This window comes from Taudactylus pleione, unplaced genomic scaffold, assembly GCF_031769625.1.
Source record: "Taudactylus pleione unplaced genomic scaffold, aTauple2 ptg000273l, whole genome shotgun sequence".
In the NCBI taxonomy this organism is placed as follows: domain Eukaryota; kingdom Metazoa; phylum Chordata; class Amphibia; order Anura; family Myobatrachidae; genus Taudactylus; species Taudactylus pleione.
Genome location: NW_028284675.1, coordinates 957,718 through 1,068,039, shown reverse-complemented (window position 1 = coordinate 1,068,039; position 110,322 = coordinate 957,718). Strand labels below are relative to the sequence as shown.

General features: G+C 40.9%; 1 protein-coding gene across 1 annotated transcript; it reads right to left on the bottom strand.

Annotated features, from left to right (window-relative positions):
• Window positions 1-38,791: 38,791 nt before the first annotated feature.
• LOC148513719 (rod cGMP-specific 3',5'-cyclic phosphodiesterase subunit beta-like) lies at window positions 38,792-108,974 on the bottom strand. The gene is made up of 22 exons (XM_088481463.1): window positions 108,441-108,974; window positions 99,071-99,223; window positions 80,904-80,993; window positions 79,156-79,296; window positions 78,351-78,425; window positions 76,729-76,793; window positions 76,553-76,619; window positions 75,680-75,727; window positions 71,995-72,144; window positions 69,012-69,155; window positions 68,522-68,587; window positions 68,122-68,268; window positions 64,218-64,325; window positions 63,057-63,166; window positions 60,250-60,337; window positions 57,609-57,709; window positions 50,211-50,318; window positions 48,652-48,715; window positions 46,127-46,201; window positions 43,468-43,551; window positions 41,993-42,149; window positions 38,792-39,968 (listed from the first exon to the last, which is right to left on the bottom strand). The coding sequence occupies exons 1-22, from the start codon at window positions 108,909-108,911 to the stop codon at window positions 39,907-39,909; spliced, it is 2,574 nt and encodes an 857-aa protein (XP_088337589.1). The 5' UTR covers window positions 108,912-108,974; the 3' UTR covers window positions 38,792-39,906.
• Window positions 108,975-110,322: the final 1,348 nt, after the last annotated feature.

Here is a 110,322-nt window from a genome sequence, read left to right as displayed (position 1 = left end):
CAAACAACATCTAAAAAAGCCATTACAGTTCTGGAACAACATCCTATGGACAGATGAGATAAAGATCAACTTGTACCAGAGTGATGGGAAGAGAAGAGAAGGAAAGGAACTGCTCATGATCCAAAACATACCACCTCATCAGTGAAGCATGGTGGTGGTAGTGTCATGGCGTGGGCATGTATAGCTGCCAATGGAACTGGTTCCCTTGTATTTATTGATGATGTGACTGCTGACAAAAGCAGCAGAATGAATTCTGAAGTGTTTTGGGAAATATTATATGCTCATATTCAGTCAAATGCTTCATAACTCATTTGAAGGCGCTTCACAGTGCAGATGGACAATGACCCGAAGCATACTGCAAAAGCAACCAGACATTTGCAGTAGAAGCCTGGCAGAGCATCACCAGGGATGAAACCCAGCATCTGGTGATGTTTATGCGTTCCAGACTTCAGGCTGTAATTGCCTGCAAAGGATTTGAAACAAAGTATTAAAAAGTGAAAGTTAGATTTAGGATTGTTTAGTTTGTCCCATTACTTTTGGCCCCTTAAAAAGTGGGAGGCACATATAGAAACCGTTGTAATTCCTACACCGTTCACCTGATTTGGATGTAATTATCCTCAAATTAAATCTGAAAGTCTGCAGTTAAAGCACATCTTGTTTGTTTCATTTCAAAGCCATTGTGGTGGTGAATAGAGGCCAAAATATGAAAATTCTGTCAATGTCCCAAAATTTATGCACCTGACTGTATATATATATTTATATATATATATATATATATATATATATAATATATATATATATATATAAATTATTTATAGATAGTATGAAATATGAATGATAACAAATGGTAAAATGTAAGAGATTTAACAAGTCAATGAATATGAAATGATAATACTAATGTTACAATTTAAACAGTAAGCTATAGTATATAAATGTATAATGAAAAGAAGAAAAAAATGCATGCAAGCTATCCTAGTTTCTGCATTCTTAATTATTATTATTTATTTATTTAAAAAAATGTTGTGGTAATAAGTATTAAATTGTGTTACTTTTTATTTTCAGTTTCTGCCCATGTAGAGGTATTTTTACAGCTTTCACTAAGGTAAGTGACGCAATGTACTGTACATGCTTTAATCACATTTTTGCCCTTGCCTGTACTGCACAGGTTCTCAAACTCAGGGCCTGATTCAGACCCGGTCGTTTGCAAATATTTGAATGTGACGCGGGGGGGAGCGATTGCTCGCCAAGGCATAAGCACGCCCATCTTACCTGTACGAGCGTTCGCTTTGTATATGCAGACTCCCCTTAGCGAATGCAGAGACGCCCACTGCCCCACGTCATCTCCTGGAAGATTTTGAAAACATTGGTACATCGACCACTATCGGATGTGAACGCAGTGCTTGTGGTAGCTTTTTTATACCGTAAGCATTGCAAGGAAAAGAGAGTAAAAAAATGGCTGGTGACGTGTACTATGACACTGCCTGTTAATTATGCACATCTCTAAAACGGCGTTGAAACACTCAGGCACGCCTGCGTTCGCACCTCCACTACCCCGTTTTTACTGGACTGCCCCTGTTACCACCCACAAACGGCCTCTCCTGTCACTCACTCTGCTGGGCTGGCTTTGCTGTACGAGCGAGGGATCTGCGAATGCACTGTGTAGTTTGCGCACGCGCACTGCGATGCATACGCATGCGCAATTACCAACCATCGGCAATAGCGAGTGCACTGTGGATAGCGTCCGGGTCTGAATCAGGCCCTCAGTCCTCAGGACCCCAAACAGTGCATAGTTTGCAGGTATCCTGATATAATTAACTCCACCTGTAGATCTTTTAAAATGTGTCAGTGAGTAATGAGTACACCTGTGCACCTGCTAGGTGATCTGAAAAATGTGAACTATGTGGGGTCCTGAGGACCGAGTTTGAGAACCACTGGTGTACTGTATAGAGCTCTAGCTACCCCTCTCCAGTATACTATCTGTCCCATTTTTTTGCTGAAAGTACACATCATGAAAGAGAAGAGGGCTGAAGCTTCTTAATTCACACAAGAATCGGAAGATTCATTCCATACTGTATGTCTGATTGTCTGACTGATGTGTAGTAAAACAAATACTGTACAGAGTAGAGGATTTTTATGCATGGGTGTGACCAGTGATGCCACTTCAAGTTTGAAGCAGTCCTATGATATTTTATTTTGTGCGCTGTCTCCACTACAATATCTCTGCAGCCTTGGTTCATTTAATATTAAGATGTTTTTTTCTTGCCATGTACAGCTCTGGAAGCAGCTTAAAATGGAACATATTAAGGCTTCTGCAACCATTCATTGGTGTTGGGAACTCACCTCTCGTTGCCTCTGCTGCTAGACACTTTAATTGATGACACTTTAAGAGAATGAAGAGCTAAGCCAGGATCAAACAGGTAGGTTTTAGGAAATTCTGAGACTCACATAAGGAGGATTTATTGGCTCGTTGGTGGACTGACTTCCTTTGTCCCTTAGCCCTCCCTTCTGTGCCTGATATGCATGGTCAGATTGGCTCACAGAGCCCACCTCCTCTTCTAGGGATCAGGTACCAGACAGTATACTCGAATTATACAATGTTACTCAATTACCGGGTGGAGCAGGACCACTGGTGAACATATGTACTTAAAAACTACACCAAGATCCTCCCTCCTGCCAATAAAAGTGTGTGGACACAACTCAACATTAGCTCCTCCTCTTGTTAGCTGGGGGCTTTAACATAATGAACACAGTTCCCGCCAGTGACTGGAATGGTATTGTAGCTCTGCATTGTTTCACTAATCTACAATTAAGTCATCCAGTTGAATTTATTTTTACCTTTACTATACCTAATGCACTTCTCATTGAGTTTTAAATACTGGTTGGTCAGTATCGCAGGGGCGCATGCCGGCCCCCTCTTCTCTGGCAGCACAGTAGACTCTGGCTCTGTGCCAGAGTCTACTGCGCATGTTCAGGTCTGTGGGAACATGGCGCCCACGCTATGTTCCTGGAGACATCTCTAATGCGTATGTGCAAATCACCAGGCTAGTGACACCATTGTAATTTTCCCGGTGATTTCAGTCTACAGAAGCAGCCGAAATAGGACTCCGGAGAGGTAAGTATACTAATTATATGGGTGCCGGATGTGTCCAGTGTAGGCCCCCTGGACCCATTATAGCTAAACCCAGTGCTCTAGCGGGGTCCCCTTTCACATGTACAGTGCATTAATGTGGTTATTATAGACAGGATCACCATTATGCTCCTAATTATTATACACATTACATTATACTATATTCCCAGGAGCATGTTAACACCTCCTCTGAGCAGCGGGCTCCCCAGCCCTGCATCTTACCTCCAGCAAGTCTGTCTGTCTGTCTTTCTATCTATCTAGGCCTAGACCATGCACTCTCTAATAGCTAATAGACCATGCACTCTAATGGTTAGCTATATTGGCTGGCCACACACCCTCTGGTGGCTGACCACACCTCTTAAACATGGACCCCTACTACTGCTATCCCAGGGGCGCAGAGGCAGGCCCGACTCCGGACACGTTCTGTCAGTGCGGCCGCACAGGGGCGCCTGGTCCATCGGAAGAAAATCCCCGTCCTCCACCCACCTGCTGTAGGTATAATTATATGGTTAAGGGGAGGACGCAGGGAAGGAGCGGGCAGAGGGGAAGCACGGGATGGCGCTGGGTGCAGAGACACCTAGCGGAGGCCCTGCGCAGAGGTTTTACTGATTACCCAAGCACAGGCTTCTTGGAGGGACAGCTATTGTGGGTGAACACTGTCTCCTTTTGCAGCAAGCAGAGGGGGACAAAATGTGGGCCTCGGATTTGGTCATGCCCCACAATCCAGTACCCGGGCACTTGTTGGCTCTGAACAGCCCAGGTAGACCCTTCATGTCCCAGTCTGACATTGCTGATATGGGTTCGGTTAAGGTGACAATTTCCCACCGTACACATACTCTTACATATATTTATCCTCCTACATCCTACATTTTAGTATTATTTTCCAGGCTCAAATAATAACATGGCTTACCATCACAATCACGTACCATATGGTGTAAGTCCTACATTATATAATAATCAACCTTATAATATATATAATTGTAATATAATAAGTTAATACTGTATTTCAGTCCGGGTTTATTTTTATTTGTAAAAAATTGAGGATAAAAAAAAGGAAATTTTATTATTTAATAAAAAAAAAATATATTTTTAATAATATATTAAAATTTTTAAATAGAAAAAATTATATTTGGGGGTGATTTCACATCCCTCCATGTTCATAGGCCCCCATTATTGAATAACTTCCCGCCACCCTCCCTTCATTGGCAATAGACCCCCAGTGGTCATAAATCCTAATAACAGTACCCCCCACACACTACTGTACCTTAGTAGTAAAAAAAAAATCCTTGTTTTATAAACCAACTCTCCCTCCTGTAAAAAGCCAGTTTTTTTGCTGACCTCCCCTCTCCTCCTCCTTCTACCCTGTAACCAGTGTATTTTTTTTATTATTCCCCCCCCCTCCAGCATCATATTGCTTTATTATACCCCACCCCCACTGATACTAGATCGCTCCTATGGGTTACCTCACCCTCACCCGCATGGGTATATTATCCCCCCCTTCCCGCTCCAACACATGCAGAGCGCAGCGGAGCGTGTGTCAGGGGGGCTAATGATCAATCCCCCCTGCTGTAGCTGATCTCTGTACTTGCAGATTAGCCAAACAATGCTTGGAACTAAGGGCCTGATTCAGAGCCGGACGCTCTGACAGAGCGCTCGCTCTGAATCAGGGCCGGCCTTCTGTTTTTTTTAGAGCGGCCTCCTGGCCGCTCGCATAGCTGTGGGTGACCACCCACAGCTATAGCGAGCGGCCAGGAAGATGGTCGCGATGGTCAAGAGCATCGCGACCATCGGGCTTGCGAAGAGACCCTTGTGGTAGGGTCTCATTGTGATGTCAGTGGGGCCGGCCCCAGACAGCCACGCCCCAGGCAGCCACGCCCCCAGCCCACCCACCAAAGGGGGAGTGCTGTCACTCAACATCGACAGCACGCTCCCTTTGGTACAAGACCCGGAGCGACGGTTTGCCCGTCGCTATCCGGGTCTCACGCATGCGCACGACGGAGCCTGCTCCGTCATGCGCACTGGGCCACCATCGACCCGCTTGTGAGCGCATAGCGCTTGCGAGCTGGTCTGAATCAGGACCTAAGTTTCCCTCTTGACACTTTGATCCCCATGGGGCGCATGCACTCCAGAATGTCTTTCGCACAGCATTCTGAGGCACGTTTCCGGCAGTGATGCATCACTTCAGGGGGGTTCCGAGAGTCAGAGGAGACTGGTGCAGTACGGATCTTCTCTTCTAAAGCTGGGGCAAACAGTGGGGTGGAGTGGTCACATTTGATGCAACCTTGGCAGCTGAAGCACTTCTGGCTGCGGTCGCATAACATGAGACCTCACCGGTTAAGTGGTTTATTACAGTAACTTGAATAAATTGGATTATTTACAGTATATCAACCTCATAAAGACCTTTTTCTTTTTTTTTATAAAACATATTATTACATCTGGACACCACCTTCTCTAATTCCACCACTGAGTAAACTCTTATGCTTTGTTGCCCTAAAAATTATTTTAAACTTTGGGAAATATTTTAAAGCAAGAATGAGCATTCCTAGTTAGAGCTCCAAAGTATTGAAATTTCAGGACGTATAATGCAGTATTAATCCATGCTATTTATTTCACTGCTGTAAAAGATGAGTAAGTGCTTCAGCTTTCAATGCACATGATTCAAGACAATCTATTTTGTACATGTGCAGGTGTTCTGCTGCCATCTTCTGGTCTAATAGATACACAACAATAGCCATAATTCCGCAGATGCAGATCATTTTAAAAAATAAATGTGTATCATAAACTAATAGGGTAATGTTCTAATATTTATGTAATTGTAACTAAAATAAAATACAACTGTATTGTATTTAATGGCACTATAAAAATAACACACAGAAGGGAGGGGAGACACACGATTTTAGCGGGTAGTCCCCACGGACCTCCGAAAATAGTGGGTGGATCGTCCACATCCCACCCACTTCCTAGTTAAGTGGGGAGATTGGGAATATAATACAGTGAATCACGATATTTTACTACGACAGGGTTGGGGCCTAATGACGTGAAGAGCCCGGCTCTGCCCCCAAAGTGGTCAGCTACATCTCTCCTGGAGAGGAAAAACCTAAAGTCAGGAAGTATGAGTTTGCTACTACTTACAACATATGTAAAACTTAATGAATGAGGGCTTCTTCTCCATCCTTAGGGGTCAATTCAATTAGGTGCAAGTTGGGTCCTGCGTTCTCATGGCAAACTTGCAACAATAATTAAATTTGAAATTCAATTCCAAACTCACATTGATTCTTCAGAAGAAATTCATATTTTTTGTGCACACCCCACTGAGCAGATGGAAAGGAAGGAATATCTTTATTGTAAGGTAAAAATGTCAGGGCACAGTGCAGAACCTCTTACAGTGCATCCGGAAAGTATTCACAGCGCTTCACTTTTTCCACATTTTGTTATGTTACAGCCTTATTCCAAAATGGAATAAATTCATTTTTGTCCTCAAACTTCTACACACAATACCCCATAATGACAACGTGTAAAAAGTTTTTTTAGCTTTTTGCAAATTTAATGAAAAAAAAAAAACCCCTAAGAAATCACATGTACATAAGTATTCACAGCCTTTGCCATGAAGCTCAAAATTGAGCTCAGGTGCAACCTGTTTCCACTGATCATCCTTGAGATTTTCCTGCAGCTTAATTGGAGTCTACCTGTGGTAAATTCAGTTGTTTGGACATGATTTTGAAAGGCATACACCTGTCTATATAATGTCCCACACTTGACAGTGTATGTCAGAGCACAAACCAAGCATGAAGTCCAAGGAATTGTCTGTAGACCTCTGAGACAGGATTGTCTCGAAGCACAAATCTGGGGAACGGTACAGAAAAATATCTGCTGCTTTGAAGGTCCCAATGAGCACAGTGGCCTCCAGCATCCGGAAATGGAAGAAGTTCAGAACCACCAGGACTCTTCCTAGAGTTGGCTGGCCGTCTAAACTGAGCGATCATGGGAGAAGGGCCCTAGTCAGGGAGGTGACCAAGAACCCGATGGTCACTCTGTCAGACCTACAGCATTCCTCTGTGTTGAGAGGAGAACCTTCCAGAAGTACAACCATCTCTGCAGCAATCCACCAATCAGGCCTGTATGGTAGAGTAACCAGACAGAAGCCACTCCTTAGTAAAAAGCACATGGCAGCTAGCCTGGAGTTTGCCAAAATGCACCTGAAGGACTCTCAGACGATGAGAAACAAAATTCTCTGGTCTGATGAGACAAAGATTGAACTCTTTGGCGTCAATGCTAGGCGTTATGTTTGGAGGAAACCAAGCACCGCTCATCACCAGGCCAATACCATACCTACAGTGAAGCATGGTGGTGGCAGCATCATGCTGTGGGGATGTTTTTCAGCTGCAGGAACTGGGAGACTAGTCAGGATAGAGGGAAAGATGAATGCAGCAATGTACAGAGACATCCTGGATGAAAACCTGCTCCAGAATCGGTATGAAATACCGTCGGCCGCGGTTCGATTCCCGGCAGCGCCTGGCCGACAAAAGCAGAGTTCCCGACATGGGAAGCCGGACAGCGCTGGAAATCCCGATCGTCGCTAAGGTAAGTATAAACTAACCTAACCTAACCCCCTAACCCTCCTTAGGGGTGCCTAACCCTAACCTCCCCCCCAAGTGCCTAACCCTAATCCCCTCTCTAAGTGCCTAACCCTAACCCCCCTCTTCCCCGCTGTGTAAACCCCCGGGGGGGTGCCTAACCCTAAGTCCCCCCCGGGGGTGCCTAACCCTAACCCTCCCTCTCCCTAGCCTAACCCTAACCCTCCCGGGGGTTCCTAACCCTATGTCCCCCCCGGGTGCCCTAAACTTAACCCCCCCCCACGGCTGTTCACTCACGGTGCCAGGCATCCGATCGGGATGTCGGGCGTCGGTCTCCCGGCGTCGGGGAAATGTCAGGCGTCTACATCTAGATGCCTGCCATTTCACCCTCACCGGGATATGACAGTCGGGAAGCCGGCTGTCGGTATTAAGGCAGCTGGTTTCCCGATTGTATAACCCTGCTCCAGAGCGCTCTTGACCTCTGATGATACTGGATCAGAACCTCTATATACCCCTGCCTATACTTTCTAATATCCTACCTATAAACCTCTAAGGATGACGCTAATTTGCGTACGCAGTCATACAGTCAGGGCCGCCATCAGGGGGGGACTGCCGGGTCTGGGGTCCCGGGCCCGGGCAGGGAGGGGGCCCGCCCGCCCAGGTACGGACCTACAATACCAGCAATCAGAAGCCCCATAGGATTATGGGCCTGCCGGTATATCCGGCACATAGCGGATCTTACACTGCGGAACGATCCGCGCTGCAGCCGTCACTGACTTCCTGAAGTTTCTGAGCTGATGCTGAGTGGTGACTGTCGGTTGGCCCCTCCCCCGGACCAGCCACCTGACAAGGAGAAGCGCTCAAAGCCGCCGATCAGCCGATCAGCCCAGCATATGCCTCACTGAGTCCGGAGCAACAGTGCACTACACTCCTGTCCTCATCAGCGTGCTTCACTAGATGGACTCTCCTCCCAAGGCGGCAACAGGCGGCAGTTCAGGCCCCACAGCAGTGCTGACAATAGTAAATGGGGAGGGGAGGCGGGGGGCACCACTTACAGACAGAAGGGGGGGGTGGGTGGGTAGGTGTTACTGACATACATACAGAGGTAAATGTGTGTGGGGGGGAGGTTGGCACTGACAGACAGAAGGGGGGGTTAGGTGTTACTGACTTACAGAATTAGATGTGTGTGGGGGCACTGACAGACAGAAAGGAATGTGGGAGGATCGCTGAGAGAGAGAGAGATGTATGGGGGTGTCACTGAGATGGGGGGAATGTGGGGGATCGCTGAGAGGGAGGGAAATGGAGGGAGCGCTGAGAGAGAGAAATGTGGGGATTACGGCTGCCCGCTACAATAAAGGTTTTTATTTTTTTTATTGAGGCAAGGCACGTGTGACATCATTACATCACACGCGCCGCACCACTGACAGAGGATCCGGCCACAGCGCGAAGAGGAGCAGCCAGAAGACACAGGAGAAGGTAAATGTCTGCAAGGGACAGAAGGGGTGTTGGGGGAGATGCTGTCAGGCCGGAGTTGCAAAAACACAGGGGGGGGGGCCCTGTATATGTAGTCAGTCCCGGGCCCCACGATTTCTGGTTGCAGCCCTGCATACAGTAAATAAAGACTTAAGACCTGGAATCTGTGGTTCCAAAGCACAAGTATTATTCAGGTAAAAGTACAGTCAGTTACACGCTATTGATCCAGACACAATTCGGCGCAAAGGAATTTTTGATTTATTAGAACTGGATATATAATCAGTGATTTTTGTATGTTCCATTTTACAGTGCTTACACATAGAGCATTCTCCACACCTATAGAAACCTTTTGAGGTCACAAGGCTTCTCGTCAGTCTGGGTTGAGGTATTAGGGCACTCTTAACTATTTTCTGTTGAATGTTATCTGCTCTCCGATAAACAAACTTTGGTCTTTCTGTAATGAATTTATTAATCTCCTTATCTCTACTTAGAATATTCCAGTATTTATTGATTATCTTTTCTAAACTTTTATGTTGTCCATTAAATTTAGTAATAAATGGAATTATTTGGTGGTCCTTCCGTTCTTCTCTACCTTCTTTGTTTAGTAGGGAAGATCTATCTACACTTGCATATTTATTGAAGGATTTCTCCACCTGGTCCTTTTTATATCCCCTTTTGATAAATTTATTTTTCATATTTAACCCCTGGGTTTCATAATCTTCCTGTTTCGTACAGTTCCTACGAAACACGATGGAACTGACTATTGGGTATAGCTGATAACCAATTAATATGATGGTTACTTGTAAAATCAATAAAGGAATTACTGTCAGTGGGTTTTCGAAAAGACTTTTGTACAAATATTTCCATCTTCAATAAACACAGATAGGTCCAAAAAATTAACTGATTCTTTACTTCTATTATAAGTAAGTCTAATATTCCTAGTATTAGAATTCAGATACTCACAAAAACTATCTAAAGTCTCGCCATCAACTCTCCATATGAATAAGACATCATCTATATACCGCATCCAGGACACCAGGCTCGCACCGTATTCATGGCCCACATGAACGGAAGTTTTCTCCTAGAAGGCCATGAATAAGTTAGCATAAATCGGTGCGAACCTGGTGCCCATCGCAGTTCCTTTGATCTGTAAATAGAAATTATCCTGGAACCAGAAAAAATTATTTGTTAATATGAACTCAATACTATCCAAAACAAAATCCCTCTGGTCAGATTCCAAATTTTCCTGTTCTAAAAAATGTCTAACAGCTTCTATGCCGTGAACATGTTCAATAATGGTGTAGAGCGAGGTGACATCTGCTGTCACCAAAAACATATCTTTATCCCATTTAATTCCTTCCAATTTTTCAATAACTTGAAGGGAATCTTTCAAGTAGGAAGGAGTCTTAACCACTAAAGGTTGTGATTTATGGTCAATAAATTGGGACAAATTTGAGGAGATAGAGTCCACACCCGCCACAATAGGTCTACCCGGGGGATGGTTTCGATCTTTGTGGATTTTTGGCAATGTATATAGCACTGGGATAGATGGATGCGTCACTTTAATAAACTTACATTCTTTATCTGTTAGTACTATTTTTTCTTTATATTTCAATAGCAAATTATCTAGTATCTTATTAATATTGGCTGAAGGGTTACCTCTCAATTTTTTATAGGTGTTTATATTCGATAACTGATTCTCAATTTCATGAAGATAATCATTGGTGTTTTGTATTACAACTCCTCCTCCCTTATCGGCCGGTTTGACCACTATTTTTTCATTCGATTTTAAATTTTCCAGTGCTTCTCTTTCTAACTTGCTGATATTTCCTTTAATGGACTTAAAATTTGTATTCTCAATCTCTTCCCTTACCAACTTCTCAAATGTTTTGATGTAGCAGCCCTTTTTAAAGGCTGGGAAAAAAACAGATCTAGGTTTAAAAATTGAAATACTATTCATCCCTTCGTTATTGTCTTTGTCATTAAAGAATTTTTTTAAAGTAAGTTTACGTATAAACCGTTGAAGATCTATATAGGCTTGAAATTTGTCCATTTTACTCGATGGTGCAAACTTCAAACCTTTTTGCAGGACTGTTCTTTCAGGGTCTGTTAATACGTGATCACTTAAGTTGTAGATCTTTGTTAGTTCCTCTTCCTGGACAGCACCTTTGGTAAATTCACTATTAGTTGTCTTACTATATATCCTTTTATGTTTACGTTTAGGTTTACGTTTGCCCCCCCTTTTTCCCCTATGTGTATATTTATGGTGGATTACTTCCACCTCTGATCTAAAAAATCATTTTCATTGATATTGTCCAATGTTGCAAACCGGTTCGAGAGTAAACTCTGGGACATTGGGGAAAGTACCGATGGGGAGTCCGAAAAACGTGTACTTAGTTTCTGATTCCTATAGTCTGTACGTCTAGGTTGAATCTGGCTCATAGGCTTATAGCGGGATCTGTCTGGTCTGGTGCTCATCTCTGTATGCCTTGGTCTCTCCTTTCTATAATGGGGGGTAGCGATTCTTTGGCGTTCCCTCTCGTACTCCCTATTAGGGCCATACTTGGGATGGCGATCCATCACATTTTGGTTAAATTTAATAGGCTTAGAGTTATTTCTGCTAAAGAAATTTTTCTCTTTTCTCGTAATCAAATGTTGGTTACCTTCTTTGTAATCTATTTGATCCCTCTTATATTTTTTACGTTTTTTTATCATTAGATCGTTTTCAATTCTTTGTATTTTACTTGATATAGCAGATTCTAATTCTCTATACTCTGATGAAGTCGAAATAGGCTCGACTAAACTTTTAAGTATATCAATTTCCTTCTCTAATTCCTTACGTTCCCGCATTCTTTCTTTTATGATCAAACGCATCAATGACATAGAACATGAATCTAAGATCCTACACCACTCTTTTTCAAAACTAGCAGAGTTACTAAAAGAGGGGATTTTATCCAATCTTAACCCTCTAGGGATTATCTCGTCTGCTACATACTTTTCCAGTGAAACCAACTCCCACCAGATTTTACTCTCTTTGATGAGGGCTAGTTCCAGCTTTTTCATAATACTGTCCACATCATCATCTGCTAAACTCACTGATTCATCATCATTAGAGAATAGTTCTTCAAATTTCTCTCTTCTAGTTTCCCTATGTCGAAACATTCCTAATGCAGCTAAGTAGAGGATCTAGGTGTGAAAACAGATATTCAGTAAAACAAAATAGCAGATCCACTTCTCAAGCGCAATAAAAGCAGCCAATATCAACAAAAACTTCTAGTGTCCACCCAACACCAAATGCATATATAGTACCAAAAAAAGTGAAGTTCTCAGATATAGGCGCTCTAAAAAATACAATAAGAGTTATAATAAAAATAATTAAAAATAAAAATAAAAACCACGTCAGTTCTGGGTTTTAGCCTCCGAATATGTCCCAATCCTGCGTTTTCTCTTTGTCCCTCGATATTTCCGAGATGTACATAAAAAGAGAAGAGAAGGGAAGCAATCGGTCGATCTTTCTTTTACTCAAATAATGGAATTTCTAAATATCAGCAGACGGGGAAGGAATGTTCCTATTACGCACCCCACTCACATATATATATGAGAGGTTAGACGCATACAGGGTATCTTTGATCTTCCAACTTTAACCACCGTCTGACCATACTTATAACGTTTAGTAATTAAGTGTTGGTGAGCATACCATACTCACGTGGAATTCCAGGTGCTCTTTCCCATAGAAGTATCTTTAATCAATCATATAGCTAGATCCGAGGTAAGTAAAAATCTTTTAATTCCCAAAACAGGGTAAGTATATGACTAAACAGCCTCACAATAGGTCCTATATAGTCAAACAAATAAAACAATAAAATCCGCCAACGCGTTTCAACCCGCGGGTCTTTTTCAAGGCATCACACATACATAACTCTGATCTAGCTTAAATACCCTCTCCTCCATCTCCATTGGATGGGGCAAGGTCCCAATTAATTATGATAAAAAAACACTTTTAGCTGCTCGGTACAATAGAAAACAACATTCCAATCAATATGGATCTCACCTCTAACATCACATAAATCTATTTTTATTACATCACTGTACATGATCTCCCATAAATAATGAAAAATAATAAATGAATAAATACCATTGACACGCTGCATTCCACAGCTTGGAACGCATCCTTTTCCGCCGGAAGTATGGGGACCCTTCTTATCGCTAGAAGCTAAATTTCTTTCCTCTAGTGTCTGATGTTACAGACAGGTCCACTCGGCAGGAGTCTTCACCTCGTCTACTTCCGTATTCCCCTAAGGGAGCATTAGAGGTGCAGGCTCTCACTAGAGGGGAAAATACAACCCTCTAGTGCCGGGACGGGGGGAACGAACCTATCCGGTCGCTACCCTCCTCCCATCTACTTCCGCATTATTCCCTTGACACTCACGCTCTGGACGCGCACAACGTGGTCGCTCTGACGTACCTCAAACAGTAATGGGGTTAGTTTTCATTTCCGCGTTCCACTCCTGGTGCGCAGATAACTGTAATAAAAATTCCTAAAGTGCATTGTGCTTATTTATTTTAAAACTTTTAAATGGGATGTATAATATCTCTTATTATTTATTAATAGTACTTATGTGGAAACTATGAATTAATAAATATGGGTTAATTAATTCCATCCTCTTAGTCAAGTCAGGAACCATTTAAGTTCAAAGTCTGAGTTGAGCCCCTTGGGCACAAGGGTTCCCAGCTCAACAATTGCACGCATTTCCGCCCTAGCTAACCTCTCCTCCTCATCACTCTTCCTCCACATACTAGGTACCTGTATAATACCACAAGCCATGGTTAAATGGGCTAGGTTCCGGCCATGTACGTTATCAAAATGTGCTGACACACTATGTGTCGCCAAACCTTTTTTGATATTACGTACATGTTCCGCTAGACGTTCCTTCAACTTCCGTGTGGTTCTTCTCACATAGTGTATGTTGCAGGAACATTGTAATAAATAAACTACATTTTTACTGTTACAGGAAATAAATCTATTAATTTTACGTTTTGATTTATTAGAACTGGATATATAATCAGTGATTTTTGTATGTTCCATTTTACAGTGCTTACACATAGAGCATTCTCCACACCTATAGAAACCTTTTGAGGTCACAAGGCTTCTCGTCAGTCTGGGTTGAGGTATTAGGGCACTCTTAACTATTTTCTGTTGAATGTTATCTGCTCTCCGATAAACAAACTTTGGTCTTTCTGTAATGAATTTATTAATCTCCTTATCTCTACTTAGAATATTCCAGTATTTATTGATTATCTTTTCTAAACTTTTATGTTGTCCATTAAATTTAGTAATAAATGGAATTATTTGGTGGTCCTTCCGTTCTTCTCTACCTTCTTTGTTTAGTAGGGAAGATCTATCTACACTTGCATATTTATTGAAGGATTTCTCCACCTGGTCCTTTTTATATCCCCTTTTGATAAATTTATTTTTCATATTTAACCCCTGGGTTTCATAATCTTCCTGTTTCGTACAGTTCCTACGAAACACGATGGAACTGACTATTGGGTATAGCTGATAACCAATTAATATGATGGTTACTTGTAAAATCAATAAAGGAATTACTGTCAGTGGGTTTTCGAAAAGACTTTTGTACAAATATTTCCATCTTCAATAAACACAGATAGGTCCAAAAAATTAACTGATTCTTTACTTCTATTATAAGTAAGTCTAATATTCCTAGTATTAGAATTCAGATACTCACAAAAACTATCTAAAGTCTCGCCATCAACTCTCCATATGAATAAGACATCATCTATATACCGCATCCAGGACACCAGGCTCGCACCGTATTCATGGCCCACATGAACGGAAGTTTTCTCCTAGAAGGCCATGAATAAGTTAGCATAAATCGGTGCGAACCTGGTGCCCATCGCAGTTCCTTTGATCTGTAAATAGAAATTATCCTGGAACCAGAAAAAATTATTTGTTAATATGAACTCAATACTATCCAAAACAAAATCCCTCTGGTCAGATTCCAAATTTTCCTGTTCTAAAAAATGTCTAACAGCTTCTATGCCGTGAACATGTTCAATAATGGTGTAGAGCGAGGTGACATCTGCTGTCACCAAAAACATATCTTTATCCCATTTAATTCCTTCCAATTTTTCAATAACTTGAAGGGAATCTTTCAAGTAGGAAGGAGTCTTAACCACTAAAGGTTGTGATTTATGGTCAATAAATTGGGACAAATTTGAGGAGATAGAGTCCACACCCGCCACAATAGGTCTACCCGGGGGATGGTTTCGATCTTTGTGGATTTTTGGCAATGTATATAGCACTGGGATAGATGGATGCGTCACTTTAATAAACTTACATTCTTTATCTGTTAGTACTATTTTTTCTTTATATTTCAATAGCAAATTATCTAGTATCTTATTAATATTGGCTGAAGGGTTACCTCTCAATTTTTTATAGGTGTTTATATTCGATAACTGATTCTCAATTTCATGAAGATAATCATTGGTGTTTTGTATTACAACTCCTCCTCCCTTATCGGCCGGTTTGACCACTATTTTTTCATTCGATTTTAAATTTTCCAGTGCTTCTCTTTCTAACTTGCTGATATTTCCTTTAATGGACTTAAAATTTGTATTCTCAATCTCTTCCCTTACCAACTTCTCAAATGTTTTGATGTAGCAGCCCTTTTTAAAGGCTGGGAAAAAAACAGATCTAGGTTTAAAAATTGAAATACTATTCATCCCTTCGTTATTGTCTTTGTCATTAAAGAATTTTTTTAAAGTAAGTTTACGTATAAACCGTTGAAGATCTATATAGGCTTGAAATTTGTCCATTTTACTCGATGGTGCAAACTTCAAACCTTTTTGCAGGACTGTTCTTTCAGGGTCTGTTAATACGTGATCACTTAAGTTGTAGATCTTTGTTAGTTCCTCTTCCTGGACAGCACCTTTGGTAAATTCACTATTAGTTGTCTTACTATATATCCTTTTATGTTTACGTTTAGGTTTACGTTTGCCCCCCCTTTTTCCCCTATGTGTATATTTATGGTGGATTACTTCCACCTCTGATCTAAAAAATCATTTTCATTGATATTGTCCAATGTTGCAAACCGGTTCGAGAGTAAACTCTGGGACATTGGGGAAAGTACCGATGGGGAGTCCGAAAAACGTGTACTTAGTTTCTGATTCCTATAGTCTGTACGTCTAGGTTGAATCTGGCTCATAGGCTTATAGCGGGATCTGTCTGGTCTGGTGCTCATCTCTGTATGCCTTGGTCTCTCCTTTCTATAATGGGGGGTAGCGATTCTTTGGCGTTCCCTCTCGTACTCCCTATTAGGGCCATACTTGGGATGGCGATCCATCACATTTTGGTTAAATTTAATAGGCTTAGAGTTATTTCTGCTAAAGAAATTTTTCTCTTTTCTCGTAATCAAATGTTGGTTACCTTCTTTGTAATCTATTTGATCCCTCTTATATTTTTTACGTTTTTTTATCATTAGATCGTTTTCAATTCTTTGTATTTTACTTGATATAGCAGATTCTAATTCTCTATACTCTGATGAAGTCGAAATAGGCTCGACTAAACTTTTAAGTATATCAATTTCCTTCTCTAATTCCTTACGTTCCCGCATTCTTTCTTTTATGATCAAACGCATCAATGACATAGAACATGAATCTAAGATCCTACACCACTCTTTTTCAAAACTAGCAGAGTTACTAAAAGAGGGGATTTTATCCAATCTTAACCCTCTAGGGATTATCTCGTCTGCTACATACTTTTCCAGTGAAACCAACTCCCACCAGATTTTACTCTCTTTGATGAGGGCTAGTTCCAGCTTTTTCATAATACTGTCCACATCATCATCTGCTAAACTCACTGATTCATCATCATTAGAGAATAGTTCTTCAAATTTCTCTCTTCTAGTTTCCCTATGTCGAAACATTCCTAATGCAGCTAAGTAGAGGATCTAGGTGTGAAAACAGATATTCAGTAAAACAAAATAGCAGATCCACTTCTCAAGCGCAATAAAAGCAGCCAATATCAACAAAAACTTCTAGTGTCCACCCAACACCAAATGCATATATAGTACCAAAAAAAGTGAAGTTCTCAGATATAGGCGCTCTAAAAAATACAATAAGAGTTATAATAAAAATAATTAAAAATAAAAATAAAAACCACGTCAGTTCTGGGTTTTAGCCTCCGAATATGTCCCAATCCTGCGTTTTCTCTTTGTCCCTCGATATTTCCGAGATGTACATAAAAAGAGAAGAGAAGGGAAGCAATCGGTCGATCTTTCTTTTACTCAAATAATGGAATTTCTAAATATCAGCAGACGGGGAAGGAATGTTCCTATTACGCACCCCACTCACATATATATATGAGAGGTTAGACGCATACAGGGTATCTTTGATCTTCCAACTTTAACCACCGTCTGACCATACTTATAACGTTTAGTAATTAAGTGTTGGTGAGCATACCATACTCACGTGGAATTCCAGGTGCTCTTTCCCATAGAAGTATCTTTAATCAATCATATAGCTAGATCAGAGGTAAGTAAAAATCTTTTAATTCCCAAAACAGGGTAAGTATATGACTAAACAGCCTCACAATAGGTCCTATATAGTCAAACAAATAAAACAATAAAATCCGCCAACGCGTTTCAACCCGCAGGTCTTTTTCAAGAAGGGTCCCCATACTTCCGGCGGAAAAGGATGCGTTCCAAGCTGTGGAACGCAGTGTGTCAATGGTATTTATTAATTTATTATTTTTCATTATTTATGGGAGATCATGTACAGTGATGTAATAAAAATAGATTTATGTGATGTTAGAGGTGAGATCCATATTGATTGGAATGTTGTTTTCTATTGTACCGAGCAGCTAAAAGTGTTTTTTTATCATAATTAATTGGGACCTTGCCCCATCCAATGAAGATGGAGGAGAGGGTATTTAAGCTAGATCAGAGTTATGTATGTGTGATGCCTTGAAAAAGACCTGCGGGTTGAAACGCGTTGGCGGATTTTATTGTTTTATTTGTTTGACTATATAGGACCTATTGTGAGACATGTCAGATGTGATTGACAGAACTGTCCATTTTGGGGCGGTGACGGGGTGGAGATGGGAAAACGCAGGTGTGTCGAGGCATTTTTTGGGCGTACATAAATTATCTGATGCGAATGGCCAATGTGAATGGAACAAGTGTTACGTCACTGTCTGATCCACTTTCCATTAAAACTGCTCGCTCAGCTTGTGGTCTGGTATACTCTACCGCAATGACGATTGTCTCTTCATCCTTCCCGAGGCACATCGATGGTATTCCGATTTACCAATTGAGGCCTCAAAAGCAATCCGTTTTGAATTGCAAAAATGCTTGTAAGGTGTTTAGCAAATAGCCTTTTTTTAGTAGCAAAAAAACGTATGCAGATGAACAACTCAGCTGCTAATTTCTGGGTTAGACAATCAATTAGCTTACAAATTTATTTTAAATTGGCGTGTTTTTTCCCAATTTGATTTTTCCTTTTTTTAGGGCAACAATATTGTATGCATGTTTGTTTTTTTTCTTCATTTTTTAGGGGCCAAGAAAACAATCGTCCTTTTGTTTTTTGCTAAGTGTTAATTAAAACTCAGAAATTGTTTTTAACCCTTGGTTTTTTTAATCAAAAATAATGTTTAGTTTTCCATTGTATTGTTTGTAATTTTGTTTGCGGGATTACCTTTTAAAAAGTTTTTGAATAAATTAACAATAGAATAGTTCAGATTTTCAACAGTATTTAATTTTTTGTTGTTGTTTTTTTTTAAAATTTTGTAGGAAATAATAAAAACTTGATAACGTAAAAACAAATAACAAATGATTTTAGAAACACACAAACAAAATAAGTGGCATTTGAAATCCACAAACAAACAAAATTATTAAAAAATTCACAAGAAAGGAGAGGGAGGTTTTGGGCATTAAGGAATATGGGGCAAACACAGAGAAGGATTGTGGGAAAATTAGCCAGTGCTGTCATTGCCTTTTGGCCCGTTTGGCCGGGGTAGGGAGGGAGCCTGAACGGGTCCGGGATGTCCTTCTGCTGGCCTGGCCAGAGGCAGATGTTGTGGCCTCTGGACTAGGCATAGGGCTAGGCACATTTGGAGGGATGGCTGTTGTTGTGCCAGAGGTGGAAAGTCCTGATGTTCTGGCAGGAAGGGAGGCTGGCTCCAACATGTGCTGGCGAACGAGCTGCTCCAGGGCATTTGCTATTTGCATGTTGGCCCCAGTATTTTCTGCCAGGGCCTTAGCAATGGTCACGTTGGCCGCAGCACTTTGCTCCAGGGCGTCCGCCACCCGTAGCAGACTGGCGTCCAGCAGTCTGCTGATCCGTTTTAATATTGAGATCAGTGAGGAGGCCCACTGCCTGCGAGGTGGAATGCCCTGGACTGTCTGCCACAGGGTCCCCAGCCAAATCTACTGCTTCCTCCCCTGCAAAGCCAGCAGAAATTCTGCAGCCAAAGCTCCCCTCTGGTGCAGACTCATCCGCCTGTGTCTGAGAGTAACATTATAATCTAGATATTGTCCCAAACACATTTCTGAGTTGTTAACATTACAACATTTACCTGGGGCAACATGAGGAGCCGCAAAGTCTGGCATGTCGGTATCCATGTTCGACACGCCAAACACCTCCTCATCCTGCACACACCCCTGGGCCATCTCCTCCAAATCTGTGAGCTCCAGTGACACAGGGGGGGACCCCCACCTGTCCCCCCTGCATGCCTAGCCCTATCAGCCAGTTTTTGCTTAAGGCAATATTTGAAGTCGCTCCATCTGTGGGGTAAAAAGTTGGCATTATTACTGCAGTATTTGGACCTGTAAACACTTTTTACTAAAATGTAGTTTTTACGTACTGGCGTTTGACCTCTCTGGTTGAACGTTCAAAATCACCCACCCTGTTGACACCACTGGCTATGTCATCCCACATTTTCCATTTCTGGCTTGCACCCATATTCCTTGCTGCCTGTGGCAGGTTGTCATTGCACATTTGCACCAAAACCTCCATCTCCTTTCTTGTGAATTGTGGCTGCCTTTTTTTTGGGTTTAGCTGGCCTACTAGGCCCAGCAGCCTCTTCCATGGCATCCTCAACACCTTTTTTTAAAATGGGATTAAAATTTATAATGTAAAATGTTCCCAAAATTATTGTTAAACATAATCCTTTAGCCCAAAAAAGAGAAATACTTACCTGGCGCCTCTTGGCCACTGCTTTGCTGCTCTGTAGTCATTTTGGACTTTCAGGTCTCACTACAGCAGACCGATTTGGGTTTTCAGTGACGTTTTTATACATACGTCAGCATTATTCGGCCGCATCATTGACTGTGCGCTCCTATTGTCCGTCCTTAATTTGAGCGGGAAAATAAAGACTATTTATGGCTTGGTGTGACTCGAGTTGATGTGGCATGTTGATTGTTGGAGGTTTGGCGTTGGAGTGGTTTTTAGGCTTATTGAGTAGGAGGACTTTTTTGGTGCAATATTTTTGTTTTTTTCTAGCTTCTTTCTTTTCCGTTCGTTTTTTTTTTATTGTTTGGCTATTTTTTTTTAAATTTTTGAGCAAGTATTTTAAAAAACCACCGTAAAAAATAATAGTAAATAGTTTACAAATGTTTGCAATTTTTTTTTGTTTGTTTTACAGTTAGTTTGGCATTGCCCCAGTGACGTTTTTGAACTTTGGGATATTTGTCTGTTTTTGGTAAGTGTTTTTGTTTTCATGATTTTACAAAATCGATGTGTTGGTCTTAGCATATGTTTCGCTAAGTAATGTTGTTTATTTTCTGGGAACAATCATGTCTTACCACTAAATGTAGCGTACTATTTAGCGAAATAATGTTTGAGTGGTTTTAATTGTAAAATTTACGTACTATTTTGCGAACTAATGTGTCTTGATTTAACTGTGAAAGTAGCATACTATTTTGCAAACTAATGTGTCTTGATTTAACTGTAAAGTAGCGTACTATTTTGCGAACTAATGTGTCTTGAGTTAACTGTAAAAGTAGCGTACTATTTTGCGAACTAATGTGTCTTGATTTAACTGTAAAAGTAGCGTACTATTTGGCGAACTAATGTGTCTTGATTTAACTGTAAAAGTAGCGTACTATTTGGCGAACTAATGTGTCTTGATTTAACTGTAAAAGTAGCGTACTATTTGGCGAACTAATGTGTCTTGATTTAACTGTAAAAGTAGCGTACTATTTTGCGAACTAATGTGTCTTGATTTAACTGTAAAAGTAGCGTACTATTTTGCGAACTAATGTTTCTCTAAATTTTCTGTGTAAAATCATGTCTTAACACTAAATGTAGCGTACTATTTTCTGAACTAATGTGTGCTCCCTTCTCTATTTTTTCACGAAAACAATTTGTTTTCAATCATATTTTATTTAATTAATCTTAAACATATTTTCTACTTTTGAAATGTAGGTTGTTCTGCACATGACACGTCCCAGGCCTGTAAGCAACTTTGGATTTCTTAGAAAAGATAAGTATATTTTTCTTTACACATCTGTCTAAAACAATAACTACCTGGCTTACCATTTCAGGTTGATGTTGGTCGTATTATATTGGCCATGGTTCCAGAACCCGACCAACCTCAACTTCGTCCGAGGCGTAGGCCTCATAGGCATGCAACGCCCCAGATATATAGACCACATGTCACCCTTTTTGGAATGCCAGATGATGAGGTGTTACGGCGATACCGTCTGCCGCCCCAAATGATCATAGACACTCTCTCATTAATAGAGAGTGATCTTGAATGGCAAATTGACAGTCCTACAGCAATACCACCACTTAATGTCGGTGTTACATTTTTGTACCTCAGGATCCTTTCAAACCACTGTGGGAATAGTTGCGGGAATATCCCAATCCTCCTTTTCATGGATCCTGAGGGCAGTGATGGAGGCCCTTTTTAAACACCTCCTTCATTTTATTAAAATGCCATTGGATATGGGTACCCTTAATGTGGCGAAGGCAAATTTTTACCAAATAGCTGGCTTCCCACACATCATAGGGGTTGTGGATGGCACTCACATACCACTTCAGCCTCCAGCAAGGCTGGAGGCTATTTTTTGGAACCACAAGCACTTTCATTCACTAAATGTAATAGTGGTATGTGATGCCTCCCTCCAGATCCTGTCCCTGAATGCCAAATTCCCTGACAGTGCACATGATTCCTTCGTCATCCTGTAATCAGGGATTTGGCACAAATTAAACAACCTACAAGCTGGTGATGCCTAGCTTCTGGGTAAGTTGAAACCTTCTGTTGAAACCAATGCAAAGCTTGTTACACAATGGTTCTGATGTTTTTTTTTATATTTTCACAGGAGACAGTGGTTACCCTTGCATGCCCTGGCCGCTCACTCCTTATTTGCCTCCCACACCAGGGCCACAAAGTGAGTATAATTCCACACTTACAGCCACCAGGCAGGTGGTGGAGCGCTGTATCGGCCTTTTAAAAGGCCGATTCAGATGCCTCCACCGCTCTGGTGGCGACCTCATGTATTTGCCGGCTATGGTTTCTAAAATTGTGGTCCTGTGTGGGATATTTCACAACATCGCCATAAGGAGTGGTGTCCCAAAGCAGCCAGAGGATGCCTTGCCTGAGGACGGCCCCCTGAGGTTGGTCGGAGGTCAGTATGTGGGGGGGCCATACGTGATGAAGTTGTGGCCAGATATTTTAGGTAATTATTTCCTCATAATGTTTAAAAATGCCACAATGTATATATTTTAAAGTTCACTTTTAACTGATTTTTTTTTCTTTCTTTTTAATCCGTAAAATGACCATAAAAAACCATACCTACTACCTGATCAACACAAATGACTTTATGTGGACACATTGGTTATAACTTCGGGAACAATGATTTCTTCTCCTCATTTATGGATTCCTGTTGGCATGCTACTTCTTCAAACAGTTCCTGATTGTGTTTTTTTGGGGTTTTGGGTGTGTTTTTGACTTGTGTGTGTGGTTTGGATTTTTGAAATTATTGTGTGTATTCACTTGGTGTTATTTGTGTGCATTAAAAATTTTTTTGACATTCACCAACCATTTCCATCATAAATTACAACCAAGTGTAACCTGTTTCTAAAAATGCAAAGTTGCTTAATGCCTAATACTGTAATTTATTATTTTGAAAAGTTTAGTACCCTGCTTTGTTGCTAAAAACAAACACCAAAGGTATTATGGTGAATCAGTATGTTTGCAATTGTAGGCCTAAGCAGGTAGCTTTAAATGTAACATTACCCACACCAAACAATATTCACATTTTGAGGTTACTTCTCCAAACCTATTGGTATTGTTATGTGTTTAATGTGCAAGCTTGCATACTTACTTGAGCTTTCGACAAACACATTTACATTTCTTTAAAAAACATGGACAAATAGTAGACTTATGTAAGGTTCACCAATCTAAAATTTACACACAAGGAATGAGACTTAAATAAACGAAAATATAATTTATTTTTTTAAACATTTTTGGAGGTGTAAAAAAAAAAATTAGTGGTGCAGGCGTGCCAGAATGTGATCCAACGCCACAAGCAGCCCAACTACATGGCCCCTCATAATCTGCAATCCTGCATAAATGTCTTCGTAATGCCTCTGGTCCTCTGTGGGTCAAAAAAATGTGCGGATTACTAAAATGACACCTTAATTTATATGTGAGAAAACAACTAAAAAAACAGACTATACAAAAAAAGGTGACACAAAAAAACTACCAAACAAAATGATTGCCAAACGAAAAGATTGTCGAAAAACAAAGACAAAAATTATTTGGACAAAATAACATAAAAGAGAGTTACAACTACGCAAAAATACATTTGTTGGTACCGTAAACAAGAAAGACACAAGTATGAGTGTTTTGACATATGTCATATGTGTAAGGGGCAAACATCCTAGACATTGATTCACAAAGATATATATCCAAAACATTAGAAATACTTTACAATTTTGAACTGCACAGGCAAAAGGACAACATCAACCAAAATCCAAATACTTAAAAAACAGCCATAGTTTTAAAGGGAAACATACCGGTCCTAATGGTGCCTGGTCCTGGAGCCCCAAAATCTTCCTCATCAGAGGTGGGCCAGTGCTGCAAGGATGGAGGAGGGGTGATTTGGGAGGAAGTTGAGGGTGAGGAAAAGAGAGGGGGGGTTGAGGGGAGGGGGAAGTTGGAGGGATGGTCAGGTGAGGAAAGGGAGAGGACTGAAGGATGGCAAGGTCTGGGGTGGAGGGGGAATTTGGGGAAGAGTGGACAGAGGTGGTTTAGGTGGGAGTGGGGGATAGGAGACGAGCCCGACGTCGAGGAGGATGCCGATGTTGTAGTCTGCGCTCAGCCCCTAAATGATGTTGGAAAAGTTATCTTACTAAATATTTCATTTTTTGATTCAACAATTTACACACCCCCCAAAAAAAAAAAAAGGGCTATACGGTAAACATGCACACGCAGGTACGTCCAAAATAAAAAAACAGGGCTATACAGTAACATGCACACGCAGGTATGTCCAAAATAAAGAAACAGGGCTATACAGTAAACATGCACACGCAGGTATGCTTACATTTTAAATCTAATTAAAAACAACACTTACTTTCCAAAATTTGCTGATGCAAAGTGGCCAACAGGCGTGGGGATCTGCGCCCCAGATCCGACCACTGTCTTTCAAGCTGGCCGATATTTCTGCGGTAGCCGATCCTACGCAGGCGGCACCGCACCTCCGCATAGGCCAGCCGCTTGCGGAGGTTAGTGATGGAGTGCGGCTGGTGTGTGATCCTCCGGTCCATCACATCAGTGAGGACCAGGAGTTCACGTCTGCAAAAAGCTGCGGCTCTCATGATGGCAATGATTTTTTTTATACAAAACAGTTTTAATAAAGGTCCTAGAAAAATTTTGATTTGCTAATTTAAATATTAATAAAAAAGATGAAAAATCGGGCTAGAAAAAATAAGCTAAACAAGAGTAGCATTCAAACCAACTTTTAATTTTGAAAAATCATCCCCTTGGTCCAACCGTACGTATTCTGTGGAAGCAATGACACACACTAACAATAATAAAGTTTATTGACATTGAAAAAAAAAAAAGGATTGCAAACATGTGAATAACAATTAAGCAAATTCATATAGTGATTGCTATTAATCGATTCAAGTATATTTGCTGAATGAAATAGCAGGCAATCGAAAACTTGCAGGGCCACTTCCGGATTTCACTTGTGCGAGCATTCCCTGCAACCAAAGAGGAGATGGACGGTCGCTATTTCGAATGTTCGCTAGCTAGAGGAGGGGTTGGGAGAATATGGGGCGGAAGATTAGCTGCGAGCGAACATACGAGCGAGCGCTTGAATTTACATTTTTTCGTTCGTACGGCGGACGAGCGAAAGGCTACTTGCGTCCGGCTCTGAATCAGGCCCTAAGAACCCAGTGTTGGAGCACACATATTTATACTCCCCCAGAATAGACAGGACAATAGAGAAGTTTCTTGCTTATGCCTTTGGTTCCCAGGGGGGAAGCATCTGTTACAGAGCGTTTAACAGGCTGTTTCAAATAGACTCATCCCAACCTCTAACAACTGGGGGTCTCTGCCCTCTCACCCCATGCAATCATCCTAACAGTTGTTCATATAATATACATTTTGTTGCTTGAAGTCTCTGCGGTCCATAGGTTGAGAATGCATGATGCGATCTCCACACAGATAATACCGGAATTCTGTTGAAAGAGTACGAGCAATACGAAACCAAACACGGCTTTCTTAGCATGTATAAAACCTTAGTTATCAAATATCTTTATTTCACAGCATTTATACTAACTGAACAAACTTAAATCTTATACCTTAAAGCTTATTAAACCTTATGTGTGAATATGTAATGTGTGAGTATGCGGGGTGTGATGTAAAGACGCTAGTTAACTTGGGGCAGATGCGTGCGCATGAAGCTAACAACCAGCGTTTTCATACAGGATCTTATGCATTCGCTAATATGCGATTAGTTACCAGCGCAATTGTGCGAATTAATGTGTGTATGAGGAATGGTGCACTTAAATCTCACTTACTAAGTGAACATCTAGCAGTGTGAAATGCTGAGCCTGATGGTTCCACATGCCCCCTCTCTCAGCAGCCCCCCCACCTTTCCCAGGCTCAAAAGAAAAGCTCTTTATTCTCCCAGACTCTTGTGTGGATGCAAATTAACCCAGCTACAAAACCCAGACCTAAGATAACACTCTTGGCTTTGAAGTTATTTCATTGCAGGAAGCCTGCTAATGTAAGGTGTGTATTCTAGTAGGGCCACCTGGAGTGAGAGCAGACGTTATCCAGGAAGCTTATCTACACAAGCTAGTTGTCACGTGGCCATTTGCTCTGTTCAGCTAATGCAATCCAATTTTGACATACTGTTAAGCCATTTCTGAAATATATCCTTTATAATACATAAAGTCATGAAATGGGCTTTTGGTGAATCGCCGTAACTTATGGCGATGGTCACGGATGCAATCGCATGATGCTAATAGTATTATCGCCACATTTACTAATGTGTGAGTTTATCTAAAATGGCGTTTAGGCGGCCATTCGCAAAATGGCGTCTTGCGGCCAGTTACAAGATGGTGTCGCTGCGATTCAATTTTAAACTGATCTTGTCTCAGCCAATAATCCTGTTTCGACACCTCAGACTGGGGCGACGGTTCATATTTCAGCAGGACAATGACCCCAAGCACACAGCCAAGATATCAAAGGAGTGGCTTCAGGACAACTCTGTGAATGTCCTTGAGTGGCCCAGCCAGAGCCCACACTTGAATCCGATTGAACATCTCTGGAGAGATCTTAAAATGGCTGTGCACCGACGCTTCCCATCCAACCTGATGGAGCTTGCGAGGTGCTGCAAAGAGGAATGGACTAAACTGCCCAAAGATAGGTGTGCCAAGCTTGTGGCATCATATTCAAAAAGACTTGAGGCTTTAATTGCTGCCAGAGGTGCATCAACAAAGTATTGAGCAAAGGCTGTGATAACTTATGTACATGTGATTTCTTTTTTTTTTTTTTTTTTCAATTAAATTTGCAAAAATCACCAAAAAACTTTTTACACGTTGCCATTATGGGGTATTGTGTGTAGAATTTTGAGGACAAAAAAATTATTTATTCCATTTTGGAATAAAGCTGTAACATAACAAAATGTGAAAAAGTGAAGCGCTGTGAATACTTTCCAGATCCACTGTATACAGCACATCCCTCCCAATGACGCACTTGGAGGGGTTAAATTGCATAATTTGGCAAATACAAACAAGTCTGTTTCAGGGCATTATCATATTATGTTTGTCTTATTGTGATATGCTTGTTACCTCCAAATGTAAACCATATTCCTGTAAAATAACACAATGCTCTACATTCCCAGCAGCTCAACATAAACTACAGTGCATAATTTACATTGAAACTATATCACTGTAGAATTATATGAAACTAGCAACAGCCGCCAGTGAGGAGACGTAGGGCAGTAATATGTGGCATAATTATGTTATCTGGGGGGTAGTAATGTGTGACTAAGGGTAGGGCCGTCTTAACAGTATTGTAGGCCCTGGGCAAAGCAATGGACTGGGGCTCCTCTCTGCCTATTTATGGCAATAAAATGTAAACAGTCAATAGAATCAAAACTACTTTTATTGGTATTTTCAACAAAATCAATATTTAAACATAAAAAAATGATGTAAAGCGAGGATTACTGACTACACCTCCCTCTTCTCGTCTCGAGTTCACAGTGCAGTTCCTGCTCTGACTGCAGCTATGATTAAAGTATGGGGCCCCCCTAAGAGAGGGGGCCCGGAAGGATCTAACTTCCCTCCCCCTTTATATGGCTCTATGGCTGCAGGCTGGGATGCATTATGTGTCATTCAGAATCAGTGCAGCGGGGAGCATCTTTCTCTGCCTGCCTCTCAGCCGGCTCCCCTATGCACGGAACACATGTAGATGACCCCCCCCCTCCCGTCTCAGCCTTCCCTTGCTCAGAGGCCCCTATATTCTTGGGGCTCTGGGCAGCTGCCCATTGTATCCATATGTTAAGATGGCCCTGACTTAGGGGTCCATGTATTAACCCTCCACTTATCTGTGTATGCTACACGGAAAGTTACACATCCATGATGGGTTTTCTGCGCAGTATGCTGTCTCATGAGAACAAGCACAGCTCAGCTGCTTTATGCCTTTTTTTTGTTGCAAAACTTTATTGATAAATGAACAAAACGACAAATATGATGTCCGGATCTTCACACTGCAGGTAGCAGATAACGGCAGCTTGCGTGGGCAAAAACGACAATGGAGAAGACTCTCAATGGTAAGTGACCTCTCACCCTAGTAACATCTGAGACACTTATTTATATTCTAGCCTGCACTGTAGTGCTGACAGACAGAAGGCAGAGTAATCCTTTTAGAAGATATAAAAAAGCGATATGTAAAGGGATTTTCTCTGCCGTTACATGTGTTCCCCTTAGAACATGGACCCCATAATCGTGTTATCTGGCCGCAGTAATTGTGTCATAATTAGAGATGAGCAGGTCCGGTTCCCTGAGAACCGGACCCACCCGAATTTCGTGGATCCGAGGCGATCCTAGCGCAGCTCAGATCTCCCTGCCTGCCCCAGATCCCTGACCCGAGGCAAAACCTCGCAACTCCTCTGTTGAGTCGCGAGGTTTTGCTTTCAGCAGACTTAACGCTGATTGGCTGAGAGAGCCGTCTGTCACAGCTCTCAGCCAATCAGCGTTAAGCCCATTGAAATCACTACAAAGGAAGAAAAAAAGATGGCGCCCGCCATCCCCAGTCACCTGATACCGCCGGCACCCCCCCGCTGCCGGCACCCCCACTGGCAGCATCCCTTGCTGCCGACACCACCACTGTTGACACTCCTGCACTGCTGCCCAACGTACTGAGGACACCGTCAGCGACCCCCACACTGCCGACACTGCCGACACTCCCACAGTGAGGACACCACCAGCACCCCTGCACTGCCGACACTGTACGGAGGACACCTCTGGCACGCCCCGCTCTGCCGACACCACCGGCACCCTGTATTGAGAGCACCCCTGCACTGCCGACACAGTCAGCAAACCTGCACTGAGGACACTGCTGGCACCCCCGCTCTGCCGACACCCTGCATTGCGGACACCCCTGCACTGCCGACACAGTCAGCAAACCTGCAATAAGGACACCGCTGGCACCCCCGCTCTGCCGACACCGCCGGTACCCTTCACTGAGAACACTGCCAGCACTGCCTTCCATGTACTGAGGACACCGCCAGCAACCCCCGCACTGTAGACACAGTCAGCAAACCTGCAATGAGGACACTGCTGGCACCCACGCACTGCCGACACAGCCAACAAACCTGCACTAAAGACACCGCTGGCACCCCCGCACTGCCGAAACAGCCATCAAATCTGCACTAAGACACCTAGCACCCCCACACTGCTGACACAGCCAGCAAACCTGCTCTAAAGACACCGCTGGCACCCCCGCACTGCCAACACAGCCAGCAAACCTGCACTAAGACACCGCTGGCACCCTTGCACTGCCGACACAGTCAGCAAACCTGCACTAAAGACACTGCTGGCACCCACGCACTGCCGACACAGCAAGCAAACCTGCATTAAGACACCCCTGGCACCCCTGCACTGCCGACACAGCCAGCAAACCTGCACTAAGGACACCACTGGCACCCCCCGCACTGCCGACACAGCCAGCAAACCTGCCCTAACACACCGCTGCACCCCCGCACTGCCGACACAGCCAGCAAACTTGCACTAAAGTCAACGCTGGCACCCCCGCACTGCTGACATCACCGGTACCCTTCACTGAGGACTGCCATTCCATGTACTGATGACAAAGTCAGCAACCCCGCTCTGCCGACACTACTGTCACAGTAAGTGCACTATTGGTGTATCCAACCCACACTGTATTCGTGTTGGAAATTAGAAACTGAACTGCCACATGTTAGTGCCGCCCACTGTGTCACTTAGCTTAGTCAGCCAGCTAGCTGGATGCAACCTTTTGGCCTTAACTAGATTAAGCAAATAATATTGTGAGGTGGTCAAAATTGATTGGAAATTACTGCAAATAAATGTTATTGAGGTTAATTATACTGTAGGAACAAAAACATGCCCATTTTATGTGATTTTTCGCTGTTTTTATGATTTTTTAGGAAAAAATCCAGATCCAAAACCAAAACACGAAAACAAAACATGGAGGTGAGGTTTTGGCAAAATCAATCCAGATCCAAAACTAGGGATGATCCAGATCCAAAACCAAAACTAAAACACGGGGTCGGCGCACATCTGTAGTTATAATCATGTGATCTGAGAGCAGTGATGTGTTACATAATTATATGATCTGGGTGCAGTAATCCATATTTGCCAACTCTCCCTGGGGGTGATTCAATTCAGCGCGAATTGAATAGCGCCGGGAGCGAGCTCCCTAAGCTATTCAATTCAGTGTGCTGTGTGGTCGGAGAATTGCCGGTTATCGCGCCTTAACAAGGGTGTTAAGGTGTGTTAACCGGCATTCTCTGATCAAAGTGCAGGGGACGCGGCTGTTAGCGTGGCACTAAGCAGAAAAACTGCTGCGCCCCCGGCACTTTGTTTGGATTTCTCCTCGAATCCCAACGGGGGTGCGAGAAGAAATCCTTAGCACGCCACAAAAAACAGCGCGGTGTTGAATAGCTGTGGGAGCTCCCTCCCGCGGCTATTCAACATTGCATTGAATTGAATTCTCCCCCCTGATTGTCAGGGAGACTCCCTGAAATAATAGCAATCTCCCTGACTCCCTGAAGAGTTTAGCAATCTGATTGCACCTTACTCCCATTATGAAGCTGTTATATAAAACCCCCCAGAGTTTTATAAAGGGGCGGATTGAGATGGAAAACCAACCCGGGAAATTTCTGCAGCAGCCCTAAATGAGAGGAGGTGGAGTCTGTGAAGGGGGCAGGATCTGATTACATATCTAAATTGATCTAATGGTATATAGGGGGCAAGTGGAGGAGAGACAGCAAGAAATCCCAGAGAGAGATGAGGGAGGGAGAGAAACAAACGAGAAAGATAGAAAGAGAGAGACGAAAGCTGTTTTTTTCTTCATCATTTATCAATGTACAATCCCATCTCCTCTATATAGTAATAATAATGCCACATATCAGTGTGTGCTGGGGGCTGTTTTATTCCACCTCATATCACTGTATAGTAGGGGTGAGCGGATTCGGTTCTACTCGGTTCTGTTCGGATTTTAAAACCGAATCTTATTGGCTATCCAAAACTCGTGACAGCTGATACCCAATAAGATTCGTTTTTTAAATCCGAACGGAACCGAGTCTTCACCTCAATATAATAATAATACCACATATCAGTGTGTGCTGGGAGCTTTGTTAATCCTCCTCATATATCACTGTACGATCTCCTCTATATAATAACAATGCCACATATCAGTGTGCTGGGAGCTGTGCTATTCTTCCTCATATATCACTATACGGTCCCCTCTCCCCTATAGAATAACTATATCACAGATCAGTGTGTGCTGGTGGCTGTTATTCCCCCTCCTATATCACTTTACTGTCCCTTGCCACCTATATAATAATAATACCACATATCAGTATGCTAGGAGCTGTATTATTCCCCCTCATATCTCACTGTACAGTTCCCTCTCCCCTATATAATAATACCAGATATCAGTGTGCGCTGGGAGCTGTGTCCCCCCCCCCTCATATATCACTGTACAGTCCCCTCTTCCTACATATTAATATCAATATCACATATCAGTGTGCTGGGAGCTGTGTTATTTCCCCTCATATATCACTGTATGGTCCCCTCTCCCCTATATAATAATAATACCATATATCAGTGTGTGCTGGGTGCTGTGTTATTCCTCCTCATATATCATTGTACGGTCCCCCTCTCCCCAATATAATAATACCACCACATATCACTATGTGCTGGGTGCTGTGTTATTCCCCCTCATATATCATTGTACAATCCCCTCTTCCCTACATATTAATGACAATACCACATATCAGTGTTCTGGGAGCTGTGTTATTTCCCCTCATATATATTAGTGTACAGTCCCCTCTCTCCTATATAATAATAATACCATATATCAGTGTGTGCTGGATGATGTGTTATTCCCCCTCATATATCATTGTACGGTCCCCTCTCCCCTATATAATAATACCACCACATATCACTGTGTGCTGTGAGCTGTGTTATTCCCCCTCATATATCACTGTACAGTCCCCTCTTCCCTACATATTAATAACAATACCACATATCAGTGTCCTGGGAGTTGTGTTATTTCCCCTCATATATCAGTGTACTGTCCCCTCTCTCCAATATAATAATAATAACACCATATATCAGTGTGTGCTGGGTGATGTGTTATTCCCACTCATATATCACTGTACATTCCCCTCTCCCCTATATAATAATACCACATAGTGTGCACTGGAAGCTGTATTCCCCCCCCCATATATCACTGCACAATCCCCTCTTCCCTATATATTAATAACAATACCACATATCAGTGTGCTAGGAGCTGTGTTATTCCCCCTCATATATCATTGTACATTCCTCTCTCCCCTATATAATAATACCACATATCAGTGTGCTGGGAGCTGTATTTATTCCCCCTCATATATCACTGTACTGTCCCCTCTCCCCTATATAATAATACCACATATCAGTGTGTGCTGGTGGCTGTGTTATTCCCCCTCATACAGTATATCACTGTACTGTCCCCTCTCCCCTATATAATAATACCACATATCAGTGTGTGCTGGTGGCTGTGTTATTCCCCCTCATACAGTATATCACTGTTCTGTTCCCTCTCCCCTATATAATAGCAATGTCACATATCAGTGTGTGCTGACAGCTGTGTTCAGCCCCCCAGAGGGTCACTTACCAGCCTTTATCAAATGCTGGTCTCACTGCTCCACCAGTCACATCGTGGTCTTGATGAAAGAGGAGTGGTGCCTACTTCCTTTTTGCACTTTCAGGAAAAACCAGTGAGACACTCCTCCGTGTCTCCACCGCCGCAGTTACATTTGGATGTAAATCAGTTTTATGACACGCCTCTAAGATGTAGCAGTACACGCCAACTTTATCACCGTGCTCATAGGTGTTATCACAATCTCCCTGAAATGCATTTTCAAAAGTAGGCAAGTATGCACTATGCAGTAATCTCTACTTGCAACTGAAGGGGCAAAACTGGTCTGTAACTTGGCGTTCTCACTTCTGCAATAATCAGTGAGGGTATGTCAATGTAATTGTCAGCTAACGTTTTTTTGTGCACTGATGAAGATGACAGGTGAATTGTTTGCAGACATTCCTTTAGTTCCGTGCATGCAACCAGGGCCGTCGACAGCCGCGGCGAACCCAGGTGACAGGGGGCGTGGCCACATCCCCTCAGAAAAAAAATAAAAAATACTAATTGTAGCGTCACGAAGCTGCCTTGCACTCTGGGGAGGGGGGAACTGCGTGCCCCTCAGCCCGGTGCACAGTCAATGGGAGGTGTGATCAGCGTGATCGCTCCCTACATAGACATAGGAGACTGCTGCGGCTGCTGCTTTAGCAGCCGCGAGCAGTCTGCCAGTGAAGCCCAGCACAAAGCAGTGTGTGCTGGGCTGCTGTGAAGCAAGAGGGAGGGGGAGCGTTGCCGACCCCGGGCCCCCGCCGGGCCCCTCCAGCAAGCCTGGGCCCGGGTAATTAGTACCTGCACCCCCCCACCTCCCAGCACCCCTGCATGCAACTACAGTCAGTGGCACACACAGAGGGGGGGGGGTTCAGAGTACCCAGAACCCCCGATGAGCCAAGTTCCTTATTTCAAAGATGGAGACAACAAACTTTCCAACATGACTTATAATGGAGAATAAATAAAAGTCCTTTAATCTGACATTTCATGTGTCCCTGAAGACGGGGGTTGGCCTCGAAACTCCGTGTCCCTCTGTCTTCCGTGTCCCGCAGGGCACTATGGGAGTGATGTCAGGACGTCACTCCCATAGTGCCGAGGAGCGGAAGCCGGGGACGGAGCTCAGGAGTGAGCTCCGTCTTCCGGGTCCCGCAGAGCACTATGGGAGTGCCGTCATGACGTCACTCCCATAATGCCGAGGAGCGAATGCCGGGTTATGGACGGCAGCAGTACTGGAGCGGGGATAAAGGTATGTGTTTTTTTTTCTTTGTGTGTGTTTGTGTGCGTGCGTGCGGGGGGGGGGAGAGCACCTACAGGGGGCTTAATACAGGGGGCTCACTACTGGGGGCACCTACAGGGGGCTCACTACTGGGGGCACCTACAGGGGGCTCACTACTGGGGGCAACTACAGGGGGCTCACTACTGGGGGCAACTAGGTGCAACTACAGGGGGCTCACTACTGGGGGCAACTACAAGGGGTTCACTACTGGGGACAACTACAGGGGCTCACTACAGGAGGCTCACTACTGGGGGCAACCACAGGGGGCTCACTACTGGGGCAACTAAAGGAGGCTCACTACTGGGGGCTCACTACTGGGGGCAACTACAAGGGGCAACTACTGGGTGCAACTACAGGGGGCTCACTACTGAGGGCAACTACAGGGGGCACTACTAAAATGGGCACAACTACAGGGGGCACTACTACAAGGGGTACTACTTGAAGGGGCACAACTACAAGGGGCACTGCATATGGGCACAACTACAGGGGGCACTACTTTAATGGGCACAATTACAGGGGGCCCTGCATAATGGGCACTACTACAGGGGGCATTGCATAAGGGGCACTATTACAGGGGGCATTGCATAAGGGACACTAGTATAGGGGGCATTGCATTTTGGGGCACAATTACAGGGGGCACTGTATAAGAGGCACTAACTTGATACACACAGTTTACAGGTTATAAACTATGTTCCCAATAATCTGGTTCTACACTGACAAAAAAACTATGCAACCTGTCTTGAGCTGAGGTGACAGACTGGCAGGAGCAGAGAGGGGGCTTGGTGAAGTAGATCTGTCAGGGTGGGATGTAATGGGCATTACTGTTTGGCATAATGTGTATTTGGCATTACTGTGTGCACAATGTGCTATTAGGGGCATTACTGTGTAGCATAATGTGTAAGGGGCATTACTGTGTGGCATAATGTGTTGTGTGTGGCATCATGTGTTGTATGTGGCATTACAGTGTGGCATAATGTGAAATAGGGGCATTACAGCATGGCATAAATTTGTTATAAGGGCTTTACAGTATGTCATTATGTGTTATATGTGGCATTACTGTGTGGCATGTGTAAGAGGCATTGCTGTGTGGCATAATGTGTTGTAAGGGGCATTCCGGTGTGGCATAATGTGTTGTAAGGGGCATTCCGGTGTGGCACACTGTGTTATAAGTGGCATTACTTAGTGTGTCATAATGTGTAAGGCACGTTGCTGTATCATGTAACCACACACCTTAAACGTCGTCTTTGGGTGTGTTTGATCTTTGGCCGGGGGGGGCACCTGAAACTTTTTTGGCATGGGGAGCAAAATTTATAGTTACGCCACTGGTTAGGCAGCAAAGAGATGTGTCTGTATAGTGGTGGAGGGGGGTACAATGTGCCTGTGCAGGGTGTGGAGAGATTTGTCTGTGTAGTGGTGAAGGGGGAACAGTGTGGTTGTGTAGGGGCGGAGGGGGGAGAGATGTCTGTGTGATGGTAGGGGGGAATTTGTCTGTGGTGTTGGGGTGGGGCGTATGTGTCTGTAGTGGTGGAAGGGGTATAGTGTGCCTCTGTGTGATGTGTGGGGAAGGGATGTTTATGTGTAGTAGTATTAGGGTGGATATAATGTGTCTGGGGAGAGGATAGAATAATGTGTGTATATGATGGGGGTGTATATAATGTGTGTATGGAGGATGTATAATCTGTGGGTGGAAGGGAGGTGTATAATTTGTGTATGGGGGTGTATAATCTTTGTGGAGAAAGGAGGTGTATATTGTGTGTATGGGTGGGAGGAGGAGGTGTGTATGGGTAGGGGAGGGGGAATATTAGGTGTGTATGGGTGGGGGGAGGATGTAAATAATGTGTGTATGGGTGGGGGGTGGGGGGAATAATGTGTGTATGGGGGAGGGGGGAATAATGTGTGTATGGGTAGGAGGAGGGGGGAATACTGTGTAGTCTGTGATAATATACATGTATTCTGAATGGTGTGCATCTACAGTATGTGATCACACTGCCCCCAGTCCTATGATCACAAGAGCAGCCACCATTCCCCCCCAGTTACACCTACCCCATGCTTGGTGCAGGAGGTACGCCTGAATTCGGCATGCACTGTACATATGACATACCTCTAAATCAGGTCATTAATGTGTAATACCAGGCCCTGTTGTGAATGATATCATTAGGTGATCTGACCTCTCTGGAGGTCAGATCACCTAATGTTTGACTGTGTACTGATGTTTGGGCCACACTGAAGTGTATTATAAACTGCCTAACTATAAAAAGTATTATGGAGCTAGTGCAGAGTGATTATTATTCCATGTGGCAATTATTACTTTTTTATAACAGGAAATGAGGTCTTTGGCGTGCAGCGCACAGTACACTAATCTTGAAGTTACACTGTCTCTACTCTCATACTCAAGTGACAATGTATATACTGCAGTGTATTAGATATCTTTGTGAAAAAAACAAGTGCAAGTTCACTTTAACAAACAGCCTGTTTGCAGCTCTGGATTGCAAGTGCTACTATGTCTGACAAACAAACACACATACAGTATCCTGTTTGCTGTTTGTAGTGCACTTGATTGCAGTTGGTGCTAGCTAGTGTGTCAGACAAACAAACACACATACATAGTGACAAAGTTGCCTGCAGTCACCCTTCCTACCTACTCCACCTCCCTCATACTTACCGACTTTCATGCCCCCTCCTCTGGGAGGGGGCAGCTAGGTTAGTAGAGAGGGGGCGTGGTAGCCTGAACAATGGGCGGTGCAGGAGGCATGGCAGCACAATTGCGTCATCGTGGCTCCGTCCCTTTCTGTACAGTGCAGAGAAAACAGTCATTGTATAGCGGGGGACGGGGCTACGATGGAGCAGTTCACAGAGAATCACATCATCGGCTCCCGCGGACCGGCCCACTTGTGCTCTGTAAGAGTGGAGCCGTGGGGAGGGGGGTTGAGGGAAGATGCTAGCGGATGGAGGAGCGCCGTGGGGGGGAGGAGTGGTTCAGGCGGTGTGGGAGACTTGATTACTTTTCTGGGTGGCCGGGAGCCACCCGATTTTCAGGAGTCTCCTGGAGAGTAGGCAAGTATGACCTACCTACTACAACTCTCTCTAATCTAATGGCATCTTTTGAAGAGCAACTACAGCCCATACCCCCTCCATTTACTCTCCTGTGTGAAATGGTGCATGATCAAAAGAGAGGGACTCTCATTTGCAATCTAAAGCATACGAGATCCAAGATTTCTGGGAAAATGACATTTTGCCTCAATTTGAGACCCAAACTTGGCAGAAAGACTGAAGCTGGGACTCGGTTCTACTCGGAAAAACCCAGAGTTTGGGTGTCTTTGGATTTCTGCAAAACCAAACCGCCCATCTCAACTTCTTACTAGTGAGCAGGAGCCCTTCAATTGAATTATTCTGCATGTGTAAGTAGATGTCTTTTATAAGGAATATATATTTTTTACCAATGTTTGAAGTTTCATCGATGTCTCCTCCTAGCATCTTATGCCCCCTTTCCACCAAAATCCCGGGTATGTCCCAGGATTTGGAATACGGATCCAAGCCGGGCCAGACCTGGGATTTACCCCATTCCTACTGTGGCGCCGACCCGGAAATATCTTGGGTCGGCGTGTTCACACTGCACATGGGTGCAGTGTCGGTGCTTGGAGATAATGTCATCAACAAGTTCCGGAAACTCCAGCTCTCTCCTGAACACCAAACCAGAGCGGATCGGTGACCATGTGACGGGAGGAGTTTACAGCCTCACCATATGAAGTGGGGATGGGGTAAAAACCAGAATGATCTGGACCATATGGGGAGGTTGTAATCTCTTCCTCACCGGTGACAGCTGTCACAGACAGCTTCCAAGTACTACCCAATCACCATGCTGTAAACGGTCCCGGGTTGGAAGACCCAGGTTGCCCATTTCCACCCTGCCTGACCAGGGTTTTGCCAACATAAAACCCTGTAAGAAATTGACCCAGGATTTTTTCCTAGAAACCGTTTCCACTGAGCCGCTACCCGGGTTGACACGGCAATCGCCTGGGCCAGTGGGAAAAGGATGTTAGTAAACAACCAAGGTAAAGCAACAGGAAGCAGGCCTCTGAAGTTGCATGTTCTTACATCAAAAAAACATTAATTACTTTTTTTTGCTTAAACACAGCGATTTTCTGGACACCAGTCTAACTAAAGTAACTTGTGAGTTTGGGAAATATTATGACACAATTAATACATTGTTTTCATAATTATCCTGATTATGCTCCTGTATATTTATATCAATGGTCCTCATACATTGCAATATACCAGTGTACATCCTTGTGACTCAAGCTTGTAAACCACTATAATTTACTTGTTTTTGTTTTGCCAATCTTGTATAGTGATTTATAGAGCAAAGAAGTACTAACATTTTTTATTTTTGAAAAAAAACAACTTTATTTACATTGCATATTTAGTTTTACAGATTGCATATATTTTCATGATAATGACATAGATACATTAACACAATTTTCCTACATATGTTAACACATATCTTAAAGCAAACATGATGCAGCTGCCACCTAAAGTAAGCTCCCTGATTTTTAACCCTGTTGCATTTTTCTTTTATTTTTAATTTACAGTTAAGAAAACTTTGCTTATTATATTTTATATAAATTCTCATGTTAGCTTAAACAGTATTTTATACAACTTTATTTACTGTCTAAAAATGCTATTTTCACTCATAACAATACAAATGCAGGAATATAAAATCATGCTATTGTGACACATGAAGGTGCATGTTCATGCATAGATTATATTTCTTTAGCATTCGCTTTGGATTATTTTTGAATAACACTGCTACATTACTGTAGAATCGGAATTGTAGATATTGCAAAGTAAATGGAGAAATGTCAGCATAGTACAATAGTAGAGGATGTGTAATTATATGTAAACTGATAAGGCTATTGTCCTCTGTGCCTATTGGCACCTGCATAACAATAGAAAGAGCTGGGACTGTTTGGCCACATGCTGGCATAACATGGAAAGAAATGCAGACGTAGCACCATGGTAAGCCATGATGGCCTACTGCAGGAGAGTAATGACTCTGCTGATGTATTGTGGGTAAATCTGATATCTAATGGCTTTTATAATATCCCCAACCATTTACCACTAACTATTCTAGTTGTCACTTGTACCTCCCATTGGAGGTGTAGCCTGGGGGCCAAGGTTCCTTGATATAGGCATCTGTAATTGACATCCAGGTTTGTCTAGCAAAATTGCTTTCAATCTGTTATTGGTGCAATTAAACCCACAAAATGTTTTTATATACCACGTGTTATGGGGTAGTTCCTCTCCCTGTTAATCACACAATAATAAAGTATATGTTGAGTTTCCTTATTAAATCAGTGGCAAGTGTTTAAGCCATTTTAAAAAAAAATTTTTAAATTCCATTTAAAAAAGTATTCACATGTCTGATATACTTGGATCATACTTGGCAAAATAAAGAAATAATTTCTAAAAGAGATTTGCTTTTCATTTTTCATGAAGTACTCTCCAGGTGGTATCCAAAAGAGGTGTGTTGCCAAGCAGATTACAATAGTGTACAGGTTGAAGATTTGGAAGTGCCGTTCCCTTCCCCGCCTCCTTGAGCAGCTGTGCACAGAAAACAGAGAATGCTAGTATTAGAGACACTTTTAGAACTAATTAGAAAGTTTTGTGTTGTATCAATTGAGCGACATTGCCTTGAAATCAAATGGCTATTTACAGAGCAGAAACAACTGGCTCTCGTAACAGGTCTGCTGACAGATCTCTGAGTTCTGTCGGAAGACCTTACATTTTTTTGTCCCTGTCCCATAATCCCTCATAGTTTATATAGAGGGCTAACATTAAAGCATAATGGAGCATAAAGAGTTTGAGGTCAATGTGCCAAAGCTTGAAATCTGTATTAGATTTTGTTGTAAAGTTTAATCTTTACTCAAAATCTGTGATACGTACAATTATATGGGGATTAACTCTGCATTAACAAAAATTTTTCCTATAATGGAAAAACCCCATTCCTTCATAGTATTAAATATGTTTTGCTTTCTAAAAGCACTGTAGCTTTGTAACCTTGAGATAGACCCTTCTCAATGTATCACATTACTGTGTAATGTGTTATATAGTACATTGTAGTAGAAAATGCCATGTCAGCCTGGGCAATTAGGGACGGCTAATTGAAAATAAATTGGTTGAATAACTAAAGTGACTTTGGCAAAAGAGGATTTAGGAAGATTATGGATTAAGGTTAATATAATTAAATATATTGTGCAGCACCAGGAAATTAAAGTTTAGTAGGTAAGAGACAATAATGATACAAGTGTTGCTAAATGAGCTAAATGCTAGGTAATTAGCAGGTACAGAACATTGCTATGATTAGTGTTAATGAAATCAATGTATACAAAACCAAAAACAACCCATTTATTTAAATAACTATAGCACTGCAAGCGTCTTATTTTTAGGGACTGCAATATATATTCATTATTTGCAATAAGTTTGTAGCCACATTTTACTGTATAGTAGACATGGCCATCGGTGGGGTGTCCGTTGATGGTTACCATCGATGGTCCACCAGTGATAACCATTGATGGCACACAAACATCTGTGGTGAACCATCAATGGTTTGCACCACATCGATGGCCACTGCTGCTGGGGGATGCCTGGCCAATCAAAAATGGGGGCGAGGCTAAACCCCGTCCTGTACAGAGAAAAAAAAAGTAAATATCGTCTCACAGTCATCCATCGATGGTAAAACTAGTTGACATCGGCCAGGAACCATCAATGTTTTGAAAACATTGATTGTCGATGGCCATCATACTATATAGCGTTCCCATCTGACAATTCCCCAGTACCACTAGAAATGTCTACATGTCTACATTTCACAACATTCAAATCAACCCATCCTGGCCCAGCTTTGCCAGGGCACTAATCCACTCATGGCACTTACCACATGTCTCTATCACTACTGGAATAAAATTTTTACATGAAAGAAGATATGTACGTAGTTGCTAAAAACATTTAGTAGAAGTAGTATCTATCGGTGTGAAGAAGATAGGTGACAACTTTAATAAATGACAATGACCATTTGAGCATTATTTAGTATAAAACTTATTAAGGCCAAAAATTTGATTATTCCTTTTATTGAATGACTGTGATGCCCTACAGAAACATGTATACACTATATACAGAATATTACGTTTCTGGTTCTATAGATGGGTTGGTTACGGGATGCCAGCGCTCAGGATCCCGACGGTCAAAATCCAGACCCCAGAATCCCGACAGTGTCAGGATATGGCACCTGTCAGAAGGTATCCTAACCCTTCTCCTCTCCCTACCCTAATCATAACTCCCCCTCCCCGGTGCCTAAACCTAACCTCCCCCTCCCCACACCATAAACCTAAGTCTCCCCTCTTAGTGCCTAAACCTGACCCTCCCCCTAGTTCCTAACCATAACCCTCCCCCTAACCCCACTACTTACCTTTGGGATTTTGGCAGTCGGGATGCCGGCACCAGGATTCTGACAGGTGCCAGGATTCCGGTACCGGTATTCTAAGCGCCGGCAATCCTTTTGCCGGGATTATAACCGCATCCCCTATAGACATGTTTATGAAATTACCATTATAGTATATACAGTTATTAACCTTTTTTTGCAGCGAGTTCCTCTTCCTTTTTCTTCTTTTCATCTTCAATCACCTTCATTTTTGCCTCATACTCATCAGCAAGAGCTTTCCATTCCTTCTTGTTATTCATCAAACCATCCAACATTGGCTGAATTTCCTCATGGAAGCGAGAAAACTCCTGAATAGCAACAAATCCATGTACATTATTGTGAAGAAGTCAATAATTCTCGCCAGTCCTACATGTCTAGATTGTTATTAGATATATAACAGTGGGATTTGCTGGGCCAGCTAATGGCATTACAAGAAACTCATGTAGGGCTAGATGTAATAAACCTTGAAGAGAGAAAAAGTGTAGAGAGATTAAGTACAAACCAATCAGAATGTAACTGTCACTTTAAAGGCTGTGTTTGAAAACTGGCAGTAAGGAGCTGATTGGTTGGTAATTTATCTTTAGCCACTTTATCACTCTCCAAGGCTTAGTACATCTCCCTCTGAACCAAGTGCATATTTTGCTCAATTGGTATCAACACTTCCATAGTACAGTGTCGTATTTTATAAAATAGTAGAACTTATACACGGTACTACATTATTGAAGCAGTAAAAACAATTAAAAGTCAATGGTTAATTAATTAATTACAGTTCCTCAATGTTGAGATTCATTTTCTCAAAATTAACTCTCATGGACTTGGTTCACTTTCACTTTGTACCCACCACATATATCTCAAGAATATTATATAAAAAGTCTACGCACAAACTTTTGTTTAAAAAATGAATAACCTACATTACAAATGATACCTTAAGAAGGTCTAAAAGTGTTCCTATTTTAATTAGCATTAATACATTTTCAGTTCTCAGATTAGTGTCCAAATACTGGTGACTTCATCTGTTACTTTAGTGTAATTTATCTAAAAAATGTTTGCAAGATAGTTCTTAAAACATCTGTAACCTAAAGATATATTAACACAACTTAATGATCAGTCTATATTCATAGTTAAGAGTTTAAAACAATTACAACTATAATATTGACCTTTAAAATATTACATATTTCCAGAACTTGTGCCTTTATGGAACTATGTAGCTTAGATGCTTATTTTGTTATCATCATAATCACCTATTATTATTATTATTATTATTATTATTATTATTATTATTATTATTAATAACAATAATAACAATAATAATCATCAGCATTTTATTATTTTATTTGTAAAATATTAAAATAATGGCATAAAAAGTAATTATTTAGTTAAGGCCTAAGGTTCATACGTTTTACAAGAAAAGTACAGTAGTAATTATAAGTTTGAAATATTTAAATTGTAACTTTATAATTACAAGATAAAGGGTTCACAGTTTAATGTACTTCTACAATATTAGATGTTATAAATCAAATACTATAATACAATTATAAAGTGCAATATTTTTATATGTTATGGTTTCTTTCAAAGAAAATACTTAATACTATACAAACAGATATAGTTACTTTCTATTTTACTTACTTTGTATACAAACGTGCACACAAAGTCAATAAAACCACACTGAAGCTTTGGCAATTCTGCAGATTTATTTCTGTCCATCATTGGCTGTTAATAAAATAAAATATATTATCAAAATGCAAATAAACATTCATTTGTGGGATAGTACTGTTATTATTACTCAACATCTACTGTAGCAGTGATTATCTGCTCACTAATACATGCAGGTCATTGCTATATGTAGAGGAATTGTCAGTAAATGGAAATAGTATAGCACTTCTATTATGTGTGTAATGCACCCATGGCATGGCACATTATGTAGTGTTAGAGTGGATGTCCCCATAATGCACCAGTCATTAATAGTAATGTACTAAGTACACTTATTAAAACATACCATCCTTGAAAACGTCACTTGCAAACTCTCATTTGGAGCACTACTGCTAACATGCCTTACTAAACATGCAGTACTAACATTATAATTTTTTGTTCTAAACTGAACAACATCTTCCCAACGTCATTTCCCTACACCGTACCACCATTACACTTTAATAGGGGAGTTCACTTTGGAATGTAAAGATAAGACATCCGTGTCCCGCTCTCCCATGTAACACGTCACCAATCAGCTACTGCATGTAGCAGCAAATAGCCCTTTCCCTCAATAGTTACCATTTTCCACCTCACTCTTGTGTTTCTGTTCCCGATCTCCCAGTACATGATCTGCTTAGTCTGAGCCACATGTTTTGCAACAGTGCATTAGTGCATATGGGCAGCAGGTGGTCTCCCTAGGTATGTACTGTATAATATATATATATATATATATATATATATATATATATATATTAAGGGCACATTTACATTTCTTTGTGTGAGAAACACCAAAAAATGTCAAGGTTGAAGGAGCTAAAGGATAATGTGACAGACCTAATTCACCTACTTCCATGAATCAGATCTGTCTCCTCAGCTCAACATACAGTAGATGCTGCACTGTTGCTGCCACATTCCACTTAGTGTATCAGTTTTGTGGTCTCCTGTGGGATAAGCTCTTGTTGAGGTAACCTGAAGGTTTCTGCCTGTAGCCCCCTGCAGTTATCTCTAGTAAGATAAATGAAAAATATGAAATAGGGACTACTGGCTACTGACAATATATTATGTGTGTTTGTGTGTATATGTGGTACAGATTAAGGATCCTATGACTAAGTTCTATAGTGAAACCAGCATCAGGAGACACGTGGTACACGCTTACAATGTGTTCTGATCTTTTACAAACTGTAACTCTCCAATATAATGTGGCTTTGATTATGAATGTGACCTACACAGGAGACCTTGAAAATATTATGTTTAAGTTTCAATTTAAAATTGATACAATGTTGTGAGACAAATATGAAACATTAAGCTACAGTTCTAACAATAAATTAAGCAGCAATTTAAATTTCTCTAGTCTCAAAGATAGTGACAATACTGCTGTGACGCCGAGGAAAGCTGGCTTAGATCAATACTTAGAATTAGCAGAATTATAACCAGTTTCCTATAAAACAGAAAGCTGGAATGATTGCTGCTAATTATTATAACCATATGTGACAATATTGATATATGTCCAGGCAGTGACAGCTCAGTTTGCAAGAGGAGGCTTTGCATCACTGTTTGATTCTCTAACCACAGTATAGAACTGCTAATAGGGTCATAGAACACAGTTGAGTAGATATATACTATATTGTACTGAATTTAAATTTTAAAAATAAACAATACTTTATGGGTAGAGTGACAAATCACTGATAATGGGTTGGGTACGGGATTTAATGGGTAGGGTACAGGATGCTGGTGCTCAGGAGCCCGGCGGTCAGAATCCCAACACCAGCATCCCTACCAGGTTAGAATGCCGACACCACCAGCTAAGTAAGCCTAACCTAACCTCTACCCCTAACCCTCCCTCCCCGATGCCTAAACCTAACCTCCCCCCTACTGCCTAAACCTAACCCAGCCTCCCCACAGCCTAAACATAACCTCCCCCCATAGCAGCCTAACCCTAATTCTACCCCTAGTGTCTAACCCTAATCCCATACCCTAACTCTCCCCCTAACTCCAGTACTTACCTTCAGGATTCCAGCGGTCGGATGCCAGCGCCTTATTCTGTAAAGTATCGGGATTCCAGCGTAGGCATTGTGACTGCTGGAATCCCAGCGGTCGGCATTCTGACCGCATCGTCAATTTAATATAACAGAGAGTTACAAATTAATTTTAATGTATTTTCATCACTTGTCTATGTTTTTGCACCTGATTTAAAAAGAAATATATTTTGTGGCCTGAACATTTTAAATAACTATAATAAAAATTACATTTTATATACATTATTCCTAGTGTGTGCTATAATAATGTTGTTGTACTGGGCCAAAGAATAGTTCAAGAGAGCGCCACATAGGAATACTTCTTTGTTTTGTTAGAGAAAATAGATTGTAAACTCCACTGGTGCACGGACAACATTTCTCTGTAAAGCGCTGCGGAATATGTATGTACTATATAAATAACTGGTAATAAATGGGGGTTTGCCGCATAGATTGTGGCTCTGACAATCATGGTCTTATTCCTGTGTTAGTAGTATTTGGTGAAATGTTGATCACTTTAGCTCCTCAGCTGCCCGGATCCTGATGGTGTATGGCTGAGTTTATGTAAGCATTGTCCTACTCACAATGGGCTGCTGCTGAAGGATTGTTCTCTCCAAGTCACCTTGCTCCCAGAATTCAGCTGCGACTAAAAGAGCAACCTAATAAAACAAAAGGAACAGTAAGAAGCAAACTCTATGCCTATATTATAATATAGTAAATGTTAATCTATATATCATACATGGAAAAGAAACATAAAAAATGTAGCTAACTAAATGTAGATATTACATGAACGTCTTTATAGGGCTTATTCGGAATTCCCCGCTGCTGCGATCGCTGTAGCATCTTTTGCTGTGGTTGCATCTGCAACTTTTTGCTAATGCTAGTATCAGCCCTTCTGCTGGTGTACAAGTGTGTGAACCTCGCACCAGCCCCATGCTAGGTACAGAGTCGCCGTCAGTGTATGGCTTCCAATGTGAGCGATTAAGTATCTGAGGTTGCAACAAGTTCTGTGTCACGCCTGCAACACTGCTATAACACTCTCATAAGCTAGACTACCTTTGTGCGTCTGAATAGCCAGCTATTCACCACCCAAGAGCACCTAGCACATTACCAATACATTACTGATAATGTACGTCTCACGTACACACTATGGGACGCATGCGCTATGCAACATTTTAGCGACTTAGGGCCGTATTCAATTTTAGGTGAAAAGTCAGTTTCCGCGGGTTTTTCGCCAATTACGTCATTTTCAACTGTTTGACATTTACTCCGTATTCAATTTGGAAGACTTTCCGCCTAGGCAGAAAGTCAATGCAATGTAATAGGTGAAAAAGTTTCACCTATGAATGGGAGGCGGAAAAAAGTGCAGAATTGGGGTTTTGGGGTGCAACGTTGCGGGAACCCCCATGCAGCCTTCAGACAGTCCCCCAAAGGTAATCTGTGTCAAATTAAATTAAAAAAAAATACTTAAGGACACCCAAAAAAATTACTTTGAAAAAGGGGGCAAAAAAAGAATGTTGGCGTACAAACTTAAAAACTAGCAAACTTGTCTCTGGGGGAGGCCCCAAGTGTTTTTTTGATTGCAGGTGCTTGCGACAGGTGGATTTTCTATTCTGCATTACGTATAGAAAAACGCTATTTAACAGCTATTGAGCCCGTTTAAAATCACCAAATACCTTCAGCAAGCCAAATCAGGGGGTACCATAGCTAACCCCCATGTCAGAGCATCTTTTTGGGGGTGTCAGGCTGATTAACCCAAAAATGACAGTACTTTCTGCCTCCTTCAGTTTCGCCGGGACCCGTTTTCGCGTACTTCCATACTGAATACGGGGTAAAGCAGGGACGGCCGCAATACTTTTCCGCCTGCAGAACAGGCGAAGTAGGCGGAAAGTCCGGGCCGCGAAAACGTATCGCGGCTCGGCTCAAATTGAATGCGGGCCTTAGACGCATGAGTAGTTGAAAAACATCGACCATTTGTACAAATATTTGCATTGCGTGCACTGAAAATCAGGCCCTATCTGTGCACTCATACAGTATACAGTACCCTGCATGGAGAGTGATACCAGCTAGTTCAGGTATTAACATTCTCTAACAATATCTTAGATGTCACTGACATCTTCATTCATGTGTTCATTTCCTGGAGGTAAGGTCCATTAAGTGGTGATACAGATTCCATTAATGTCACTGTGATATTGCCTATGCCCAGATGTGCGTAGATGTGTGGAGAAATATGTATTAGTGTGTGTATGATGTGGCCCAGTAGCTTGGTCTGGTGTGGTTTACAGGCCCTTGGGGGAACATGCCCTGAATACAAGATCTGACTACATATTGTACAATATATGCATTATTATTATTATCTTTTATTTATAAAGACCCACAAGGGTCCTGTAACATCATACAAAGAGGAGAGAATAGCACATGTACAAACTGATCCGGACAACTTGAAACTAACATACATAATTACAATATGCAAATGGCATAATTATGTAGAGAAAAACAAAGGTAGAGGGCCCTGCGAGAGCTTACATCCTAAAGGGTAAATGGATGGGCAGGAGGAAAAAAGGATCAGAGTGGGGAGAGCAGAGGCTGCAGAGTTAGGAGTAGGGGTGCACGACTAAAGGCTGGGAGGCAGGATGAAAGTCTAATTGACTGTGCAAGGGCATTCCAGGTGGTGAGAGCGGCCAAGGAGTGATCCTGAAGGCAAGAGGGGGAAGAGTGTCAGGGAGGAGGCGAGGCAGTGGTCATTGGTAGGGGGAGTGTGTGATTAAAGCCTGGAGATGTAGACAAGTGAAGAGTGATTTAGGGCTTTGTGGGTGAGTGAGAAAACTGTAAACTTGATTATGTATGGGAGGTGGGCGACACTGGAGAGACTGACAAAGGAGGCAGCAGAAGGTAGACTGATTAGTTATTGGCAGAGGACAGCAGTGTTAAGATTGGAGATGAGTGTGGAGGGAGTAAGGAAGGCTGGAGAGGAGAAGATTATAGTAATCAAGGTGGGAAGTGATGAGGGTTTCCATAAAACTAACATATATAAAACTCACACTACTTATAACATAAATACAAAGCAGAAAGCACAACATATTTGAAAGTAGTTAAAATAACATCCAACCTTGCTCTGGACTTCCCAGGGTTTGGTGATCGCAGACAAATCACAGGCTGTCATCATCATAGCCCTGCAGATCAACCATAACATCAATAAATCAACGTGTAACTTTCAGATTTATAGCATTGCCTTTACAGGCAGGAAAAAGTGCAACTTAGGGTGTATCCAATTAGCGGCAGGCTGCAAAAAACTGTTTGTTTTTTTTCGGATGAAATAATAGGATATTTTGGGCGAAAACACATAGGATCCATGATAAGGTCACAGGGGTGGCAGTCTGGATGCCATCGATCCAAATGCCGACCGTCGGCATCCCGACTGTCTAATCCCAGCAGGGGTCTAATGGCACGCATGGAAGATCCCGATGCCTGTCATTTTACCTACATTGGAGCCCGACACCCGGCATACCGATCAAAAGGTAAGCCGGGTGCCGGGCGCAGACAGCCGCGGGGGGGAGGGTTAGGTTTTGGGCTCCCGGGGGGACAGAGTTAGGCACCCCCCCAGGAGGGTTAGAGTTCGGCCAGGGGAAGGGGGGGTTAGGTTTCAGCACTTACAGGGTGGGTTAGGGTCCGGCGATATTCCATACCGATCCCGTTCTATATTTTTTCACCATTTCGGGGGTGAAAAAACTGCAGTTTTCGACGAGTTTTCCTCGGGACACATCAGGTCCAAAAAAAAAGCCTGATAAGTGCCGGCGTAGGATGGACTTCGGGGCTAATTGGATAGACCCGGGGGATCCATTAGCTAATTGGATACTGCCCTTAGCGTTTAAAACTCTGTATACTGTTCAATGATATGTCAGGAAAAGAATAGGGATACAAGAGATATTATTGTATTTAGCACCACAAGTGCGGACATGAATTAACAGTCCTATTACTTGCAGCACAGCTCCCATGAGACGGCCATAACCGGCAGCTCAGTCCAATGTGATGTGTCTCAGTATATGCTTAATGGCATCACAAGCTGCACATATAGAAGCCCTTCATTTACCATTTCATTTATGGTCTTTAACCTAGGGCCTGATTCAGGACGCAATGCGATATTTACACATTAACGTCCGACTGCGCATGCATCATGGTCGCACTGCGCGCACACTAAGATACCTTAGCGATGCCGCACACACTGAGGATTACTTTGCAAAGTGATTGACATTCAAGGGCCATTTGGGGACAGTTACAGGGAGTGGCTACAAAAACAAAAAAACACTGGCGTGTCCATACCGTCTTCGAGGCGTGTATCTGCCTACATCTGCAACCCTTATGCAGAAAATATGGCGCCAGTGTTTCAGTTCCCTCTGCCCTTCTGTGCGACAATCGGGTTACTCAGATGGTTGATTATCAATGGATCTGCAACCGTCGATGTGTATTTGTACGCACCTGCTTAGATCTGTGAAGCTGCTGTCACAATACACGTCCAGGCAGCTGCAGCAGATTTCTGCACAGTAGCTACGTACGAGATCGCAGCTGCAATATCATTACGTACACATCTGATCCAGGCCCCTGCTGCCACAATGCTTTTGCTACAATGTATGTCACGTATAGCACCTATAGCTGGAAAAATATACCTACATAATGATTTCTTTTCTTGTTGTTTCAAGTGAGAGGTATTCAACCCATTTCTGTTGATCATCATAAGTCTTGGACTGATCAACAATTTTCTGAAACATTGTTCTCTTCCTGTGTAGAGACATATTAATAACATTAATTAGTAATCATTTCATTCATTCTGCATTCATTTATATTAATTGCTATAATGGATTGAAACTAGGCAAATATGTTTAATTTACACCCAGACAAAATGTAATTCAGCACAAATACTGCATGCAATGGAGGGAATAATTCCCAAAGTAGAGAAGACAAATGCAATGCAGCTTGTGCCTATTAATAATTACAAATATAATACATTTCCTGACTTCTCTGAAGGATGCATAGTGAGAGTGAGCAGTGAGGAGTAATACATTTACACTCCCTACTGTAAGTGCCGGTTGTTGTGATGTAAAGCTCGAAAGCAAGATCATTTATCAAACCCTTTTCAAGCTTGAAATCAAGATAATTAACTTTTTCCTCCTTCATTGTGACCTTTAAATCAGTAAAATGAATTTGAAAAAAAAAATCAACAATTTGTAAAAAAAATAAAAAAATAAAAACCTACAATACTCTGGTTACTAGAGATGAGCGGGTTCAGTCCCCTGAGAACCGAACCCACCCAAATTACGGGGATCCGAGGCTCGGGTTTTCCCGCCTGACTCAGATCTGAAAACGAGGCAAAACGTCATCATCCCGCTGTCGGATTCTCGCGGGTTTGGGATTCTATAAAGATTCGCCGCCATTTTTCATTTCGGCAGTAGAGAGTGAAGAGAGAGGGAGCTGTGCTGTTAATATGTCCATAGGGGCTGGCTAGCATTGTCCTGTCCATAGGGGTGGTTGGCTGTGTTGTCCAGGGGGTGCTCTGTCCTTCGGGGGTGCTCTTCACCCACCCCCAGTGTGAAAAAAAATAAAAAAATTAGTGTTAGCTTAGCCACACTTGTCATCAGTGCAGGAGTGCTGTGCTACTGTCTGTTAAGGGGCTGCTGCCTCTTTTCAGGGGTTCACCCCAGTGTTAAAACAAAATTATATAAACACATTTTTTTGAGTGGTGTGTTACCCACACCTGTAATCCGCGTAGGTGCGCAGGGGTGCTGTGCTGCTGTCTGTCAAGGGGCTGCTGACTCAAAAATAAAAATAGATTTTTTTTGTGTGCATGTCAGCCATACTTGGCTGTCACTGTCATTGGCATAGCTGCGCAGGAGTGCTGTGCTGCTGTCTGTCGAGGGGCTGCTGCCCAAAAAATAAATAAACCATTTTTTTTGTGTGCGTGTCAGCAGGGGTGCTGTGCTGCTGTCTGTCAAGGGCTGCTGGGCCAAAAATGCATGTTACCTATACCTGGCTGTCACTGTCATCGGCGCAGGTGTGCAGGGGTGCTGTGCTGCTGTCTGTCAAGGGGCTGCTGCCTCTTTCAGGGGTTCACCCCCAGTGTGAAAAAAAAATTAAAATTTCTCGGTGCATGTTAGCCACACCATCAGTGAGAAAATAAAGACAATTTTTTTTACTTTATTTTTGTAATTTTTATAAATATTTTTATTGCATTTTGTAAACAAAACCAGTAATAAAAAAATCTTTTTTTAAAAAAACAAACATGAATATTGCAATGAAAACTTTTTTTTTTAAGTTATTGGTTTACAAAAAGTTTTTTTTTTAATCTTAAACATAGCAGAAATGTTATCCTAACAGCTTATAAAGTTATATGCTCTAAAATACTAAAGCCTATATTTAATTACAAACCTATATAGAGTGGACATCCTAAATTCTAAAACTGTTCTATTCAAAAACATAAACAAAAGCAAAGATTATAAGTCTAGTGTGTTATAGTGTGTTATTATGATGTTAGAATGTAGAAGGCCAAAAATTGGGTGGACCACACATGGCTGATGGATCAACCATGGCGAATGGATTAGTGTCATAAGGAAGAGGAGGCTGCAAACTGGGTGTCATGTTATGAGTTGGCCATATGGGGTATGTTGCTGTTAAGGGATCAGGCTGGTTATCAGTGGACACATTATTACAGTTGTTGTTATTCTGGGTCGCCATCTTCTGAAGGGTGTTTACCAACAGACAGAGACTACCTATCATCAGCTCAGGTATAGACACTTCCTGAGGAACAGAGCTCTGCTCTCTGGAGGGAAGCTAAATAGGTGGGAGCCCCTGTTCCAACATCTGAAGCTCTTCTCTCTCCACATCATCTATCCATTATAGATGGAAAAAAAATTTAATCGGGGACATCTAGCTCCTCTTTCTGTACCTTGCTCACCCTTTTTGGACATGAAGTCCAGGATGAATGGTTTGGAAGAAGAAGGTCTAGCAACACATGAGTATGGTCATTATCAAGACCTGGTGCCCCAGTGGGTGTAGTCTGGGAGGTATTGCAGGCAGCGGAAAAACAAAGGCCTCCATGTTGTCTGTGCTCACTATTCCGTATTTCAGATTGCGATTCAGGTAGGAATAAAGTCGGCTACAGAACAAAGAATCACTGGATGTCTTAGTGCATTCAGGCCAGATACGATCCATGAATTCCCAGACAGATTCCGGACAGATTAATCCTTTGCTTGTGATAATCTTTGGTAATTCCTGGCAAAGGTGGGTGTTATAGCCAGACACTTTGAAGGCTGTAACTTTGAACTGCTTTATAGAAAACATGTGAATGAAACCTTTCCACACTGCAGATCATGATGGAGAAATCCCTTGAAGTTCAGCACAGAGAGCATCTTTTTTCATGTTCCCTGACTGTGAAGAAAGATTCTCCACACTGTAGTCTTCCATTGTGACTTTTTAATGGTGATTTCAATGTTGTCCACTGGCTGAGATCCATCTCATCTGAGGGTTGGGTTTTCCCCATGCAAATGAGACAGTTCACATCCAGAAGGTGACTCTTATGTTTAGCTGTGGTGTAAGTCTCTCTTTTGGCAGAATTTGCACAATCTTGGTCTTGGGGGCACCATGATGAATCAAACAGATCCTCCAGGGTAAATATCTGATCTGGTGTTGTATCTATTTCTATTAAACCTTTGTGTGTGAGTTTAGTCATCTGCCGCTTGTGGTGGAGCTCTTTTTCTGCTTTCTAAATGATCTCCAGACACAATGTAAGACTTAAATCTTAAACTGAAATGTTGCATTTAATGCTCTGTTTTGCTTGTTCACATATCTAAGTAATATGGTTAAGTGGACAGTAGGAACAATAGCAATTTGAAGGCCACTAACTAACTCTGTTTTTTTAATGTCCCTGTACAAGTTTGGAAATTCCTTTACAGAACAGAAGGTTTGCAAAGGATTATTTAAGGCAATTGTTTATCTATTTTTGGAAAGCACACTTCCTGTTCCTGGTCCCATTATGGCATGAAAAAAATCCACTCCCAGCATGCAAGCATGGCGTTCAAGAAAGAATTCCCAAGAAAGACACAATGTAATGGTGCATACACACGATCAGATTTTTCCTTCAGATATGAACGATAACGATTTAAAAATCGTTCAGTCGTTCATATCTGAAGGAAAATCGTTCATATCTGACATGCCTGAACGATGGACGATCATCGATGCGCGTTCCCGTTTGTCAGATAACGATATCTGACATCTGATGGGTTTGCAGTCAGACTTGGACGATTCCATTCATTTTAATGCAGTAAAAAAATCGTTCAATCGTTCAAATCGTTCAAATCGTTTAATCGTTCAATCGTTCATCTGACAAATCTGACAAGTCTGACAAATCTGACCGTGTGTACGCTCCATAAGACTTATGGAGCATACACACGGTCAGATTTGTCCTCGAGACCTCACATATTCCAGACGACCTAGCTGATCCACAGGTGTATTCATTACTCACCAAAACATTTAGAAAAATCCACAGGTGGAGTTAATTATTATAGTTATGATTCTGTGAGGAGACCTGGAAAACATGCATTGTTGGTAGCTCTCGAGGACCAGGGTTAGCTACCCCTGCCTTAAATCATAGATCTTATGCTTGTCCACATATCTGTGCTGGTTAAGTGGCACTAACTAACTATGTTTTTTTATGTCCCTGTACAGGTTGGGAAATGCCTTTATAGAAGGTTTCAAAGAATTATTTAAGTCAATTCTATATTTGTTTTTGGAAAGCACTCTTCCTGGTCCCCTTCTGGTTTGAGAAAATCAACTCCCAGCGGCAGTAGCATCCTGACTAGATCTCCTGTCCTAAAAGTCCCGACATTCCCTGATAGCTATCAGCTTGCAGAGCATGCTGGGATTTGTAGTTTTGCAACACCTGGAGCGTTGCACGTTGTCCAAGCCTGTCCTACAGGAACAGCTGATTATTTGGGGCAATGTCAACCACTTTCTTTGCTGGCAGGTGTATTATATTCACTTTTAAACATGATTTTTAATTTGATTGGGTAACTCTAAACACAGCTACTGCCCCATGAAGAAAGAGTGTGCACACTTATGCCTTGTATTTCTCTTTAAATGTTGTTGGTTTTTGAAATCACATTAAAGCTGCAAAAAGGACTGGCATGATTTATGCTAATTTTAGGCTTTAAAAAAAGCCATGCAATTTTCCACAATAAAGGGCAGACTTTTTAGAACTAGTGGACAGAATGCTGTATATTTAGTCTTACATCTAAGTTCTATATTGCAATGTTCTTCTTGATCTAAAGTAGCTGTGAGCAATCATTCTTCACTTGTGCAAACTAAACAATTTTAATCTAACATCACAAATACTTCCAAGACTCCACATATTTGAAGTTTTTCAACTTTAGCCAGGATAACACAACTGCATTATGTAAATTTTCTACAAATCTTTATTTTGCAATAGATTCACTGACTTTTATTTATACCAAACAAACCACAAAAAAAAGTTTCCAAAGTAACAATTTCAATCAGGCTGCATCCACCAGATCTACTAATTTCCTCCCTCAACAATTGCCATTTTTTGAAGTACTGTATCTGTACTCATAAATCAACTTATAAAGATTTTAATGATGTGATTACCAGCCTTAACCCAAGCCCCAACTGAAATAACTACATTTTCCACCTTACACCAGAGTAATTTGACGTTTCATAAGTACAATACCGTAAATTGTCAAATTTAGGAACAAAATATTACAATAAAATGAAAAACTAGTTTGGACTAGGATATGGGACAAGGATAGGGCAACTCACTATCTTGAGGTGGTAAGTTGCAGGGACTGGTGAAACTCTTCTTAGTATTTTAAAGGTAGAGTGAAGACCAAGTCATACTCGTTCCTTAGAACTGATTGGGTTATAGCTGGTGGATGAAACTATTCATTTAATGCTGAGGTGGTTTGGGGGCCTGGAGAGAAATGGGGGGGGCTGATTTACATCCTCTTAATTAACCTCCACAATACATGCATACAGTACCCCCTGGAGGTCAGTGACTGCAATCAATTGGTCATTTCACACTAGACATTTTGCTAGGTCACAATAATTACCATCTCTCATCCTATGTCACAGAAGATGGAAATTCCTTATACAATACAATACTCTTGAAACACATTCCTATAAGCTATACATTTAAAAAACATTTCCCCAACCGCGAACAACACATTAAACATAACAAGTTAAAACACATTATTACTTATACATTTACAGTACATGGCGCCTAGTGCTGATAGTTCATATGAAAATGGCGCTGCAGTACGAGGGATTAACCACCTTAGTCCCGTGGCCATCAGCTTGACCATGTGGGCCTGGACTCTGGCCACAACCACAAAAAGGCAGAGCTGACTGTATATGCAGGATGCATCCAGCATGGTAACAGTACTATTTGTATGTGGCTCACATCAAGAAGGGTGACTGCACAGCAGTAGTAGTAAATTATACAATTGCAGTACACAGTTCATACACAATATAGTACATTCCCAGGCAATGTTATTAACAACATTTATCATATTAAAAGAAGTTGCAAATACAACATCCATCGTCTTCCCTTTTAAAAGATAAAATGGACATATGCTTTATTGCTGTGGACTGATTTACTAATATAAATATAACAATGTGAATAGAACACAGTGCAAACATTACTATAGTATTAGCATAAGTGGGAAGGATTTACAATTATTCAGCCAATCAGAAGTGGCCACCAATCATCAAAAGTATCAGTTTGCATTTGGCACCAGGGCTTGAGCCCCACAAACCTCTAAATAAGTGTAAGCATGGAATGCATTTTGCGCAGACACTCTCATACTATTATTTGGCCACACTTACGTGCCCCATCCTATCCCCCTTGGTGCATGGGAAGGGATGTATAAGAATTTTTGGTGTGTATAAACAAAAAAACGATAATTTGTAGGACAAATTTGCAAATTGTATTTGATTATCCTATACAGTATATATATATAATATATATATATAAAGGTGAATACTATGTACTTAATGTTGTGACTGGTTGGAGAGCTATAGGTCTGTATATTAAATGTGAATACTATTCATTTTATGTTGGAGTTGTTTTGGAAGGCTATAGGTCTGTATATTAAATGTGAATACTATTCATTTTATGTTGGAGTTGTTTTGGAGGGCTATAGGTCTGTATATTAAATGTGAATACTATTCATTTTATGTTGGAGTTGTTTTGGAGGCCTATAGGTCTGTATATTAAATGTGAATACTATTCATTTTATGTTGGAGTTGTTTTGGAGGCCTATAGGTCTGTATGTTAAATGGGAATACTATTAATTTTATGTTGGAGATGTTTTGGAGGGCTATAGGTCTGTATATTAAATGTGAATACTATTAATTTTATGTTGGAGTTGTTTTGGAGGGCTATAGGTCTGTAAATTAAATGTGAATGCTGATAATAAAATGTTGGGGTTGGTTGTAGCAACTGTCCTAATTCTGGTGGGTTAGTCCCACTCTGTCAGGACTTAGTTCCACCTGCAGGATATGCTACTGTTAGGCACATGCAGCATACTGTACCTTACACAAGCAATGCTGAGTGAAGGAGGACATACTTTTGGTTGTCCCTACAATTGGGACAAAGTCCTCGCTGAGCAGAATATCCAACCACATTTGGGACTAACCCACTATTGTCTGTTTGCCTATTTGAAGGTCATAGTAAGAATTGGAGAGCAGTATAGCAGTAGCTAAAATGATATCCTTGCCCCTTGCATGCTGTTTGTTGCCATACCATAGAAACCCCCTGTACAAACCTTGTGTTTGCCTGGGGGGAAAGTGATTTTGCAGAGATTGTACATTCTGTGTAAAGTGGTTATTGTCTAACACAAGTATGGAATGACATCCCACAATCACGAGTTCCTGCAGGAAACTGATGGCACTGAAATGTACACAGAACTTTTAGACTTAACTCAATGTCAAATGTAATAAATAACTAACCAACAGTATTATAATCATTACTTTGACTGGAAATATTTTCCTTGAGCTACTTACTTGAAGTAAAGAGCTAAATCTGTGGCTATGATAGCAATATCCATCAGATGGATGACGTGTTCATACTGCCTTCTGTTAAGATTCTGGTAAATGTTCATGGACTGTCACAAGAAATAAAGTCCAGATTATTTCAATGAACAATATGTTTTTTTTAGTTCCAATCAAGTAGATTAATGTCAAGATCTAAATGTATCATGAAGTTAAAACATTTACATTCAACAAGAAGAATAGCTGCTTAATGTTTCCATATACTGTAGCATAGGAAACGTATTGAGCATATAAAACATTCCTATTGTTACCACTAAGTGAGCATGTTAATTACAGGTACATCTCCATAATAAAAGTTAATCCTTGTATAAATAATACAGTCGAAAGAAAAAGGGTAATTTATTTTCAATTATTTTATTACCCTTACAATGTACTTTACAGGACCATTGGTTCCAAGCAGGTGAAATAATCATCATGTAATGCACCTTACTAATATAAACAGTTACACTAACATTCCTAAGCTGAAATAACATGTAGCTTTGTAATGTATTTTAATGTTCACCGAATACATGATACAATTAATAAAACCAGTTTTCATTTTCACACATATTAAGTATGTTGTAACGCTAATATTAAACTTATGTAAACAAAATAAAAATATGCAATTAATAATAGGATTTTTTACAATTTATCCTGGGCATATATAAACAATATTTGCTGAATTATAAATTCCCAATAGAGCTCAAAGGGGCAGTGAAATACTATTTAACAGGTGCTGAAAACTTTTTATTTTAATGTGAACAAAGTATTTCTCCAGACATTATTATCAGTTCAAGCTTACCAGATCAGAAGTATTAAGATATGAAATAATTTTTTTATGCACTATCAACAAATAAGAAATTATGGAAAAATGTTTTATCCAATATTCTGGTTCATTTACAAACTGTCCTCATGGAGTGCCTCCTGCAATAGATGCTTCTGGCCAGTTATTCACTTTAAAGGAGTACCAGACATAAATGTGGTTTCTATTCCCTGAGCGCCGCTGCTGCTGCCACTACATCAGTGGGACTTGTTTCCTTTCGGAAGAACTATATATATATATATATATATATATATATATATATATATATGTATATATATATATGTGTGTGATATATATATATATATACAAAGCTTTGTGGATGGCACTCCCATGTGCAAAGTCTATTCAATACTGGTGTCCTACGTCAGTCTCCTCGCAAGGGGCCACATACAGTCTCTTCGCAATTAGGGCGGCTATACAGTCAGGACATAGTGAACAACCTGTGGCACGCCATTTTGTTCAAGCTGGCCATAGCCTTGCAACCTTGAGGTATATGTCTATTGACCATATACCACTATCAATTAGAGGAGGTAATAGAAAAAAAAAAAACAGTTGCAATGCGAGTCCCGATGGATTCATAGATTGGGGACTCTTGTGCCCAAGGGGCTCAATGATGGATTAGGCTTACATTGCTTTCTATGAAACTCCATAAAATTGATATATGTGACGTGCAAGTTAATATCATCATTTTTGTGGTTCATAATGTTTAATTATTTAATCAAGAGTTACATATCTTTATTAGGTGTTACTACACAATATGTTTCATTTGTATGAGCAGATGCAGCAATGGTGTAGGATTGATGTTAGCATAATGATGATGACAGTTACCTTTATTTACGGCCTGATACTATAGTTGACATGATCCTATAATGTTATATCTGTATGCTGCAATTTTATCTATGGATAATGTGTTACATTTGTGGACACATAAAAGTACAACAATGAGTTTTCCTTACGATATTTATATTTATATGTATATGCTGCCATTTTTATTATATATCTACGTTTACCGCGTATCAAAGGCAACGGGCGCAGGAGGTGTGCATCATCAGTGGGAAGTAGATGGTGCTGGTGACGGTATATAGGTAAGATTACATTTTTGTATTAATTATTACCCTGATGACGATGCGATAAAGACAGGCATCGAAACGTTGGTGACTTAATCTGCCCCAGTGTGAATTTTTTCTGAGTGTCGCCGCAAAGAGACTATATATATATATATATATATATATATATACACACACATTTACATATATATAGTATATCTATTGTCTTTTTTTTTTAGGATATATATATATATCTTATCTATAAAACTCATTGAAACCAACGCGAGGTGGTCCATTTGAATCCTGGCCAGGTTCTAGAGGGGTTATGGTCTCGGTCGGACCTCCCGTTGGTGTACACTGGGCAGAACTTTGACCCAGGGACCCTGTTCTGGGCCTTCCACTGGATGGATTTTGATGAAAACTTCACAGAGAGGTGGCAATTGGTCTGGGATGCCTAACTTAATAACATGACCCACAATATGTGAATATATTTTAAGGCATTCTCATGCCAATACTGTGCTATTTCCTTTGAAAAGTAGCAAATATATAAATCAGAATTATAAGGGTTGCGTAATGACAATAAATTGTGTCCCTTGTAATTTTACTATATAACTATAACTTTTAATCACTTTTTATGCAACCTACTATTTTGTGACTGTGGTCATTGATCTTTCAGTTACAAAAAATGGTGACCCTTTTCTGTGTAAGCAGCACTCTAAAACATTTTAAGACAAGTACTGTTCACCTCATCTGCCAGCAAAAATTTTCCAAATTCCAGGTGATGTCTCTCCAGAATAGAGGATCCATGTAGCCTTGCTAATGGATGTTGAGATCTATATTGCAAAGAAAACTGAATTAGCTCTTTAAGTTTTCTAGTGATACAATACAATATTATCATATAAGCTAAAAGGAGTAACCCTCAAAGTGTATAAACTGGCTGCACAAGACAAAAAAGGTAGGAAAGAATCAGTCATCTCTATATAATCTTTATATTACTTACTATTTACCTTACTATTTGCATTGGTTATTTCTATGATATAGGGGTCAATTCATCATTACATAATTATCATTAGTGATAATTATGTTTTGATCTCACTGCGAGTTCAAAGTACCGTCAGGCCTCATTAACTAAAGTATCGCTTCCGAAAAGCTGCTCTTTCTGTGAAGTCAGCTTTTCGGAATTGTTATACTTTTCTCCTTTATCAATGCCCTCTCCGCTCCAGCCCACAGTCTCTGCCGTGTCCCCACACTCGCAGCCCACAACACCCTGCTCCGTGGCTCCACACTCCCAGCCCACAGCCACTGCTCCATGTCTCCACACTCCCAACCTGCAGCTCTTGCTATGTGTCTCCACACTCCCAGGCCTCAACCCCTGCTCAGTGTCTCCCGTCTCCCAGACTCACCCCCCCACCAGTGTCTGTCCCAAGCCAATTGACCCTCTCGTCTCTGTGTGTAATCACTTTCCCTCTTCCACCGCCGGTGTCTGTCCCAGCCCCCTGCAGCAACCCTTCTCCTGTCTGCCGCCACTGTAGCCACTTCCCTGCCGGTGTCTGTCCAAGTCCCAACACACCCCGTCCCCGTGGCAACCAGTGCTGCTGTGTAGGAACTGCCGCTCTGTATAAACTCACATGCCGGTGTCTGTCCTAGCCAGCCCCCCCCAAGCGGCCGTCACAGCTGCTCTGTATGTAACATCCCCTGCTGATGTCTGTCCCAAGCACCACTGTCTATAGTAAAAATTCACGGCACTCCTGCAGGAGAAGCTGCAAAAACAAGAGGACCTGCTTGGGGAGTAGAGCCATCGGAGATAAGGAGGGAGACACAGCTGGAGGGATCTGAATAGATACCTCTACTGCAGAGGCTGCCGTTTAGGCAGCCTGTGAAGATTATCTGGAGCTGTACGCCATCACAGGATGGCATTCAGTAACACCATCAAGTTCCGAAAAAAATGCTTTTTCGGAACTTGATGAATAGCCCTGACACTTAATTTATACAAAAGTAAGTGAAAAAGTTAATTTTCACCTGCTTTTGTTAAAAATAAGTGATGATGACTAGACCCCATAAAGATTTGTAACTGTCCAGTCTACAATTATCGTAAGGTATTTTTAATGTCAGAAGTGACAATCTATATAATAAACGAGAAAGCGTGTCTGTCTGTTTGTCCTTAATGCACGGTCAGAGTTTTGGACCTAGCACCACCAAATTTGGCAGGGTGGTGTAGTTTGACCAGGATTAGGTGTTTGCCTAGGTTTGAACTTTGTCAGGGCCACATTCTGTTGCACAATCCCTATAAATGGGGACACTTACATTACACAGGTTCTAGGGCTGGCTCCAGTGGAAATTGTCAGTCTGCCAAAAATCTATGTGAACCTCACAAGCTGAGCAAGTGTCAAACTTTATGACTCATGCAAGTTCATATTAAATCCAGAGTTAGTCCTTTTAAAGTGACTATATATATTAGTCAGCACTCTGTGTTTGCCTGTAAGGGCATAACTAGAACTCTGTGAGCCACATAGCAAGATTTTAGGGCCCCTCAGAGGTAAAAAAAACACATACATTTGCCCTCACAGAGAGCCTATTCATGTTATGTCACACAAAGCCCATTCTAGTTATGCCACACAGTAGTACCCCTTATACACAACAGTAGTATCCCTTATACACATTATGCCATGCAGTAGTAGTGTTCCTTGTACATTATGCCTCACAGTAATCCCCCTTACACTACACCACACCACACAGTAATACCCTTTACAGATTATGCCACATAGTAGTAGTGCCACATATAACACAGTATTCCACACAATAGTAGTGCCAATTACACATTATGCACCCCCAGCAACTCACCTCCTCGTGTCTCTCCAGCAGCCTCTCACCTCCCCCTGTGTGCCATCAGCAGCCAGTATTTGTGGATTTGGTACCAGGCCTCCAGCTAATCACAGCTGTTGCACCAGCAGGCAGCGTCTGACATGGACAGACAGCACTGGCAGAATTTGAATCTGGCGCCAGTCATGACCCAATCGTAGCTCGCGGACCAGCAGCCAAACAAGAGATGCCACTGCTGATTGGCTGCTGGTACCACGAGCTCTGATTGTCTCGCGACCGGCAACATTGACTTTCCATGTAAGCCTGACGATGCGCCAGCTGTAATCAGCTGTGGGGCTGGCACCAAATCAACACCGCTGACACGTGGGTCGCCCTCGACGACCTTGACTGGACCGGGCCACCTTGTGTATGTGACTGGGTGCAGGAGAAGGAGCGGGCCACAGAGGCAGTACGGACACCATATCAGCCGAGCCCCTAGCACCCACGGTAGTTACACCACTGTTTGCATGCATGTTAGCAAACATTGGGGTCCTTTTCAGGAACAATGGAATAGGATTATAGGCGAGGACAATCGAAATAAATAAAGGCTGCAGGTGTACATCAGGGTCCAGTCTTCAACCCGGGCAACGCTGGGCATACCAGCTAGTATATTAATACCATCAGAATGTCCATCTATATTAATCTGCGATATATGTGTGTTCTACAATGCCATTAGATAACACAATGACTTACTTCATCTGGTATAGATTATTTGTTCCTCTATGGTCTATGTCATGACAAAACCCTGCAGTGACCATAGCCATGGCTTCTAGGTCTGTGTAATAGCGTTTCAGTTTCCCAGTCTATAAAAACAGATATATTATCATCCACATCTTCACTTAATTATATATCTGTAAAATGACAGCATCATTGAGATGTAATGGAATATTCTGATAATCATAGGCACTTGTATGGCTTGTGATATCCTTAGCATTATAAATGCTGAATGTAAAATACATTAATATGGCATAAAATGGAACAGTAAATATGCAGCTTATTTTTGGTTGGTGGGATGTTATGTATAAAATGAAAATCATAACTAATAAATCATATGCATTTAATATTTTTTTTATTTTTCGGACCAAAACTTTCAGTGTAAATAGTATTAATCAGGAAATTATCTAAATGAAATGTAAAAGGGTCCTGTATTTCCCCAAACATTTGTTTATTTACACTAACAAATATAGAAAAAATTATAATTTTCATTCAATATACAAAATCTATAGCAATAATCTAAATTTTTTTGTGTTTAACATAAATCACTGTGGTAGGCATTAATAATGTTGATATCTACCATTTTTCCATGGCTTGTATCTGGGATGCTATGAATAATGTAATTCATCACAGTGTCATGGAACACCACAACACATACCGTAATATAGTGAGCAGAGAAGCTTTGGATTGCTCATCTGAGTTTAGTGTACTCTCTATGTAAGATCCTCCCATTGTAATTTTTGTGGTGTGGTGTGCACAACATAAGCAGGGGCACAGTATTAGAACAGCAGGGGTGCAGTATTAGAACAGCAGAAGCACAGTATTAGAACAGCAGGGGCACAGTATTAGAACAGCAGGGGCACAGTATTAGTATTAGAACAGCAAGGGCGCTGTTTTAGAACAGCAGGGGCGCAGTATTAGAACAGCAGGGGCGCAGTATTAGAACAGCAGGGGCACAGTATTAGAACAGCAGGCTATCACTGAGAGATGCAGTACACAGTAGTATAAGCACGCCTCCACAGCGGTTGAACGTTCCCCCTCCAGAGATGCCTATTAATGCTACCACCAACATGAAGAGGGTGGGCTGCCATTATTTTCATTCACCCAGGGAACACAATGTCTAGTTATGGTTCTACATACCATCAAGAGTGTGAACATGGTTTGTGCAACATTGAATCCATGGCGCCAGTTGTGATAGGTAACCTTCCTGTATCCTTTCTTCATTGCATACATAAACCTTACCAGTGCCTAGGTAAAGGAGTAAATATATATACAGTAAATGGCTACATAGCTATACATGCACATGAAGTTCTATTTATGGGAAGTCCATAATTATATAAACTCTATTATATTGGACCAGACATATGCCGGGTCACCTCAGTCTCTGCCACCACTCTGCCCCACCTTCCCTCTATCATGTCTGGCCTCCTGCTCTGTCACGGAGTGGTGACCACCTATTTTGGACTGTGTGTTGCCAATTTACTGTACATTAGCATGCTTAGATCACTATTAGGGAGACTTGCCATTGATGGTAATCTATTTCCCAGTTTAGCACTACCTCTTCCCTGACACAGTTTTATTCTTGTGTGTTAATCACTGAAAATACAATAACTTAGGTATGTGACCTTAGGTATGCGGCCGCAACTAGGAAGGGGGGACTAAGGGGGCACGTGCCCCAGGTGCTGGACTTGAGGGGGTGGCGAGGTGAGTCTGCCAAGGCGGGTCGGCCCCAGGTAGTTGCACGTGTGGGTTTGGACCACACGCCGGGACCTGCAGGCAGCCGCCAGCAGCCCGGCCTTGTGAGACACAGCACAGCCATCAGTCTAATGTGACGCCGGTTGCAAACCAATCAGAGCTCCAATCGGATCGCGACCGGTGCCACATTAGAATGAGTGGCGCTGACCGATCCCCGGCATATGGCATCTCAATCCCGTCCCACGCCGTCCGAGCTTACCCACCATGCAGCCACGGCAGGTAAAAGGAGGGAGCTGGTTTACTGGGAGATCCCAATTGAATGTGAAAGTCCTATTTTTATAGTGTTTCATCTGTCAGTTCTGGGGGGGCTGCTGTCACTGGGGGCATTACTGTGACATAATGTGTAAGGGTCCTTACTGTGACATATTGTGTAGTAAGGGGCATTACTGTGACATAATGTGTAAGGGTCCTTACTGTGACATATTGTGTAGTAAGGGGCATTACTGTGACATAATGTGTACCCTTAAGGTGTATTACTGTGGCATAATGTGTTGTAAAGGGCATTACTGTGGCATAATGTGTTGCAAGGGGCATTAGTGTGGCATAATGTGTTGCAAGGTGTATTATTGTGTCACAAAACCACACATCCTTTTTGTGCTCTATGTTTTTTTTCTTATTGTGTGTGCACATGTGCAGAACCGGTCTGCGAGCCTGCACGTAAACTGGCAGCAGACTGTCAGTGATTGACAGTCTGCTGCCGTATGGGGGCGCGAGGGGGCAGCGACAGCCTCCATTACCCGAAATTGAGGCGTTTCACCGCCGTTGGGGGGGGAGGGAAGAGGCCTGGATCTCCGTAGGCTGAAGGAGATTTCCTGGCCTCTTCCTCGCAGCTGCGACGGTTGGCTGCATGACCCCATGGGTCACTTTAGCTGGCCGATGGTCTGCAGAGTATCCGATGCTGCGTTGAACAATGCAGCTTGGTTACATAATGCAGCAGGAGACGTGATGCCTCCTGCTGCATTACCATATCAGCACAGATGGAATAGCTAAGCTGCTTGCGAGCAGCTTAGCTATTCCATCTGAAGCTGAATCAGGGCCTAAGTACACTTGTGCAATGGACGTTTTTGTTGCTGGAGTGTATTTAGACTATTCCTCGCTCATTCTTTTTTTAATACTTTTCCTACTCACAAATTCTTGTGAAGATCTACAGCTCTATTTTTCTGTGTATTCAAATTAACATGTACAGATGTGTCCTCATAAGGTCGACATTCACAAATATCTAAATGGTTAAAATGTCAACATGTTCATAATGTCGACATTAAATATGTTAATCACCAGAATGTTGACAGTACATTTTTGTGTTATTTTTAGGGTTAGGTAAAAATGTGCAAAAAAATGTATGTCAAGATCTGGTGTCTATGTGTTAAATGTCGATATTATTAACATGTGGACATTAAACCATATCGACATTTGTGAATGTCGTCATATTGCTTGTCAACCTAGTTGTCAATGTCAACATTCTGCCTTTTGACTTTCAGACCCTGGTGACATTTTGAAGTTCAATATTCTTAATGTCGACTCTTCATGCCACACTCCCTCATGCACTGAGCATCTTAACGCCATACGGAGCAAGATGTCCAGTGTGACTGAGACGCTCTAAAACAAGTAGCATGCTTATTTTTCTTGAGGTTTTACATCTAAGGGATGGATTTAAGTAACGTGAAAATCTGTCGATTTCGCCACCACCGGCAAAATTGGCCGATTTTTGGCAAAAAAATAGATAAAACAGGAGGGGCGAAAAAATAGGCGAAAAAGTTAGGAATTTGCATCTATACCCCAATAAATGGCTGACGTACATTGGAAATTATTTTAGAAAGGTACGATTGGCCGTAATAACAGTATTTTGAGGTCTGAAAATTGCGTCGGTTGGCGATAATTTGTGTATACAGAAAAACAATAAAAAATTAAAGAAAGCAATTTTTTTTCCCAGGAAATTGGAGGTACATTGAAATTGGTGCAAGTATATTTTCATGTCGTAAAAGCGCAATTTTAAAAACTGTTAAAAAAAGTGCCTGTTGCAATGTTTAAAACACTTGACGCATCCATACCGCCCCCTAAAATACCAGACCCAATACGTTGAACCCATTTTCAGCTATATTTTTTTTTTCTCTCCAAAAATTTGACCGGTCGTTTTTTGCCAAATTACACAACTTTCAAAAAAAATTGGCTAATGTATCATTAGGGGTGGTGCCTAAAGGGTTCTGAAAGAAATCCCCACATTTTTAGTCAACAATAGGGATTTTGCATTTTTTTTCTCCTGGCCTTAGGTGGAGAAAACTTTTCACCTGTGTTTTGGCAAAAATCGTCCATTTCTACCGTTTTTTTTGTCGAAAATTGGCCGATTTACGCGACTAATTGAATCCTACCCTTAGTCGCATTGCAGATGCAGCAAAAAGCAGCTCACAGTGTACCAGAGACGCTGGGCTGCGACTTGAACCACACAGGAATTGGTATAAATATAAAAGGTAACAAAACATATACAGGCTCTATGGATGCTCAAAAATTCACAATAAAAATCAAAATAGCATGGGATGAGTCCTTTTCTATTCCACAATGTTATTTCATAAGATATCTTCTTTATTGTTCTTGTTTGAAAAATTATGATATTTCTGTATGAAGAGGGAAGAATCTTCCTACTGGTGAATATTTTCTTATTGTATCATTAGTGTTCAGCTCAAAATAAATAGAAGGAAGAGAAATAAAAAAGGATATACAGTAGTGTAGTATGTTCTAAAAAATCGTATACTTTATTTGTAACAATAAAAATCACTTTAAGATTAGGGAATAATCCCAATAATTCCTAATAAATGTATGCCGTTCAGAAAAGGTACATATACATTTATAAGTTCCTCCTAAGATTGTTGTGTGTGCCCATACCTTGAAAGCTCCAAATTAGGAGCAATGATGAAAGCAAAAAAGGGAGCTCTGGATATCTCCACTCTGTCCTTCAGATGGAAACCAGGACGTACAAAGTCGCAGATGAAGCACAAAAGAACTCAACGTGAGGAAAAGCCACAGCTGCTCACATTGGAGCCCTTTTTAAACAGATTCAGACTCAGTCACACACAGATGTACAAATGTCACAAGCCCCAATGGTCATTGTACGCTAGCAATGTAGTTTTGTCACTTGCCGTTGTTTTATTCATGCAAATCAGATGCATAGGGCCTGGCATGCCGAGAGGGGCTAGTAGTGCAAATAGAGAGTGATGCATGTCTAATAAAAGCCCTTGAGCACCCGTGGATGTCTATTATGAGTATATAATTGGTGTTGTTATTATATAGTACCTACCTCCGGGGGTATTTGAAACTTTTTGACCACTCCAAGCTCATAGTACATTTGGATTCCACATTTCACAAGATCTATTTCCGTACAGTCAAAATCTGAGAAACGGAATTCATAAATTTCAAATTTGGTGGGTCCTGGTAATTGTTTTTTCTGAGAAAAAAAAAATATCAGTTGATACATTGCTTGTAGTGTAGAGTGAAAAGTGATAAGGTGACAGCCAATCAGCTCCGAACTGCCATCTCACAGGCTGTGTTTGAAAAATTACAGTTGGGAGCTGATTGGCTGGCACCTTATCACTTTTCACTCTTCACTTTTCACTTCTCCTAACACTGCTTAGTAAATAGACCCCTGTATGTTATTAATAGTGTGATCTTCCCACCAGTGCTATGTATTTTGTACGTACAAGAATTTGTGCAATTTCATCCTCATCACATTGTTCAAGTTCCTTTCCTAGTTTTGCACGGGATGGCTGGAAAAAGAAGGACAAGAGAAAAATAGCAGATACTGTCATTGACCTTTGGTTGGTTTAGTTTTCAACCAAAATGTATTTAAATTAATATTCTTCATTTACTTGCGCCATAATAAGTCCATTTAAAGTAATACTATGCAGTGTCTCATTGGGATGTGCCAATTATTGGTTCTATATAGCAGTTTCCTATTTTATTGTCAGGGAACCATGCCTACATCCATTAGGTGCCCCAGATACATTATCACAATGTCATTTCAGACTGTTTGTGTTACTTTCCTTTTGTTTTTCCATTGTAGATTACATATCAATTGCACACTAATTATTACCGTTAAATTATCTTGTAAACCTCAAAATATGCAGATAAATATTTGCTATAAGAACTTAGGGGAGATGGCACATGTATAGAGTAGAACAGAAAAATTACCAGGATATCTTGCATTTCATCCTTACTACACTTCACGTGGTACATCACCATGTCCTGTGCAATGTCTTTACGGTTCTCCATCTTGTTCATCTTGTCATAAGTATCAGTGTTCAGAACAGACCAACCAAGAAACTGCGTCAAAGACTGTTGAGATGAAGAGATTAAAGCATGAATGATTGTGTGCATGGTACTATGCCTATTTATCTTTAGATAGTATATAAGTCATCCCTGATCTGTAGATCTGCTAACTGCAAAAGATCATGAGTACCGGATGAAAATGTTTAGAATATAAAAAACAAAGTGGTTAATTCACTATAGCCCCCATTTATTAATGATCAGTACCGCCCATGATCGCGTTGCAAAATGCGATCATAACGGCCGAATGTTTCATCCGGGACAAGCAGGGACACAGGCTTCCAAAGGAGCCATTACCGTCAATGTCTCCGAAGACCTGCTGGACAGTGCCTGGGCTGCTGTATATACACAGTGCCGGTGACCGGTGGCCATTTCCGGGAGGAGGGTTGGGCCAGCTAATTTTGCGGTGGTAGCCCATAGGCTACAGCAGCTAACGCCATCTTCAGATGGTGTTAGCTGCGGGGGCCAATATCGGGAATGCATTGCATTCTGAATATTGGTAAATCTGGGAGCATGGGGAATGTGGCTGCCTGCGGGAAAGGAGGGATCACAGCGGTCCCTACTTGATACATCCGAGGGAAACTTAATATTTTCAGAGTGTTATCAGGGATTTTGCCTCAAATATTAAATGATAAATGGGCCCCTATCTGTGTGGTGTTACTGACCACTGAGATCTTATTCCAGCAACCAACCCTTTAAAACAAATTGTATCTCAAACTCAAGTTCTTTTATGCTGGAAATGCAGCCAATGTGAGACTGTTGATGTGACAGTTTTCTGATGTCCAATAATCTGAGCAGAACTGTACATATCATTATCTGCAAGGTGGTTAGATGTAGTCGGAAGATGGCCATAGATGATTGCTACACTTTCAGAATAGCAATGGAGCAACGACACAACATTAAGTTCTGCTTCAAATTGGGTAAATCGACGACGGAGAAGCACAAATTGTTGGTGAAGTGTACGGGCAGGATGCTGTGACTAGAAAATGTGTGTACGATTGGTTTGCACGCTTTTGCAGGGGCAAGGAATCGGTGGAAGTCGAGCTTCATTGTTCCATTGCTGTTCGACACACACTGCTCGGGACACTCTGTTGAAATGAATGCAATGGCAGTGTGGTGGCAGCCTCTGGCAAACCCCGACTGGGGGCAGGTCCAGACATGTCCATGCACACGAGCGACTTTGTAGCAAGCATTGCATACATATGTATCAGACCATTCACCTAACTTTTTAGACAGACCTTGTACATAATGCACATTACATACTTGAATTGCAAATGGGATTTGTGAGCTACAGTAACATACCTGTAAAGGGGACATAGATACCTTGAAAGTAATGACACAACATTGTCCACAGTTATTCTAAAAACTATTTTAATTAGTAGAGAGCCTGCAATATTGACCCAAGATTATTTTCTATTTTGGAACAAACATTTTGAAAGGACTAAGCAAACATGTAATGGATTCTGGGCCTGATTCAGAGCCGGACGCTCTGACCAGAGCGCCCGCTCTGAATCAGGACCCTCCTACCTAAAAATGGAGCGGCCTCCTGGCCGCTCACATAGCTGTGGGTGACCACCCACAGCTTATGCGAGCAGCCAAAAAGATGGTCGCGATGGTCGCGATGATCTATCAGAGCCAAAAGCACTCCCACTTACATCACTAGTGATGTCAGTGGGGCCGGACCCAGACGGTAGGCGTTCCCATGGGAACGCCTCCGTCTGATCAGCCACGCCCCCGGCACGCCCACCAAAGGGGGCGTGCTGTCACTCACCATCGACAGCACGCCCCCTTTGGTGCGAGACCCATAGCGACAGCTTGGCTGTCGCTATGTGGGTCTCGCGCATGCTCGTGACGGAGCTCCCTCCGTCGTGCGCATGCGCATTAGGGCACCATCGACCCGCTTGCGAGTGCTCTGCGCTCGCGAGCGGGTCTGAATTAGGCCCTCTGTCTGTTGACACAGTACGGTGGTTTCTTTGGCATTCTGTATGGGAAAATGTAGTCACAGAAATTCCAGATGAATTCTAATACCGTATATTGAATCATTTGCTTTTAACAGATGCATATTCACTTTTATACACAAGTTTTCCTAATGAACATTGAGTGTTATGACTTCAGAACTTGACAATTATAAGTGACGATCATGATGTCAGAACTCACATCATACAGATACAGTTTATTATAGTTTATACTACAGATGTGAGCAGACTCCTGTGTTTTGGTTCTAAATCATTGTCATGTGTTGGTTTTGGCTTTAGCAAAAGTGTTTTGGTTCAGTTTTAGTTTTGGTTCTAGTTTTGGATTTCTTTAAAAATGTATAAAAACAGATAAAATCATGTAATTTAACATCAATAATTTCAGTCATTTCCAGTTACAGTGTTTAGATCAGAGTTACGAAGTTATGAGAAGACCAGAGTCAGGAATCAATATTACTTGGAATTCCAAAGTGATTCTGAACCAGGACTTGGTTCGACTAGGTACCCCAAAGTTCAGGTGTGTTTGGTTTTCAGCAAAACCGAACCGCTCATCACTAGTTTATTCATGTAATAATATTATTTGTGTATTATTAATACTATGGGGCTCATTTATCAGTGAGTTTTATGATACGCAACAAGTGATAAAAGTTGTTACGTATGATAAATGGTGCTGAAGCCAATCAGCTCCCAACTGTCATTTTTTAAACAGATGATAGTTAGGAGCTGATTGGCTGGAGCACCATTTATCATATACAACGAGTTTTATCACTCGTTGTGTATGATGAAACTCTTTGGTAACTGAGTCCCTACAGAAGGAAGAGTCCCTAGAGAATGCATATTGCACCAATAGATTTAAACTATGAAACTATTCTTACCTCCATCAATGTTTCATCTTGCTCATCAAAGGGTTTTCCATCTTTTCTGTTGTAAAAAGTGGCAACCCCAACAATTTCCTCCTTTTTATTTACAATAGGCATTGATAAGACATTTTTAACAACCCATCCGCTTTCATCCAGTGGTTCTTTCTTGGGAAAATAATAAAGATGTATTTATGCTGAAGGCATAGTGTTTATTACTGGACTGATACAAATTTCACTGTTAATACTTCTGTGTTGACTTCAGGGCGTATCTAGATAATTGCGGGCACCATAGCAAAAGTTTTTAAGGTCCCTTATGTACCACCCAATGGTGAAAATGTATATAACACATGGAACTTTGACAGAAGGTTTGCCTCCCTCGGCTGTGAGCCCCATAGCAGCGGCACCCACTGCACCTATAGTAGTTACGCATGTGCTTCCAAGGCTTGTAGCACAGCTAGAAGATGCTGTACTTCCTAGTCTTGTGTCACTCTACCCTTGCAAAAGTCAAAATGTTTTAACCTTGTACAGGCACATTTTTTAATAAACTGAATCTTCCTTTATACCTGTTGCAGATCGCCCCCTAGTAGCCTGCAGGAGCACACTGGATAGATCTACCTTCTACTCAGAGGCATACAGTGGTTATGGCAACTCCTCTAAAAAAAAAGTCTAGATCCGCTCCTGACCTGTGCAGGGCTGGATTAAGCCTTTAGGGGGGCTTGGGGCATTTAAGACAGGGGGGCCCACTCCCCATTGTCAGCACCTTTCCCCTTGGCTGTGCCTCCATATATATATATATATATATATAATATATATATATATATATATACATACTGTATAATATATATATATATATAATTATATATATATATATATATAGTAATATATATATTGTAAATGTCCTTCCCTTATATATATATGATTTTGTCTCTTTTCCCCTCCCAACAACTCATCACCCCCACCCCTTAAATAATATATTTAATGATTTCTCTCACCCCTACTCCTTATTTATATTGCAGGATTTTCTCCCCCCCTTAACCCTTATAAAATATATTTAATGATCTGCTCTTACACCCTTACCCAAATCCCTTATATATTTTCTGATCCCCCTCACCCCCAGCCCTTATATATTTAATGATCCCCTCTCATCCCAGCCCTTATATATTTACTGATCCCCCTCACCTCCAGACCTTATAAATTTAATGATCCCCCTTCACCCCCAGCCCTTATATATTTATTGACCCCCCTTACTCACATCCCTTATGTATTTAATGATCCCTTCACCTCCAGCCCCTATATATTTAATGATGCCCCTTCACCCCCAGCCCTTATATATTTAATGATCCCCCCTCACTCCAGCCCTTATATACTTATTAATCCTCCTTACTCCCATCCCTTATGTATTTAATGACCCCCTCACCTCCAGCCCCTATATATGTAATAATCCCCCCTCACCCCAAGCCCTTATATATTTAATGATCCCCCTCAACCCCAGCCCTTATATATTTACTTAACCCCCTCACTCCCAACACTAATCATCCCACTCACCCCCAGCCACTGGGGGAGCTGAGAGAAGGGTGTCCGGGGGTAATCGCCCCCTGCGCCCACACTTAATCCAGCTCTGGACCTGTAGAATAAATAGCTACATTCCACATCTTAATTAATTTTGCTCTTTACCAGATTCTTAGAATAAATAAAAACCAAGAAAATGGTGAAATGGGGGACTAGGTTATATTTTCTCATAACTGTTATAACTGTGCAACAGTACGCAAAAATAATCTATGGTAATGTGCATACAGTATAAAGAACATGTGTTGATTCAGAAGCCTGCCAAACAGAATTAAATAAGTGATGCTTGTTTTGTTTTGTTTTATTTTTTTACAGAAGGCACAGCATCCAGTTGGCAAAATTACCTTCCAGTTCTACTACATAGATCCACATGCTGGAGATTACAATTGGCCTTCCACATTTGTGTTTATCATATGCTTCATTTATTTTATCGCTGACCTTTACATTTCTGAGAATTTTATGATTGTTACTTCACTCCCATATTAGAAATGAATTGTTGCAGAAAACTTTCTAGTCTCTTCTGACACTACATAGTTTTTCCAGATATATATATATATATATATATTCATTGGCGCATCATTGCCGGTTCTTCCGCAATGATCTTTATTTGGCTTCCCTCTCCCGTCAAATTCCACTTCTCTAGTGTCTAAATCAGGGTCACCCATAGGGGTCATGTCGAGGGGGGCCCATCAGCTCGCGGGCCCATCCGGCTGTGTGCAGGGCTGGTCCCATAAGGATGATGATGTGCTTGATTGAGAGGTGGATCTGTTAATTGTGCCCTGTCAGCTGGAGAGATTCAACTTCAAGGACTGTTTACTGCACATGCTTCATTTTCAATTGAGAATACAAATTATACCAGGGTTTATCAGTCTGACTGCAGCATAAATTTAGGATAATATCACACATACAGGACGGAAATATCTATTTACCAACGCACAAACAGAGAGTAATAATCTCACATGCTGTGAGTAACTGCTGATTGACTCTGAACTGTAATCGTTACATATTTACATTTGGCTTTACAGCACTTGTTTTGGGATTCATTATCAGTTATACTGCTGTGATCCAATTATTGGCAACTGCTGTAATATGAATGAATACTAGGGTTAAAGGAGACAAAGGGGGCCCAGGATCAAAATTTGCCAGGAGGGTCCATATTTCTTATGGGTGGCCCTGCTAAAGCTGCAGCACATGCAGATGATCATATGTCATTGAGTACTGATGGTCAACCAATGGCCATGTTTTGCCAGTGTGAAGAGCCTTCAGTCATCGGTACTAGCTGATCCATTTGGTTGGCCTGAACTCCAGCCAACCAAGGGCCTGATTCAGAGTTGTACGATAATGCTGCCGCTGATGAGTCTTTCTAGGCAGCTGCGATGCGAAAATATGCAAATGTTGCACTCGCAGGAAGATGTATTGAGACACCTACTTGTGGCTTTACAAATCAAGCATCTGCGTAAAATGTTGCAGCAACTGTGTACACAGACGCAGCATTATTCGCAGATCATTTGATTGTTGTAGTCCTGAGCAGTGGCGGCTCCAGAGGTGGGGCTGCAGCACAGTCCAAAATTCAAATAGGGGAGCCACACCAACTGTAAGTTAATTCCAGCCAGAGATGTTTGGCAGCTTTTGAAATGGCAGTTGGTGCGGCTCCCCTATTTGAATTTTGAACTGTGCTGTAGCCCCACCTCTCGAGCCGCCACTGGTCTTGAGTGAGTCTATCGTCACGCAGAAAGGCCAGAGCCAATATCCTAGCGTGCGGGCTCGCAAGTGTAGGTTGAGACACCCCTGAAGCGGCCACTACATGGCTCTGTTCCTTGCCACCACTTCCCATTACCTCCCCCAAACACTCCCTGACTGTCAATCACAGCGAGTGAATAAATACTCGCTGCAAGCGACTACAGCAATGTACTTTGACACATGCGCAGTGCGAGTCAGACGCATGCGGAGACGGATGATAATCGCTCAATTGTGAAAACATAAGCATAGCGCACAGCTCTGAATCAGGCCCCAAATCCTTTATATTATGATATTCAAATGGTTGGTGGATTAAAACCACAAAAGTAAATTCATACAAGTGTCAAAATAAATCACTATATACATGTCACTATTTACCTAAAGGAGAGGTTCTCACCTGGAATTTGAACATTTCATCTGCAGCTGCATTCATAATATTGCAGATCTACAAAGGTGTGGAAAATATAATTGAAAAAGAATGTTATAAATCAATCACTGTGTTCCAAGTACTAAACAATGATTACTTATTTATTATTTTCTATTTGTTTTTTTTCTATATATGTGCATAGTGTATAGGTTTTCACCAGGGCCAAGCAGGTGAATGAACGAGGTCCAACACTTAACTCACTGTATGTATGACAGTATGCATTTGGGCATACTGTCATACATACAGTATGCCCAAATGCAACAAGAAAACAATAGTAAATGTGATGTCACAATGTATTACTACCCTCTTACAGAATATCAGTTATAAATAAATGCAGTTCTTCATTGTAAATTATTGCTAACTGGCAAGTAGTTCATGAAATATCATGCAGTGTACTTGGTTAGTAATGACATTCCTGATAGTCGCTTGTTTAAACTGTAGCACATTTGCAAGCAGATCTCAAAAGAAAGTTCAGTTCCTGATGCCTTGACTGCACAAAATGTATAGAGTCTACGGGCTTTATTTATGAAGCAGCAGCTTTTGTAAGCTGCTGCTTCCCGGCGGGTTGCAGGTGAAAATTTAAAAAAGCATCGTCAGTCAGTGCATAGCCCGGCGTGTTTTACAGTGATTGCGGGTGCCGTTTTACATTTTCACCTACAACCTGCCGGGAAGCAAAAGCCGCTGCTTCATAAATAAAGCTATTCAACTTTTAAATTACTAGTTTTACTTGTTTTTTAACCACATTCATATTGTGTCTTGCTATCTGGCATTTACTTTCATCATAGCTTTGGTTTCTTTACAGAGACTTATTTTGTTAAAGAATCAAAAATACTGTAGACTTACAAATCCGCTTTCTGCAACAAAAGTCGGCAGGCCACTAATCAGAGCCCAGTGATCTGCGGGGGGATTTCTTAAAGTGAAAAATAAAAAATAAATGAATCTGTAAAAATTCACAATTTCTTTGTTTATTGTCTACTACAGAAGACAAAATGCATATTCCAGACTCTAAGTCCACTTACGGTATGACTTTGATGTCTTCTTTTCCATGTAGAATGTAATCAATAACCTTGTAGAATAAAATTTCCTAAAAAATGCAAAAATATTTATGCCATTGAAATAAAATAAATATAATACATAGGTTTGAATTGGATACTAAAAGCTGCTGGGATGATATGTCCAGATACATTTATTCTGCTCAGATCTCAGGGCCTGATTCAGCAGTGGAAGCAAATGCAATCGCAACTGCAATCACCTACGGATCACAGTTGCTAAAATATGCCAATGCTTGCCAAAGCATAGCCGACATAAAGACGGACAATGTTGCCTTCTCATATCCATCCAATGTCGCTCTTCTGCTTAAACATCGGTGCCTTCGACGTACATCGTGTAGTCACGCAGCATTTCAAGTCTGACCAGCTGCAAGCACTGTAATGATGCCCATCCACTAGACGAGCTGAAAACGACTGCATGATTACGACGTTGTAATCGTGCAGTCGTTTGTCAGTCTGTGATGAGCCTGCACTGAACGAGCAGTCGTTCAGTGCAGGCTCATCAATCATCTGCAAACATGCTCAACCTGACGTTTTCGGCAGGTTGACCAGCTTGTTTGCACGATGATAGATGTCGGAAACGACCAGCAGGCGCGCGCATTGCTGGTCGTTTCCGACATAAATGTGACCGATACATGCACGATTTGCAATTGATGTCGTTATCGTGCAATCGCTTGCAAATATTGCTATGTGGATGGACACCTTAAGTCTCCTTGCACACAGAGAGCTCTCATGCTACATATGCAATCGCAGTGGCTAATTTGTGCACCCCATGAAACGGTGTTCAAACAGTCAGACACACCTGCGTTTTTATGACCACCCCCTGTTAAAACCCCCAAATGCTGACAGCCTGTCACTCACTTTGCTAAGGATTCCTCTGTGCATCCGTAATTGCAGTGCGATCACTGCACACACGCAGTGCGGCTTAAACGCATGCGGGATGGCAAACAACCGCTCGATTTGTGTCTGTAATCTTCATTGTGTCCGCTGCTGAATCAGGCCCTCAGTCATTCTTGTCCACACACGTGAGTAGCAAAATTGAAATATATTTATTTTTTTAACAATCTCCTTCCACCAACTAGCAGAACTGCAAGGAACCCCTGTAGAAGTGCAGTACTGCAGCCCCATTTTAGTCCATGGCTCAGAGCCTGGAGTTGGAATGTAAACTCCTGCAGATGCATGCAAACAGTGCAACTAAAAGCTACATCAACGAGTTCCATCTGAAGGAGTTTGCTTTCAAACTCTGGGCTGTGAGCACCAGCTTGGAGTAATACAGTAGTTTCCAGAGCCATGGGGAGACCACTGCATATGATGAACCTAGTGATTCTGATAGTTGGGGATAAAAGACAGTCTATATAATATTCATGGATGCCTGTCATGTTTTCTACGCCAATGGCTCCCAATGCTGGTGACAGAGACGGGACAGCCATCCTGCAGGAGAAGAGAAGTATAGCAGGAAGTAGTATAGCAGGACGGGGATGGGATGGTGGTGGAAAGGGGCGGAGGGGCGGACTAAAGTTACCTGGCACTATTTATAAAATAAATAAAAGATGTTCTTTAAGAAAACATTTGCTGAGCTATGCTTAACTTACCCTTCCATCTGGAGTACGGGGTCCAGAATATGGAGGAACTTCCCCCATTAGAACAGGCCACATATCAAAGAATTCCTAGGGAAAAAGCATTGTCACTTTGATTAGTCATTTAATAAGATCAGGGAAATTGATGTCATCATTGAGTACCCCTCCCCTTGCTGTAATGCTGCGAATCACAAGATTGCGATCATAGCGGCGGGATGTATTATCCTGTACATACAGAGAGAGGGGATCCAAAAGGATCCCGTCCCTGCGATGTGCCAGAGAGCTGCGGAGGCTGCCTCGCATGCACAGTCCCGCTGACCACACATGTGTGGCAGCCATTGCCTGGGCAGGCAAATTATGCGGTGTGTAGCCCATAGTCTACAGTGGCTAACGCCATCTTCAGATGGCGTTAGCTGCTGGGGCCAATATGAGGAATGCATTGCATTCCGGATATTGGTAAATGTGACAGCATAGCATCCCCCATAGAAACCTATGGGTGATGCGGCTGCCTGCAGGAATGAAGGGATCGCAGAAGGTAACTCCGATACCTGCTGCGGTCCCTTCTTAATACATCCGAGGCATACTAAATGTTTCGGGTTAACCTCCGAATACGGGTATTTTCGGGGACATAGCCGTAAATATAGAATGATAAATGGGCCCCTTAGTCAGGGACTCTGATGCTTTAATAAGGCTATTTGTTAGGTCTTCTAGCTATCAATACTGTAAATCTATTAATTACAGTATTACATTGTTTGGGAAATCTGGAATGAATCTGAAGCCATGTTCAGTGTTTTGTAATCCTTAAAATAATGTACTGTACCTTTTCTTTTGACATGTCTAGAAGGCCAACGGAATATCGGTCACAGTTTAAATACGCTCTCACTGTATAGAAGGCTTTGTGGAATTGTCTTTCAATGTCTGTAAGCTCCTCAAACACTTTGTTTGCCGACCACAACAATACCTGGAGAACAGAGGCAAAAACATCTCATTCTATTGCACAGAATGTCCCTCCCAAAACTAAAGTATATATAATACTGCTGTGTTGTGATTTATATATTTAAATTTTGAGCTACAGTACTACATACACGTCCATAGATACAAACACAAACATATCAGTAAATATAAATAAAATTGTAATTTTGTCTGTAATCGTAACATTTTTAAGTGATTTCAACTTAGACCTTTAGTTTATAGGGAACCTAAACCAAAGTAGCCATTTTTATAATATAGTCTGTCTGTTTATTTGTTCCTGATTAACTCAAAAACAAATGAACTGATTTTGATAAAATCTTCACAATTTTATTTGGAACAGTATATCAGGGGGGATGTAGTTATGATCCTGGCACTTGGGAAGCCGCGGTGCTCAGAATGCCGGCGCCAGAATCCCTACACCAGTCAGAATCCTGGCGCCAGCATCCTGACCGCTGACATCCCGATGGTAAGTATTGGGGTTAGGCACTAGGGGGGTGGTTAGGCTGCGGGAATGGAGGGTTAGGATTAGGCTACGGGAGGAAGGGGGTATGCTGCAGTGGGGAGGATTAGGTTTAGGCTGCGGGGTGGTGGGTTAGGTTTAGGTTGCGGGGAGGGAGGGTTAGGTTTAGGGGTAGGGTACTTACAGGTAACTGTCGGTATTCTAACTGAGTCGGGATGCCGGCATCGGGATTCTGAGCGCCGGGATCCTGAGGGCCGACATCCCGTACCCAACCCTATCAGGGTATAGGTTTAGGGTCGTCTTAACAGCATTGTAGGCCCTGGTCAAAGCAATGCATTGGGGCCCTTACCCACCCATACATGAGAATAAAAATTTAAACTGTCAATAAAAAATAAACCTTTAGATTTATTGGTAATTTAAAAAAAAAATCAATGTTCAGATATAATGTATAGCAAGGATTACGGACTCCACCTCCCTCTTCTCTTCTCCAGCTTCCACTGCACTGCAGCTGGGATTAAAGTATTGGGGGCAACTAAGAGAGAGAAGGGCCCAGAGGGACGTGCCCCTTCCTTAATCCAGCTCTGTGTCTGCAGGCTGGGAGGCAGGTAAAGAATACTGTCTGGCAGCTCTGATTGTGTGTAATTCACTATCAGCCGGGGAGAATCTTTCTCTGCCTGCCTTTCAGCCGGTAATCCTATGCAGAGAGCGAGTGGCCACATACTCCATGTAGATGCCCCCTGGCCCAGGCCGCCCAGTGTGCCCATACATTAAGATGGCCCTGAATAGGATATAGGCTTGGATTATAACATCCATTCTCGAGGGGGGCCTGTACTCGGGGCGAGTGGTGGGAGAAAGCGCGGAGCAATCTGTGTGTGCAAGGTTGCGTGACCTCACGGTAAGTGGTAATGCTGCCGGTCAAATTAACAAAAAATTATTCACAAGCGACTTATCAGGACAGAGTTGTAGAATTATTATATAGATGTAGATGTATGTTTTATGTGTATATTTTTATATATGTATATACTGTATATAAATTATATAAAAAGTCTATAAAACTAAACATAATTTTCATAACTGTTACATGCTGCTGTGCATTATGGAACCACTCTCGTTACTGCACGTCACAGCTGCTTTACCTGGCCTCGCCGCGTCTCACAGTTATGTAGATAACTCAAGTGATAGATTTTCAGATTTAATGAAGCAAAATTTAAATACTTCAAAAACACCTGCAAATAAATAAATAAATAAATAAAATCAGTACATTTGTATACAGTTATCTCTTTTGTATTTCTTGCAAAAAGAAATTCAAATACCTAATGAAAGTTTATCTACAATTACATTTTACATATACAATTTCAAATAGAGTTTCCTGTTGCACTAGATACCATATATGCCTATATAAATTGATATCATAAACCCCACATATATCACTATCTCTCGTTTGGAAAACGTGGGGGTGCTACCACGGACAACGTATATAACCACAGAATAATACAAAAAAGAAGAAGGAAATGTCCATTGCGGTGCACTAATCAAACAACATAACATAAAACATAACTTTTATTAATTAATGAATAATATAAGGACTAAAAAGCGAAATATTAAAAAGGGAATGGTGATATGTGTGTTTTGAATGAGTGTATTAATAAAAAAGCGTGCGCTCCTTTTACACTATGTATCCTGATGTTGGTATTATTGGACTGGTTAGCAAGTGTAATCCAGGGTAGGTAAAAACCTTATCCTCTTCTTACTAGGATCCATATATGGGAATATTATATAATCTATATCATGTAGGTTAATATTGGCGTGACATGTGGGATCTAGTTCCCTAGCAGATATTTGTTGAATTATCTACATTCCAATAAGGACTAAATTGTTCCCTTTATAGCAAGTAATATAATACTGTCCTTTTAATATCACAGCCTACGCTACCTGAATTGTATCATCAATTGGAGCATGTAAGGATTGCCATTTCACTGTTTTAAATGATGATAAGTGCAGAAAAACTCTCTTATTGGTGTTTGTTCATAGATTATCACCCAATTCTAATAGGGTTCGTAAAACTTCCACTATTATAATATTACACACAAATATGGTGTTTTTACTTCTGATATTAACACTTAATTATCTCTGCACATTGGTGATGTGATTCTTCTCACTATCTTCCATTCTTATAGTGATAGGCTTCCATGCTTATATCCTCAATATTCAGCCACATTTAGTATCTTGGCTCTCAAAATAGATATATATATATCACCCACATAAATGTATTCAACTTTATTCAGTGTATTTTCATCATACAAATTTTCATCAATCTATATGCAAGTGTTGCTGGGAATTACTTTATGCAGATAGTGCATATCTATGATTTACACTATTGTGCTGTGTTCACATATCTCTCTGGTATGTCCGGGGGTTCCCTCTGTGACTCAGCACCGCACCAAACCAATGTGTCCTCAGTAATGAGAGTATTCCATTATATAGGCATGTTTTTCATTTTTTCCTGCCTCTGATTTCAACAGATTCCACAGTCATGCCCACTTGCTATTCAATAGTGTGTACAGCCCTTAGCTAACAGACAGTCTCATGCAGGTAGCGCTGCCGTTTGTACATACATATTTCAGTTAAACATACATTATTTATCTTGCAGCATTTACTAACATGGTATCTTAATTAGACATAGTGGTATAAGGAGCGCCGCTGACCGACTCGGCGTTTCGCTAGGTAGCTTTATCAAGGTAAGCCGAGCTGCTTACCGGAAGTGTCTTAAATACCCTTCCAAGTTTCACATATCCAATCCAAAGCTCCTTAGACTGTGCTTCTCCAATCCAGTAGCTCCATGTTTCCTAATACCTCCCCTCTTCTATTAGATTGACAGACTCACTCCATTTCAGTGAATATTAATGAGTCTTGTTCACGTATTTCAGACCAGCTTAATCAAATCCTGATTGTTCAGTTCTTACATTTACTCATATAATTGTGTTGTAAAGAAGTTATTTCTATATGTATTATGATGACACTGAATGTCTCCAAACCTATTTATCTGCTATGGAAATCTCCATTATCAAATAAAAGTGGAAATATTAAGTACATGGAGTCTATCTCAGTATAGGGTCCATTCAGGTTGGTAAGGTGATTGCAGATACATGGATTTCATCATTCTCATAGGAGAATCTATAATACATCTATTCCTATGGTAATGAAATAATTTTTTATTATTTTTAATAATAAGATCAGGGAGTTTTTTAGCTTCTTTCCTACTTCATGTAATGATACTTTATCCTATAAATTAGTTCATAACATTTCGATTTGATATCTCAATAAAATAGATAACTCATAATAAAATAATATAATTCCCATCCCATTATTTAATATAATATATCATTTATAATTTGAATTTTCTACACACCCATATAGATCAATATAAAGATTCAATCGTATTTAGTAAGGTGATTAATAATCTCCATTTGTGATTTTAATTAATATATCCATCCACATCAACGTGTGTGAATTATTAGTGTCCATATATATACACGTGTTCGGCCCATACCACATGTAAGTGTATATTACACATAAGTACATACCTCTATAAATATAGGCATGCACAAATATATATATATTCCTGCTGCATATTGCCCATTAAAGTGTCAAAAGTTTGTTAGAAAAATACCTATCTTAAATGTACTCATCTCTAAAACTTAAAAGTGTGAAAATGTGTAAGACCAAATCAATAAATAAGGAATAAATAAATAAAAAAGTGAAAGGATATTGATAATAAGACCCTAAATTAATAATTAGCCAAAAAGTGCCTAATGTTCGTAAGAGAGGAAAATCATAAATCATAAATCTTAAGTTCCTCATATATCTGGTGATGTAGATATACTCTTAAATCTAGAAATGTAGTCCCATTGATCTCATTATTGCAGATTCTAATTCCATGAACCAGTTTTTATCAATTAATTGATTCCATCATAGTTCTTACTACTGCCTCATATTCTAATGACATTCAAGTATCCTTTTTATATTTTACTCCCCCAGGAAAGGTATGTAGCTATTCTCTTCATTCAAACCCATAGGATTTAGTGTATTCATAAGAAAAATCAGACGAGTTTCTTGTTTCAATAATTCCCTATCCACATCCCCTCCTCTAATGTTCAAATTGATTTTTTTCATTCCGTATGCTCTTAATCCACTGGGGTTCCCCCCATGATATTTTAGGAAGTGTTTCGCTATTGGGGTCAAAGGTTTAAACATTCCACGGTCTCTTTCTGCATTCTTGATACTGTTTAGATGTTCAAATATCCTCTTTTTGAAAGGTCTTTTGGTCTTTCCGATATAGCTTTTGTGACATGGGCACTGCAGATTATAGATTACAGCTGTTGTATTACAGGTAATGTAATCCTTAATATACCATTTCTTGTTAAACCTGTCAACATATGATTCCATTGGTATCATAGTTAGACAGGCTTTACATGTTCCGCATTTGCGGGATCCTTTCTTGAAATAAATTTGTTTGGCCGGTGCTTCCAAGTGGCTTCTAGTTAGAATATCCTTCAAATTCTTTGATCTTCTCCAGCTCACTGATATTCTCTCTCCAACAATTGTGGCCAAATCATTATCCATTTTCAGTATACCGAGATGTTTCTGTAGAACATTCTGAATAAATCGCCATTCTCTACAGAAGGTCCCTATGAATCTGACAGTCTCATCTTGTTCTTTTTTCTTTTTAGGTGTCAGCAGTTGTTCTCTTGTGTATTGATGAGTATCTTTATATCCTCGTTTAATCATTCTGTTGCTATATCCTCGACTTTTTAGTCTTCTTGTTAGTTCTTCTGACCTTTTCAAAAAAGTGCATTCTTCGGAGCAATTTCTCTTCATTCGGAGAAATTCCCCTTTAGGTAAGCCCTTTAATACCGACGGGAAATGTGAACTCCCCTTATGCAGTATACTGTTTGTGGATGTTTTTTTACGATATAGATCTGAGGACAGATGCCCATCTTCCTCCATTTTTAAAGTGATATCCAGAAAATTGATGCTCTCTCTGCTTGCTTCATATGTTAGTTTGAGATTTAAGTTGTTGTTATTCAATTTTGTCAAGAATTCCTGGAATACTTGTATATCACCTTCCCACAAAATCAAGAGATCGTCAATATATCTCAGCCAGAGTATTATCTGGTTGGTATAGAAATCATTCTCCTCACCAAAAACCATCTCTCTCTCCCACCATCCCAGGTAGAGGTTTGCGTACGTGGGGGCACACGTGGTCCCCATCGCAGTCCCTCGTACCTGGAGGTAGAAACTGTTGTTGCATACGAAGTAGTTTCTGGTGAGGACAAATTTTAAGAGAGATATCAGAAATTTACTGAAGTCCGTCTTTTGGCCCATACTCAGGAAATAATCAACTGCTCCTAGGCCATATCCATGATTAATACTTGTATATAGACTCTCTATATCGCATGTTATAAGCCACGTATGTTTATTCAGTATTACATCCTGTATTTTACTTAGTACGTCAGGTGTATCCCTGACGTATGATGGTAAGGCCAGGACATGTTCTCTTAGGTGTGAGTCCAAAAATCTACTCGCATTTTCTGTAAGGCTCCCCATCCCCGAGACAATAGGCCTCCCAGGGGGGTTATTCTCATTCTTATGTATCTTGGGGAGCATGTATAGCGTTGGTATTTTCGGATTGTCTTTCTTTAGATATTCAAAATCTCTCTTGGATATGATTCCATTCCTCCTGGCTGTTCCGATCATCTCATTGTATAGATCCAAAAAATTCTGGGTCGGATTGAATGTTAATTTCTTGTAACATGAGGTATCCTCCAGTTGTCTATTGAGTTCTTTTATATATTGGTTGCGGGGCCACAGTACAATATTCCCACCCTTGTCCGATGGTTTTACTATAACATCATCCCATCGTTTTATTTCCTTTAGGGCTTCCCTCTCATTTTTTGACAGATTAAATTCCAGATCTTTGGTCATTTTATTGTTCTCAAGATTATCAAGATCTTTACTGACCAAGTCCATATAGATCTTAATCTGTGGACATATTGAAAAATCTGGATAAAAGGTAGATTTCTTTTTCAATTGAATATGAGGAGTGTCAGATAGTTGATTATAGATAGGAGTTTGAGATGATTCCTGGGGTTCTCGTGCAGATGAATCTCTTAATTCCTCCAAGATAGAAATTGCTTTCTCTTCCTCTCTAGAGAGACTCATCATGTCAATACCTAATTTTTGAATGTCCTCCTTCTGATTCTTATTAAGAAAGAACTTCTTGAGGAGCAATTTTCTAACAAAAAGGTTTAGGTCTTTTTCTAATTCAAACCTATCACATGTCTGTGTAGGTGAAAAGGAAAGTCCTTTATTTAGGACCTCTACTTGTGATGCTGTTAGTATCTTGTCCGTCAGATTGATGATCCTAAGATGATCATCTTCTCCTATTTCCTGTATCGACGGAACTCTCTGTGTTCCTCCCTCCATTCTCTGACACCTCTTTTTTCTTTTCTTTCTCTTCCCCCTTCTGATCTTATAGGGTCCAATCTTGGACCTTCTCTGTTCTCCCTGGGGGTAAATCCTAAAAAATTCCTTTGTTGAATTCTTTGGGGGGGGTTGTAATCTAAGGTCACCTCACATTCAGAAGATTCAGCCTCAGAAGTTGAGTAGTTTGATCTATTATCTGTTATTTTTCTCTTTATGTGTGACCATCGATAAGCATTATTTGTAGCAAAATCATTGATATCTCTTTGTAGTTTATTCCTTTTTCTGCTAATGATTTCTTTCTCGATGTTCTCCACCTCACTTCTGTATCTATCATAGGTTTTTTGAAATTTATCTAGACCCTCAAAGGGTTTGAGTTTATCTCCCAGATGGGCAATCTCTTTGGAGTATCTCTCAAGTAATATTTCATCATGTCTAATTAATATATTAATTAGATTAAGAGAGCAGACGGTTAGGACCTTCTCCCATTCTTCTCTCAGTGTATCATTCACTAATTCAAATGATGGAAAAACACGTGGTCTTAAACCTCTCGGTGTTATTTTCTGCTTTATGTAATTTTCGAAAGTAGCCCTATTCCATACAGTTTTGGTCTGTTTAATTAATATCTGTTTTAGTTGAAAAAGATCCTTTGACCAGTCTCCCTGACTGTTGTCCAAATTTTTGGGATCTATAGTGAGGAGAGTATCTCCACATTTATTCAGTCTCGTTTGTCTATCACTCAGTTCTCGACTCAAACTGAATGTTTCAGTATTTACAGGATTGGACATGATTTAAATCGGTATTTTACAAAAGTATCAGCTCGACCTCCAGATGTTCACTTATTCTATATATGTCAATATATTTCTTATATATATCTATATATGCTGAATATCTGTGCTAACTGGAGAAAGAGTGAGATAAACTCACATAAGGAACAATACAATTTCAAATAGAGTTTCCTGTTGCACTAGATACCATATATGCCTATATAAATTGATATCATAAACCCCACATATATCACTATCTCTCGTTTGGAAAACGTGGGGGTGCTACCACGGACAACGTATATAACCACAGAATAATACAAAAAAGAAGAAGGAAATGTCCATTGCGGTGCACTAATCAAACAACATAACATAAAACATAACTTTTATTAATTAATGAATAATATAAGGACTAAAAAGCGAAATATTAAAAAGGGAATGGTGATATGTGTGTTTTGAATGAGTGTATTAATAAAAAAGCGTGCGCTCCTTTTACACTATGTATCCTGATGTTGGTATTATTGGACTGGTTAGCAAGTGTAATCCAGGGTAGGTAAAAACCTTATCCTCTTCTTACTAGGATCCATATATGGGAATATTATATAATCTATATCATGTAGGTTAATATTGGCGTGACATGTGGGATCTAGTTCCCTAGCAGATATTTGTTGAATTATCTACATTCCAATAAGGACTAAATTGTTCCCTTTATAGCAAGTAATATAATACTGTCCTTTTAATATCACAGCCTACGCTACCTGAATTGTATCATCAATTGGAGCATGTAAGGATTGCCATTTCACTGTTTTAAATGATGATAAGTGCAGAAAAACTCTCTTATTGGTGTTTGTTCATAGATTATCACCCAATTCTAATAGAGTTCGTAAAACTTCCACTATTATAATATTACACACAAATATGGTGTTTTTACTTCTGATATTAACACTTAATTATCTCTGCACATTGGTGATGTGATTCTTCTCACTATCTTCCATTCTTATAGTGATAGGCTTCCATGCTTATATCCTCAATATTCAGCCACATTTAGTATCTTGGCTCTCAAAATAGATATATATATATCACCCACATAAATGTATTCAACTTTATTCAGTGTATTTTCATCATACAAATTTTCATCAATCTATATGCAAGTGTTGCTGGGAATTACTTTATGCAGATAGTGCATATCTATGATTTACACTATTGTGCTGTGTTCACATATCTCTCTGGTATGTCCGGGGGTTCCCTCTGTGACTCAGCACCGCACCAAACCAATGTGTCCTCAGTAATCAGAGTATTCCATTATATAGGCATGTTTTTCATTTTTTCCTGCCTCTGATTTCAACAGATTCCACAGTCATGCCCACTTGCTATTCAATAGTGTGTACAGCCCTTAGCTAACAGACAGTCTCATGCAGGTAGCGCTGCCGTTTGTACATACATATTTCAGTTAAACATACATTATTTATCTTGCAGCATTTACTAACATGGTATCTTAATTAGACATAGTGGTATAAGGAGCGCCGCTGACCGACGCGGCGTTTCGCTAGGTAGCTTTATCAAGGTAAGCCGAGCTGCTTACCGGAAGTGTCTTAAATACCCTTCCAAGTTTCACATATCCAATCCAAAGCTCCTTAGACTGTGCTTCTCCAATCCAGTAGCTCCATGTTTCCTAATACCTCCCCTCTTCTATTAGATTGACAGACTCACTCCATTTCAGTGAATATTAATGAGTCTTGTTCACGTATTTCAGACCAGATTAATCAAATCCTGATTGTTCAGTTCTTACATTTACTCATATAATTGTGTTGTAAAGAAGTTATTTCTATATGTATTATGATGACACTGAATGTCTCCAAACCTATTTATCTGCTATGGAAATCTCCATTATCAAATAAAAGTGGAAATATTAAGTACATGGAGTCTATCTCAGTATAGGGTCCATTCAGGTTGGTAAGGTGATTGCAGATACATGGATTTCATCATTCTCATAGGAGAATCTATAATACATCTATTCCTATGGTAATGAAATAATTTTTTATTATTTTTAATAATAAGATCAGGGAGTTTTTTAGCTTCTTTCCTACTTCATGTAATGATACTTTATCCTATAAATTAGTTCATAACATTTCGATTTGATATCTCAATAAAATAGATAACTCATAATAAAATAATATAATTCCCATCCCATTATTTAATATAATATATCATTTATAATTTGAATTTTCTACACACCCATATAGATCAATATAAAGATTCAATCGTATTTAGTAAGGTGATTATTAATCTCCATTTGTGATTTTAATTAATATATCCATCCACATCAACGTGTGTGAATTATTAGTGTCCATATATATACACGTGTTCGGCCCATACCACATGTAAGTGTATATTACACATAAGTACATACCTCTATAAATATAGGCATGCACAAATATATATATATTCCTGCTGCATATTACCCATTAAAGTGTCAAAAGTTTGTTAGAAAAATACCTATCTTAAATGTACTCATCTCTAAAACTTAAAAGTGTGAAAATGTGTAAGACCAAATCAATAAATAAGGAATAAATAAATAAAAAAGTGAAAGGATATTGATAATAAGACCCTAAATTAATAATTAGCCAAAAAGTGCCTAATGTTCGTAAGAGAGGAAAATCATAAATCATAAATCTTAAGTTCCTCATATATCTGGTGATGTAGATATACTCTTAAATCTAGAAATGTAGTCCCATTGATCTCATTATTGCAGATTCTAATTCCATGAACCAGTTTTTATCAATTAATTGATTCCATCATAGTTCTTACTACTGCCTCATATTCTAATGACATTCAAGTATCCTTTTTATATTTTACTCCCCCAGGAAAGGTATGTAGCTATTCTCTTCATTCAAACCCATAGGATTTAGTGTATTCATAAGAAAAATCAGACGAGTTTCTTGTTTCAATAATTCCCTATCCACATCCCCTCCTCTAATGTTCAAATTGATTTTCTTCATTCCGTATGCTCTTAATCCACTGGGGTTCCCCCCATGATATTTTAGGAAGTGTTTCGCTATTGGGGTCAAAGGTTTAAACATTCCACGGTCTCTTTCTGCATTCTTGATACTGTTTAGATGTTCAAATATCCTCTTTTTGAAAGGTCTTTTGGTCTTTCCGATATAGCTTTTGTGACATGGGCACTGCAGATTATAGATTACAGCTGTTGTATTACAGGTAATGTAATCCTTAATATACCATTTCTTGTTAAACCTGTCAACATATGATTCCATTGGTATCATAGTTAGACAGGCTTTACATGTTCCGCATTTGCGGGATCCTTTCTTGAAATAAATTTGTTTGGCCGGTGCTTCCAAGTGGCTTCTAGTTAGAATATCCTTCAAATTCTTTGATCTTCTCCAGCTCACTGATATTCTCTCTCCAACAATTGTGGCCAAATCATTATCCATTTTCAGTATACCGAGATGTTTCTGTAGAACATTCTGAATAAATCGCCATTCTCTACAGAAGGTCCCTATGAATCTGACAGTCTCATCTTGTTCTTTTTTCTTTTTAGGTGTCAGCAGTTGTTCTCTTGTGTATTGATGAGTATCTTTATATCCTCGTTTAATCATTCTGTTGCTATATCCTCGACTTTTTAGTCTTCTTGTTAGTTCTTCTGACCTTTTCAAAAAAGTGCATTCTTCGGAGCAATTTCTCTTCATTCGGAGAAATTCCCCTTTAGGTAAGCCCTTTAATACCGACGGGAAATGTGAACTCCCCTTATGCAGTATACTGTTTGTGGATGTTTTTTTACGATATAGATCTGAGGACAGATGCCCATCTTCCTCCATTTTTAAAGTGATATCCAGAAAATTGATGCTCTCTCTGCTTGCTTCATATGTTAGTTTGAGATTTAAGTTGTTAAGTATTACATCCTGTATTTTACTTAGTACGTCAGGTGTATCCCTGACGTATGATGGTAAGGCCAGGACATGTTCTCTTAGGTGTGAGTCCAAAAATCTACTCGCATTTTCTGTAAGGCTCCCCATCCCCGAGACAATAGGCCTCCCAGGGGGGTTATTCTCATTCTTATGTATCTTGGGGAGCATGTATAGCGTTGGTATTTTCGGATTGTCTTTCTTTAGATATTCAAAATCTCTCTTGGATATGATTCCATTCCTCCTGGCTGTTCCGATCATCTCATTGTATAGATCCAAAAAATTCTGGGTCGGATTGAATGTTAATTTCTTGCCTCATATTCTAATGACATTCAAGTATCCTTTTTATATTTTACTCCCCCAGGAATACACCTGACGTACTAAGTAAAATACAGGATGTAATACTGAATAAACATACGTGGCTTATAACATGCGATATAGAGAGTCTATATACAAGTATTAATCATGGATATGGCCTAGGAGCAGTTGATTATTTCCTGAGTATGGGCCAAAAGATGGACTTCAGTAAATTTCTGATATCTCTCTTAAAATTTGTCCTCACCAGAAACTACTTCGTATGCAACAACAGTTTCTACCTCCAGGTACGAGGGACTGCGATGGGGACCACGTGTGCCCCCACGTACGCAAACCTCTACCTGGGATGGTGGGAGAGAGAGATGGTTTTTGGTGAGGAGAATGATTTCTATACCAACCAGATAATACTCTGGCTGAGATATATTGACGATCTCTTGATTTTGTGGGAAGGTGATATACAAGTATTCCAGGAATTCTTGACAAAATTGAATAACAACAACTTAAATCTCAAACTAACATATGAAGCAAGCAGAGAGAGCATCAATTTTCTGGATATCACTTTAAAAATGGAGGAAGATGGGCATCTGTCCTCAGATCTATATCGTAAAAAAACATCCACAAACAGTATACTGCATAAGGGGAGTTCACATTTCCCGTCGGTATTAAAGGGCTTACCTAAAGGGGAATTTCTCTGAATGAAGAGAAATTGCTCCGAAGAATGCACTTTTTTGAAAAGGTCAGAAGAACTAACAAGAAGACTAAAAAGTCGAGGATATAGCAACAGAATGATTAAACGAGGATATAAAGATACTCATCAATACACAAGAGAACAACTGCTGACACCTAAAAAGAAAAAAGAACAAGATGAGACTGTCAGATTCATAGGGACCTTCTGTAGAGAATGGCGATTTATTCAGAATGTTCTACAGAAACATCTCGGTATACTGAAAATGGATAATGATTTGGCCACAATTGTTGGAGAGAGAATATCAGTGAGCTGGAGAAGATCAAAGAATTTGAAGGATATTCTAACTAGAAGCCACTTGGAAGCACCGGCCAAACAAATTTATTTCAAGAAAGGATCCCGCAAATGCGGAACATGTAAAGCCTGTCTAACTATGATACCAATGGAATCATATGTTGACAGGTTTAACAAGAAATGGTATATTAAGGATTACATTACCTGTAATACAACAGCTGTAATCTATAATCTGCAGTGCCCATGTCACAAAAGCTATATCGGAAAGACCAAAAGACCTTTCAAAAAGAGGATATTTGAACATCTAAACAGTATCAAGAATGCAGAAAGAGACCGTGGAATGTTTAAACCTTTGACCCCAATAGCGAAACACTTCCTAAAATATCATGGGGGGAACCCCAGTGGATTAAGAGCATACGGAATGAAGAAAATCAATTTGAACATTAGAGGAGGGGATGTGGATAGGGAATTATTGAAACAAGAAACTCGTCTGATTTTTCTTATGAATACACTAAATCCTATGGGTTTGAATGAAGAGAATAGCTACATACCTTTCCTGGGGGAGTAAAATATAAAAAGGATACTTGAATGTCATTAGAATATGAGGCAGTAGTAAGAACTATGATGGAATCAATTAATTGATAAAAACTGGTTCATGGAATTAGAATCTGCAATAATGAGATCAATGGGACTACATTTCTAGATTTAAGAGTATATCTACATCACCAGATATATGAGGAACTTAAGATTTATGATTTATGATTTTCCTCTCTTACGAACATTAGGCACTTTTTGGCTAATTATTAATTTAGGGTCTTATTATCAATATCCTTTCACTTTTTTATTTATTTATTCCTTATTTATTGATTTGGTCTTACACATTTTCACACTTTTAAGTTTTAGAGATGAGTACATTTAAGATAGGTATTTTTCTAACAAACTTTTGACACTTTAATGGGTAATATGCAGCAGGAATATATATATATTTGTGCATGCCTATATTTATAGAGGTATGTACTTATGTGTAATATACACTTACATGTGGTATGGGCCGAACACGTGTATATATATGGACACTAATAATTCACACACGTTGATGTGGATGGATATATTAATTAAAATCACAAATGGAGATTAATAATCACCTTACTAAATACGATTGAATCTTTATATTGATCTATATGGGTGTGTAGAAAATTCAAATTATAAATGATATATTATATTAAATAATGGGATGGGAATTATATTATTTTATTATGAGTTATCTATTTTATTGAGATATCAAATCGAAATGTTATGAACTAATTTATAGGATAAAGTATCATTACATGAAGTAGGAAAGAAGCTAAAAAACTCCCTGATCTTATTATTAAAAATAATAAAAAATTATTTCATTACCATAGGAATAGATGTATTATAGATTCTCCTATGAGAATGATGAAATCCATGTATCTGCAATCACCTTACCAACCTGAATGGACCCTATACTGAGATAGACTCCATGTACTTAATATTTCCACTTTTATTTGATAATGGAGATTTCCATAGCAGATAAATAGGTTTGGAGACATTCAGTGTCATCATAATACATATAGAAATAACTTCTTTACAACACAATTATATGAGTAAATGTAAGAACTGAACAATCAGGATTTGATTAATCTGGTCTGAAATACGTGAACAAGACTCATTAATATTCACTGAAATGGAGTGAGTCTGTCAATCTAATAGAAGAGGGGAGGTATTAGGAAACATGGAGCTACTGGATTGGAGAAGCACAGTCTAAGGAGTTTTGGATTGGATATGTGAAACTTGGAAGGGTATTTAAGACACTTCCGGTAAGCAGCTCGGCTTACCTTGATAAAGCTACCTAGCGAAACGCCGAGTCGATCAGCGGCGCTCCTTATACCACTATGTCTAATTAAGATACCATGTTAGTAAATGCTGCAAGATAAATAATGTATGTTTAACTGAAATATGTATGTACAAACGGCAGCGCTACCTGCATGAGACTGTCTGTTAGCTAAGGGCTGTACACACTATTGAATAGCAAGTGGGCATGACTGTGGAATCTGTTGAAATCAGAGGCAGGAAAAAATGAAAAACATGCCTATATAATGGAATACTCTGATTACTGAGGACACATTGGTTTGGTGCGGTGCTGAGTCACAGAGGGAACCCCCGGACATACCAGAGAGATATGTGAACACAGCACAATAGTGTAAATCATAGATATGCACTATCTGCATAAAGTAATTCCCAGCAACACTTGCATATAGATTGATGAAAATTTGTATGATGAAAATACACTGAATAAAGTTGAATACATTTATGTGGGTGATATATATATATCTATTTTGAGAGCCAAGATACTAAATGTGGCTGAATATTGAGGATATAAGCATGGAAGCCTATCACTATAAGAATGGAAGATAGTGAGAAGAATCACATCACCAATGTGCAGAGATAATTAAGTGTTAATATCAGAAGTAAAAACACCATATTTGTGTGTAATATTATAATAGTGGAAGTTTTACGAACTCTATTAGAATTGGGTGATAATCTATGAACAAACACCAATAAGAGAGTTTTTCTGCACTTATCATCATTTAAAACAGTGAAATGGCAATCCTTACATGCTCCAATTGATGATACAATTCAGGTAGCGTAGGCTGTGATATTAAAAGGACAGTATTATATTACTTGCTATAAAGGGAACAATTTAGTCCTTATTGGAATGTAGATAATTCAACAAATATCTGCTAGGGAACTAGATCCCACATGTCACGCCAATATTAACCTACATGATATAGATTATATAATATTCCCATATATGGATCTTAGTAAGAAGAGGATAAGGTTTTTACCTACCCTGGATTACACTTGCTAACCAGTCCAATAATACCAACATCAGGATACATAGTGTAAAAGGAGCGCACGCTTTTTTATTAATACACTCATTCAAAACACACATATCACCATTCCCTTTTTAATATTTCGCTTTTTAGTCCTTATATTATTCATTAATTAATAAAAGTTATGTTTTATGTTATGTTGTTTGATTAGTGCACCGCAATGGACATTTCCTTCTTCTTTTTTGTATTATTCTGTCATTTTACATATACGTTGTATGGCAATGTAAATACTTTGCTGAGTTAATATATAGACTGCATTACCTTAGTTGAGGATAATCATGCATAATTTCTTTCTTTTGTCCTACAACTGTTTACTGAAACCAAAAAGAATGAGGTTTTCCAGCACTTAAAGCCTTATTTATTTGATGTTTTGCTTTGTCTAATGTGAGAAGGTATAATGTAATAGCATGCATGGACACGAGAAAAGCAGTACCATGCCATGCCACATTTCATAAATAAATTGTAAATTGTTATTCATTTATCTCTATCATACGGATTCATGCCACTTAAACATATTCCTTATCCATTGTTTCCTCTATTCCCACTATTAATCTTAAACTGCTCTCAATCACTCTCGCCCACACACGTGGGCTAACATAAGGGCAGATGATGCGGTGGCCCAGGGGCCATGCTCCCACAAAAAGCTACATCACCAGTATGAGGGACACTGTGACATAATGTGAACTGAGGGTTCTGTGTGGCATAATGTGAACTGGGGGCGCTTCAATGTGTTGTGAGTCTGGGAGGATTTACACATTATGCTTTTTAGCAACATCACCATTCTATATTTTTTACAATTGTATTGGTAGGGGGTCCTACTAGGGACTCCCACAATTTAGTTGCCCTGAGACCCCTATAAACATTAAACTAGTCCTGCGTGAGTATCCAAATGAATTAATCAATTGAGACCTTCTCAGATGATTTTTGCAGCCCTTATATGTTTTGCTATATACTGTAGCTAAAATTGTAATTATTGGACCTGAACTTATCTGTTGCCTTATATTTACAGCAATGGAAATAAGAAAATATATCTGGATGATAAAATTGTCTGAAAGTGGGCTTCCGTTTGTAATGAGACAATTTGCACAATTTTCTGTGGATTATACAGGCAAATCTTACTGAGAAAACTTATAATAATTAACAGAATCTTTAATTAGATTCTGTATGTTAACTCTGAAACAATTCCATGAGATGATGTAAATATACTCTTCCATAAATCACTGTGATCCATTTCTTAAGGGAAGTATTAGTCCTGTATTCACTACTACTTTATGACTTAATGAACCTAGCCTTAATTAATTGATGTAAAAGGCAAACAATTTAATTGAGCCCAGGTTAATTCATTCAGTGATAAATATGAGGGCCGACAAAAATATCTCTTGACCCATAAAGTATTACCTTAAATATATTCTACATCAGAAAATCGAGGCTATGTTAATTGAGCAAGAAAGTTCTCAGTTCATATGGATGCTGAAAAATGTCAACCAGATAAAATAGGTCATTGCTACAGTATATAAAAGTGTGAATGTAGTGACAGAGTGGCAGTATAATCACATTAATATATCAAGGTTTACAGGAGTATACTAGAGATGTGCGGGTCCGGTTCCCTGAGAACTGCCAACAACTGAATTTAGGGGTTCCAATTCGAACCGAGTCCAAGTTCGGAATCACTTTGGGGTCCCAAGTCCCGGTTTCGGATTTGTATTCAGTTCGGAACACAGATTTAAAAGCCAAGCTCGGGTTTGGTATTGCATATAAACATGTCCAAATTATATAATTTGAGCTGTTTTTTTATTTAAAAAAAAAATACAGATCCAAAACCAAAACACGTGAGCGTGGCTTTGCAAAACCAAGACATGAAGATAAGTCTGGATCCAAAACCATAACACAGGGGTCGGCGCACATCTCTAGAGTATACCTATTAACATATATGTTTACATATGTGAGATTACATAATATCTTAAATAGGGGCTTTCATTTGCAAAATGCAATGGAACTACTATTGATAATTCCAATACACACTGTAACACATGACCAGGAATGACAGTTGGACTGACTCCTACAGTACCTCTAACAATACAAGTGGGATCAAGTGGTGGATGGAAGCTGAGTAGTCACACCGTTTGCAGGCTGCACTTTAGATTAGTGCTTTGTTCTTGCGCATAATAATCTTTAACAAATATAAGTCACTTAAAAATTGCTGAAGACTGTGGGAAATTAGAGGAGAGATGCCAAGGGGTGCCTTCACACTAAGGGCAAGGGTAGAAGATCTACTAGAATGCCATCTCAATTCAGCCTCCTGATAAGTGTAACTGTCATTGCTGTCAATTGCCCTGCTGTTGCCACTTCTATTCCTCACTGGTGATCGCCATTGCCTCTTTGGTGATAGCAGCTGCTGCCAAACATGGAGAACAACTGTCCTGACTCTTTTTCCAGCAGGGAGCATGCACTAGTTTACCAGAAGACCTGGGCACACTCATGTTGACACCAGGAAGGCTCAAACCCATTTGGAAAACCACATATTGGATGAGCTTCAAGGTCCTCAACATGGTCAAGGATGAGTTACTGGAAATAGGGGTAACTATGCCAAGTTCATACAGCCCCCTGTTTTTATATAAAATATAGACAATGGTTTTCCAGTTGTAACCATGGCCAGTTTATGAGGCTGCCTTCAGGCAAGCCCAGAATCTACTATTCACAGAGCCGTAACTAGACTTTTGGGTGGCCTGGGTCAGAAAAACCATTGGCGGGGCTATTTTTCAAATAGGGTAATAAGACATGCAGCAGAAAAATGGCTGTGGCCTCATGGGGAAGGGTCATGACAAATCTTATTGGTCCCGTATGATAATGAAGGGGTACCGATCAGGTGTCACTGCCAAATGCAGTGTGAATCCAATGGTTGCAGTGATGATACACAATAATTATGCAGTATTACTCACCAGACCCGTAACTAGACTTTTTGGAGCCCTGTGCCAGAAAGAACATTGGATCCCCCCCATTTTTCAAATAGGGACATAACGCACCCAAAGAAGGGCCATGGCCTCATGGAGAAGGGCTAGGGAAGAGATGGGGAGGCCAAGAGATTGTGGGGATGATATAAGAGGAAGCTACAAGTGAGAATGATAATAAACAGAAATTGACAGGGCCAAACAGTGCCCTCCACCCTGCGGTGCCCTGTGCCATGGCACAGGCCACACTGCCCTAGTAACGGCCCTGTAACTCACCAGCTCTAGATGAGAAAGAATGCTGGTGAAGCTGCTCCTGCAGCAGAATTTGTCCATCAAAACAGCCATGCACAAGCCTGGAGCCGGCAGTGTAGATCACCAAATGAAGGTGAAGAAAGTCTGCGAAAGGGAGATTGGTGTATGTATCCTGCACCGGCAGCTGAACTCAACGGCAGTGGTACTTGAGGTGTGCTGGTAACGCCTGGGTCGGAAATGTGTTCAGAGCTACAATCAGAAATTGTGGGGCAGATAGCTCCATGTGTAAGGTGTCTGACTGCAATGTGAGAGATGATAGGTTTGACTCCTGGGTATTACAGTATTTTGAAATGTGTGTGTTAAATAAAAGAGGATGTGACTGAAGGTGCTTGTCCAGATGGAGCAGGAGACGGGCAGGGAGAATAAATGGGCGGCCAGGAAATGTCGGGGATAAAAGAAGAGATAATGATTATAAACAAAAAAAACTGACAGGCCCCAACAGTGCCCTTCTGGTTAGTGGTGCCCTGTACCGTGGCACGTCGCACCACCCTACTTATGGCCCTGATTAGTCATATCTAATATTGAGATGTTTAGTGATAGACAGAGAGAGCGCAAAACAAAAATAAATTAAATAATGTATGGACATTATTAAACAACAATATTGTAGTAATTATAAGGGGGATAAAATGAGAAGTAACTTTCAAAAGGGAAGGAAATAAATACTTACATCTTCATCATTTTTAGTAAAGAATGGACCATCAGTTTTGTTGACTGCCATAATAACTGCAACAACATCTTTTCCATTCATAATTGGTGTAGCAAGTATATTCTTTGTGTCATATGCTGTAAGTTCATCAGCAAATTTGCTGTATGTTGCACTCTATTGATGTAAAACAAAAACATTCTAAGATAACAAAATTAAACTGCACCACAAATCCATTCCATATTCATTCAGGGACTGATTCACAGTTAGGAGCTAATTTGTGCCATGGTAAAACCATATTGCACTGCAGGGAGGAGAAATAGGGGCCTATTCATCATCGAAGGACGTATGGCCTCTGATGATGAAGTATTTAACTCGCTGCGAGAGATACTTAAGTATCCAACTCGCAGCGGAGGAAGCGTGACACCGGAGCAATTCATCATTGCTCCGGTGAGGGGACAGTTGCTCTGAAAAGCAGTTGTCCCTGTGGAAAGTATCGCAGCTACTTCTGTAGCTGTGTTACTTACCTGCTCCTTGTCGTCCAGGTCACGCATGCGCAAAGCCGCCGGGAGGGAGGAGGCGGCCGGGGGGTGCATCCCCAAAACTCCTGGAAGGAGCGGGGATCCGAGAACAAGCGCCGTCTGAAGATGGCGCTTGTTCTCGGCAGCAAACTCCAAAAACTTTCCGTTTTCGGACTTTGCTGAATACCGCAGGGGTCCTATCGGACCCCTAATAATGAATAGCCTGGTACCAGGCCATTTATCGTATGATCAATAGACCCCATAATATGTGCAAACAGATTGATGGGTCTATTCATCTTAACTTAAAATTATGTGGAGATAAGACATTGAGTTCTACCTAATTACTGGAGGAATTCATCATTCCTTCCCCACATAATCATCTCTTCCAAAAACCTGTCATGTTTGCGGAGACAGCTTTTTCGTAAAAGCCATACTTTTCCCTGCTTGCTCAACGCAGCTGCAATCAGTGCTGCGTATGCATCGGTTACGTTCACAGAAGTAAAGCATGCGCTGCACTGATTATAGCTGTGTTAATTGAATATAATACATATTTATTTTTTAAAAGGCTTTTCTATGTTCTCTCCACCGCTGCATGCTGCTGCTGCTGCTGTGGACAGCAAGCGTCTACCCTCTGTCTATTCCCCGGTGGCACTTGTCAGTGCTTTTTCAATTAACTGTTTATAGTAAATAAACAGTTCGTTAGCTTACTTATAAGTGGCACTGGGAAACAGAGGGGAGACACTTCCCATCAGCAGCAGCATGCAGCGATAAAGAGAACACTGGGCCTCATTCAGAGGCGGTCGGAGGATGCAAGCGGTCTCTCAGAAACTGGGCGGCCGCTTGCATCCTGACCGCCCGCCTCTGTTTCGGTCGTTAGGCTGTGGGTTTACACCCACAGCTCTAACGACCACTAGGGTGATGGTCGCGATGGTCAGAGACCATCGCGACCATCGGGGCTTACGACGAGACCCTAGGGTAGGGTCTCACTTGTTGTAAGCCCCGGAGAGCTTCTGGCTCTGTCAGAGCCAGAAGCTCTCCACTGACATCACTAGTGATGTCATAGGGGCCTCCCCCAAACGGTAGGCATTCCCATGGGAATGCCTCAGTTTGGGCTACCACCCCCCCAGCCCGCCTTCCAAACGGGCGAGCTGTCAATCAACATCGACAGCTCGCCCCCTTTGGAAAGAGACCCGCTACGACCGGCGCTGTCGGTCGTAGCGGGTCTCACGCATGCGCACGAAGGAGCCGGCTCCCTCGTGCGCATGTGCACTTGACAAACATCGAGGCGGCCGTGCGGTCATAGACCGTACAGCCGCCTCTGAATAAAGGCCACAGTGCAGCCAGAGGAGGGAGCAACAGAGGAGGACCTCTCACACCCACTGAAAGCAGGTATGTACTGTATATCGGGTTGCTACACAAGCTACCTTGTTAAGCCTTAAGGGGGCTGTACGCCATCTGAGGATGGTGTACGGTAACACAGTCAAATTCCAAAAATATATAATTTTTGGAATTTGATGAATTTCATAATTTCTACATACCCATACTAAAATATGGGGAGTGTGGAATTATTATCGTGGCTGCACAAGTAACCAGGAGATATCAGTGATATCTATTTATAGGATAATGAATGGACCCCTTCATGTAGCCATACAAGAAATGACCATTGTTCTAACCAAAGTCATTCAGTCATTCAGTGAGTGGGATGAGACCACAGTCCCCTGATTTGCTCCCACACACCACAAGAAGTTCAAAGCGTGTCACACTTTTCAGACACCACATGTACAAGTTTCACAAGTATATTAAAAGATTTATTCTCACATAAGCAAAAATAAAACACATATAGACAGACTTTGAAAACAATTACACTTCATGGTGGCGCCAACCCCCTGGGGCGAAAATGATATTTAGTAGGCATGTTCCTGTACCCTCTTGATGAGTGACAGCAGATGCCAACATGAGTACAGTAATCTACCACAATATACCAAGTATTAGCTGTAAGTGGCAGCTGCAATCTGTGCAATAATTGCTGGGACTTCATACGATTCTCAGCTCAGCAGCTGTGTGTGTTCTGGATTTAATCTGACCTGAGTGATTTGGTCTAAGTGACTGATGCAGAGTTGAGAGCAACAATGACCCAAACCGCAGGGATAAAATACATTAAACTATTGCAAGCTACGTGCAGATCTGCCAAGGCATCCTAATACCCAGGTTTACATGCGTCATAATTATCACACATTTACACCTTACACCCATGCTTTTAGCCATTTTTATTGCTTGCAAAACACTTATTCACTGTTAGGCTTCAATAAAACGTAGGAAATTTCTTCTCTAAAACATTAGATACAACTCTTCATATTGGAATAAAAATGTTTAAAACATGTATACAAGGACAATACACAGCCAGAGCTACAAAGTAAGGTACCTTTTAGTGTCATCGGTGCATGCGCCATCAGCAAGTCACAAGCTGTTCGCTATTGCTGGAGACTGACATAATCATTGTGAAAAAGCAAAGTTTCTCATACACACTGTACTTTTATATATATATATATATATATATAATATATATATATATATATATATATAAATATACATATATATCTATATCTCTGTATCATGAGTCATGACCTTCTAGTACTGAATATATCGCATCCTTGAATCCAGAACAGGCAGAATTCTTTGAAGCGGAACTGATTCAATAATGTGCTGGAAACATTCCTTATAGATTCTGGTCCATGTTAACATAATAGGATTACGCAGTTGCTGCAGATTTGTTTTCTGCAAATGCAGCAAATCTCCCATCTAACCACATCCCAAATATGCTCTGTTGGATTCAGATCTGGTGACGGCAAAGGTCACAGGAGTATACTGAAATCATTGTCATGTTCGTGGAACCAGCTTGAAGGATATGTACTTTGTGACATGGTGTGTTATCCTATTGGAAGTAGCCATTAGAGGATATGTAGATATGAAGTCATGCAAATGGTCAACAACAATACTCTAGTTGGCCCTGGAATTTAAAAGATGCTGAGTTAGTATTCAGGAGCCTAATGTGTGCCAAGACAATGTGTGCCAAAATCTGTATATTGCTGCCAAAATTCAGTGCCGTCGAATAGGGGCGCCACCCCATAGAGGGCGCACCCCTCCCAACATCCTGATTTCAGCGGGACAGTCCCACTTTTCAGGGACTGTCCCACTGTTTCACCTGTGTGCCGAAGTGTCCCGCGGGTGTTCGGGAGGTTGGGCACCCCCACTGCCACACCTGTGCTGTGGTGGGTCGGACCCCGGAGAAGCTGAAAGGATGCTGCGGGCTCGCCCTCAGCCTGACGTTACACTGGCTAGTGCCCACTGTAGCTTTAGTTTCCTGTTCTTAGCTGACAGGAGTGGAACATGGGATGGTCTTCAGCTGCTGTCGTCCATTAAATTGAAAGTTCTAGCACTGTGCACCCGTAGATGCTCTTCCTCATACCACTGTTGTAACACATGGTGATTTGAGTCACTTTGAACCAGTTTGGCCATTCTGCTCAGACGTTGCTCACTAACAAGGCATTTTCTCCCACAAAACCGCCACTCAATGAATGTTTTCTGTTTTTCTGTTTTGCGCACCATCCTTTTTAAACTGTAAATATTGTTGTGTGTGGCAATCCCTGGGGATCATCAGTTTCTTAAACCACCCCCAGTCTGGCACCAACAATCATTTCAGTGTCAAAATAATTTAGATCACAATTCTTTCCCATTCTGTTATTTAACCTGGACAACATCTGTAAAAGGTTTGTGGACAACATTTCATTATCATGTAATTTACCAACATTAAAATGGTCTGTTTGATAATTGTTTTTTTTTTAAAGTGCTGTATACTGTAGGTATATAAATAATTCAGTTCTCCATACTATGGAAATACCAAATATTTGTTTTTTTTTATACTTTGCTGGCTTTTTTGACTGTTACAACATATGATTTATGTACTGAGACAAACAGTATTAGTCAGGCTATTGAAAGGCAATTTGCAATGCTAGCTGTTGTGCACACTCAAAGTCAATATGCAGTATGCCAGCAAAGCAAGTTTAGCATGTATAGTATACTTTTATAGTATAGCATGTATAGTATACTTTTATAGTATAGCATGTATAATAAACTTTAGTACACTTTACCGACCAATACAGATGTGTCATGCTTTGCTCATAGTGCGGTATTCTGGCCTCCCTGGCGCGGCATGTTGGTACGCGTTATGGCAGATACTGCGCATTATGCCGTGGTGTACTGCATGCCATGAAAGACCACACGCCATGCAGTACACAGTTTAACCGCTAGGTGGCGAATGCTCCACGGATGAAAACTACAGTACTGAATACAATACTCTAGCAGTGCACGGTAATCTGTGAGAGGCTGGCCAATCACGTTCAGGCAGTGTAAACAGTCACTCGTGCTTGATATAATCACTTTGTGTCAAGACTACAGTAAACCGCTATAGACATTGTATTGCCTGGTCATAAAGACAGAGCATTTCAGGTTCAATACTTTTAAAGTACTATAAATACTTTTAAGACTATAAACTGCTATTGACTACAGGATTAAAAATAAATTACTTGGTATGTGAGTTCTGTTGTTTATAAAAATACATACAGGTATGTACTGTATCTGTGTTGTCCAGAAGACACACACCCAGCATTAAATACAAAGACAGAGCAATTGTTCAGTATTCTTAAGGAACTCTTCTGAACTCAGGGCCTGATTCAGCTTTGGGAATAGAGTAACATATAGCATGGCCCTAACTGTGTAGAGTTTGTATATTTTCCCTGTGCTTGCATGGGTTTCCTCCGGGTGCTCCGGTTTCCTCCCACACTCCAAAAATATACTGGTAGGTTAATTGGCTCCCAACATAAATTAACCCTAGTATGTATGTGTGCGAGCATGTGGTAGGGAATATAGATTGTAAGCTCCACTGGGTCAGGGAATGGCTGAATATTCTCTCTGTAAAGCGCTGCAGAATATGTGTGCGCTATATAAATTACTGGTAATAATAATAATAATAATAGCACACAACTGATCATCTTGGTAAAGCCATGCTGCACTGCAGGTGAGGCAAATTTAAAATGTGCAAAGAGATTTAGATTTGGGAGGGGGGTGTCCAAACTGACATCTAAATTGCAGTGTAAAAATAAAGCTGTGCAGTATTTGTGAGCTACATGCAAAAGTAGCCAGTATTTACCCCACATGTAAAAAAAATTATGTATTTACACCCCTTGCATTGCAATATGGTTTGTCCTGGTTCACAGTTACTTGCTATATCTTACTCTATTCCCAAAGCTGAATCAGGCCCTGTACCTTGTTCTCAACTTCCCACTACCTGGCATTTCCGCTATACAGTAGACATTGTATTATACACATTAAAGGGCCGTCCATATGATGCTCGGGAAGTTTTTTATAAAGAGAGATAATGTCAGGTTCAATAGTTTTCAAATACAGTACTCTACACTTCTCTCCTCCCTTCCTGTCTGTGTTTGGCCACCTGTCCCTTCACGAATTTGCCCCAACATCACTCATTAGTATTCAACCCCACTGAGGTCATCGTATGGCTCACCGCCATCCCCAACCATTTTTTGCTTCTTTGTAATGCTGCAGCAGGCTGAGGCCGCTATTGACATGTGTACAATACTATATTATGTCAGTAGCGGTTTAGCGTAAACCGCAGCTGGGTGGCATACAGTAGCATAGAAATGCCAGGTGGTGGGAAGTTGAGAGCAATATATTGTACCTGTATGTATTTTTATAAATGACAGAACTCATGCAAAAGTCATTTATTTTTAATCCTGTAGTGAAGATTCAAAAGAAAAAAAATACCGATGTTCAGTGTTCATTCATGACAAAACACAGTCCCGTCAGCCAATCAGCAGACGACGTTACAAAAGTTTTGTTGGCTATTTCACGCATGTGCAGTTTAGGAAAAGTGACATCTGGTGGACAGAAAGTTGTATTACACACTTCGCCTTTTCCATCGCTTCAGTTCGTTATGTTGCGCCTTACTGCAGCATGCTGCGATATACATCTCCACTGCAGGGCGCGACTAGCATGGCGTGCTACATGGCGTATGGAGCAAAGATGCAGCAGGACACATCTGTATATTGCTTTAGAAAAAAAAATATTTTTTTTCTTATTCACATTCACATGTATAGCCTGATTCAGAGGTGCACTCAATGCCCATCGCCGCTGTGATCCCATACACAGCCGACTTATAGATAAATATGCTAATGTCTCATCCGTCGTCTTGTGTACAAAGACGCGCACTTCCGACATCTCACATCTGCTGCTTACCTACAAAAGAGAAAACATCGGTCGCACATGGAACCTCTGAGCAAGCCTAAGCTGTCTTAATATGTCTGTCTCACCTAAGATGCCGTGACCACTACAGCTGCGTACAGACTCGCAGAGGCTCACTAGGGCACACCCAGAAAACGGTCCCGACACATCAGGCTTTGGTAGTTCCCCCAGTTACATTCTCAAACACTAACTACCTGTCACACACCTTCCGAATAAATCCACACTGTGTGCGCCATTTCAGACCCATTGCTGTGTGTGCGGCTTAGGCGCATGCTCAGTGGCCAAAAACCACTCCACTGCGTTCCATATCGATACTTCATCACCACTCAATCAGGCCCTCTAACACAAAACGTTACTTTCTTTGTTATGCATCCTTTTCATATGTCATATATATCCTTACAATTTCCCTTAAGCTGTTTAAAGTTGTAGTACTGACTTACTGACTTGGAACTTAAGAAATTAATTTAGCTCATTTAGGGCAACATATATTAGTTTTCATTCTTTTTATTTCTTTAATGTATTAGCGTATTGAAGTAAGAAACTAATGGAAAATAACATTCATGACAGTGTATTGCCTAATGAAGATACATAGCTTTATGCTCAAGAGAGGTGGAGGAGTATGGAAATCTCATGTATCTGTTTATAGTTTATTTTATTAATGTCTGGTGGTAATTCCAATAAAATTACACTCCCATACACACATCTTCTTTTATCCATTTATTAGTCACATAAACCCATGGTGGATCCTATTCTTTCCAACACCTTGTAATCCATTGGCGGATACAAAGAACCTATAGAAGACAAAGATTTGCTCCAGGAGGCTTTGCTGTGATTGGTCAGAGTGTGAGAAAGCTGCACTGATTTCTCACACTCTGAGAATTAAACCATGTGGGGTTTAATTGACATGAAACAAACTGGTACAATGTACTTTGGCCCTGATTCAGACCTGGTCGCTAAGCTGCGCTCTCTCGCTGCCAAAAGGGGCCGGGTATGCAAATTCCGCGATTGCACTGTCTGGCTTAAGGACGCCCTCTATGTTTTAGAGAGCAACGGCAGTGAGCGCTCGCAGGAGTATAAAGCCGCCCACCTTTCTCTCTTAGCACACGTCATCTCAAGGAAGTGTGTGATTAATCAGGAACATCGAGACCCATCGGAGCTGCACGCAGCACTTGAGGTAGCCCCTACCCCACTGCAAGCACTGCGATCAGTTCAGGCTAAAATACAACCAAGTGATGTGTTCAATGACGCTACTTTGCTAATTATGCACACCCATTAAACTCCGTAGCGTCCAGTCTGTGTACTACAAGCACACGATTCCCGGCCGCAGTGACTGGTTTGCGCATGCGTACTTTGACGCCTAAATATGCGCAGATGTGTGATAATCGCCCATAGCATGTGTTTGCAGCTTAGCGACCGTGTCTGAATCAGGCCCTTTATTCATAAAATGTATGAATGTAACATTATAGGGTCTATTCACTAAACCTTGGATGGAGATAAAGTGGAGAGAGATAAAGTACCAGCCAATCAGCTCCTGTCATTTTTCAAACACAGCCTGTAACATGCCTTTTAAAGGCTGGTTGGTACTTTATCTCTCCCCACTTTATCTCTCTCCAAGTCTTTATGAATAGACCCCTAGGACAGGAAAACCCCACAATGTGGGATTACCTGTTGTATATTGTCATCAGCCAAGCCTGCCCAAACTGTTAGTGGGTCTTGGGGCAGCGACAGTACTGCCCCCGAGGCCCTGTGCCCCCTGGGTGATGGCACCTCTCGCACACCCCCTTACAGAATCTATACTTACAGGACAATCTACACCCAACTTACATAACTCACAATGGGTCTGATACAGAGCTGGAAGTAAATCCAGTGTAAATGAATCATAAGAAGCAGGCACGGAACAAATGTGTATATTCGCCCATATGCATAGCTGTATACATGTGAGATGTGACCGCATCTGCATATGTATCCTATGTGCCTAGTTTGCTACTAGTCATCATTACACTATGTGCAAAAGATACACCTCCAAAAAGGCATATTGTCACATACGCAACGTCTGGATAGGATGCCTTTGCATTTACACGCCTCAGTAACCTCTGACTATATAAGAACACCCACTCACACCCCAGTTCCACCTTTTCATTTGCAAGTGTAGATGCCTATGGCTCTGCGTAGACCATACTTGCATGCACCCATTTTTGGAACAGGCGCAGTGTGAACACAAGATACACTATGCAAATGGGTGTAGGTGTATCTCTGCATCAGCCCCAATAATTACAAGAGGAAAAATGTACATGTATTCGCATAAATGAAAAACAGGAAATATTTGTGCAAGATGAATAAAAGACAGAATGAAGTACAGAAAATAAATTATACATATGATATGCATTAAATCGTTTCTCTTAGCAGCACCAGACAGGCCAGATAATCAGTGTATATTACTATAACTGTTAGTAGCACACTATATAAAATCAGAGCAGAAATTACAATATACAATTCTTGCATTTCAACAGAAATAAGCATCTGGTACAATGTAGAGGGAGCAAACGTCTTAGACATACCTCAGCAACATCCTTGATGTTGACTGTCTTCTTGGTGTGCGCTACATGTCCTACAACTCCAATGTCTAAAGGAAACACAATCTCACTATCAGGCGAGACAAGGCAATCCTCCAATTTACTATCTTGGTGGACATTAAAAAGTCTTGTGGCTAACTCCGGAGTACCATTTCTTTGCCTGTACATAAAGAGGCTACAGCGATCCGCATGTATAAGACAGCTGATTCTCCGTAGAGTTTTAAATACAACCTTCTCCATGTTTATACTTTCTTGCATGTCTTTAATAAGTTCAAAAAGAATTTCACTTTCTTCCACTTGAGCGAGTTCTCGGTAAGTAGCAAAATCAACAGCAAGTTCTTTACGGCCGAAGGCGGACGCTATCGTCTCTGGCTTTAGTTTCTTCTGAAAGTATTTTTCTGTAAAAGCAGCGTTGTTATCTAGAAATGCCATAACATCCTCCTTTCTGAGACTCATCTTGAAAGCCTTCACTGAAGGGAAATTCAGTAGTAAAAGCGTAGATATTTTCTTGTGTCACAATATCAGGAATATTGGTTCACTTGATGAGTTCCAGACTGGTGCTCGGTTGGTATCATGAGAATGACTCAACTGGGTATTAATCTTACTGTGATCAGCAAAGCGTATTCTTAATAATGCTGAAGGTGAGCCCTTACTAGGACAGATCTGCTCAAGGAAAACAGATCAGATGACTCATATGTAAATCTTTGGTCCATCACCTGTCATTGTTATAACTACCTGTGTACATTTTTAAAACACATTTTAAATTTGAAGCCTGTTGAACTGAGCATTACACTGTCAGCCAGTTGCATGTTTTCAATGTTGTATTGTTTACTGTCTGTCCCTACAGATGGATTCATTAGTTGTGTCTCTGCTATGCATCTTAAAACAAGCTACTTAGGATTTAATTAAACAGACACTCAGATGGTATTATCTGTAGCTGGCATGTGACTATCTTATTATTTGCATTTGCAAATGACTATGGCATGGAATAAAATAACGGATAGAAGTTGCTTAATATTTATTTGGACAATTTTAGAGATTTCCGTGAACACCCGTGTTTTGGATTTGGATTCATCTTCGTACTTTGGTTTTGGTTTTGCAAAACCACCTTCACGTGTTTTGATTTTGGATCTGTATTTGTTTTTTAAATAAATAAAACAGCTAAAATCATGTAATTTAGAAAGTTTGGACATGTTTACATTAGGGGTGAGCGGGTTCGGATTTCTGAAATCCGAACCCCCCCGAGCCCCCCCGATCCGAGTCCGATCCGAGTCAGGCTCGACTTTTCCCGCCTGACTCGGATCTGAAATCGAGGCAAAACGTCATCATCCCGCCTTCCGAGTCTCGCGGGTTTTGGATCCTATATAAGGTACCCGCGTCGGCGCCATTTTCTCACTCGGCTGTGGACAGTGAAGAGGGAGGGTGGGAGTTAGGGCTGTGTAGTGTAGTGTAGTGTAGTGTAGTGCTGCTGTTGTCCACTACTTCAAAGTCCATAGGGGCTGGCTGTGTTGTGCTGTGCTGCTGTTGTTAATAGGGGCTGTGTCCACTACTTCAAAGTCCATAGGGGCTGGCTGGACTGTGTTGTGCAGTCAGTTCTCCATAGGGGCTGTGTCCACTCCAAAGTCCTGTGCAGTGTCCCAGTCCTAAAGGAGTGCTGTAGTGTTGTCCAGGGGGTGCTCTGTCCATCAGGGGTGCTCCCCCCAAGTGCTAAAAAAATAATATATTTTCTGTGTTTGTGAATTGTGTGCGCAGTAGCCGCACGTGCATCAACAAAGTAGTGCCAAGCGTGCGCCTGTGTCATAAGTAAAGGGCCGGCTGGCTTGACCGTTAAGGGTGCTGTAACCCCCGAAAGTACACTCCAGTCCAA

Bases quoted from the DNA above. Each gene is read 5' to 3' on its own strand.
- LOC148513719 (XM_088481463.1), bottom strand. From the start codon at position 108,911: ATGAGTCTCAGAAAGGAGGATGTTATGGCATTTCTAGATAACAACGCT. The intron at 68,269-68,521 runs GTACGTACAAAA...TTTTTTTCTCAG, and splicing joins ATGAAATTGCACAAATTCTT to AAAAAACAATTACCAGGACC. The intron at 43,552-46,126 runs GTGAGTAGGACA...TTTTATTAACAG, and splicing joins TCCTTCAGCAGCAGCCCATT to CCAATGATGGACAGAAATAA.